The sequence below is a fragment of the Mirounga angustirostris genome, unplaced genomic scaffold, assembly GCF_029215605.1.
Source record: "Mirounga angustirostris isolate CCGP_5_RB_7025 unplaced genomic scaffold, mMirAng1.0.hap1 SCAF_5, whole genome shotgun sequence".
Taxonomy (NCBI): Eukaryota; Metazoa; Chordata; class Mammalia; order Carnivora; family Phocidae; genus Mirounga; species Mirounga angustirostris.
The window spans coordinates 59,179,241-59,320,288 of NW_026991713.1; the positions used below are offsets into that span (position 1 = coordinate 59,179,241).

The 141,048-nt window shown below is 47.1% G+C and overlaps 5 protein-coding genes across 14 annotated transcripts in view; 3 read left to right on the plus strand and 2 right to left on the minus strand.

Moving 5' to 3' along the window:
* Positions 1–19,843: 19,843 nt before the first annotated feature.
* Positions 19,844–27,706, plus strand: PPP1R1A (protein phosphatase 1 regulatory inhibitor subunit 1A). Of its 3 annotated transcripts, none has more exons than XM_045873267.3 (7): positions 19,851–20,104; positions 23,804–23,864; positions 24,849–24,886; positions 25,167–25,296; positions 25,894–26,049; positions 26,953–27,059; positions 27,575–27,706. In XM_045873267.3, the coding sequence occupies exons 1-7, from the start codon at positions 20,021–20,023 to the stop codon at positions 27,578–27,580; spliced, it is 582 nt and encodes a 193-aa protein (XP_045729223.1). In that variant the 5' UTR covers positions 19,851–20,020; the 3' UTR covers positions 27,581–27,706. The 3 variants fall into 3 exon arrangements, with proteins under 3 accessions (XP_045729225.1, XP_045729223.1, XP_045729224.1); XM_045873268.3 differs by having other exon boundaries at positions 19,858–20,104; positions 25,233–25,296; XM_045873269.3 differs by lacking the exon at positions 25,894–26,049 and having other exon boundaries at positions 19,844–20,104.
* A 1,753-nt stretch (positions 27,707–29,459) lies between these two features.
* Positions 29,460–55,432, minus strand: PDE1B (phosphodiesterase 1B). 4 transcript variants are annotated; one of them, XM_045873264.3, is made up of 16 exons: positions 55,282–55,432; positions 55,071–55,193; positions 39,202–39,315; positions 38,148–38,330; positions 37,878–37,944; positions 37,416–37,532; positions 35,055–35,195; positions 34,554–34,654; positions 34,320–34,445; positions 34,089–34,190; positions 32,699–32,819; positions 32,324–32,405; positions 31,890–31,998; positions 31,300–31,430; positions 30,640–30,759; positions 29,460–30,113 (listed from the first exon to the last, which is right to left on the minus strand). In XM_045873264.3, the coding sequence occupies exons 2-15, from the start codon at positions 55,178–55,180 to the stop codon at positions 30,656–30,658; spliced, it is 1,608 nt and encodes a 535-aa protein (XP_045729220.1). In that variant the 5' UTR covers positions 55,181–55,193; positions 55,282–55,432; the 3' UTR covers positions 29,460–30,113; positions 30,640–30,655. The 4 variants fall into 4 exon arrangements, with proteins under 4 accessions (XP_045729220.1, XP_064447202.1, XP_045729221.1 ...); XM_064591132.1 differs by lacking the exons at positions 55,071–55,193; positions 55,282–55,432 and adding exons at positions 39,546–39,815; positions 43,818–44,133; XM_045873265.3 differs by lacking the exons at positions 55,071–55,193; positions 55,282–55,432 and adding an exon at positions 43,818–44,132.
* A 6,606-nt stretch (positions 55,433–62,038) lies between these two features.
* NCKAP1L (NCK associated protein 1 like) lies at positions 62,039–103,310 on the minus strand. Of its 3 annotated transcripts, none has more exons than XM_045873271.3 (31): positions 103,038–103,309; positions 101,872–101,982; positions 100,845–100,937; positions 93,006–93,062; positions 92,351–92,493; positions 91,323–91,413; positions 91,095–91,232; positions 90,231–90,279; positions 89,976–90,132; positions 87,273–87,329; positions 86,912–87,008; positions 86,259–86,368; positions 85,965–86,097; positions 85,479–85,560; positions 85,247–85,305; positions 84,687–84,832; positions 83,420–83,552; positions 83,011–83,130; positions 80,804–80,949; positions 80,374–80,505; positions 79,046–79,264; positions 77,155–77,285; positions 74,388–74,485; positions 74,161–74,251; positions 73,923–74,005; positions 73,542–73,622; positions 70,464–70,557; positions 69,230–69,346; positions 68,753–68,862; positions 66,245–66,334; positions 62,039–62,326 (listed from the first exon to the last, which is right to left on the minus strand). In XM_045873271.3, the coding sequence occupies exons 1-31, from the start codon at positions 103,137–103,139 to the stop codon at positions 62,195–62,197; spliced, it is 3,402 nt and encodes a 1,133-aa protein (XP_045729227.1). In that variant the 5' UTR covers positions 103,140–103,309; the 3' UTR covers positions 62,039–62,194. The 3 variants fall into 3 exon arrangements, with proteins under 3 accessions (XP_045729227.1, XP_045729226.1, XP_045729228.1); XM_045873270.3 differs by having other exon boundaries at positions 74,161–74,254; positions 103,038–103,207; XM_045873272.3 differs by lacking the exon at positions 66,245–66,334 and having other exon boundaries at positions 74,161–74,254; positions 103,038–103,310.
* A 5,342-nt stretch (positions 103,311–108,652) lies between these two features.
* LOC123839440 (gametocyte-specific factor 1-like) lies at positions 108,653–109,406 on the plus strand. Its single transcript, XM_045868935.1, has 3 exons — positions 108,653–108,745; positions 109,018–109,138; positions 109,393–109,406. Exons 1-3 carry the CDS (start codon positions 108,653–108,655, stop codon positions 109,404–109,406), a joined length of 228 nt encoding a protein of 75 aa, XP_045724891.1.
* Positions 109,407–127,708: 18,302 nt separating this feature from the next.
* The window catches only part of GTSF1 (gametocyte specific factor 1), a 16,727-nt gene continuing 3,387 nt past the window's right edge, over positions 127,709–141,048 (plus strand). For all 3 annotated transcript variants that reach the window (XR_010411502.1, XM_064591134.1, XM_064591135.1), the window contains exons 1-7: positions 127,709–127,816; positions 129,919–129,963; positions 135,755–135,855; positions 138,210–138,336; positions 138,783–138,866; positions 139,322–139,385; positions 140,590–140,684. Coding sequence is in view for 2 of the 3 variants with exons in the window: in XM_064591134.1 (XP_064447204.1) it covers positions 129,948–129,963; positions 135,755–135,855; positions 138,210–138,336; positions 138,783–138,866; positions 139,322–139,385; positions 140,590–140,684 (487 nt within the window). In the remaining variant the exon portion in view is untranslated. The remainder of the gene's footprint in view (positions 127,817–129,918; positions 129,964–135,754; positions 135,856–138,209; positions 138,337–138,782; positions 138,867–139,321; positions 139,386–140,589; positions 140,685–141,048) is intronic.

Below are 141,048 nucleotides of genomic sequence, written 5' to 3' on the forward strand. Positions count from 1 at the left end.
GAATCTCTTTCTGTCTTTCAAATGGAAGGAAGACTGCCCATTCAAGAGGAGATAGGATAGCAGAAAGGAAACTGTGAGATAATAGGATATAGATATAATGGTCTCTGCTCCCCCCTTCCTGGCACAAAGCTTCAAAACCCTGTAATTTCCTAAGTGATAAGCACACTAGGAACATCCCTTGTTCTGACATGTGGTCTTTGACGCATCCCTGACACGAGGCTCCTAAGATGCCTTGTAGATTCCTAACTGATGAGAGCAAAAGGAGCATCTTTTGTTCTAATGAGGTGACTCCAGTGGGCTCTTGGGTGGCTCCTGGATGGGGGCTGGTCACCAGAAAGACCAAGCCATGATTAGAAGCTTGGAATTTTCAGCCACACCCCTCAATTCACTGGAGAGGGGAGAGGGGCTGGAAACAGTTAATAATTGATCATGCCTACATAATAAAGGCTCCATAAAATCCCAATACTGTGAGGTTTGGGGGTTATTTTTACTTTAATTCTATGAGGTTCTAAGAGCCTCCAGGTTGGTGAACACAACCAAACACCGAGAAGGTGACTTCCCCCAACGCACTGGGACAGAAGCACCTGCCCTCAGGATCCTCCCAAACTTTGCCCTAAGTATCTCTTCATCTGGCTGTTCATCTATATCCTTTATCATATCCTTTAATACACTGCGAAATGTAAGTGTTTCCCTGAGTTCCGTGAGCCACTCTGGCAAATTAATTAAACCCAAAGGAAGGGTCTCAGGAAGCTCTGATTTATAGCCGAAGCACAGGTGACAACCTAGACTTGCAAGTGGCAACTGAAGGGGGACAGTCTTGTGGGACTGAGCCCTTCCCTGTGGGACCTGACAGGGTCAGAGGGAAGCTGAATCAGGACACCTAGCCGGTGTCACGGAATTGCCTGGTGGGAGAAAACTCACACACGCTGGTAACCAGAAGTGTCCGAAGTGAAGTGTTCTGAGTGTGAATAAAGAAAGACAGGTGGGTGACTGAGTTTTCCCAATTCCGGAACCACCTCCAATATCTATTGTCCTACCCCCAGAACTTATAAAAAGATGTACTCAGAAGACCAACAGAGTGACTGAGCTACTGTAATGCAGGCCTGGCGCTGCCCCCAACCCAGGAAAATCTGGAAGTGTGTTCAGAGCTGGAGGCAAATAAAATAATCTCCTTCCTTCCTTTGCTTTCTCCTGGTATAGAAAGTTTCCACCTGCCCATTTTCCCTAGTTTACCCACCCTCCCCTCCAATATACAAAGACACACTCACAGCTCCACCAAAAACATCTCCCAACCTAGATGGAAAGTTCTATGATGGGTCTTTCACAAGCTGTAGCTTGAGACATGTCATAAATTCTTGCAAAAATGACAGAGGAGGGTGTTGAGAGATTATGGAGTTTAGGAAAGAATTGGAGGAGAAGTTCCTTGAGAAGATTAGATTAGAAAAATGAAAGTGTCTTGAAGATTAAAAGCCCCAGACTCATCCTTCTGACCTTCAGTTCAGACCAATGCCAAAAGTGACATGAAGGTCATTACATAATGGGCATCAAAGTAAGTATCCACCTTATAATGGCTGGACAGATGTTCTATAAACCCAAAATGCAGGGCTCTCTGTTAAAACTGGATAGGAGGCCCCAGGCCAAAGGGGCCTTCTACTCTGACCCCATCCTCCCACTCCCACCCCACCCCACCTCACCCCACCCCCGATTCACAAACTGAACAAGAGACAGGGCTGGAGAAGCTACTCTGGGGTTCTCACCCATAAGATCATCTACTCTTCCACCAAAGGAGAGTAAGAAACAAATGGGAAAATAGGCGGGGAAGTATGTCCTCCAACTTGCTCCTCTTGTGGGGTAGGGACATCTAAGAGGGAAAGCCCTCAACACGGAGTAGCCTTCTCCTCTCTCAATCCTTCGGGCTTAACAGGTGGGCCTATGATCTGCAACCAACCACATGTACATCTGGAGGGGTGGGGGGGCAAGGGGGGGGATGGGGTCAGACCAGCTGTGCATCGGAGCAGTCTCCCAATCACAGATATTTGGCCATTTGGGACCTACAAAGTGGCCACATCATATGGCCCACTGATTCTTTTTTTTTTTTTTTTTAAGATTTTATTTATTTGACAGAGAGAGAGATAGCGAGAGCAGGAACAGAAGCAGGGGGAGTGGGAGAGGGAGAAGCAGGCTTCCCGTGGAGCAGGGAGCCCAATGTGGGACTCGATCCCAGGACACTGGGACCATGACCTGAGCCAAAGGCAGACGCTTAACGACTGAGCCACCCAGGCGCCCCTGGCCCACTGATTCTTACAGCCCCTACTGTGTGGCAGGAGGAAATAAGAAATAGATTTCCAAACAGGAAATAGAGAAATACGTTTCTAGGAGCTTTATGCATATTTACTCAATCCTTGCAAAAAACAAAAAAATGTTATCCCCATTTTCAGATGAAGAAATAAAGTAACAAGTTCTCACCACTATTCTTTGTACATCCTCTTGGAATCGGTGGGGTGGCCAGATTACTTTTGCCACCCAAGGCCTCTCAGTGGGGTCCAGATAGGACAGAAATGGACTCCACAACCATTCTGTGCCCTAAAACTCGTTTCCTCTCCCCAGTCGCCTGAGTCCTGCTGCTCAGGACCGCTCATCTGCAGGTGACTAAACAAGCATGAGCTGGTACCATAAAATACCAAATAATTCAATTCCAGCAACCAAAAACTGCTCTAAGTTTGAACCTATTCCCCCTCCTAATATCAAAAGTAACAAAGAGCAAAATTTAAATACACTTTCTTTTACATTAAAATGCAAGAAAATGAAAAATCCAAAATTCTTCCCTTTCCAATGTCCTATTCTACTCATTCTTAGCTAGAAGGTCTCACTCCAAAGGAACCTGGCTTTGTCCATTTCCCTGGACATCCCTGTTCCTAAGGAATATCCACTGGCTACAAGGTCAGTTCTCCATTCCCCCCAACCGGCTCCCAGGGCTCTGGCTGGGCCTCCCCACCTGAAAAAAACTCTGTGACCTCTTGGGATGGGCTGGAGAGAGTGTCCTCTGTCTTGCTTTGGTGGAATAAGGTCAGGGTGTGAAGGGAAGGGTCGGGACACACACTCTCCCTGTAACTTCAGCTTCCCAAAGTGTGGGCACGGGTGAGGAACCTGCCCCCGCCCCCTCTCCCTGGCCTGGCGGAGCCACCTCTCCAGACCTCGAAGGGGTGACAGTAGGAGGGACTGTGGGGAGACCTCAGGTCTGGGGAGGATGAGGAGGGTGGAGAGCCCGATCTTGGGGAGTGTTCCCCCAGAGTCAGGGGCAAGGCTGTTACGCCCGGAGGCAGGGGACTAGCGTGGTCCCCCCTGACACGTAAGCAGTTCCTCCGGCAGCTGCAAAATTGACTTAATCCATCCCCAGGTAGTTCACTGGTCCCTCTTTCTCACCGTCAGAGTAACTAGGACACAGAATAATACTATGGCCCCAGCTCCACACCAACAAAACTTAGATGCTCAAGCATATTCTCAGGCCCAGTGGCAATTATGTGCCCAGAACCTAGTGCACAAAAACCTTGTGGGGGTTTTTCTGGGGGTGAGGGACCTTTAGAGAGGATTCAAGGTTCTAGAGAAAGACACTCTGGAAGGCGGGCCCTCAGCCCAGCAGCCTCCTGAGTCCCATGGAGAGGTTAATTCAGACAGTTTACCACTAGAGGGTGGGGAGCATGACTACTGCCTCTTCTCTCAAAGGGGGGTGTTTAAGACATTTCTGTCATCTTGTGGTATTTAAAAATTTTAAATAATGCTCCCAATCGTCCTAATTTAACTCGGATGTGACGAGATCTATTCCTTTCCTGCCTGAACTCGCCTTAGTGTGTGTTTCATCTTTTCAGTCACTTCTTGTGGGGGAGGAGGGTCCTGACCACAGATTCCTGGGCATGTCCCCTCAGGGCATGGGCAATACCGCCCCCAGCCCTCACCCCTGAATAACTGTGTTCCTTTGAAACTAACCTAACAATAGTCGCGGGGATCCCCACTCAACTCCCTCCCGCTCAGCCAGCCGCCGCCCACGCTGGTTTCCCGGCTCCGCGCTCCCTCTAGCGGCCTCACTACGCTTTGCATCCTTATTAAATCCCGCTCGCGCCCAGTCGTCCTCCCTGATCCAGAAATGAATAAATATTCTGCTCTGTTCTAGTTCCATCCTTAAAAAGCATTTAGATGGGGAGACTTTTCCCTTTTCTTTTAATATACCTCAGGTATGGCCTCTATGAACTCAACCTCTCTCCCAAGAAAATCTTGTCTTTTTCTCCAGCTCAGTCAAAAGAACATCCTTCTTTTCTTTCCCTTTCCTGCTGATTTTTCTATCAGACCAAAACTTGTATCTCATATGCATCCCATGTCTCCTTGATTCCCTAAGTCTGATGTCTAGAGACACAGTGTTCCAGGTACGAGATTTGCTAATTTTTCTCCTATCCTTCCAGTTTGTAATAATTCCATTGATTTTTTCATCCACATTAGTGTTTTCTCCACATAAGGGGTTCTGGTCCTTTTTATCTGAATGAAGTCCACCATACCCATGTGCTTAATCCCACAGTGGGCCTCTGAGGTCAGAGGTCAGGATCAATGTAACAAATGTACACCCCAGAGCCAACTTGAGACTGTGTAGTAGGAAATAATTCTAGGATCCTGTGGCAGGCCATAAATAAAATCCCTCCATGCTTCCTTCCATGGCCCTAAATGTAGTTCAAAACAAAGTAGACAATCAGGATGTGGGATAGCCAACCGAGCACCACTCACCAAAGATGAGCACAAATAATCTGAAGCCACAATTTAACTGTCTTGTGCTCTGTGCCCACATGAAATTGGGGCAATTTCATTCCCGCTTCAGCTGCACCTATAAAGCTGCAGGTCAAAGTTACCCTCAAAGCCTTTGCCTGTTAAAATCCACTGTGCTGGAGTTCCCCCAGGCCAGTCCTCGATTTTACTGCCAAGACTCCGGGGATACCCATCAGCATGTCAACCTTTTGCCCCTCTGAATGAGGCCAATGGATAAGGGGCGCCAAGAACAGGGGGCAACAAGGAGAGCAGAGTATCAGTGTTATTAATGGCCAGACAAGGGCCAGACAACCCACAGCACCCTGACCTCTCTGTCAAGCCAAACTAAAGAATGCAATCGGGACAAAAGTCCAAAAGGGGCCCCCTCTATTTCCTCCCTGCCTGAGCCACTAAACAGACAGGGAAAGAGCAGACATGCCCCAGGGGACAGGATCGAAGGGAAGTCTTGTCCAAACATGTGTGTTTGCATCATGGGAGGGCAGCAGAGACAGAGGCGACACTATTCAGGAACATTCCCGTTGACGTGTGAACTGCACTCCCTGGTGAAACACGTCCAATAAATGTTCTGTCTCCCCAGCTGCCATAGCACCCCACCCTGCAGGAGGTACCAGCTGCCTGGAACAGGAGACCCTTTCAACTTGTCGTAATTTTCAAATTTTAATTTCTAAATACAAATTACCACAAATGTACTGGCTAAAAACAACACAGATTTATCATCTTGTAGTTCTAGAGGTCAGAAATCCAAGATGGGTCTCCTGAGGCAAAATCAAGGTGTCCGGAGGGCCATATTCTTTTCTGGAGGCTCAGGGGAGAACCCATTTCTGTGCTCCTTCCAGCTTCTAGAGGCCGCCCACATTCCTTGGCTCTCTGTCCCATTCTCCCATTTTCAGAGCCAGCCACATCCAGCCAAGCTCTTCTCACTTTGCCATCCATCTGGTTTTCTCTCCTGAATCCCTCCTCCGCATTTAAGATTCCTTGTGATTACACTAGACCCACCCAGAGAATCCAGGATAAGCTCCCTATTTTAAAGCCAGCTGATTAGCAACCTTAATTCCATCCCAAACCTTATTTCCTCTTTGCCATGAAAGCTAACATATTTACAGATCCTGGGGACTAGGACATGGACATCTTTGGGGCCATTATTTTGCTAACATACATATCCTACTCCCATGGGATCAGCCACCACCCACACCCCCTTCAGCCTTGGTACCACGGGAATCGGTTGCCAGAGGCCCCAAACCATCCAGTTAGGTACTAAGGTCTATCCCCTGTCCCCACTGCTCTCAGAGGAAGGCAGGCAACTGAGTCCCTCCTGCCACACCTGGTCTATTTTCCTCAACCATCGCCAGGGCCAAGCCAAAGCCTCTGGAACCCCGTTATCCAGCCTCCCATCTCCCTAACCCAAACCAATTCTCTGCTCAGCCTCTCTCCCAGTACATTTTAGTGTGCCTTCTAGAATTCCTGGCATGTGATCAGCAAACTCCTTGATATTGCCAATGTCTTGATTTGAGTGTTCTCTCTACTGACTAGTCTTAAATGTTAAGATTTCCGGGCGCCTGGGTGGCTCAGTTGGTTAAGCGACTGCCTTCGGCTCAGGTCATGATCCTGGAGTCCCGGGATCGAGTCCCACATCGGGCTCCCTGCTCGGCGAGGAGCCTGCTTCTCCCTCTGACCCTCCCCGCTCTCATGTACTCTCTCTCATTCTCGCTCTCTCAAATAAATAAATAAATCTTTAAAAAAAAATGTTAAGATTTCCTGAGACTCCCACAACCTCTACAAGGCTCTCAAGTAGAAGCTGCTTTCCCTCTCACTGCCAGTTACCTCAGAGCCAGAGCGTGGGAGGGGAGGCTGTTTCTACACACCACTGCTCCTCCTTCCAACTTCAAAACCTGCCCCCCCTTGGAAGCTCAGAACACAGGCTGCCCCTCCTCCCAACAACCCCTCCCCCCCGCCCCCCCAGCAATTCACTGATAACCTCAGCTCCTGCTCTTCCTCCCCCCTGACAACATTCCTGATGATGTTCCACATTCACACAGATGACCTCTCCAACACTCTGGCTTCTCAGTACTGGACCTTTGTACCTCTGCCTACACTTCACTACTGTAACCTCCAAAATCTCCAATTCAAGAATCCCATCTTGTCTACAACCTCCTAACCTTCCATCTCCTTTACTCTAGAAGTCCAGTGGTAACAACTTTTTTTTTTTAAGATTTTATTTATTTATTTATTTGAGAGAGAGAGCGAGCACAAGAGGGGGGAGCGGGAGAGGGAGAATGATCTGAGCCGAAGGCAGTCGCTTAACCAACTGAGCCACCCAGGCGCCCCAGTGGTAACAACTCTTTGACCTTACCCAGACCTCTAATCTGTGCCACCATTTTTCCCATGTAGTTGATGACTACATTTCCCAGGCTTCTTTGCAGCTAGATGTGGCCGTGTGACTAGACTGTGGCCAGTAGGATATGAGCCAATATGATAAGGGCAAATTATGGGTGGTATCCTTGCCAGAAAAGGAGTATGTCCTCCCCTGCTCTTCTCCCCCTCTTCCCACCAACTAAAATGAGACGAAGAGGTGGGAGCTGGAGCAGCCTTCATAGGCCACTAAACGCAAGCCACATCTTGAAAAGAAAGCATTACAAGATAGAAAGATCCTGAGTCTTGAATATTGTGAAGCCACCGTATCACCGCTGTTTAACTTCCATTTAAGTCATTTAACTTATTACTGGCACCTGAACCACTATCTTAATATACTTGTCCATCTCATCTTCCTATTTCATTAAATATAACCTCATATACTCAATTATTCGGTTCAAAAACCTAAAAGTCAATCTTGATTTCTGCCTTTCCCTCAATCCCCACATCAACAAAGCCTTAGACTCTCTCTCCAGAATATATCATGACTTCATCCCCCTCTCCATCTCCACACCACCACCCTAGTTTCACCAGAATGATCTATCGCCTAGACTTCTGCAATGGCCTCCTGCCTAACCTCTCCACCTCTACCCTCACCCCTCCCAACCCATCCTCCATTCAGCATTTAGACAAGTGATCTTTGTAAAGTATATCAAATCATGGCAGTGCATTTGCTGCTGAAAAGGTCACAGGGGTTTTTCAGTTGCACTTCAAATAAAATCTAAACTCTTTCCCAAGGCCTACAGGCCCGGCTTGGTCTAGTTCCCCACTGTTCCTCCAAGCTCATCTCATTCCACTCCCCTGCTCAATACTTCGTGGCCATGCTGGCATCCTCCACAGTCCTGGGACACACCAGCATTTCCCAGCTCAGGGCTTTCATCCTTGCTGTTCCCTCTGCTTAGAACCTGGTTCCTCTTGCTCTTTGCTTAGCTGACTCCCTTCCACCCTTCAGGACTCTACGGAAAAGTCACCTTCTCAGAGAGCGCTTCCCTGGCCACCCGACTCAGCGCCCACCCCCATCTACCCTCCCATCAGTCACTCCTGCCACCTCACCCTGTTTATTCCCTCACTGCACTTACCACGTCCTGAAAGTATCTTATTTATACATTTGTTTACCTGTTTATATACTTCCTGCATCACAAAAATGTAAACTCTATGAAACCTGGGAACGTGTCAATTAGTAGTATTCATCATTTCTCTCTAGTCTCCTGAACAGTAATTACTGGGCAAGCAGAGCTCAATGAATAAATCCAAATTGAAATTGTGAGTGAATTGAAGGAAGGAAGGAGGGAGGGAGGAGGAAGCGAGGAGGGAAGGAAGGAAGGAAGGAAGGAAGGAAGGAAGGAAGGAAGGAAGGAAATTAGCTACTCGTTTCCTAGAAGGAACAAGTTAGGAACAGAGAGATACTCGAAGCATTCACTGTGACATTCATCTCCCTGTGAAGAAGGGAGCAAAGTCCTCTCCTCCAATGGAAAGGGGCACAGGGAAATGATGGCAGTTAAGGGGCTCCAGCCCCCAGCGTGGTCGGGAAGAAAAAATCCTGGGCAGCCCTTGCTCAAAGGCCCAGGGCTCCCTTCTCCAGCATCTGCAGGATTAATGCAGAGGCAAAGAGAAGACTACCTTCACAGAGAACACAGTACATATCAGAGGTCTAGACACTGCCGTGAGGAAGTGTGAGATTATGTCTCAGGAATGCACAGGAGGTGGACCCCAGAATGGGGACTTTTTTATTGGATGTCAGGGAAGGGTCTTAAAAAAATATATTCCTCCCACTCCCAAACTTTCAACACAGAAAATGGAGTTCCATCACACGGAGGCAAGATGAGGAACGGGACAACCTCCACAGAGCCTCCCACATGCCCTCCCCTCACCTGAGGAGACAGGATAGCTAAGGCCTTGGGTAATCTGGCCTTCGCCCAGGAGAGGCACTGATTCTCTCCACCGCCAGCCCCATCACCCCTGTCCCAGGGGCCCTTCTCCTTCAGAGTGAATCACAGAATCTTCCATTCATAGACTCCAATGCACAGTTTCAGAACAACCCAGGATCCCAAAGAATCAAATCGGAAAGAGCCCATAAAGGTCATGCATTGGCCCCAACGGAAGGATACCCCAGACAGCCTCTTGGGTACCTCCAGCAACACACATCTCTTTACACACAGCCCCTCCCAGGCTTGGGTGGCTCTGATGGTGAGAGCATCCTGCCTCCCAGCCAGCCCAAGTCTGTCTCCCTCTCACTTGCATGGCTAGTTCAGCCTGCTGGAGCGGCACAAATAAGTTGCTTGTTTCCATGTGACAACTGAAGGTAATTACGACTCCAGTAATAAATGCTACCAATTTAGCCAATGCTTACCGGGCACTGTGCTAAGCATTTCATGTATATTATATCAATCAATACTTGCAGTACCCAGAGCATGCAGGAGTCATTATTCCCATTCCACAGATTAGGATATAAGCTTGAGAAGTAAAGCAATCAGCCCAGGGTCCCTGGGGTATTGGAAGAACCAGGATTCATTCCAACACCCATCTGAACACTCCCTCCAAAGCCCATGCCCTCACCTCCCCCGTATGCCAAAATCACCCCACCCCTGAGTCTTCTTTAATCCCAGCTAAACCACATGAATTCCTTCAAGCATTTTTTTTCCCTCTGAGAAGCTCAAGGAGCCCGTCCTCCCCATTTTCTCCAATCCTCCGTGTTCAATAAAATCCTGCCACTATCCAGCCTCAGGCCCGCTTGCTGGACACTGGGGAGTGGGGAAGGAAGGTCTGCTTCTGCCAATAGCAGAAATGGAATTTTCCCAAAGGTCCCCACTAGGCCCCAGACAACCCCACCACCTTCTGCTATCCTCCACCTCCTTTGTCACCTGTCAACTCCCTCGTCCCCCAGGATTTGTCAAGCTATCTCCCCCTATTCTCACCTCTTCTTCCCCAAAGTCCTATTCATCCTTACAAACAACAACAACAACAACCCAACCCCAATTCCCTTCCTCCAAGAAGCCTTCTCCAGGTCTTGCTCCTTCCGCAGTGCTCCCAAAGCCCTTATTACTTTTCCTCCCGGCTTTATTGAGATAGAATCGGCATATAGCCTTGTGTACGTTCAAGGTATGTGGTGTGATGATTTGATATAGGTACGTACTGGGAAGTGGTCACCACAGTTAGTGTAGTTAGGACATCCATCACCTCACAGAGTTATAAGAACTTTTGAGGGGGTGCCTGGGTGGCTCAGTTGGTTAAGCGACTGCCTTCGGCTCAGGTCATGATCCTGGAGTCCCTGGATCGAGTCCCGCATCGGGCTCCCTGCTCGGCAGGGAGCCTGCTTCTGCCTCTGACCCTCCCTCCTCTCATGAGCTCTCTCTCTCTCTCTCATTCTATCTCAAATAAATAAATAAAATCTTTAAAAAAAAAAAAGGAACTTTCGAGATCTACCCTCTTAGCTACTTCCAAATATACAATACGGTATTGTTAACGTCACCACCATGCTGTACACTCCATCCCCAGAATTTACTCACCCTTCATAATGGAAAGCTTGTAGCTTTGACCACCTTTCCCCACTCCCCCCGCCCCGTCCCTGGCAACCCCCGTGCTGCTCCCCGCGTCTGTGAGTTCAGTACAAAGCCCTCATTTCTGCCTCCACAACAGTTGCCAATTTGGAGCTCGTCGTGTCTGTTCACAGTTCTCCCTCCCGGCTGGGCTTCTCCCGGGCAGAGTATGGCTCAATCTTCAGGCCCATTACAATGCAGGTGCCTAGTGAATGGCCGTTCCTGCTCAGCGCAGACTGACATTTTTGATACTTCAAGCGCAGGAAGAGTGGTTAGACGGCATAAAGTCAGAAAGCAGGGCCACCTGTGGGGAACCAGCTAAGATACCAGGAGAGCTGAGCCCCTCCCTGAACGTGGCTGACCACTGGGTGCTACCTGGCCTCGGGGAACTGAAGGAGAAACTAATTCCAACCAGTGCAATGAAGAGAATGAGTTTGAAGTAGGATCTGCTGCCCTCTGGTGGCCATTCAGCCTCTAGGCCATTTGGTCTGTGCCTTCCCCTTCCTTGACATAGAGAAGCTGCCCGTGTGGATTTAGAACTTGGTGCCCCCCCTCTTGCAACAAGATGTTAGAATTTCAAGTAAGCACCAAGATACAATAGATGAAATTTATTTATTTATTTATTTATTCATTCATTTATTTAAGAGAGAGAGAACACGAGCGAGTGGGGGAAGGGGCAGAGGGAGAGAATCTTCAAGCAGACTCAAGCGTGGAGCCTGACCTGGAAAGGGCGGGGGGGAGGCCTCCATCCTACGACCCATGAGATCACAACCCATGAGATCATGACCTGAGCCGAAACCAAGAACCAGGCGCTTAACCAACTGAAATGCCAAATCATCGTATGGTGAATTTCAAAGGAAATTTTTAAGAATTAGTTTCTGACCGCCTCAGCCAGATCAAGGATATTAAAAAAAAAAAAAATCATAGTATGGAGAGAAGGGAGGATTTTTGGAGGAGGCAATGTATGGATAAAGCTGTGCTGTGAGCCCCTTCTCCCCTCTCCCAAGGAAGGGGAAAGGGGCCTACCCACCTTAGAGCAAACCTAATGGATGCTAAATGGGTTACCACAAGAGCTGAGTATGTGGCCCCTAGAGTTGAGGGCAGAGTGTCCTGGAGCCTGGGTGCCATGCAGAAGTTTAGAAGGAGAGTGAAGGCCCAAGGAACTGCCATGTGGGCAGGCTGACAGGGCTCTGGGACGCCCTGGTTCGTTTGCCTGGCAAAGAAAGAATCGGCTCTGGATCCTGGGAGAGAAACAAGCATATCCCCATGCATCTCTCTTGGGTGCTGTCCAATTGCGCTACCTCAAGGGACAAAAGGACCCCAACAGCTGAGGAAGGAGGCTCAAGTTCCTGGAATAAGGGAACACAGGTAAATGGGGCTGACAGCAAAGCTCTGAGGGGCCAGGAAAGGGCCCAGGAGAGAACAGTCACCAGAGAAGATCAGAGAGAAAGGGGTCAGGACAGTACCAGCTGATGGAGGAGGAGGCTGAGCATCACCAATGTGAAACTCACCTACCCCTTCTGGTCCGCTCCACACCCCTCACGTCCTCCCCAGCACACCTCACTCTCACTCCGAAATGGCATCTGGTGAGAGCGGGTGAAGGGCAGACCTGGGGGGCAGAGGAGGAGGGAGAACATGACAGAGAGACAGGCCGATGCCAGCCCCTCGCCCCTTTCCCCGGCTCCAACTAAAGCAGGGCCCAACAGGCTGCACAGGACTGACAGTAAATAGTTTCGAGTTTTGATTCGTATACTGGCCTGGCTGTTCTAGTTTCTGATAAATGCTCAATGCCTGTCTCTTACTTGAAAGCAAGCAAAACCGTTAAGAGTCTTTCCTGGGTTTTTACCCAAGAACAAGGGAAAAAATTACCCCTGCCCAGCGACCCGATAAAATATAAAGGATTGTGTCACGAATCAAACTCACCATGAAATCAAACTGCAACTTTATTTTTTTATCACATGACACGTGGTTGTCAAATAATATAGAATATACAATATATATAATATGTAGAATAGATAACATGTAATATGTGCCATATATAATATAATGTGGGTTACACTCTCCGCGCTAATAGTACTAAATTATAGAGACCCAGGATTTTCCCTTCAAAGTCCCCCAGTCTTCTTTTCTCCAATCGAGAACACCCCTGCTTCCATCCCTTCACCTCTTTCCACTAACAGCCCCCCTTTCTAGGCCTCTTGAGACAGCTCCCAGAGTTCCCGAGCACTTGCTCGACCTGGGGAGAGGGAGAGGCGGGTGTCGGCTCCAGCACAGGGCATGGGGGAAGCACTCTCACTATCTGCCGGGGGGCGAATCGCGCCTCCTAAAAATTCACGTCCACCCACCACCTCAGATGTGACCTTATTTGGAAACAACATCTTTGCAGATGTAATTAATTGACGAGCTTGAGATGAAATTATCCTGGATTTAGGGTGGAGCCTCAATCCAAGGACTGAAGTCTTTGTAAGAAGAGGAAGGGACACAGAGAGGCGCTGCGGGGAGAAGACCACGTGAAGACGGTGGCAGACATCAGGGTGACGCTGCCACAAACCAAGGACCACCAGGGGCCATCAGAAGCTGAGAAAGGCGAGGAAAGGGCGCCTGGGTGGCTCAGTCCGTTAAGCGACTGCCTTCGGCTCAGGTCATGATCCTGGAGTCCCGGGATCGAGTCCCGCATCGGGCTCCCTGCTCGGCAGGGAGTCTGCTTCTCCCTCTGCCCTCTTCCCTCTCATGCTCTCTGTCTCTCATTCTCTCTCTCGCAAATAAATAAAAAATTTTTAAAAAAAAGAAAGGAGAGGAAGGATTCTTCCCCAGAGCCCGCAGAGGGAGCCTGGCCCTGCCGACACCCTGACCTCATAGTCCCAGCCCCCAGAACGGTGACAGAATAAGTTCCTGCTGCTTGAAGCCATTGTGTTAGTGGCACTTTGTCACGGCAGCCCTGGGACACTAATCCACCATCTCCACCCGTCCTTGCTCTAGCTGCAGTCAGCCAACCCCTGGCAAGAGGAATGCCAAGGCTTGGGCTGGGGCCCAGTGCGCTCTGCCAAGCCTGGGAGGAATGGGGGAGGAGGGCCGGCTATAACGTTCAAACGACCCCCTCCATCCATACTCCCCTGCTGGGCAGCCCCAAGAAAAAATCCAGGTATCTGTCCCCACCCCCACCCCATCCCAGCCACCAACCCTCAACAACACGTCCAGAGCTCAGGGGGCCCTTCCCTCCTACTCCTGGTAACCTACCCTCATCCTGTCCTGTGGCTGGGGAATTTTCCATCACATTCCCAAGTCAAAGTCATTAGATTTAATCATTAACAGGGTTGGTGTTAATTAGCAGGGCAGGGTGATCACCCACGCTGATGAGGATACAGCTGGACATCAAGAACAGCTGATCAGACAAAGGCAGGGAGGAGCAGGATCTGGCTGAAAAGGGGCAAGGGATGTCCCACAGATACCCACCCCCTAATTCTGAAAGCTTTGAAATCCCCATTTCTTCTTCCCTGCTTTGTCCACAGTCAATGGAGAAAACATTCGCGAAGATGAACTCCTAGGGGGACGCCTGGGTGGCTCAGTCGGTTAAGCGTCTGCCTTCGGCTCAGGTCATGATCTCAGGGTCCTGGGATCGAGTCCCACATCGGGCTCCCTGCTCCTTGGGAGCCTGCTTCTCCCTCTGCCTCTGTCTCTCTCTCTGTCTCTCATGAATAAATAAATAAAATCTTAAAAAAAAAAAAAAAAAAGATGAACTCCTAGGTACTCTTGTCCATTTCTCAAGTGCCTGGTGGGCGCCAGGCCCCGCGCTAGGCTCTCTATGGACATTACCTCATCCCAGCCCTCTCCGTAACAATAGGAATCCCTGCGATGTACAGGCGGGAAAACTGAGCCTCAGAGAGGTTATACAACTTGCCCAAAGTCACAGAGCTCTCAAGTGGCAGAACTTGAACCCGGGCAGGTTGCTCCAGAAGCTGGGAGTTTAACCACCATGCTGGAAGGAGCTCATATGCGGCTGTGAGGGTTCTGAGCAGTCAGAGGTTATGTTGACCTTGTTCCTTTCTTGATGCAGCTCATTCTTGTACTTCCCCCTTTGTCCTAGTCATCACTTATAATTCCTGGGTCAGCCCACCACCGCCCTGACCCCTGCTAGGCTATAAGATGCCCATGGACAGAGACTATCCATTTTGTTCTCCACTGTATCCCCGGCACTTAGCATAATACCTGGCACTCAATAAATACTGGTTGGAAGAATGAATCCAACTCAACTGTTAGAGTTGGGGTAGAAGGGGCTAGCTAAGGATTGGCTCTTCTGGACTGACGATGATCATAGGGTTAAAATGCATCTCAAGAGGTCATCTGGTCCATGCCCCTGTTTCAGGCTCAGCCACTGCCCTGCCAAAGCCACCAAATCTGGCTTCTCGGGAAAAGTGTTGGCGTGGGTTCTAGTCCTTGGAAGAGCTGCTTCCTCTCTCTTGGCCTCCGTTTCTCCTCTCCAGTTCGAGGAGGATGGATTGATCTTCAAGTTTCTTCCACCTCTACCAGTGTGTGCTTCCAGAAGACACAAAGCCCTTTGGAAGTGAGCAGCCCCTGTGTTTGAATCACCAGCATTGGCTCCATTCCCGAGAGTGCCAGCTGCCGGGGGGGGTGTGTCCCCAAGCCTGGCAGAGTTGCAACGATGGGCTTTTTCACGGGCAAACCAGGACGTACACAGTGAAGGGAGGCGGGATCTTTCAAGTCATCCCCTGAGAGGCCACATATCCGCTCCAGTGGTGCTGCTCGGGCCCACAAGAAGCTCTGGAAACTTCTCTTGCGGCGAGGTCTTCTGGATGGGCGTCGGAGCCGCAGGGGGCACACGACCTCACTACAGGGTACCCGCACCTCAGTTCCAGGTCAAGTTCTGCTCCCCAGCTGGCTTCCCTCCTTCTTCACAAAGTGTGACCCCCTAAAGACTCCCAGTCGTTTCCAGAAGAGCAAAGCCAGTCCGAAGGGCAAAGATTTACTCCACAGTGAGGATTTTCGGAGCATATGTCACAAGCTCTGAGATGTTCCAAAAGAGTTTCCAGAAATGTTTGAGAAACCGCAGCAAGTTGGTGTGAACATATGGCTTCCCAGGGGGACCACTTGGATGGGGTCGTTGCTCCTTTGGGTGTGTAAATCAGCCTCAAGCCTCACCTCGTCAGAGCTAAGTGTGTGAAAAAGTATGCAAGCGTCATGTATCCAACAAGTGGAAGCTGACCCCTGTCACAACGGCCAGGTGGGGAGAAATGCAAAGATAGAGGTACGGTCCCTGCCTCTGGGTCTGAGACTTCCCAGTATGTGGCTGGAGCACCCTTAACTCAGGATGACGACATTTTAGAATGGGAAGAAACCCACGCCGTCACCCGGTCCCCCTCATTTTACAGATGAGAAAACAGAGACCAGTGTGCGTTCGGGGGCAGGGGGAGGTAGTGATGGCCCCACCACCTGGCCCAGAGAGTTGGCCGCAGAGGGAGGAACTGACCTCTAACCTCCCAAATGCCAACCCAAGCGGCCCATCCCAGCATCAGCTCGCTCCATGACCCCACCCGTGAGAAGTAAAATAAAGATCCTAATACGTGCCTCCCTCCTGGTGGGTCGCGAGGATTAGTGAATTAATGCATGAGAAGGTTAGTGGGGGTAAGGAGGACAGCTAAATAAAAGCAGAACGTGCTGAGAACGAAAAGAGCAGCCCCATTAACCCAGAGTCCAGTGGGGGGGGGGGCGCACTAAGGCTAAGTGACTGCGTCACCGAGTCACATCCCTGTAGCCTTAAATATTTCATGGAGCCAGAAGTGCACTGCGCGGAACAGCTACTTCTCCAGCCCCGGCTGCGGCTGCGGCAGGGATGGCAACGCCTGCCTGCACACGCGAGCACACCTCCCGCAGACACCTGCAAGCAGGCTCCACCTCCAACCAGGGGCCCCCAAGAGCAGGTGGCGGGCCCTCCATGCCTCCCCAGCCCAGTGTGTGAGCAACGCCTGCCTTCTTCCCCCCACAAGCTCAACACACACTCACAGCCACTCAGCCAGCTCTGGGCATGAATAAAGGTCAAAACACGACACACAGACAGCCCCGTTCTAGCCCACGCTGAGACCCCAGCCCCAGAGGCTGCAGCTGGCCACACTCCACCTCCGCGCTACCCGCAAACGCTTCGCCCACCTGCACACCCAGCCTCCTGCTCTTGAAGCAAGCCCGAACCCGTGCCCAGAGCTCTCTCCTCCCTCTCCCTGCTCTCTCTTCCTCTGCCTCCACCCCAGCACTGGCTGCTCCGGGACCCTTCTTCCCACAGAGCCCCCCATCAGCCATCTCTCCAAAGCCTGAGCAACCTGGGCCCCTCTCCTTACCTGTAGCTTTCAGGGCAAGGGGTTCGGAGAATCTGGAGCTTGGGAAAGCAACATGAAGGGTGGGCGTAGGACTTTGGGAGGAATCTCCATGGCCAGACCAAAGTCTGAGGGGAAGGGGGGAATATGAAAGAGGCCCAGGCAAACTGGATGACCGGGGTGGGGTGAAGGTTCTCCTGATGAGAGCCTGGAGAGACGACTCCCCTCACTGCTGCCCTGCTAGGAGATGACAAGGCAGTAACATCGGCAGCCATGGCTTAATCGAGGGTGTTCTATGTGCCAGGCACTTAGCTCGTATGATACTCAACCCTATCAGGGAGGGACTCTTCTCGCATTTTACAAATGAGGAAACTGAGCCTCAGTAGGAGATTTGGAAGCCCCAGAGATCCAAGGGTGTGGTAATGCTGGTTTCAAGTTCCAGGGTCCTCGTGGAATGGGGTAAGGGATGTGCAAGTCACCTATGTAGAGGATACTTTGGGCCCTGTTCTGCGTATGTGTGGTTAGGAGGTGGGCGAGTGGGAAGGAAACATGGATGCACCTTGAAAGCATTATGGTAAGGGAAATAAATCAGACAAAGACAAAAACTGTATGATCTCACTTATATGTGGAATCCAAAACAAAAGTCAAACTCCTAGACAAGGAGATCAGATTTGCAGTTATCAGAGGCAGAGGGGAGGGGGACCGGGAAATGGAGGAAGGTGGTCAAAAGGTACAAACTCCAGATTTAAGATGAATAAGTGCTGGGGATGTAATGTACCGCATGATGACCAGAGCTAACACCGCTCTATGAGACACCAGGAAAGTTGTTAACAGAGTAACTCCTGAGTTCTCATCACAAAGAGAATTTTTTCCGTTTTCTCTTCTTTCTTTCTTTTTCTTTTTTATTGTATCTTATGAGAAGATGAATGTTAGCTGAACCTATTGTGGTCATCATGTCACAATATATGTAAGTCAAACCATGGTGCTGTATGTATGCCTTAAATTTATACAGTGACGTATGTCGCTTATTTTTCAATAAAACTGGAGGAAAAAAGTTTTTAAAAAGAATGCAAAGGGACCCTATGAGTGCAGACTGAGTGTAGGGGGTCATTCCTAGAGTCCAGGTGACAGCAAAATGGGGTCAGTTAACATGCAAATGGAGGTCTGGCTGGCATACTGGGTCCCTATAACCCCAGGCTTGCCCTGGGAAAACCGAGCTGGGCCTGGCACGTGTAAAGAAATATGGCTAGCGGGGAGGACAGGGGAGGTTATTTTGGGAGGTAAAAGGGGAAGGGGCCGTGAAATCCAGGTCAGGGAAGGGCTGCCCAAGAGAGGAGGCAACTAAGAGTTGAGGTTGAGCCCTTAGAGGAGAGGGTGATCATAGGGACCCCAGAGAACCAGGCATTGATCTGTATGGAACTTGCCAGGTGCCGGTCTTCAAGCTAAAGAAACAGATCTTTTTTTTTTTTTTTTTAAGATTTTATTTATTTATTTGACAGAGAGAAACATAGCGAGAGAGAGAACACAAGCAGGGGGAGTGGGAGAGGGAGAAGCAGGCTTCCCGCCGAGCAGGGAGCCCGATGCGGGGCTCGATCCCAGGACCCTGGGACCACGACCTGAGCCGAAGGCAGACGCTTAACGACTGAGCCACCCAGGCACCCCAAGAAACAGCTCTCTTGCCCTGGCCCTGGCCCAGCCCCTCCCCCAGAACTCCCTGTCCCTTCTCCTCCCTACCTCCAGTCCTTCTCTTCCCCCAGTGATGCATCCAGCCCTGCCCCACCCCAGGGCCACAGCACCTCTTCTCCCTCCATCCAATGACCCCCAGGCCCTGGCAGGGTGCCACCAGCTCCTAAGAATATCCTATCTGCCTCACTCACTGGTATTGATTGACATCTGGTCCTACACCAACGCGGTAAGTTCTTCACCGAGTCTAACCTCCATCCCTTCAGTTACAGCAGATCATTTTCATGATCCTGCCAGTAGTGGAACTGGAAACCAACCCCATCTGTAAACAAGCCACCCCACCAGGAGTTTCCCTCTTCATCCCCCAGCATTCTCCCCTCGAAGGCCTTTCACCTGCTTTCCCAGACCCATAGTTTAGCAAGCAGAAAGAGAAATCTATTTCACAAGCATTATCGGCTCCCCACCCCCAACACTCCGTCTGCTGAGACCCAGATGGTCCTCTCTCCCGGAGCCCTCCACCCACTCCCATCGGCACTTCAAGAGAGAGGCTCTGGCCTCTGGAGACCCTTTAAGATCTCCAATTCGCCCTCCCTGTCGGCCGAGGGAACTGTCGGCGCCGGGACCGCACCCCTCCCCTCCAAGTTTTCACCTTTGCCCTAGTGTTTTCCTCTCCAGGACAAGTCCCTCTCCGTGTCTAGCCTTCACCCCTCCTGCTGCATGCCTAAATCCCCTTTCCTTCTTTGCTCTATGAGACAACCCGTTTTCAGATCATAAATGAAATCTTCCTCTCACGTTTGCCGCCTCCTCTTGGCAGCGCCCCTCCACCTTCCCACTCCTAAAACCTGTCCCAGCCTGGAGAAGTTCTCCGTCCCGCTCCCACCCCCCCACTCCCTGCCCGGAACTCTGAGGACACCTGGATGCGGGCCGGGGCCGCCGACCACCACCCGGACCCGGCCACACCCGGCTCGCCCGTCGGCGGGGTCTCCCGCAGCCCGCGGCGCAGCCACGACGGGGTTAAGGTTCCGGGCTGGGGGAGGGGGAGGGGGCCGGGAGGGGCGGGTGCGGAGCCAATCGGCGGCCGCAGAGTCCCCGGGGCCGGGGGCCGGGAGCCGGGAGCGCGGGGCCGGGAGCCGGGAGCTGAGCGCGCCGGGCTGGGGCCGGGGCCCGAGCGGAGCGGAGAGGGAGCGCGCCCGCCCCAGCCCCGAGTCCCGCCGCCCGCCCGCCCGCCGCAGCGCCGGCCCAGCGGCCGCCGCCCCAACCATGGAGCAAGACAACAGCCCGCGGAAGATCCAGTTCACGGTCCCGCTGCTGGAGCCGCACCTTGACCCCGAGGCGGCGGAGCAGGTGCGGAGCAGGGCGGGGTGGCAGGGGACTCGCCCAGCGACGGACGACGGACCCCTGGGCTGTGGGAGCTGAGAAACCCGCTTCGTCCGCCCTTCGCAGGGCGCCCCTGTGAGGGCGACCGCGCTCGGTCTGGGGGTCTTCTCTCCCCTCCCCCACCGCTGGAGCCACATCCCCGTCTGTGCGAGGGCGAGCGCCTCCACTCGAAGCCTGTCCCCCGCGGAGGGTCGCTCTCTGCCTCCAGGCCTGGGGGCGGGGGCCTGCCTGAGGACACGACCCCTACCCGCCTTCCCCAGGCTTGCATCCCCCACCCACTCAACCCCCCTCCCCACGCAGAGTTTCTGAGCTCGGTGGGGGCGCCCAAGGGTACGGCAGCCTTGCGGGAGGGGTTCGGGGCGGGGGTGGGGTTGGGGGCGAGAAGGTAGGTAATGGAGGGACCCTGGTGCTGTCGAAAGGAGTTGAAAGAAGAGAAATCGCCTCCCTGGTCCTCCCCTAACTGAAGGCTACCTTGTCTGACCCCAGAGAGTGAGAAGAAGAAGGAGCTGGGGAAAACCGAAAGGGCTGGGGCTTTGGGGAGAGGGGTGGTCGGGTCCAGAGGCCGAGGTTCCCCTCTTCTGCATGTCTGGACACGTGGGTCCCTAGTCCCAACTCCTGCCCTTTGGAGCAGGGAGTGGGGTGGCATGGAGAGAATGGTACCGGGAAGCCAGAGGCAGGGGCTTTCTGGGGGCTGGGTGCAAGGGACCCCCTGTGCAAGGGAGCAGCCCTGTGCTGGCCTTGGCTCAGTGGGTGGGAGTCCAAGGCCCTGGCCCAGCCCAGGGCCTGATCTATTTTTAGCTCGGAGCCGCCTGGCAGAGGTGGCAGTGGATGAGAGTGTGTGAGCAAGTGTGTGTCTCAGGGAGAGTGAGCATGTGTGTGGAGAGGGTGACCACCCGTGGTCACTACTACCGCCCATTTACCAAATATTTGCTCATTTGCTCATTGTTCCACCTCTTTCTGTGTTCTCTGTCCATTTCCCTGGACATCCCTGTTCCTAAGGAATATCCACTGGCCACAAGGTCAGTTCTCCATTCCCCGCAACCGGCTCCCAGGGCTCTGGCTGGGCCTCCCCACCTGAAAAAAACTCTGTGACCTCTTGGGATGGGCTGGAGAGAGATGTCCTCTGTCTTGCTTTGGTGGAATAAGGTCAGGGTGTGAAGGGAAGGGTCGGGACACACACTCTCCCTGTAACTTCAGCTTCCCAAAGTGTGGGCAGGGGTGAGGAACCTGCCCCTGCCCCCTCTCCCTGGCCTGGGGGGAGCCGCCTCTCCAGACCTCGAAGGGGTGACAGTAGGAGGGACTGTGGGGAGACCTCAGGCCTGGTGAGGATGAGGAGGGTGGAGAGCCCGATCTTGGGGAGTGTTCCCCCAGAGTCAGGGGCAAGGCTGTTATGCCCGGAGGCAGGGGACTGGCTAAGATAACCTCAGACTCAGAAAAAAGGCCCCATGAGTATGGGCTGGGGGGCGGTTAGGGGTGAAGTGACAAGAAGGACTGCCTCCCACCGGCATAGACAGGTCTCACTGCCTGACACCTGCATCTGTTTGGTGTTCGAGAAGGCAGGTGTCGGTGTGTGTTGGGAGGAGGAGGGGGTAGGCCAGCTGGTTCAGGGGTCAGGAAACAGAGGAGGAGCAGACAGTGGTAAGGAGCCAGAGTGAAAAAAGAGCTGGGACTTCTGCCTGCTTTTCTCTAATATTCCAAAATTGGTGTCCACTAGACCTGAAATTCTACCTGCAGTCTAACCTCGGCCCCTCTTGCTGTGTTGCCCAAGTGTGTTACCCAATCAAAAAGCTCCAGGCGTGGCAGGAGCTCCTAATCCAGACGGACATGGAAGAGCAAAGGGGGTTAGAAGCTATGAGTTATGGAGCATAGAATGGCAGGGGATGGAGGGGTGCCCACAACTACCAGGTCTTTGGCATGACTGGTTTGGCCCCAAATCAGAGGCAAAGGCACCAGGTGCCCTTGAGCACTAGAATTTGAGATAGGTGCAAGAGAAAGAAGAGAGATGACCTGTTCATTTCCCAGTAGTTCAGGTGCCTGGGAGGTGCTTTAGGAAGGCTGACCTGACTCCCTTCTGCTATAGGATATCAAAATTCTCAAAGACTCTGAGTGCCTAGAAATCTTGTCCAAGGCAAAGAAATGGGCTAAGGGACCTGTCCAACATCGCAGAGCCCTGCTGCGCTCTCAAAGGCCCTTTCTGACGTGCTTGTGGTCCCTTCTCAGGATCCCAACTTCCACTAACACCCCCACCCTCTCCCTGTCTCCCTGACTCCTCCACAGCCAGCATGCCCCCTCCACCCACAGCAGGAAAGAAAGAAAAGGGAGTCCTCCCCTAGGGAAGGGATGGCCCTCACCCCGCAGATGTGATGCCAATGTGCCCGCCTGCTGGTGCCCAGCACCTCTGCATCAGGAACGGCCAGACCGACTCACAACTAATGTTTGTGTAGTGCCGATGTGTATGCGCACGTGTGCACACACACACACACACACACACAGGACTGCTACTGCCAGGGACCTTGAAATGTCACCCCAAACAGATGTCGCTGGCATCTCCAGAGAAAACAATGACCTACCCCAGCGTAACCCCCGTTGTACGCATCCCATTTCTTTAGGGAGAATCCCCCTCTCAGGCTAACACTGTGCCTCTTGCTAGGGCTGATACCCACTTTCTGGGCATAGAGAAGGGCAGGAGTCTTACCCCACCCCCAAGGGTGGTGATACTAAATAATGGGACACAGAAAAGAGAGGAATTTGATCCTTCAGGGTCCTCACCCTACTACTCTCAGCCCTGGATAATTTTAGCCCCTTTCCCAGCCCCTTTAGCCTTCCCTCCTCTCTTCTGCCCTGGAGGGAGCTGCAGGGACTCCAGCCCCACGGGTCCCCTCACTTCCAAGCCTCTAAACCCTCCAGAGAAAGGGGAAAAAAACCACACGTCCCAGGAGTCCTTGGACTGACTTCAGCAGCAATCAACTTTATTGGCAGCGTGGACAAAAGAACAGCAACCGCCCAGCGGACGTCAGCTTTTATATGTTAATTTCTTAGGCTGGGACCCTGGAGTCCAGGGTAAGACTTTTCAGTAACTTTAGGCCCTGACTAGACTCCTGCTAGTATTTTATTTACCATGACGAGGATTTCCCCAGACCGCATTTCCTGACAAATTAGAAAGGTAGTATGTCCCAGGATAGGGAGGACTTTGGGGAATAAAGCCAGCTCGTGGGCCAGAGAAATGCACCTTCAGCCCTACCTTCCCTGAGCCGTCCACCCAGGCTGGGTGGGGACTGAGGGGTGCTCTCCACCGATGCCGGCACACCAAAGGTTAATGTCTGTTTTGGGGGGAGTGGGCTGGACCACTGAGGGAAAAGCCTTGGCCCTCTCGGGTTATTTCTGACCATTGGTCAGGATGGAGAGAAGGACAGCAAGCCGGAGATCCATGCATGAGAGCAGATAGAGCTGCTGAGACGGAGCACTAGGGAGATGCAGAAACAGAAAGGGGGGTGGGGGGTCTTTTGGGTCCCCAAGGGGGAGGGGTGGGCCCAGGAATGTCCATCTTGGGATGGTAGGTTCCGTGTAATGGGGCATTTTTTGAGGGATAGTAAGCGGGGATTATGTTGCTGAGTGGGATTGGGTGGGGCTTCGATGCTTCCACGTGCACTTGACCTCTTCCCTCAGATCCGGAGGCGCCGCCCCACGCCTGCCACCCTCGTGCTGACCAGCGACCAGTCCTCCCCAGGTAACCCCAGGGATGGGTCGCTGAAGGGCGTGGGGGCTGCTGAGGACAGCCGGGTCCAGTGAGAGAAGGCGGGCGCCGGCTAGAGGGCCGATCAGAGGAGTCAGAGAGAGCTAGCTCCTCAGCCCTGGGGTCGGGAAAGCGGTGGCTGCAGTCGCAGGAGGATTTCCTTCGCTTTGGCAAGATGGAGCTGGGCTGGGGCAGGGGAGGGAGAGCACCTGGCTCCTAAGCCCCCCAGGAATTGGGGTGGTCAACTGAGTGCCGGTTGCTATGGCAACAGCCTTCCAGGTTTCTCCAGCAACTGAGATGCTGCGGCCCCCACCCCCAGAGGCAGTGACAGCTGTGAGGGGGAGGGACCGCCTCCATCAGCCCTCTTCCCAGCCCCCAGAGGGGAAGGCGAAGGTCAGACGCTGCTCAGGAAGCAGCTGGTATTCCGATCACCCGCATGCCCAACGAGGCCTGGGGAGAGAACCAGGTCTCCCAGAGTATGGGGGAGCTTGCCAGGACAGGGGCAGAGAGGTGGTCATGCTCATAAGCCAGCCTGGAGTTCAGGATGCCTGAGCCTCCGGCCTGCACCCAACTACCAAAAAGGATTGTACGTCCCTGCACGGGATAAACTTGCTGTTCTTTATCCAGGATTCCCTCCCATGCAGGGTTCAGTTCTGGACCTGGGGCAGGGGCAGTGGTTGGGAGGAGAGGGAGGAAAAGAGCCAAAGGACCACAGATCCTTCTTCAGGAACCTCCAGGTCTGAGGCAGAGATGTAGACAGAGATTGACCACAGAGTCAAGGACAGGACTCCGTGCGGGGAAGAAAGCAGGGCAGGAGGGAGCCTGAAGGGAGCCGGCCTGGGGCAGCCATCAGGGCCATCTTCCTAGGGGCAGATCAGAAAAGAGGTGATCGCCGAGGCTCCTCCCCTTGGGAAGTCAGCTCTAGGGACCCCTGAGTTTTCAGTCCTCTTCACTTTCTCCTTTCCCTGTTCTCCTCAGAGATAGATGAAGACCGGATCCCCAACCCGCTTCTCAAGGTGAGCTGGTCCCTCTCACTCAGCAAAGCCCAGAGAACCCAATGACTCCTCAGGGGATTCTTCCTCAGCCCCCCACCCAATCTGAAGGGCCTTTTGACTCCCTCTCCTCTGCATCCCCTCAAAGGAGCAGGAGCGGACACACACATACACACACACCGTATCCCCCAAGCCCAGTCTCCTTGCTCACCATTGTGTGGGGGAGGGGAGCGGCTGGGAAGCAGGAAATTTCGCCCCCCACTTTCTGAAGCCCACAACTGACCCCCAGTCTCCAATCCAAAAGCATGGCAAGGCTCAGAAGGCGGGGGAGAAGGGCTGGCCCCCCACCTGTGCTCTGTGTCCTTCACAGTCCACGTTGGCCATGTCTCCACGGCAACGGAAGAAGGTGACGAGGACCACACCCACGATGAAAGGTTAGGAAGACCCCCCTTCCCGTCCCTTCCTTCCCCTTGTGCCTGAGGCGGAGCAGTGGACCTAATGACCCCTTTGGAGGGAATCCTTGGGAAGTCCTTAAAGCTGCCTTTATTATAGTCGGATTGTTGCTAGACAGTCTGGGCTGCCTCTGACTAGCTGGGAGGCCTGGGGGAACCTGCCTCACCTACTGAGCCCTGAGTACCCCCTCACTATGGCAGCTAACTAGAATATGGAGTGCTCACCACACAGAAGGTACTCGAGTATTTCTTGAATCTAAATGGAGTCTTTCCTCTTGCCCCCACGGGAGATGGAGTATCCCAGCAAGTCAGGAAGATCTTTGGTTCCTGAAGGCCCTGCCCCTCCCCTCCCTTACTTTTGAAGGAAATAGGTTTTATTGTGTAGCTTTAGGACCTCCCTGTTGCCCAGCAGATACACACACACACACACACACACACACACACCGCCCAGTTCAGATCTTAGAGGATGGAAAAGTCAGGCCGGCAATGTCCGACGGCCCTTCAGTGGGGCTGTGGAATTGGAGAGTCCACAGAGGAGACTCTGATCAGTCATGTCCCTCTCTTTCTCTGTGCCCCCAGAGCTCCAGATGATGGTTGAACATCACCTGGGGCAACAGCAGCAGGGAGAGGAACCTGAGGGAGCCGCTGAGAGCACAGGGGCCCAGGAGCCCTGCCCACCTGGGATCACAGACACAGAAGCGGAGTTAAGGCTGGGCACATCTGGGAAAGCACAAAGTACGTTCAGGCTGGGGAGGGACTGGCCCAGGAGGAGGCAGACCTTACCCATCATGGGGAGGGGTCTAATCATAGCCAGAAACTGTCTTAAGAATATGGATGTATTTATATGTACTGCACGTATTTGCCTGTGCGCCCCTTTCCTTGCTGAATGACCACAGCCCCTCCCAGCTCGAGCCGCAGAGCTCCCTGCTGGAAGGTGCGAGCCCACTGTAATGGGAACAGCACTCACAGGCTAGAATCCTGGCTCTGTCACTTTAGCAGCCCAGAGGCCTCCAGCAACTTCCTTAACCTCAGTCTGTAAAATGATAACGATGATGCCTCTGGCCTTGGGTTGTTTGTGAAAGTAAAATGAGACCAGTTCTTAGCCCAGCAGCTGACACATACAAAGCAGGCAATAAATGGGAAGTGCTGTTACCACCTGCCCTCAGTCCCTGATCCCACGTGGATTCCAGAATCCAGAGTTCTTCCAACTACATGAAGGTGACATGGTACACACATTGCATATTACGTAACACCCCAGCAGAGCGCCCTGTAATCAAACACATTAATATTTCTGCAGTGAACTGAATGGTCCCACTAAATGGGATAAATAAAGACTACAGATAGTCCCATACGAGGTCAGGTTTAGCCAAATTGTACCCAAACTTTTTTTCACTCTCCTTTGAAGGTTTTTTTTTTTTCTAATTTCTGATTGCAAATTAAAAAAAAATAATAATAATGACCCTGTAGTCATAGTTGTGATTAGAGAAGACACCACTGGTCCTGCCCGATTGCCCCCAGCCTGGTACTTGGGCTGTCTCTGGGGTCACTGGAGCATCAGATGGGGTAAGAAGAGCAGCAACCTCTGCCAGCCTTCATGAATACTGCCTTTTCCTCCCACCGCCCACTTTCCCTCCTTAGAGCCTGCAGAACCCATCCCTAAGGCTCAGGAGAGGGGCAGTGAGAAACCCAGCACAGAGGAGCCCACAACCCATATACCACCACTGGATTCCCAGGGAGCCAACTTGGTAAGAGCCCAGGGCTGGGTGGCCCGGTCTCCAGGAGAGCAGGCCGTGTGGATACGGGCAAGGACTAAGATCTGGAATCAGGGAAAGGGGGAACAAAGGACCAGCTTCAGTCACTGAAAAGCTGTCGTCTCAGGCAAGAAGATTTGGGGGTATTATGTATCCACGGACAAAGAGAAATGGGATGAAGCCACAGGACGAAGGACTGGGGTTGGGCTCAGTACTAGGGTTTCTGGCTCCTGGAATGGGTGACGGCAGTCGGCCATCGGCTTTCTGAGAAAAGGTGTTTGGAACCCGAAGGGAGATCCTCATGTCCTGCCTGGAGCGGAGGCATTGATGAGATAGCCTCGCGGGCTTTGGTCTTACAGTTCCCCCTCCCTGCGTGGGTGGGACACATGGGGGGACTGGTGTGGGACATCAGAGGTTAGACACTTGACAACGGGCAGAGCAGCAAGGGTGGGACAGGGGGCCCTCTGGTCTCTCACTCGCCCTCTCTTTCTGCCCCTCCCCCACAACAGGTCTGAGAGTGAAGGAGGTATCCTGGAATGGAGACTGCAGTTGGGAATGCATGGACACTGGATCTGTTTCTTATTCTTCACTTTTAGGGAAAATCTCTTGTTTTTAAAAAGTGATAAATTTGGTGTTAGGTCCTCGGTATTTTCCTTCTTTCCTGGTTTGGAGAATCCTTTCTCCCTCCCTTCTTGTCCTGCCCTCTCAGCAGCCCCCTGTCCTTCTGCCCAGCTGGTCTGGAAAGGAGGAAATTGGGAAGCTGGGCTGGAGCCTTAAGAAGGGGGTTGGGGGCGGGGAGAGTTCTCTCCCCCAACCCTGCCCCTACCTGCTGTGGCAAGAAAGATGGGGGTCAGACAGGTGTGTAAGGACTAACTTCCAGGGCACCAAGAAGGAAGGAAAGGCCTGGGTTCTCTTCTCTTAATTGAGGAAAAGATACCAGCACACGGCAGGCCTGCCCTGCAGCCGGGTGAGACTTGGGAGTCCTAAGGCCCGTCCAGCTGTGCCTGTCCTGTGGCCGCCGCCTGCTGGACAAGCGGGGGGCGGGGAACTGCACCCTGGCCCTTGGCCCAAGGGGAAGAGGGGATGCTGTGTGGATGCCTCCTTGTCCTCCAAGCCTCAGTGAGTCCCAGGCTTCAGGATATGGTCCCTCCTCCAGCTATGAGACCACCGCCCCTATTCCAACCCAGTAGCAAAGATAGGTTGAGAACACAGTGGCTATTAACAAAGAGGCCCTGGCTGGGAGCCAGAAAGATCAGCTCTCTCCCTGGCCTGAGACTCAGAGGGGCCAGGGCAAAAGACAAAAACCCAGCACAGGTAAAGAAGCTTCCATGGCCAGCCAGGCCTCTCCTGCCCGCTGCTTTTGATTTTTCCAGGTGGTGGAGTGGGGAGGGGAGGAGGGAAGGCAAGACTCGCCCTTCCTTACTGAAGAAGCACTTTGGTAGAGAGAAAGAGCCTCAGGAGTCCCACTCCTGCCATCCCTACTGTGTGCCCTCAGTCAAGACCTCCCCTCTCTGGGCCCAGCCTCCCCACCCACATACATAGTAGGGAGAACACCACACCAGGATTTTTTCGAGCTTGAAAGAGACGGTGTATGTGAAGATGCTCGGTGGACTTCCATCCGGCGAACACGAAACACAGCCAGGCCTGGTCTCCCTTCTTTATTGATCTCTGGCTATAGCAGGGTTCTGGGAGACCAAGGGCAGGGGTGAGTCACATGCGTCTCTGCCCCACTTGGGGTGGGGTAGGAGGGACAAGTGTCAAGGTGGCAGGTCTAAGAGACCATGGATATGGACTTCACACGAACGGCGGGGCCCACTGTATAAATGCATGGTTGGTATTTACAGGATAGGAGGAGGGCAGTCGCCTGGACTTGGGCCTTTGCTGGGACAAGGCTGCTCAAGGAGCCTGAGGAGAAGGGGCACAGGGCCTGGCGGGCTCTCTTCAGGAACACAACTGCTGCAGCCCTGAGTCCCTGCCATCTGCCTCCACCCGCCACTCCCCACTTGTCCCAGGGGAGGGGCCTCTTGGTGCCTGCGGGTGCGCAGGCGCTGGAAGGGGGAGTAGGGGAGGAACCCTCTGATAGCAATGCAGGATTACTGGATTATACCTCACCCTCACGTGCACCCTTGGCCCCAACCCCGCTGGTCTCTCCTGCCTGTGTTCATAAGATGCATCCTGAAGGTGCTTTGCTGGGGAGACCTCAAAGCACTTTACAGACATTGGTCGGATGGGAGCCTCCCAGCCCCAGGGGAGAGGAAGGAGGCAAAGGGCTCAGGACAGCCAGGGTAGGTGACAAACCCCAGGGGCCTAGACCAACCCCAAATTCTTGCGGACCCCAGGAAAGGCCTCCTCTCTTCCCCTAGTCGACATTTCAGAATAGGAGGGAAGGAAGAATGGGGTGGGGCGGGGAGGCTGGGGATGGCGCTGAAGCAGTATAGGTCTGGGGTAAAGAGAACACCCCCGCATTCCCAGGCCCTAGAAAGGTCCCATGCCCTGAAGAAGCCCACTCCCCTCTCCACACTCAGGGCTCTGAAAACCCCCAGCTTTCTATCCTATTCCAGCCCCTCCCAGGGGAGGAAAAGGGGGACCCAGACCTGCCAGCTAAGATCTGGGGGGAGCTGAGGGAACCCCCCAAAATGTATTGCTTAGAAACTTGGAGGCAAAAAGGATGGGGGAGGGCCCAGGGGCTGGCATCTCTGACCCTCCCCCCTGGGCCCTGGGAGGCCTCCAAGAAGCTCCCCACTCCCAGCCAGCCATCTGGCCTCGGGATGGGGGCAGGGGGAGAAGTGGGGGGAGTCCAGAGGCAGGGGGATGGGCACAGTGACCACTGGGAGCCTGAAGTTCCCCAGACTTCCTGCTGGGAGATTAAAGTGCACCCCAATGGGTGTCAGGTGGGGAGGGGCCCTTCCCCCAACCCCACAATCTCTGGCATTTGGCCTTCGGGTGGGTTGTCTGTTCCTCAACCTCCATGCTCCCTTGGAGCAGATGGGGGAGCCGGTCCCGATGGATGGTGCTGATGACATCAAAGACTTTGGACTCATTGAGGACCTGGGAAAGAGGGAGAGGTCTCAGTGCTCCGATCTTTGCCTTATCTCCAGCCTGGCTTACCTTCTTCAAGTCCCGCCAGACCGCCCACTTGGTCCCACATACAGTTGTGCAAAAAATGCCTGCAGAGGGTGCCCAGCCAAGGGGGGCGGGGGGGCTGCTATCGAAGTCATGCGCAACTGACCTCACAGAGTCCTGCGTCCTGGCCAGGCCCTGCTCCCCGGGCCTCACAAAGGTGCTAGAGAGGCTGGCTACGGCCTTGCTCAGGCCCTCCCTGTTCTGAGGAGCCACCTCCTTCCTTTCTGCTGGGACTGGACGGGAGGGGTGGAAAAATGTCCCTGCTTCCCACTCACGCCCTGGCCCAATTAGATGTTCATTTCCTCCATTTTCCTCCCTTGGAAGAGGGAGGGAGAACCTCATATCCACTGAACCCCAGTGATGACCCTTCAAAGTTGCCACGTCGGACACCCAGCTCTTTCTACTCCCTACAGAATCTCAAGATCCTTCCCCCTCCACCACACAGGCTCACCTGGGCCAGCCCCAGGCTAGTCCAGATTCCCATTCTGGTTGTGTTCATCTTCGGCAGGGGAGGGCAGGGCCTCTTCCTCACAAGGGGACAGTTCGTCAATGGACATCTGGTTGGTGACGCCTGCAAAGGGGCATTTAGGAAGTTGGGACCAAACCAAGAAATATTTTTCCCCAGAACACCAAGAACATGCAGAGAAAGGTAAAGCATTCTCATGCATCCTCCTGCCTTCAAGATGAGCTACATTCAACCCATGCCAACTTAGGGAGAGCCTCTCCAGCCTTCCTCCCCAGCCTTGCTAAAATTCACAACCCTCAACTCACTCATAATGGAAGAGATTTCCCAGCCAAGGCCACCAAGTTACCCAAATCTACTGGGGCACCATTTACAGACCACAATATGCATGGGGTCCCTTGGGCTGTGGAATATGGCTGTTCCTATCTCCTCTCCTGTCCCTGTTCTAGAACAGTCCGGGCCAATCAGCTAGACAGTCTTTCCTGTGATCTTACTTTAGTCTGATCAGTTCCATTCTCAACTCTTGAGAGTCAAACAAAGGGTTGCTCCAGGGGTTTAAGGAAAATGGACCTGCTACTGCTCCATCAGCCACCCTCCCCACAAGCCCTCATCCCCCACCCCTACCCCCCTGGGTCCAACGGCACCCACCACTTGCTGCCCGTTCCTTCCATTTCTGCTTGTTCTCCTGAATGTATTTGGTCCAGGTAGAGCGGAAGCTGACCACATCAGGGTTGGGGTCTCCCACTTCCACATCCAGAGAAGGCTGGCGCCACTGGAAACTAAAGCAGGGCCCCCCAACTCCAGAGGTGAGACCCAGCCCACTCCAGAACTGCCTTCACAGCCCTCAGAGTGGTGTGGGGATGGAAGACCAGGAGGAGGCTTAGGGAGACTTATCCTTCCCCTTTCCCTCTGCTGGGTACCCCCAAGTCCGTGCCCCTTTTCCCTCAATTTCACCCCTTCCTTTCCACACCTTCCCTCCTACTTAGAAGGAAAATAAAAACGAGATTAGCAGAAAGGCAATAAAGATAGAGCTAACGAAAAATGGGTGGAGGGGACCACAGGGGCAGGTCACACCCTTCTGGTCCCATCCTTCCACCCCTGTGTGTGACATGCAGCAGAGACTCCCGAGTTTTGGGTAGCCTGCTTCTCCACCACCCCGAGAGAGTGATCAGTGCTCTCTGTGAGTCCCTCTTCCCTCCCCCAGAACCAGGGGACCTGGCTACCCCAGCCACCCTCACCTGGGCTGGTTCTTAGACTTGGAGTCCTCATCCACCAGGGGCTGGACACTCTTCTCGGCCACATCAGTCAGCACAGAGAAGGTGGGATCCACGATAAAGTCAATGAACCCTGCGGTGAAGGGGGAACACAATGGAGAGGTCCCCCACCCAGAGGGCTGGGCAGAGGGCCCTGCATGGCTGGAACCCCCAGCTGCAGGTAAGACAGGGTGACCCAGGCTGAAAAGTTCCCGGTGGGGACAGCCTTTGCAACGATGTCTTTGTGACCCCACCTTTGCACCCCCAGGCCTTCCACCCAGGACCCCATGCCCCAGCACAGGCTCACTCCACAGGCAGACTGGTTTTGAGGGATGGAGACTCAGAGAGCCCTGGCCCCGGCCCAGAAAGCATCCTGGCCCCTTCCCAGGACTCTCCGCCCAACAGGAAAGGCCACTCACCAATCTGCGACTGTGCCACCAGAGTGGAAGTCCGATCACACAGGGGAGAAAAGGGCAGGCCCAGCTCTGCCTCCTTGTCGCCCTGAAGGGGAAGAGAGGGCGGGAAAGCTGGAGGGGGTGTTTCAGACTACCGGGGGCCGGAGTGCAGCTGGGGGCGGTCCGGGGTTGTTGTGGGAGAAGAGGAATTTCGGTGCCCTTGACCTGGAAATGGTCATGGTATACAAATGGAATGCAACCACAGTTAAGCTTTTAGGAAAATGACCTCTGATCCCAGGGCTTCAGGATCAGGGCAGAAGCCGCAGGGAGCTGAATGAAGATCTGGAAGCGGAGTGGGCACCTGAAGAACAAAGGGGAAGGAGGGCAGGGGTGGGTTACCTGGCGGAAGAACTCCTCCATGAGGGCCTTGGTCCAGCGGCTGTGAACCGACCAGTGCTTGGTTGGGTGGCTGATGTCGGCAGCATGGAGCAGTAGAGACAGGGCCTTGGACTTGTCAATCCTGGTCAGAGCGGGTGGAAAGGGAAGGGAGACTGATCCTTCAGGAGCAGGAAACCTGGACCATTCCTAACTTCCCATCACAAGCCCTCAGCGCCTTGCAGGGAACTTCCGCCAGCCCCTGAGGCAACGCGCACACGCACATGGGGGCGCACACACGCACCCGTAAGCGTGGAAGCAGCCCAAGCTCTTAGAATCAGAGGCCACGGGTTCAAATCCCCTCTGGACCTATCACACACGAGCTGCGTGACACACAGCAAGTTACTTAAAATTTCCATATCCCACTTTCCTCAACCCTAACAGGAAATACTAACCGAATACTAACCCCACGTGGGGTTGTTCGGAAAATTAAATGACACACAACATTCAAGTATTTAGTGGAGTGTCTGGCACACAGTAAGTGCTGAGGAGATGTTATCTATAATCATCATCATCATCATCATCATTATTATTATAAGTATTATCATCATTCCCCAACAAGGCCACATTGCACGCTGTCCCCCACAGAGACACTGTACGTGAACACACACCTTCAGGACCCCCGCGCACAGTCTCTTCTCTCTCACACACAGTCATATCCTCCCACCTACTTTTTTTTTTTTTAAGATTTATTTATTTATTTGAGAGAGCGAGAATGAGAGAGAGTACATGAGAGGGGGGAGGGTCAGAGGGAGAAGCAGACTCCCCGCCGAGCAGGGAGCCCGATGCGGGACTCGATCCCGGGACTCCAGGATCACGACCTGAGCCGAAGGCAGTCGCTTAACGAACTGAGCCACCCAGGCGCCCTCTCCCACCTACTTTTAAGCAACAGTCAGTGTAATCGGGGCATTTGTTCTGTGTTTTTTTTCTTTAACCTCACATGACTCTCTCACTAGCCCTATTCGCGTAGGACCCGGTGGCAAGCTGTGGCAGGGAGGCCTCTCATTCCCACACGGCACAGACAAGGAAACGAGTCCAGAAAGGTTGCATGATTTTCCCAACATTCCGGGGTCGGGCTGGCCTGCGGCAGCAGTGAGAACACCCGTTTCAGACTCCCGGCCCGGTGTGCCCTCCAGCAGACCCGCAGCCCGGGCCGGATGCAAACCCAGGCCCGTGTGCACACGTCACACACACACACACACACACACACACACACCCCTCCGTGGAGATGGACTCAGACACCTGGAGCCAGGAGAGTTTCTACATCCGGCCACACCAGCTACCCATGCATGTGCCCCTGATTCACACAGCCCTCACTCTGGCCTCGCCCTGGCCACACCCCACCAGGTGCCACCTCTCCAGCTGCTGCAAGGCTGTCTTCATGCACTTCACTTGCTGGAAATGGCAGGACATGTCCGTGGCCAACACCATCTCGATGACCAGGGCCCGTAGCTCTCTGGATGGACAGAACCAGAAAAGCGATCAGCCCTCAAAGCACTGATGGGCCGCAGGTCCAGGGAGTGGGAAGAGAGGGTCAGGGTGAAGGGGGGTCTCTTCGGGATGCCCACTCCCGCCTTCAGCTCACACAAACTCATCCTTGGTGAGGTTGATGAAAATGTTCATCTCATCATCCTGCATTATTCGGAAGACAGAGCTGATGTGGTGATTCTCCAGCACTGAGCGATCATTGTACAAGATGGCACATTCCGACCTGCAAAGCCAAGGGTCATTGCGTCCAGCCCCCTGTAAGTGGGGACTCTGGCAACCTCCCCCACTCCCGCTGGGCCCCTCCTGCCCCGGCCACATTGGCACCCCTCACTTGGTCTGGATGTGGAAGCTGTTCGTAGTGCCTGTGTGCTCATAGTCATGGATGGCTGCAGCGAAGATGATGGCTAAGACCTCGATCTCCGACAGGCAATGCTGGGAGAGAGAGACAGGATGACAGGGGGCTCACCCTGCCCTTCACTGCCCAAAGACCTCCACCCCAGGCTACACCCCTCAGCCCAGCCCTTCCGTTCTTCAAGGCCAGCTCCTGGGCTAATATGGCCAGGTTTCTCAGCTCCCAGAATGGTGAAATACACCCCGTATCCCAACCTGAAACATTCCTGCTGTATCCCAGCACACATTCCCAGTGCTGCCCATGACGTTATGGTCCACCCAGGAATTCTCTGGAGTGAGTAAAATTTGACTCTGTAAAGACTTTGGGATACCAATGGAGAGGAACCAAAAGAGACAAAGGGAAATGGGAGTATAATCTAGACTTCCCAGTTCTGCAGCCATAAGACCCTAAGTCACAGAATAATGATCTCCCAGCACCTACCACCATCCCTGTGCGGAGCAAGAAGCAATGGACTGTCTGGGTAACATCAGCTGCGTGGATCTGGTTGTGGTAAGGGTTCTTGTACTTCCCATAGCCTGTCTCCAGTGCATCCAGGAAAGTCATCAAAAACACAGTGGGAATCTGCAGTGGGAGGGAGAAAATCGAGCTGCAGGGAGGATCTGCAGGAATGGCAGGCAGCCGAGGACAGATCAGCAACGCCATCTTTCTTTAGAAGGCAGCATGGCGCAAGGAGAAAAGCACGGGCTCTGCTGTCAGTTGGACCTGGGCTCACATCCTGGCTCCGCCCCCTGCTGGCTGTGTGACCCTGGGTAAGTCACGTGCCTCTGAAACTTAAAGGCAGAATGAAGATAATACCACCTCCTTGAATGTAATGAGGTAAGTACAAGGCACTTAGTCAGTGCTCTCTACAGAGTAGCTATAATTATTATTATTTCCCTGGAGCTCTTTAAGAAAAGAAAACTTCCCTCCTATCTTCCAACCACCCCATCCCATCCCCAGTCCAATCTCAAGGGGTTCAGAAGCAGAGGAAAGAGTAAGATGACCTAGAGAGGACCCTTGCAGGCAGACATGGGTCATCCCCTCTAGGAAGGCTTTCTCTGTGCCCACCACAACACACACACACACACATGTACACACACACAAGCACCACAACTGTCAGTTGTCTCTGTATATGCCCTTGCAGTCTGTCTGCCTCCTTCAAAGGCTCAGGCTCCCAGAGGGCAGGGCTGGTGTCTGTGAGGAGAGCGAGGTTCAGGACTTGGGGAAGCTTCTGTAGAGATGAGCAATAGTGATGAGACACAGAAGATGTGCCACTAGTCAGTCAGACCCTAACATCTCCCACCCCCACCCCGGAGGGCTGTGCCCCAAATTCAGGGAATTTTAGAGGACCGTTTCCATGACAACTGCCCTTGCTTCTGCGTTGCCATGGTGTCCCTGGAGGGAAGGGAAGGGACGCAGGGGAGGAGCTGGGTGCCCAAGAAGGGAATGTGGAGCTTGAGAAGGGCGGCTCCAGCTGGAATCTCTGCCATAAGTAAAGACTAAAGCAATAAGTGCCCCCCTCTCTCTAACTGCCTTGAAGCAAGGCGACCTGGGGGTGGGCCAAGCCCAACCTGAGGCAGTTATGCTTGGGGTCCTCCAAAACCAGTCCTTCCAGGTAAGGAAGCAGAGTTTAGGAGAAGCTGGTGTCTGGAGAATGTCTGAGAATCAGTTTGGAGAAACATGAGCTGGGAAAAGTCTTAGGAAAAGGAGGACCCTGCTGTTCTCTGTCCTGGAGAGGGCAGGACTGGAAGGAAGAAAATGAAGCTGCAGAAGGAGAGGCCTCAGGAAGGCACTGAGGAAAAACCTCAACTGAGCATCTCAGGAAAGTTCTGGAAACCTTCTCGGGAGTTGGTGTAAAATGAGGAGTTTTGTTGGGGAAAGGCTCACATGTACCAATAGTCTATTATGGTAAAGTAGGGGCTGAGGATGGCTGGGTGATCTTCCAAAGCCCTCTGAAAAAGGGCCAAGTGGACCCCTTTGACCTCTCCCATGGCCCACTCGGAACATACATGTTTTCCTCTGCTCTAACATCTATGTCCACCCCCACCTAAGTGCTGACCAAACAGTCCCATTGCGACTCTTCAACCCCTTCACCCTCCACTTCCAAGTGTGGTTTTTCCACATGGAAGTGTTTTTTTCCAGCCCCTATTCCCAAAAGACACTCCCTCCTGGCCCAGAATCTGGAGAGACTTTAATTCCATATTCTTCATGGCCAGCCAAGCTGAAGAGCAAACGGAGTTCACACACCCTCCCTCCCCTCATACAGCCCTACCCAGCCTTGCCAAGAGCTGATCCTTTCCATAAAACTCCTCCGACAGGGACTCTGAGCTGAGAGGGAAGGGAAGGAGTGACCAATTTTATCCCTTCCTCCCTGCTCCTACACACCCCTCTCCAGGAAACAAATCGAGAGATTCTAGTCCCAAGGGCACAGGCTGACAGCATCTGGACTCTAGGCCTCGCGTGTCCACAGGCAAGAGGCAGGACAGCTGAAACAGGGAGGTGAACTTCGAGCCAGCCTGGAAAGGACAAGTTATAGGAAAGAAGCAAAGCAGGACAGAATAGAATCCTAGGCTGGATGGTTGCAGACCTAGAATCTTCTGGAAAGCAATAAATGAAGTCAGAAGCTCGGGATGGAGCAAGTGACAGAAAGGCTGGGCAGGTGGGCACAGGGAAACTTCCCTGACAGTGAGACTGAGTGAGGGAGTCTGTGCTTGTTGGCAATTGCTTGTTGGCAATCTTTTAGAACAGGAGTGATCGGAGTGGAGAGCCCTGCCCAGGAACAGGGGAAGGATAATGCCCAACCTTAAAGCGGCTGATGAGGTTATGCCGAGTCAGTAACTCAAAAACAATGGTCCTCAGGGCGTGGTCATCTGCTGCCCGGTTCAAGGAAAAGACATCAAAGCACCAGAGGTCCAGGTTCTGTGGAGAAACAACAGACTAGACAGGGAGACTCCCAAGGGGAGCTTCCCAGCGCAGCAAGTGTTGTAGTTAGACTTCAAGGAGGACTTCCCAATGTTTACAGAGACCTGGGAAGCAGGAAAACAAAGACATGGTGACGTGGGCCTTTTTCTTCCCAGGTATCTCTCAGTGCAGGGGAGACAAAAAGACAGGAGTTCGCCTCTGGAGTGGGCAAAATGTTGTTTTGAGGAACATGGGGACAACAGTTAAAAGGGAAGGCAAAAATCACCCCACACAGAGTCTGAAAGTCCCAAACACCATTCCTTCCCCCAATCTTCTCCTCTCTGCCGAAAACCCAGGGCTCACCTTGAGACAGTTGAGGACCACAGTGGAATAGGTGGGGCCCACAGAGGTATACGTTCTCCGGAACATCCTAAGGGCAAACAACGAAAAGAAGCCCACCTATGAAGGTCTGGGAAGTGGAGTCTGATCAGGTGGGGCTGTGGGGATGAGCTCTGGGCGGGGGGGTTGGGGGGCACACCACTGGGGGTCTGGTGGGGTCCCGGAAGCCCAGGGTGTCCGGGAAACGGGGACAAAACTAGAGGCAGAGGGAGGCTGAGCAGGGGCAAGCCTCACCGTTCCACAAAGATCCCAGCCTGCACCGCATGCACGATGCTCCGGAACTTGGGCTTCTCCTCTGCGCGGCGGCCTTTGGCCCGGGCCTGCTGGGTGAAGGTGGAGGCCAGCCAGTCTCGTACCTCCGAAGGCACGGCATCTGACCGCAGCTCCTGCAGCTCGTCCTCCGTGTCCAAGATTTGCCTGAGGCCCCAGAAGGGGAGTCACAGAAGAAAGACAGCAGGTGCTTCCACAACCTAGGGACGCTGAGCCCAGCCACACCCCACAGCTCAGGAACACTCATGCCAGGTGTCTCCCTTCTCTGACCCTCCCCTTCCTTTCTCTCACTACGTTTTTGGTGGTGGTGTTTTTGTTTTTGTTTCTGTCTCTCTGAGGCCTCCACTAATGAAACAGGCCACTATGTGAGGTAGTGAGCGTCCCAACTCTGGAAACGCTCAAGCAGAAAATGGAATAGATACCACATGTCAGGGAAGCTGAGACCAGCAGCACTGTCCAACGGAAATAAAATGCTAGCCACGTAGAAGTAATTATAAATTGGCCAGTAGCCACATTAAAAAAGTAAAAAGAAACGGGTGAAATTCATTTTAATGAGAAGTTTTCTTTAACCAGATACACCCAAAATAGTATCATTTCAATGTAAAGTCAATACAAAATATAGAGAGATATTTTACATTCCTTTTTCTGTCTTTGAAATCCAGCATGCATGTCGCATGTACATCCATGTCTCAGCTCATACTCGGGCTCAATGGTCACACGTGACCAGCGGCTCCCATGCTGGGCCGGACAGGTCTCAAGGGATTCCCCACTGGTGAGAGGGTTAGGACGACATGAGGTTTCTGGTCCCTTCCAGCTCTGAAACAGTCTTCTCTCCTTGATGCCTGTGTTTGTCTCTATCTCTGCAAACCCCTATCTGTTCCTCTGCCCCTTTATCTCCGTGACATTTCCACCTACAGCTCTTCCTCCCTGCTCTGGCCCTATCTCCAGCCTTCCGTCTCACTCCCGCCCCTGATCCCTGTGGCTGCCCGGTGTCTTCCTGCATGCAGGGGTCTCTCACCGTGTCTCGTCTATGTAGACAGCCTCCAGCAGAGAAGCTGTGTATTCCAGGTTCTTCTTCAGCTCTTCAATGTTTACCTCCCCGTTCTCCAGCTGCTTCACCATGTAGCGCAACCTGTGGGGGGTGGGCACAGATGGCTTGCTTAGGGGCTGCCACCTCGTCAGGAGAGCAGGACCCCCTCTGATAAGGTGCCTCAATCTTCCACAAATCGGTACGCTCTCCGACAGGGAGAAGAATCGCAGCTAGTGTGTTTCATCCCAGACTCTTGCCACCGCCTGTATTAAGTTTATCTACCCCCAAAGTTTAATCCCAGGCTTTTTTCTGACTCCACCATCCTCACCTACCTCTGACCTCCCCACACCTCTCTTCAGTCAGTGCTTCCTGAAAACTCTTGTTCAGACTGCCCAGGCCCAGCAGAATGAGCCAGGTACAAGCCCCCGGGTTGATGTTCTGGGAATGATCTGTTTCATAGCCTGAATAACCAAGAGCTGAGACTGCCAGTTTCCCCCAGCAGAGTGAGCTGTGGCATCAACAGCAATCAAAAGATGCTTCCATTACATCCGTTGGTCATGGCAGGGAAGGCGGGGTGGTACATGTCCACAGCCTCTCTGTCCCTGGCAGGGATGGCGAAAACACAGAACAAAGAGCAATGTGAATGCTCTCGCCTGGCCTCACTCCATTCAGGCAGAGCTAATGGATTATGATTCCAGAATCCATCAACCAGGACAGAGCAGGATTAACCCCTGCCTCCCCGACGCTGTGCCCGAGAGAACCTCTGGCAATGTGTGTCTGTACCCACCCCCTACCTCTGCCCCGCAGCAGCTTCCCCCAGAGACAAAGCGGTGGGGGGGTGGGGCCAGGGGTCTCACTTACTCGATGCCCTGCCTGAGAGGACAGTCCCTCATCTTTTGCACTCATGAACGCTGGGGGTCAGTGATGAAGTGGGAGACTTCTTAGAAGTCTGGCGAGTCCAGCCCAGGCAGCCACAAAGCACACAAAACTCTCTTGACTTTGGTGATTCTAACGAATGCAATTAAACATTCCCCTCTCACTCTTTCCCCCAGCCCTGCCCTGCCCCACCTAACCCCCAGGTCGGGGTGAAGTGCTGGACGGGACAATTCCCCACTGAGAGGGGCTTCAGTAACCCAAGGTCACCCTATGAGTCAGGGAGGAAAAAAGAATGAGTCAGGGACCAGAGGCTGAAATTAGCATCAATTCCCAGGGATGCCTGCCGGGGAGGGAGAACAATGGTACTCCTGAACAGAAGCAGCTCCAGAATCCTGGGGTCTCAGCAGCTTTGGAATGGGGTGCCGGAAAGAGTCAGCCCCCGGAAGCATTGCGGGCCAACTCTCCCCTCAGGGGCCAGCAGTCCTGCCGGAACAGTCTGAACGCAAACGGGGCAGAAGGGCAAGGGGGGAAACGGGAGGAAAGCAGTTGCGGGGGACACTGCGGCCTCCTCAATGGGTGATCTTCAAACCTCACTTCTGGCCTTCCTGCTGCACCGGCTGCATGTGCAAACGGTGGTTATTCAACAAGAAAGAAGCTGGCTTCAGTAAAGCTCTGCCCCAGCTAGGGCTTCATTAGGGATGTGGGCTAGAGGCTAAACAACATAATAGGCTTTCCAGCCAATGAGCTGGGAAGGGGGACTGCACCAGCATCTCCCAGAGTGCTGACCCAGAGGTCTTAGAATAAAGAGGTTTGCTCCACCTTTGGGGCCCAGGCACAAACCAGGGCTTCCCTCTCCGGGCCGGTCCCCGTGGCCAGGGAGCCTCGGATCTAGGGGTCACGCAACCCAAGAAGAAAGAAAAGCCTCTGGTCCCGTCTCTCTCCCAGACTCCTACCCCAGCCCTCCTCATCTTCCACACTGGTCAGCCCTTAAGAAAACCCAAAGCTAAACTCACCAAAGTTCTTCTGCGCTCTCTCCCGACCCACATCTGGGAGAGGGAGAAGCAGGCTTCCCGCCGAGCAGGGAGGCCGACGCGGGGCTCGATCCCAGGACCCTGGGATCATGACCTGAGCCGAAGGCAAGCCGCTCAACCGACTGAGCCACCCAGGCGCCCCCAGCTCTACATTTTAAAAAGCGATTTATCTCAAATCATCCTCACAATGGGCCTAGAGAGAGGGAGGGAGTTGGGAAGAAATGGCCACCCCTATTTCCAATGCAGAAACCAAGGCTCCGGCCACAGTTCTAGGAGGCAGGAATCCTGGATTCAAAGATATCGCTTCCTGGCCCTGAGCCCTTGGGCAAGTCACTGATCATCAATCAGTATCTCTCAAAAGGTGACCTGTAGACCACTGGCATCAGAATTACCTGGGATACTCGTGAAAAATTGAGGTTCAAGGCCTGGGTGCACACCTACTGAACCAGAAGTTCTGAGGGTATGATCCAAGGATCTGCAAACACGTTTAACAAACACCCAGGATATTCTCATGCTCATGGAACTTTGAGAACCTTTCTTTTAGAGCCTCTGTTCCTTCCTCTGTAAAACAGTGAAGATGATGATAAACCACCTGTGAAGGGCTGTTAATAAGAATTATTATTTATTTTATAATTTCCTTTATAAATGAAATAATGTATGCAAAAGGCCTGACGTACAGAGTGGGGTTCTATAAACGTGATGTGAATTGGAATGAACTGACCAGCATCACGCTGGCCCCACCCAACTCACACCTCGTGGCCTTCAAACCAACAAGCGCCTGCCTTCTCCGTCCCAAGTCCAGGTAGAGAGGAGTGAGTCTAGTTTGCATGGAGGCTCATGACTGGGAAGCCCCCTAACAGAGAAAATGAGATAATGAAAATGGCCCTGATCTCTCCTTCATAATGACAAACCTCATTTGGGCCACACAACCACCTGAGGGGGGAGGTTAAGTGATTGGCCCAGGGTCACACAACTTGTCCATCTCAGTCAGGTGGGCAAGCCTACAACTCACACTGCTGGGGCCTAACTGTGCCCCACACACCAAAGGTATTGGGCAGATGGGGCTCAATCATGTAACTGGCTTGGAGGGAGGCAGGAGCTCATTGCATCACAGCTCCTCAGTCTGTTGTCTCCCCCAGGAAATGCTGGTGTCTGTCAGCTCATAGTAGACGGTGAGCATCTTGATGGGACTGACAATGACTTCTTTATCCTGCTGCTGTACTCAGAGCACACAGTATGTGCTCAGCGAATGTCCATGAAATAAAAGGGAGGGGCACCTGGGTGGCTCAGTTGGTTAAGCATCTGACTTCAGCTCAGGTCATGATCCCAGGGTTCTGGGATCCAGTCGGGCTCCCTGGCTCAGCGGGGAACCTGCTTATCCCTCTGTCCCTCCCCCTGCTCGTGCTCTCTCTCTCTTTCTCTCTCTCTCACATGCTCTCTCAAATAAACAAAATCTAAATAAATAACTGGGAGTAGGGGCAGATTAATCAGGTGGGGGGCTATCTGCCAGAGCTCACAATGGAGATCTCTGAGGCAGGGTTTCTGAAACTCTAATGGAGAGCCTGCGGAGAAGAAGGAGGCTGTGGCTGGCCTTTCACACAACCTTCCCTCCAAATTCCTCCAGCCTCCACTTCTAGCCCCTGCTCTTTTATAGCTGCTTTTGAGATCTGAAGCGAACATGATCCAGACACCAGAAGGAGTGGGGAGGGAGGGAAAGATTAAAGAATAAATTTGACAAGTGGGGAGTCCAAGAAGGGGACCTGGACTCAGGCAGCTGGAAGGTTCCAGGTGCTGAACGTCACCCTCCTGAAGTCCTCTAACTCCCCCACAGCCCCTCCGGCGTGGTGGTGGCCTCTCTGGTTCTAAAGTCCTTCAGAGTTAGGATCTCCCCAGACCCACCCACAGTCCTCCCCTCAGCATTCTTCTGCAAGAAGTCCTACTTCCCCTGCCCATGGACAGGTCCCCATCCAGGCCTAAGGAAAACTGGAAGCTTCTGCAACAATCCTTCCACCTGCACCCCTAGCCCTGTTTCACTACACCCACTTCTTTCTCCTTTACCCTTGGCTGCTGCACCCCAGGAAAATCCTCAGACCTGACCCCTGGAAAGCACCAGTCTCTCCCAGCTCTAGGCAGCCCGCTGAAAGAGAAGGCTCAGGGTAGTAATAATCCCAACACCCCAGAAGAGTTCAGTTTCCCACCAGTTCATTTCTTTGGGCCATCATGGCTGATAATCTGGCAGTTTCCAAAGCCCCCTGTACTACTTCCAGCACCCACACTCCTAAAAGTTCACTGTAAGTAAGGGGCTTAGGACAGGGCAGCCTGAAGCCAAAGGGCTCAGAGTTGGGAGAAGAATCCAATTTCCCTTTGGGGTTTTAAGATCAGATGAGGAGATTTCAGAGGAATGTGAGGTCCTAAGGATGCTGGGGTGAGGAAGGAGAGAAAGGGGGGTAATCAGGGCTAAGTCATCTGCCATAGGCAAGAGGAAGCAATACAAAGGAAAGGGAGATGGGAATGGGAGGAGAATAAGGGGAAGGGCAAGACAGACGGGGGGGGGGGGGGGGGGGGAGGAGGTGGAGAAGTGGACACAACATACAGGGACTGTCCAGTCTTGATCCCTCCCCTCCACCAAGCTACTAGTGTGGACCCACAGCCACCTGTCCTCCTCCTCCCCCCTCCCCTCCTCGCCCTGGTGCCTACCTGAGGATGGGGCCCTGAAGGTGGCTCCTCTGCACAGGAACAGGATTTGCCATGGGAATCAAAGTGTCCTACTTCAGAGGATCAAAATGCCGCCCCAGGGGTCCCCAGGGCCCCCTGGGGGAATGACTCCCTCTTGGGCCCAACTTCCTCCTCCAGGTCTCAGCAGAACTGAGCTACTGACCAAAGAGAACTCTGGGGAGGGGCACAGGAGGGGCCTGGCTGGAGGAAGAAGGGAGTGATGAGACAGAGAGGCAACACACAGCAACTGGGTGAGAGGCCACGGGAAAAGTTTCACATCTGAATCAGACGGAAAACAAGAATCTGTTCTCAGAAGAATCCCAGAAAGGACAGAAATAGCACAGTCCAGCCCCTTGCTCTGAGGAGGTGGGGCTCCTCTTTGGGGAGAAGGGGTTAGCAGAAGACTTAAAGGTGCAGGGACAGGGGTGCACCCTGAATCTGATGTGGAGAGGCGGTCGGCCCTGGGAGGGGAAGGGGCCCTGCAAGAGGGGCTGGGCAGATTCAGCTTCCTCCCACAGTCATCTTCCGGGCCCATTTTTCAAAATGAGCTTTAGCCCACCTGAAAGGACAGAAGCCAGACAGAAAAAGAACCAGAAACCACAAGGGGAGGGGCTCACTGAAGCTGGGGTTCAGGGGATCCTCACTCAGAGACTGGTTCAACGGAGAGGGAAAGCCCTGCCCAAGCAGTGAATGAAAGTCGGGAGGACTCGCTCAGAGAAACCAAGAGGTTGGACAAGTTACTTTCCCACTCCCAGCCCCCGTTTCTCATCTGGAAAACGAGCACTGGGGGATAACTGGGTATTAACTGGGGAGCGGCCAATCCAGCCCAGAGGAAGAGGAGAATTGATGGAACGGCCTAGGGCGGGCCTGGGGACTAGGACCCCCTCTTCCGCCTCCAGGCTTTGCCCTCGCTCAGGTTGGGGGACAGATGCTGGCCTCTGCGGCGCGGGGTGGACGTGCGCGTACAGCCCCAGCCCGCCTCCGGATTGGCTGTGAAATGACGTCACCAATACAAGCGCATTGGGGCCGCGATTGGTCATCTGAGGGGCTGGGCGGGGCTGAGGAGGAGAGCCCGGGGTGAAGGCGAACGCATCCAGTGGAGAGTTCCGCGCCACTGCATTCTCCTTAATCTAGGGTCTAGGGCTGGGGATAATGTGGAAATGAGGAAAGGGGACTCGTGGGGATGAGTTTGACAGGAGAGAGGGAAAAGAGAAGAAACAGACCAAGCACCAGGATTTTATGACGGGAAGTCTTCCTCTCCACCTCTATCCCCCAAAAGCAGAGAGAAATTAAAAAAAAAAGCTTGTCACTGTGCCAAAGGCTTGAAGGATTATAAACAAATGAAGTTTGGGAACCTGCTGTTTCTCAACTTCACTGAGTGCTGGGACAAGTGGAAGTGGGCTTAACAGCAAGGAGAGGAATGAAGTTAAACATCTACAAGTTGTTTTCTAGTCCTGGTAGCCATGAAGCCGGGCTGCTGCAGATTTTGGAAGAAAGGAAACCCTCCCTCTCTGTGTCCATCTCATTCTCTCTGTGCTCCCAACACACACACACACACACACACACACACACACACACACACATGCTGGTTGGTGTTTTTAGAGAAGAAGCATTACAGCCCGAATCTGAGACCCAGAACTGACACCCAGGGGATGAGGGACAAGTCATTGCCTGTTTTGTGGCCATGCCTGCTTGGAGAGACAAGGATAGGGTAGGAGTGGAGGAAGGTGGTAGCCGGCTGCATACAGCCTGAAACACCAACAAACACCAAGCCAGGGCAGCTCCCCTCCCTCCCCTGACTCCAGGCCCTCACTCCAGGCCCTGCCACCTCAAGCAGGCACTTACCTCAACCCTCCTACCAAAAGGTGGAGATTTCTTAGACTAGAAAAGCTTTGGAGAGGATATTTTGTCTATCCCTCTGCCCTCTTGCCCAATAGAACCAAAAGCTGGTTGGACAAATGACTGCTTACCACCTCACCACACATACATACCTGCTGCATTGTCCCAGCATGCATTCCATACATGCTCATCCCAGTCTATTATTATTATTAACTGTTCCTATTAAGAAAGGATATTGGCCAACCACCAGCCCTTTCTGGGGAAAACAATTTCACACATATCCCCTCACCCATGCATATACACACACACAACATCTCTATCCAAGCTAGGGAGACTTCCCTGGGTGGGAGGCAGGGCATAGCTATGATGACCCCAGCAGAGTCCAGCATGGATTTTCCTTTAGTCTTTAAATTTAGTTTAAAAATAGCAAGGAGCACAACCATAATCCTCCCTCCCGGGCCCATTCCCAGCACTCCCCACCTGCCCTGAAGAATAGGAGTTGGGATAGGGGATGAACAAAGGATAGAAAACCCTGCCTCTGGTCAGAGAAGAGAGGGGGTGGGGACGGTGGAGTGGGTGGGAGTGGGGGGTGGTGTGGGGTGTTGGGGAAGGGATTAGCCAGCTGATCTCAAGGCTCCAAAATCTCAGAAATTGAAAGAACCAAAGAAGTCACCTAAATCCAATGGAAAGAGGACATGAATTAAAATCAGGAGACTTTTGCCTAGACTTTATCACTATATGTGACCTTGGGCAGGACACTCTGAGGCCATCTCCTTGTCTATAAAATGGGTAAGCAATATGTGCTTCACAGAATTCACACAAGGATCAAATGAGATCACATGGGAGCACCTTGGGGACTATAAAGTGATGCATGAATGCAACAGATTATTCCTTCGCCCAACCCTTTATTTAGTTTGCTCAGCAAATGTTTGTTAAGAGTCTTCCATGAACAAAGTCTGCTATGCCCACCCTTGGACCCAGGCCCTGTGGTGCGGAAAAGCCCTAGCCACCCTGCCTGCCGCCACTCCAGATGTCCAGGGCTTCACCCCGGCTCCTTATTCCACAGGGGCCATGAGGCTGTGGAAGAAGAAACTGGGGAATGTGCACAGCATGGTGCTCCAGAAACCAAGAACAACCAGCTCTCCACCTTACCCAAGCCCTGCGCTCCCCTCACTCCGCTGGCTTCCCATTGCTACACAGGCAGCCTTGGTTCTGGCAGCTGGCTGGGCTTGGTGGCGGGGGTGGCTCTGGAGATAAAAATAGCCCCCCTGGTGGCAGAGCTGGGGTGCCATCCTGGGAGGCGGCAGGCCTCGGGTTGACATGGCAGCAGTTGTAAGAGATCTCTAGGCACTGGACTGAGGAGCTGGGTGGAGGGAGGGTGGTGGAGGATGGGGGTAGTGTGGGAAGAACAGAAACGAAGAGAGCAGCGGGAGGGGAGGGGGCAGGAGGTACTCAGGGGTAGGGAGGGAGAGAAGAGAGATTTGAACGATGCTGAAGGCTGAAGAAGGTCTGGGAAGCACAGCAGCAGGGGTGGAGGACTTGGCTCCCACCCATGCTGTGTCTGAAAGCAGGGCCCCCTCTGCCTCCTGTCCAGAAGCTGTTTCTAGCAGGTGTTCCTAGCAACCGCCCAGCACAGCTCACATCGGATGAGGCAGAGGGTAACCTAAACAGCTTGAGCCTTAGCCCAGACTAAAAAGACCCCAGATATCCCGGTTCCTAGCCCAGCATGCAACTGAGTCACCTCTCCCTCAGCCTCGGACTTCAGCCCTGAAGAGAAGGAGGAACTGGGAGGGGTGGGCAGGAAAGTCCAAGGAAAGCTAAGGAGAGAGGAGGCTCCCAGGACCCAAGCCAGAAGAATTCTCTCTCTGGTTCGCTTGCCCACCTCTCTTCTCCCCCCACCCCCGCACTGTTTAATTCTGCTCATTAACCACCTCCACATGGACCACCCCACCAGCCCTGCAAACCACATCCCAGCAGATGTTCCAGCAGATGCCCTGTGTCCAGGGGGCCTAGCAGATGTCGAAGGCGGCCTGGGATGAGAAAGGGAGTTGGAAGCTTGGCAAGGGACTGACTGCAGGTGTGATGAGTGTGGACCAGCGCGACTGGGGTCTGGTCCCAGCCCTGCCCCCAAACCTTACCAACTACCTCTGGGCATCACTCTCCTCCTCTGTTACATTTTATGGTTCTCAGATTCAGTGCCTGGGTTGGAGGCACTAGGGAAATAGGATGCCTGGGTCTCAATTCCCTGGTTCAAGTTCATCCTTTCTGACTAGCTCACTGCTTCCCCAACTCATCCCTAACCTGATGCTAAAAGGAGGAGGGTGGCTTTCTTCTTTATCACAGGAAGGTCACATTCTAACCTCCAGGAACTTTCCAGGAAGTTCTCCCACATACCTATCTTTATTCCACCTGCTGCAAACAAGACAACAGCAAATTTTCTTGGCATTTCAAAAAGAACAGAAAGGAGGAGAACAAGCAGGACAAAGAAGTCTTTCGGGTGAATCTGGTGCGATCTGATTTATGGTATTTCGTTAAGACTGGAATTTCTAAAGCCACTGCCTAGTAGAGATACAGTCGGGGGTTTAGGGAGCTTGGCAACACTGTTGGCATGTGTGCTTATTCAGCCCAGGCCCCAAGAAGTTTCCAAACATGGTGGGCATCAAGAACGGTGCCACATTAGATATGCAAGAGCTGACAAACAGGGGAGCGGGGAAGCCAAGGAATAGCAAGGGAAGGAGAAGCTTCTCTAGCCCCCAGGTCTTGCCTGCCAAAAAATCACAAAGCCCCCTGGAAGCCACGCTCCCTTCCCAAAACTAAATGGTGCCAACACCAGCTGGCAGCCTAATCATGCCACTGCAGCCACAGTAATTATTTGCAAATCTGACTTCTCTTTGCAGCTGCGGAATCCACTGACCCAGGAACCTGGTGGTATCCAACAGCACCACCTGAAGCACCCCGCTTCTAGCTCTTCTCCCAGCCCCACACCCCCAGGCCTCTCCCTGGTCTCCCCTGCCCTTTCCCCACCAAGCCTGCTTCTCTACCACAACCCCATCACAGCTCCCTCAGTGGACTCCTGCCAGGTCTGGGAGGCTGAAGTAGAATCCTAAACTGATGTTTGCTTCCCCCGACCCACATGGATGCAGCAGGAGCTGAGGGGAGAGGAGCAGCTGCAGGATGGGGGGGGAGGGGCAAGGGCACTAGGGACCTCCCCGCACTGAATGGGCAACTCTCTTTCCTCCTTTTCCCTTCTCAGGAGCCCTCCTTCCCCCTCAGTTCCCAACTTTGCCCCACTCAATAGCCCCAGGATGCTCTCCCAATTCCCGAGGACCATTAAGTCTTCCTCCCTTAGGGCACAATCTCATTATCTAACAACTTCCAGACTCTAGGGGCGGGGGGGGGCTCACCTGCACCCCACTTGCTGCCCTGGTTTTGTCCCTTTTTCTCTGCTGTTGTCCTGAAGAGAGTTGGAAAATAGCCACTCAATTTCCGTACCTGAGAAAATCAGCCCCCTGAGAGCCAAAGGCAATTACCTGGCTTCCTCCCCAGGGGAGCTGGGAGGATGAGGTCACTGAGAAGGCAAAAGAAAGGCCTTGCAGAATACTGCAGTTGAGGCTGGACTCCTCATCAGGCTGTCCGGAAGGGTGCCTGCAGCCGACTCACCCCGCACCACCAACCCCCCCCCCAACACCAGGGGACGGAGGAGGGAGGCCCCAGGGATTTCCTGGCTCCCGGCCAAGGTGAGAAAGGGGTAAGGGCATTGAAGGCCAGAGAAGCCCAGTGGAAAGGAATAGGGAGAGGAAGTGGGACAAGAGAGAAGAGCAAACTGCAGCCCAGCAGAGAGAGATGGGAACAAAGGAGGAAAGGGGCAGAGGGAAAGGATGTGAGAGGAATCAAAGAAGAGGAAAGCAGAGGGAGCAGAGAAGTTGGAAACAAACCCTCGATGACTTCTTTAAAGACTCCAAAGAGAGGGAAAGATGTGTTTCAAGGTTCCCTGCTCCTCCACCCCAGTAAGATGAGGGTGGCCAAAAAAAGAGGGGAAGATAGGGAACAACCACTCATTTCTTTGCCTTCAAGAGCTCCCTAGACAGCGGGCAGGTGGAAAGGGGTCCGGACAAGTCCAGGCCCCTCTCCTCCTGGGTCTCTCACCTGGCCTTCCAGGACCAGTGCGTCCCCAACCTACCTCACCCTCTTCCTGGCAAAAGTAACAAACGCAACCTTCCACTGTAGAATTTCCTCTCTCAGTCTTTCTAACTGGCCTCCTGGGGCTTCTGGGCAAGCAAAGTGATAATTTGGGTTCTAAGGGACGTTAGAGATTCTCTAAAATAAGATGTGGCATACCTGATCACATCACCCCCAAGGCCCAGAAATGTAGGATAAACGCCAGAGGAGAGTTTCTCCAATGCTCACAGAACTCACCAACGGCAGTCCCTGGGGCTCGCCACACCCACCGGCGTCTTAGAACTACAATTGCTCTATCCACTGGGAAAAGAGATGATAGGAGTAAGTCCTTCTCTTTTCTTTTGACCTCAGTGGCCCAGATCCTTTGTAAGACAGCCCCACTCAGCCTGCTAGTCTCTAAGCTCAGACACCTGTCTCACCCCCTCCAGGCAACCATTCATCAACAAGACTATTCTGAATCACATCCCAGACGCCAGGACTTAAACCTATTATAATTCACATTCCTGCCTCTTGAATCTTTATTGTTCTCCCCATCCAAGCCAATGGTTCCCCATTCATTCCCATTCCCCCCACCTCTTCACACAACAAGCTCTCCAATGCTGAAAGAACTCCAGACTGTATCATTTCAAAACCACTTTCAGATGCATGATATCCAATGAGGAACTGAGATTCAGGGAGACTACATGACTGTCAAGATCACGCAGCTGGTAATTGGCAGCATGGGAACGTGACCTCAAACTCGAGTCTCCCACCATCCCCTCTGCTCTTCCCCTCTCACCACCCTGCCACTCTCATCCCCTCCAGCCACCTCTTCTGACCAGAGGCCTGTGAAATTCTTCCTTTGGTCTAAATTGATGTCACCTCTCTCTGCAGCTCCCTTTTTTACCCTCTATCATCCAGAGATGCCCCATTCAAGGCACAGCTGATGAAAGAAATGTAAAGACGGAAGGGAATGATGGGAGAGGGGGATATAAAACCCAGGGAGGAGACATTCCCTTTGCCATGGTTGGAAATGAAAGAGGAAGGGCTGCTCCGTGGAGGGAGGCACAAAAAGTCATCCTTGCCAAGCAAGGCCTGAGAGAAATGGTGCTCCTTTTTCTCCAGAGATCCAGGGAACCACAGTTTATCTTGCCATCTTCACAGCAGCTCCGCAAACATATGCAGGAAAAGGGGGAACCACTGCACAGCTTTCAAAACCAGTGAGAGCAGAAGATCACTCCGTGGGGCATATACAAAATGAGGACAAAAGGTGGGATAAATCAGCCAGTGAGGCACCCAGTCCAGTCCCTCAGCTTCTTCCTCCTGCCCATTTGATCTCCCCAGGATTATTTAAAAAAACGTTGGTGTGTCACAAACACATAGACAAGATCACATATTATCCCATTACCTAGACACACACACACACACACACACACACACTCACTCACATACCTCATCTCATTCATACACAGAGCAATCTCAGGTATTCGGGTAAGTGCAAACCTTCCCAACATATTTATTATCACACATGCCATTTATAAACCTGAAAACAAAGAGACATCATCACAGAGCTCTGACTCCACGAGCTGTCCCCCACCCGCACGCCAACCTTTACCCAGACACATATGTATACATGTCAGGCATTCACGATTTCATCCGGATACGTCTCATTCACACGTCCAAATAACGTTTCCATATCCTCTCTGTAACTCCTTCAGTTCTGGGCTCTGTCCTGAGGTCTTCAAATCCCGTACCTTTAAACATCTCCCTCTCAAAAAAACAACACCACCTCCTTTTCTTCCACCTCCATTTCCTGCTACCCCCCCACCCCCGCCCACGTACAGGAGCACACACACCACAGAATCAGAGACAGAACTGGGCTCCGTGACATATACGCGGATACTCATTAATTCATTTGTTCGTTCCTTTATTTAACAGCATTTCTTGAGTGCCTATTAACTTCCAGGTACCACACTAGACTCCGATGAAACAAAGATGAGCAAAAAGAACGCCCAGCGGGGGTCCTTGCTCCAGCTCAGCTGTAATGACCTTGAACCGCAGCTTAGGACATAGAGCCTAGACCTTGGGAGTCCTGAGTCCCATGTGAAGAAAGGAGAAGAGAAAGGGATTGTGTTTATACTATCCCAAAGGAAAAGGGAGGTTCTGTCTGTAAAGTTCCAGGAGAAACTGGGGCAGAGGGAAAAAAGTGATGTTTGTACTATCCTGGGAGAAAGAGAAAGAATTCATACCTATGCTTTTCTTGGGTGTGTAGGCCCCCCCACCAAAGGAAAAGATTAGGCAGAAACCAAAGTGGTACAGTTTTACCACTTGGATGGGTGTAGCGAAATGAGGAACAGGATGCCTTACCCACTCTCTACTCCACTTGATGGATTTGAACCAGATTATCAAATCCAGAGGAGCAGGGACTGTGTCTACTTTGTCCACCACCATACCCCAGCCTCCAGCACATCACCTGACCCTCACGAGGCACTCAGTTAATAGTTGTTGAATGAATGAATGAGCTAAGGATGGCAAACGAATCTCCGTTCACAGATTTTCTTGACTCACAAAAGACACAGAACACCCCTTGCTCCTGAGCCTCCCCTACACTCCTCAAGGCCCTCTGGTCTCAGAGAAGGGTAGACAATCCAGTCAAATCTTTCATCTTAGGGTCAGAAATGCTCATTCTGCTCAACCCATCATCCAGATTCCCTATTCCAGCCTCTCTCATGCCTCCACTTCTGAGTCTGCTTAGTTAGGAAAATTTTCCTGCTAGGTAGAGGTGAAATCCCATAGCCAGAGACTCTTCAGCTTATATGCTCCAGATTCTGAATTAATCTTTGGCAGAGTCCTACTGTGGGAAACAGGATTCCTGGATGCCCTTCCCAAGAAGAAATTGCCCTGCAAAATTATATTAGTATGGGCTTTTTAACCGGAGGCAAAAACACCAGACCCCGGCTCCCTGAAGACAATCTAGATGTCCTAGATTAGAAATTAAAAGGCTAGTTGGGGGGCGGGGGGGATAGAATATGTTGTGTGGGGGAATCAAGGCCTTTATATATATATGTCTTCATTTTTATTCAGTACACAGCCATGAGATAATTGTGCCCATCCCCCTATTCCCATACTAGAGCCTCCCCAATATTCAACAGGGCCAAATCCAGTAAGTCATCCACTGGGGATCTACCTTTATATCAACATCTTTCTCTGCTTTGAGGAAGTGAGGTTGAGAATCTATTCCTGGTGATTAATAATATGGAAATGGGCCTTTTCTGGTTAAGTTATTACATGCAGCTAGCACTCTTAAGGACCAGACTGCTGAAGTAAGTGAAGACTGGAATAATTTAATCAATAAGATTAGTGATCCTTGTCCACCCTGATCTCCTGTAAGGACATCTCAGCTAATGCACTATGAAGGGTCAGCTGCCTCTACTCCCTTCTTTCCCTGGGTTTCAATGCCTCCTCTGAGGGTCCTCTTCTCTCACCACTGAGCACTTCTCATACTAAAGGAAGAAATAGCAATTTGCTTCCAGGAAAGACTTTTGGTTAGAAAGGTATGGGAGACAGTGAAACAGGTACCTGGAATGGAGGAAGGAAGGTATATCATGGGGAGAAGCCATCCTGGGACACCTTGAATTCTCTCATTTATAAACCCTGAGCCCCCTTCTTTGCCTTTCCACCACTTCCTTACCTACCACCCCCCCCCCTCAGCTTAGTTACCATTAACAGAGCATCGTTTTCCATCAAGAATCACTCAGCGCTCCTCCCAACAAAAATCAATTCAATCCGGTTTTCCATTTCTTCATCCCAGAACTCATTCCAAGGCTGCGCTTCAGAGAGCCCGGCAAATTGCAATGGCTAGAGGCAGCAAAGGACAGGAACTGAGAAGCACATTTGGATGCCAAGCCTGGTTGCCCACTGGGCCTCAGTTCTCCCTAAGGCCTCGCTAAGCAGCTGGAGTATAAATCAGACCCACCCACCCCATATCAAGGCATCATCTTACTACCACAGGTGAAGTATTTTAAAAACAAAACAATCATTAGCATCTATCCATCTCCTACCACCATCTCTCCCTCCACCAGAACCCAGAAATGGAAAGCTTCAGCGCTCACTATTGAAGATAATGGGGAGGAACTGGGTTTTGGGGCTATGGTTCCTGCATTGCCTCACTGAACATCTATAGCCTCTTTTCCTGGGACCACTGGGAGTCATATCAGGGAGAGGGGCACCTTCCCTCATTCTCTGATTAAGAGTCAACAGACTGCAGAGGTTACCGGATGGCAGCTGACTGGGAGAAAAATGTGCTGCATGGTTTGTCTTTGACCCACTCCTCTCCTTCTCTGAGGAACAGAAAGAAAAGTTGCTTCCCTCCCCTGGGACTGGAGTATGGGACACCTGAGTCCCTCGTTTCCCTATTTATCCAGCACCGCCGCCCCCACCCCCACCCATGCCCTCCTCCTACAACAAGAAAAGATGCCTCAATGTACTTGGAGATCCTTGGGAGACCCTACAGCAACAAAAAGGTTTTGACAGTTGCCTTGCCCCTGTCAATCAATCTTTCTTCACCACCCCAGCTCCCAGGGAGGGGATCCGCCCCAACTCTTCCAGATCCCAGCCAGGACCCCCAACATTATTGTGCACAGTGGGTTTCCTGGCCCCAAGAGTGATGAGCAGCTCAGGTATGGGGCGCCCCCCATCCCTACCCCCTGAAAGATGCAGGAGACAGAAACCACCAATCCCGACAGAGATACATATGACCCACAGGTTGGCACAAGTATCCCCATGCACTAGATCTGCAGCTGTGTGCAATCAGTCTACATACACCTGTGTGTCCCACGGACACTCATGCACACACATGTGATGTGTATCTCACATCTGCACAACCCTGCACACGGATACGTGTGAGTCAGCCTGGCACCTCCTGAATGCTGCCCGTCTGCAGCCCTGCCACACCGCACATAATGTGCCGCCTCTCCGCGCTGCGTGTGTCACCCGGGGGGTCCCCAGGCACAGGCACATCGTTAGCTTTGCAACTCCTAAACCCGCTCCAACCAGCCGGCTTGCTCCGCACATGCCTTGCACATGTGGCCTGGCCCTGCGTGTCAGGGCAGCTTATTTCCTCGCACCTGCCAACATGAGTGCGGGAGAGAATCCATGAGCCCGGCTCCGACTACCCCCCCTCCCCCCCCCCCGAGACTCCCTGAGATCCCTTCCCCCCACTCCCGGCCGGGGACTCACAGAGACCGAAGCTTAATCCACATCTTCTTGCTGGGGGCTGACTTCAGCTCCAGCGGTGACGGGCAATCGGACTCCAGCATCTCGGGAGGGCTGCGGGGGGACAGCTCCATGCTCAGCCTCTGTCTGTGGAACGGAGGGAGGAGACGGCACCGCGGCTCAGCCTCAGCCCGGAGCCGGGAGCCGCTCCCCGCCCACCCCAGCCCCTTCCCACCTGCGGCGGGCGCGGACCAGCCAGGCCGGGGTCTCCGGGCTCGGCCCAAGCTGGCAGAGCTGCAGTTCCTGCGGCTCCTGCTCTCGCGCTGTCCAGCCGAGCTCTGGCTCCCAGTCCGAGCTCTCCGCGCCGCCGCCGCCGCCGCCGCGCTGCCGGGGCCGCCTCCTCTGCTCCCTCCTCCTCCCCCGGCCGGCCCCCCTCCCTGCGCTCCCTCCCTTCTCGGCCTGCCGGCGCGTCTCTCACTCCTCGCGGCCCCTCCTGCCCCTCCCAGCCGAGCGCCGGGGAGCCGGGCGCACACGCAGACAGCGGCGCCGAGGGCGAGCGCACGCACCCGGGCGCCCGGGCCGAGCCGCGGCGTGTGCCCCGCGCGGGGGCTGCGAGTGCGCGTTTCCAGGCTGCCTGCGGCGCAGGCGGCCGGGTGCGTCCCCGGGTCTGTGTTTCGAGTTTCTGTGTATGTGCGTGTGGCTTCGTGTATCCCCGAGTGCCTGGCCGCCTGTGCGCCCCATGTTGTGAGGGAGAGGTAGGGGATGAGTCCCCCTCTCCGCCTGGGGGACCTGGGCACTGGCTGAGGGAAGCCATCGGCCGTCGGAACCCCGCCCCAGACCGGACCCTCCCACCTCGCGCTCCTGCCTTTGGGGGGAAAAGTTCAAGGTCTGCTCTGAGTTGCCGTGGGATCCCATTCCTCTCCTCAGTGCCCTTAACTTGATGGTCCTGATATGCCTCCATCGCTGTGGCCTTCCCCCGGTGCCTCTATCCATCCCCCTGGCCAGTGGGAGTTTCTTCCAAGCTTAAAGCTTTCCAGACGGAATCCACTAGAGCCGGCGGGACCGCATCATCTCCGTACAGAACTCCGTAAGAACCAGGAAACCAGCCCTTCCTGTAGCGGGTCCTTTTTATTTCCTCTTATTCTGTCTTCAGTAAAAGAAATCTAATGGCTAAGGGCCCAGCACAATACAGCCTAGCTGCTTAAAACATTTGTAGAATGAGGGGCGCCTGGGTGGCTCCGTCGGTTGGGCACCTGCCTTTGGCTCAGGTCATGGTCCCACGGTCCTGGGATGGAGCCCGCAGTCCTGGGATCCAGCCCAGCCTTGTCAGGCTCCCTGCTGGGCAGGGAGTCTGCTTCTCCCTCTCCCCCTCCCCTTGCTTGTGTTTTCTCTCTCTCAAATAAATAAAATCTTAAAAAAAAAAAAAATTTTTTTTTTTTGGTAGAATTAATGAACTGAAATTTGAATTCAAGACTTTGTAACAGGGCAAGCCTCTCCCACCCGGCTGAATCCTACCTAGGATTCTGGCAGGAACCACCTTAGGATCCCTTAGAATTGTTCTCCTCCTTAATAACCACCTACCTTAGAGTTGTGGGGAAATCCCATGTAAACAGAAAGTGGAGATGTATTCACTAACTGCTGGATCCCAAAGAGGCCACTAATCCAGAATCCCAGAATGTGAGTTTTCATTTCAAGAACTCTGGAGGCTGGAAGGAGGGATGGTCAGGAGAAGGCATTTTACTCCATTCTAAATATCGGGGTGAGGCTACTCCCCTTCCCAGGCAATGGAGGAGAAAAGAGCAGAAGTGAAGTGGCAGGGCAAAGACTTCCAGCATAAAAGAATTGCCCTTTAGGTAATTAGGTTAGGTCAGGCCTTCAGACCTGGCAGGGCAGAGAGGTATCAGCAGAACCAGCTCCCAGCAAGTACCCGGGCAGAAGGAGATGGCAGAGTCAGAGATGGAGAAAAAGCGGAAAGAGTGTGGGACTTCCCTGTCTCTGTCCATCTAGCTTCTGCGTCCATCCCCCTTTCCCCTCCGTGCCTGAGGAAGAGCCCCAGCCAAGACAAAGCTGCAGCTGAGACCCCAGTCAGACTCCTACACAATCCACTTCTCAAACTTGAGAGCAATCACCTTCCTTAACAACTGAAAAAGAATGGGCTGGAAACGACAAAAGAATTGCAAATTAGGATCAGAGCTAAGGAGCTGCCCAAATTAGGCAGGTATTTAAACAAAAAGAGGTGGAAAAGAGGCGGGAGATGTACTTCCAGAGGGATCTCGACAGGTCTCATCAACACAGTGGCATATCCCACCCTGATCTCCCAGGCCCCCAACTCCTAACCCATTTTAAGAAAGGAAAATTCACCGAAACAAAACAAAACATAAAGTTATTCACCAAAGATACTTTCGAGTCCATCTAGTCTGACCCCCTCCATTTAACGAGTGGGAAAACTAAGCCCAGAAAAATGACGTGGTCCCCACAGAGAGTAAGCAACAAAGCCAGAGCCAAGCCTCCTAACCTTTATCTTGTGCTTTTCCATCCTGTGGCTCTCTTTCTCCTTCTTTAGTCACCAGTCCTGGTGTTTAACCTCAACCTCATCCTTCTTGCGGCAATTTAATCCCATGTCTGCCTTACCCTACCTCTACACGGATAAAAACCAGATATGTCTGCTCCATCCATAGGCTCAAAAGACCACGATTTTTCTCTCCCTGTCCCCTTGCCCTAACCCCCCTCTTTTCCAGGCTGCTTCTGCCAGCCTCCTTCCTCTCCTTTTTGCCTTCCAAACTGCCCCTGCCCCTTGGAGACCCTGCCTCCTCACTCCCCTAACCCCACAATTCCTCCCAACAAGCTTTGAGTTTGATAGAGACCAAAAATGATGCTTTGGCAGCAGTGACGGATGGATGTGATGTGCCTCCTACGGGAATGCTATTTAAAGGGGCGGCCTCACAATCCTCGCCTTCCAAAGTGACAAGAGAAAAAGCCTGCTCCTCAATCTCTCCAGAGCTGCAAACCCAGCTCAAGTTAACTTCTGACTTCCTCAACCTGCAACCTGGCCTGCGCTCCTATTCAGGTGGGAGGGAGAGCACTTGACAACTCACTGAGGTGTGGGGGCTGAGGGGGGATTCATCTTTGTCTCTTTTGATGACAGGTACTTAGGAAGAGCAGGAGGTCCTGTGGGGGGGAGAGCTGGAAGAACACTCTTCCCCCAACCTCGTGAGTGCATTTCAGCCACGTGCCAGCTTCTTCTCAGAGTCAAACTTTGTTGGAGAAGAACTGAGAGAGGCACAAGGACCTACGGTAGGGAAGTCTTAGCCCTAGCTGGTATCTCCTTCCCTCCTGGGCCTCGGGCTCAGAGGGCTCAGATCGAAGCCATTCTAGGCCTCCCAGGCAAAAGGGCCGCCAGGTAAGATCCCCTCGGCCAGGCCCCAGCCCCGCCTGCCCACCGAAATGAACACCCCTGTAGGGAAGCAGTGTTCAGACAGCCGGAAGGAAAGGGAGCTCCTCTGCAAGCATCTCACCCCAGGCCTGGTGGGAGGGATAATTCCATGTCATTGCGCAAACAAGTTAATGGAGATTTTAATGAAAACACTGCACTAATGAAAAAGCTGAGGCTGGAACCTACTCTCTGCCTGCGAGACAAAACAATTGGAGTCAGAATTTCTCCCTGATAGTCATTCCTCACTTCCTTTTAAGGCCTGAATAAAACAAGCTGGGGATCAGCGGTTGTGTCCCCAGCTGTCAGGGGTCAGAGATCCTCCTGGTCAAGGAAGCATACTGCTGAAAATGTTGATGGGTCCCGTCACCGCATCTGTCCCTTCTCCTCTAGACATTCTCCTTTTGTTTCAGGTGGTAATGAAGTGGGAGAACAAGGTTCTTGTCTCACAGAGTTGAAGAATGAATCTTGCCCTGACCAAGGACAGTGAGTAAAGTGATAGAGTTTTATTGAGTGAGGATACAGAGAGAGCTCTCAGGAGTGAGAGGGGTCCCGACAGGGTTGCCACTGAGGGCTTTTAGGGTTGGTCTTTCATTGAAGGCTAACCAGGGAACTTAAATCCTTTGAACATTTCTAATGATAGCACCATTGAGTAAGGACTAGTGATAACACCTTCAATGGCTTGCTTCCTTCTTAGGGTCTGGTAATTCTTTGTTGGTCACAAGTAGCTGTTATAACAAGACCCCCACCTCTTAACACCTAGGACGGGATGGTCTGGTGTTGTTCCTTTATCTCTGGTTTCCTTACACCTCCACATTTTGGGGATTTTTGTAAGCCTGATCCCATAGCCCCCTACCTATCTCTCCCTACCTAGCCCCACCTGTCCCTCACTCAGTAAGGCCACCATGTCCTCACCTTCTCCTATTTACTCATTCTAGAGTCTCTGGATTCTAACGAACAAGTCTTCCCAGATGAAGAGGCAGTCTGGTCAGGTAGAAAATGTCTAGGATTGATATCAGACTTGGGTCCCAGTTCTAGATGTACTGCTAAACATGTGACCTTCATTAAATCATTGAGCATCTCTGAATCTGTTTACTGGCCTAAAATACGGAAGTCTTCCCTGGCTACCTTGCAGAATTGTCATAAGGAATGCGAGAGCACTTTGAAAAAGTATACATAATAGAGAAATGTGTGATTACATGTTTGTAAAAAGATATCATGTCCAATGACAACATTTTAGAAAAGGAGAACAGATTTCTATTGCCAAGGGCAAGGGAAGGGGAAGGGGATGAGGTTGTAAAAAAGCAACATGAGGGATCCTTGTGGATCTTGACCATGGTGGTGGCGGATGTACAAACCTACACGTGAAAAAGCTGTAGAGGGGCGCCGGTGTGGCTCAGCTGGTTAAGCGTCTGCCTTCGGCTCAGTTTATGATCTCAGGGTCCTGGGATGGAGTCCCATGATCGAGCCCCGCACTCAGCAGGGAGTCTCTTCTCCGTCTCCCTCTCCCCCTCTGCCCACTCGTGCTCTCTCTCTCACTCATTTTCTCTCAAATAAATAAAATCTTAAAAAAAAGAAAAAAGAAAAAGCTGTATAGAACTAAATACATACACACAGAGGAATGAGTGTAAGTAAAACTGGGAAAATCTGGATTAGATCATGAATTGTATCAAAGTCAATATCCTGGATATGATAGTATACTATAGTTATGCAAGATGTTACCTATGGGAGAAACTGGTAAAGGTACTTAAGATCTGTGTGTTTGTTTGTTTGTTTGTTTTTAGTTGAAGTATGGTTGACACACAATGTCTCTGTGTTATTTCTTACAAGTGCATGTGGGTTAACCATCTCAATAAAAAAAAAAAAATTTTAAGTAAGCTTTCCACCCAATGTGGAGCTTGAACTCACAACCTTGAGATCAAGAGTCACATGCTCTACTGACTGAGCAAGGCAGGCACCCCTCTCTCGATAAAAATTTTAATTAAAAAAAAGAAGTATCATGTCTACCCCCTATTCCCCTGGAGCAACTTATCTTACCATCCTCTGGGGGGCTCCTCTCAAGTAGGTCTACATGTGCATGGAACAGAGGTCTCCATCTCCTCAAGAACAAGATCCCAGCAGAGAGATGAGGGTCTAGGAGTAGTTGTTCAGATGCTTCTGAGCTTTCCCTTCCTCATCAACTTTGCCCTCAGTCTCAAAAGGCCTGACCCTGAATCACTCCTTTAGAACATAATGTCTTTTCCATAGCAAGGAAGGACAACCAGCTGATGCATGAAGCTTGATGCTCTGTTGCTTCTATCCTAAAGAGCAGACAATTGTTGCTAAGAAAAACTTGCGTAACGATTATGAGTACCAAGTTTAAAAAGTATTGACTGGGTCTTGAGACCTGGGTCTTGAGAAATAAAGATCAAACATGCATACAAAGTCCCCAAACAGCTATCAAATAGCTTTAATGAACCCCGGATGGTTTTGTTGAAAACCAACAATTGCTTCCTTTTTATCATGGAAATATGGACATGACCCTAATTAATCAACTAGTTAATTATATTTGCCCACTTCCACCCTTCTCGACCTGTGACACAGGATCTGTTGCTCCAGTCCTCCCTGGCCATGGGTGAGGTGCACAGAAATGATGGATGGGGCCACTGTTTCCTGCCATGGAGTGAACTAAATCTAGTTTAGTGCTATCTTGAACGCCCCAGGCATTGTGACACTTGAAATTCTAATTAGTGCAGAAAAGGGCTAAGTTGAAACAGCTTGTACTCCCTCAAGTGTACCCACTCTCAGGGCCCTATAATCTAATGAGGTCTATGAAATTTAAGATCTAGGAGAGAAATCCCTGCCTGGAGCAACAGCTGTACCCAGGATGACAAGGGGATTTGGGTTAAATTAGTGGCTCCAGATAGGAGGGAGAGTACCCCCAAATGATCTGGGAGGGAGACCCACATGACTCTGATCCAATTAGTTGTCACATGACCTAGAATTAGCTAGACTGACCCTCTGCTCTGGGTTGTAGTGATGTCAAAGAAAAAGCAGGAGGAGTTACAGCTAAACAGATGGAAGAACTTATTGGTTCCCCACAAGGTGTGCTGGAGCAGGTGAGGGGGGCTGGGGCCCGTGAAAATCTCTCAAGAGCACTCCCTCATTGCCCATGTAGGCAGGAGAGCTGGGGGTAGAGGAAGAGACCCATGACTCTTGAGAGAGCCCCCACAAAGGAAAAAGGGAGTTCCTTTGCTACTACTTTGCAGTAGGAGCAAGCCGAATGTTTGCTGAACACATTTGGAAAAGGAAGAGAGGAGATAATCGTCCTAATGAATGTGCAGGAGACAATAGCAGCTCCAGTGGGAGGATTATAAGCTCATTATGGTTTAATATGATGATTGATCATCTCTGCCCGCCAGCATTATCCTAGAATAGTGATGAAGGTCGAGAGACCCATGCCAGTCAGAGCTCAAGTGCTAGTCACCACAAGAGAGAAAACATACTTGTATGTCACTCATGTTTTTCATTGTAAAAATTCACACACGTGGCCCCAATTCCCTCACTTTTCCCCAAAACTGTCCCCCAACCCCACCCCCAGCCAGCCTGCCCCATTTCTGTATGATTTCTCAGCCCCGGACTGTTCCTCCGTACGTCTGTTCATCAACTCTGGCTCCAGAGCACATCCCTTGAGAAAACGGCTATAGCTTCATGGGCTTAGGTAGGTCCAAAGGGCCCTTCAGTGGGTACTGGCTGACACTCGGTTCAGGTGGAAGGCCCGGGATACCTCCCGGTAGGCATTTCGAAGCAGGACATAAGGGAAACAGGACTCCAACATGTCCAGGGTCAGGAAGGAGGACTCCTCCACCACCTGGAAGAGAATAGGTCAAGAGATGAGAACCTCAGGCAGGGTGTAACTCTGTGATACCCTGCTCCTTCATTCAGTTCCCTGGGCCCTCTGAGGCCCTTAGGGTTATGAGTGAACAACGTTCCAGATCATAACCCCCCTCCTTCCCACACTTGGTTTAGCTTTAGGAAAGCAAAGTGACCTCTTCGGCTTCATTATAATGGCCCCTGGGCCCCTTATCAGGGTTATATGAAGGACTCAGAAGCAGAAGGCAGGACAGAATCACTTCTCTGGTGGCAGAAAGACTCCCATTCTCCCCCATTCTGGATGCCAAACCAAATGTGGGTGGGCAGCACAGAAGCAGGTAAGGTTGGATAAAAGTGCTAATGACAAAGCTTTATGGAGAAGGAAACAATCACCACAGCAGGCCAAGAAAGAAAGGCCTGGAATCCACATGGGTCCTCTTGTGCTGGGTCTCAGTATCCTCCCTCCCTCAGTACAGTGCTTGGGGAGCAGTGAGGATGTTGCATAAAGGAGCAGGCATGATTAATTAGTTTAATTAGAAGCCTGTGTGCTGTGGTAATCCCAGCAGCCCCCAGAAGCCAAGCAGAAAGATAGTTCAAGATGCCTGGATAAGACCGAGGGTAGCGGTGGAGGGCAAGAGATGGAGCGGGGGGCATATTAGCGAAGAGCCCCATAACCTAGTGTTGGGCTGGAGGGTCCCCATCCCTGAGGAAGGAACAGGGTGTGTTTCCTTCAGTGCCCTCCTCACCCATGCAGTTGTGGGACTAAAAAACACACCCTGGAGAGAAGTGTCCCCTATCCTCTGGCAATTCACACAGATGGGCCCTCCCCAATATGTCTGGTATTTCAAATCCTGAAAATTCACTCGGGAAAGAGAATTTACCATATCAACTCTAACATGGTTCTCTCTCTGAAGTCCTTTCAAGTTTTAAAATGTGGAGGATCCTACTATTCTCAAATACGGGCACACACAACACACACGACAGCCTCAGAGCAACAGACACTGCAGGCTGAAGGAAAAGAAGTCTCCCGGTTACGGTAGCTCGGATCTTAGGCTGGATAACAGAAGGAATTTCTTGCCAGGCAAGACTTTCAAACCTTAAGCCAGGAGAGAGATAAGGTCTCCTTCCTAGGATATGACCCTCAGGTACAGGGAAAGGAGTGATGGCTTCAGGAAGGATCCACTGGCCCAAGACTTCCTGTTGTTTGCTCCATGAAGCACGGAAGACCACAAGGCTCCTAACTGGAGGAAATTCATGGCCGCGGAAACAGCCCTACAGCGAAGGCCGAGAAACTTGGGTTCTCATCCCACATCCGCCCATATATTTTGGGGGAGACCTTGAATGCCGTCTTTCCTTCCCTCTTCTTAGTTCCTTCACCTATCAATTGTACGGACCGGACTAACGGCCAGGATCTGGTCTGATCCTGACATCTAGGATTCCATGATTCTCTGAGAGTCATCTCCCCCCGCCCGCCCCCACCCCCCGAAACCCATGCCAGGATGCAGCTGGCAGTCCTGGGCGTGGGCACTGCCCAGGCTTGACAGCCAAGACAGAGAGACCCCAGGGAGAGAAGTGCCTGGCCAGGAGCTGGGGCTACATGAGTAGCCTCTTTTTTTTTTTTTTTTTTAAAGATTTTATTTATTTATTTGAGAGAGAGAGAGAATGAGAGAGAGAGAGCACATGAGAGGGGGGAGGGTCAGAGGAAGAAGCAGGCTCCCTGCCGAGCAGGGAGCCCGATGCGGGACTCGATCCTGGGACTCCAGGATCATGACCTGAGCCGAAGGCAGTCGCTTAACCAACTGAGCCACCCAGGCGCCCTACATGAGTAGCCTCTTAACTCAGAATACAGTTCCTTCCCCTGTGTTTCTGTGTGGAAACATTTGCATTTAAATTGCTTTGCAGCCGCTAGTCCCTGGGTCTCTCCCTCTAACAAAAAGCACCTGCCTGGTCCTAGCTGTGTCCCAGCTACTCTGCAGCCTCACTGTGATGCCACCAGGGGCAGACACCCTCCCACACTTGAGGGGGGAGGAGAGCGGCAAAGCAGAAGGAGGCGGGCCTGAGGGGCAACACAGAATCACCTCCACCAACCTTACAGAGGCGAAAACCGCCCAAGGAAATGAAGGAGCATGACCAAATCATCCAGAAACTAAAATGAGCAGCAGAGAGAAGGACTAACATTTGTTGAGCATCTATTAGGTACTAGGAACTTTCACATATATTTTCTTTTTTTTTTTTTTTTAAGATTTTATTTATTTATTCATAAGAGACAGAGAGAGAGAGAGAGGCAGGCTCCCCGCTGAGCAGGGAGCCCGATGCGGGACTCGATCCGGGGACTCCAGGATCATGACCTGAGCCGAAGGCAGAGATGCTTAACCATCTGAGCCACCCAGGTGCCCTCACATATATTTTCTTATGAATCCTAACCACTCTGTCACAAGGATTATTGCCCACTTTTATGGATAAAGAATCAGAGTCTCAGAAGGTTAATTAACTTGCCCAAGGTCACGCTACTCCAAAGACTGTGCCACATCTAGCATACTCCTGGCGTTTGCCCTCATCTGCCTCCTCTGCCCTCTCACCCACACCACATACCCCCACCCACGCACCCCCTCACGTCCATTCTCTTGTCGCCATCATAATCCTTAATCAGCCCAATCGAGGCCTTTCTCTAGCTGTGTCTAGCTGAGTCACAGATCCCACTCCACGCCTGTGTATTCACGGGAGACCCAGAGGGAGTCCCAGGCATGCCTGCGCCTAACATCCGTGGGCCTGGCTGAGAGTGCAAATGGAAGCCTACATAGCATGTGACTAAATAAATCAAACAAACTGGCTTGTTCTGTCTTTTTGACCTTCACAATCTCCCTTTATAATTTCATGAAAGGCCAGGTTTGAATTCAGAATTCTTAGACTCCTCAGACTTCTGCATCAGAACAGGCTGGAGCGGACCAGCCCAGTGTGCGGGATTTTGCAGACACCCATGGAATTCCCATCTGCACATCTAAACTCCAGCCAGCGATCCCTTGGCACGCGAGGTATACACACCAGCAGCACAGTCTGCCTCAGTTGGACGGACCTGGGGAAGAAGCTCAGCACAAGCTCCGCATAAGCGCTACAGCGGAGAATTCTGAGGTCCCAGAAATCTCTAGTGTGGACTCCCGGGTGGAGCGCCGGCTCCAGATGGGCGTATCCTCTCCCCGCAGGCCGGAGGAGGGCCTCTATGCGACCACATCCCAGTGCAGCATTACCCCGGATAAGCAGACTATTAGAGCGGAAGAGTGAGTAAGCGTGTTGAAGAGGAAAACAGGGTCATGAGGAAAAGATTTTTTTAAGTTCACTGAGTCAGAGTTCCCAGAACTTTCCGCCAAAGTAGCGAAAAGCCCACAGCTTGGGAAGAAAGAGATAGCAGGAGCTGCCTGATTCATGGCCCACCTGGCTCTCTGTCTTACAGCTCTTCAGTGAAGATTCCTTCCCTCCTCTGAGCCCCCATCTCCCCTCCCCCAGTTCAGCTCTGTGTTATTCAGCACCCTCTCCACAGTACTTCTTAAGGACAAGACATGCAGCAGTAGGAAGTGGTCAAGTAAAATCAAACATGAACTGGACAGGCAGTCATGGATGAGGGACACAGCTGCCCCCCCAGGTCAGACCTGAGAATATTGCAGGTAAAAGGGCCTAGTCAGCCAGGGGCCAGAAAGGCCCTGTACTGCAGAGAAGGCATTGAAGACTCTACCTTGGGATTACAGGACAAGTCTGCAGTGTTAACTAGAATGTGAGGCCTAGACCCAGAGGGTCAGGCCGAATTCAGTTTTGAGTTCATGCTTTTGAGTGATGAAAATGGCAGGGACCCAGAAGCCCTCAAGAAGGGTCCCTCTGGCCTTTGCTCTCTCTGTTCCCAGACCAACTTAAACCAGATACGTACCAAGCGCATGAGCAGAGAAATGGATTCCCGATTTCTGGTTTTAAGCTTGTCAGTCTCCTGGCCCAGCTGCAAGAGGCTGACAGAGGCCACCTGTAGGGGAAGAGTTTGTAAGAAAGCAGATTTTTATGGAGGTCAGAGTAGGACAGCCTCAGGCTACAGGAAGTTAAGAAAAGATCAAGGAGGAGAGTTAAGAAGTGCTGGGATGTTCCTGGGGACTCCGGGTGGAAAAGTAGCAAATCCCCTAGGCTTCAGAGCCACACCTTGCCTGTAAAGCAGGCAGTGCAGGCAACAGTAGGTTGCCAGGGGTGCTGGGGGAGAGATTCCAGGGGCTGAGGACAGAACCTAGAACAAAGGCAGGAGATTAATCTCTTTTCCTAGGCAGCCTTCAGACAGCACTGTCACCAGGCTGTTTACAGCTGACTCCCTACCGGAATAGAGACAGGGCTGAGCCTCTGATTCAGATGCAGTGCTCTTCGTATTCTCCTCCTGTCAACTCCCAAGTGGCTGTCCTCTCTATTCACCTCCAGGCTCCCAACAGATCAAAGAGGGAGGAAGAGACATGATTAACTGTATCGCAGGCCCAGGTTACTCTCATTTTGCAAACAGGGCAAATGGGAAAAGGGGGAGGGGGCCCCTTTTCACCCCATCTTAGAGATCTGCTGTGAATATTCTTTATATCTAAGATGCTCAGAACCCATTCAGATTGGCTGGCTGGCCCCGTTTAAATGGAGACCCTCTAACTAAGCTTCCAGGACAATGGTATGATTCCCGAGAGAATATGATCGACTGTGTTTGCTCCTAAAAGGAGACAAATGAGGCCCTAGTTCTTAAGTCAGGCCCATGCGTTGCAAAGGAATAAGCTCCCCATTGCTGAGAATGCTCAAGCCGGCAGTGGGTAATGGACCATGTATCAAAAGGACGGAATTCCTCCACGGAGGACTAGAATGGAAAACTCCAGGGCCTCTTTCAACAATGGAAAGAGATTACTTATTCTGCGTTTTTCCAGAAGCAAAACTAAGATCAATGGTGATAGCTACAGGGAGTCAAACTTTGGCTAAAAATGTTTTTTTTTAATAATTTTTTCTCAAATAAATTGGATGTAACCTACTGTATAATCGGCTGTCTGGTTAAAAGCTCCAGTCCTAGAGGGGCTCCTGGGTGGCTCAGTTGGTTGGGCGGCTGCCTTCAGCTCAGGTCATGATCCTGGAGTCCCAGGATCGAGTTCCGCATCGGGCTCCCTGCTCAGCAGGGAGTCTGCTTCTCCTTCTGACCCTCACCCCTCTCATTCTATCTGTCATTCTCTCTTTCTCAAAAATAAATAAAATTAAAAAAAAAAAAAAGTTCCAGTCCTAGAAATGGAGACAGTGGTTCTCAAAGTGAGATCCCAGGATGAACAGCATCAACATCATCTGAGAACTTGGAAATGCAAATTTTCCAGCCCCACCTCAAATCTACTGAATCAGAAATTCTCCAGGTGATTCTGATTTATGCTAAAGTTTGAGAATGTGAAAAAAGTTTGATTTTTTTTTTGTCAAGATGAGAGTTGGAAAGGGCCTTAAAGGTTCTAAAACTTGGTGTCTCCAACTTGATTGCGCAGCAGATATCCTGGAGACCTTGTTAAAAACAGAGGCCTGGGGCACCTGGGCGGCTCAGTCGGTTAAGCGTCTGACTCTTGATCAGCTGCTCAGGTCTCGATGTCGGGGTCATGAGTTCGGGTCATGAGTTTATTAATAAAACTAAACACTAATTGGGGCGCCTGGGTGGCTCAGTCGTTAAGCGTCTGCCTTCGGCTGAGGTCATGATCCCGGAGTCCTGGGATCGAGCCCCGCATCAGGCTCCCTGCTCGGCAGGAAGCCTGCTTCTCCCTCTCCCACTCCCCCGGCTTGTGTTCCCTCTCTCACTGTGTCTCTCTCTGTCAAATAAATAAAAATCTTTAAAAAAATAAAAAAATAAAAAATAAATAAACACTAATTTATTTTTAAATTAATTAATTAATTTTTTAAAAAACAGAGGCCTGGACTCACCCTGGGCTATTCTAATTCAGTATGTCTGGCATAAGGATCAGGAATCTGTATTTCAACAAGCTCCCTCGGATATTCTAAGGCATCCCAATCAAGGTAGTGAATCATAGATTCAGTTTAACCTCCCTATTTAACAAATGGGCAAAATGAGGCCCCAAAAGTTTGGCTCTTCAGAGGTCACACAACTTCTTAGTGGCAGATCCAGAACTAGAACTCAGATTCTCTGACTCAGTCCAGTGCTCTTTGCAAGTAGTCCGGCAGAGGCTGAAACACCAGCTCTTACGGAATTTATAAGAAAAAACTCCTGCCTTTCACAGAGTGCCACTCACTCACTGAAGAATTAGGTGGGAGGTTAGACTCCAAGACCCGCTCAATAACAGCTGTCTATGGATTTAAGCCACACCAATTCCCACCAGACTTTGCAATCTTCCATTCCATCCCAAAAGACTTTGGAATCTTCCATTCCTTATGGCCTAGGGCCACTCACCACCAGAAACTCCTTAAGGTGAGTTTCAATGTTCTTGTTGTAGAGTGTGAAGAGGGCAGCAGACACCTGGATGATGGCTTTGGTCAAGCAATGGATATTGTTGTTGTAACCTAGGTTACGATTGACAGAAGGGGGGAGAAACAAAAGGGAATACAGTGAGCCACTCCAGGCTGATCCCAGCTGGTGGTCTCTCAGTTTTTCAGGTGAGGCCACCCCTGTTTGACACCAAAAGGACTAGGAGGCATGTGGGGAATGATATTCCTAAAAAATATGAGGCAATATTTAGGATATTAAGAGGCTATTCTTAAAAATTCCCACTGGAATTGCATTTTACGGATAGTTCATTCAACAAGTGTTTTTTGAAACTGAACTTTACACCTGAGTCAGACGTCTGGATTCTCCAAGTAAATGTCTCCGTCTCATCTCCCTACCCCAGGGGACTGACCCCTCAAACTACTCAAAGTAGTCCTTACTTACCATCCTTCTCAATACTAAAGCAGGAAGAGGGGTCAGTGGCAAGGAGTGGGAGGGAAACCGCAAGAAAGATCAAGAGCAGGCAGGCCACCTTATATTCTTCCTCAGGGGATGAAGTATCTGGTAAGACAGAAAAAAGAAAAGAGGAGAAGTAAGTTCAGCAAACAGGAGTTATCTTCTACAGAGGCCCTACTTCACAGAATTACTGTCAGGATCACATAAAAAAACATCTATGAAAACACTTTTCTAAAGCACTATAGGCAAGTCATTACTGCTGAAGGGGACAGGACTAGCCCCCACTTATCATGAGGGGCCCGATCCTGGAGGCCTCCTCTGGTGACTGAAGCAAAGCTCTCAGCGGAGGGTTCTGCCGACATGCGGTCCGAGGACACTGTCAGCTGTCTGATGGGGAGGACAGGCAGGAAGGAGAGCAAAGAGTCTCACCAAACCAAGAGAGAAGAAGGGCCGGTCTGGCAGTTTTGAAAGGGCTTAATACCAGCTCCTTGTTTCATCCCATTCTGAGCGTGTGTAAGAAATGGGAAATGTCAGAGACAATGGGAGACCAGGGGAAGAAGTGAATAGTGTCAAGGTGATTCTGTGGGAGGGGAGAGCACCAGATCACTCTGGGGAACTTAGATGCCATACCACATAACTCAGCATGAAATCTTATGTGATGGCAGATGGCTCTCTCATTGTTTCATTTGCATTAACCTGATTTCCCCTCCTAGATTGTAAGTTCCTTTCAGTCCTTGCTGAGCATCAAAGAGACCCTCATTTAATATTTTTTAGCAGACTGACAGGTCAACTGGTTGGAACCTGGCTAGGAGTCTAAATTGCCTCTCTAAGTATTTTCTGGGGGCTAGGGACTACACTTTAAGTCTTTCTTTTTTTTTTCTTTTTTTTTTTTTTTAAAGATTTTATTTATTTATTTGACAGAGAGAGACACAGTGAGAGAGGGAACACAAGCAGGGAGAGTGGGAGAGGGAGAAGCAGGTTTCCCACCAAGCAGGGAGCCTGATGTGGGGCTCGATCCCAGGACCCTGGGACCATGACCTGAGCCGAAGGCAGATGCTTAATGACTGAGCCAGCCAGGCGCCCCAACACTTTAAGTCTTTCTTTAGCTCCCAGCTTATATCCTCCAAATTCACAATTCCAAATAAAGGCTTCTTTGACATTGACATTTGCCCACCTAAAAACAGGGCCCGAGCCCTCCCTTGCCCACTTTCCCCAATTTTACCAGCTTTCAGATTGGCAATGGCAGCCACCAGGGCTGGGTCAATGTCACAGCCCACTCCTGCAGAAGAGGCCAGCTCAAAGACACTCAGGGTCACCTAGTAAAGAAGAAAACAACATCCTGGACAGGATTCCCAGGAGAGAAGTGTTGGACAGAAGCTACAGGGAGTTGGGTTTCCTGGATCACAGATCTTAGATTTTCAGTATACTGTCATCTTGTCTAGGCATTCCTTTCACGGCTCTCCCTAACCTACAGGGGAAAAGCACAAATGCTTTTGTTCAGCATGCAGATACTCCATTGTACGTGTTGACTTTTTCAATCTTCTTCCCAAGGTGCTTCCTACAGTCGAGCGGCCAGGGTCATTGATGCACTATCTCCAAACTACACCTCGCTTCCTGACTTCCATACTTTGGTTCATGTGCTTCCCTCTTCTATAGCGTCCTTTCCTGCTCTCTACTTACAGCTAAGTGACACCCACCCCTCGAGGCTTAGCTCAAATCTCATAGTGTCTGTGAAGCCCTCCTTGAATACTTCAACCCAAATCCATCTCTCCCTCCTTAAAGTGGCACCACTGACTTAGCATGGATCACACACCTGCCTGGTATGAGCAGTTATCTTTTAAGACAGGAGGTGAGACCTATGGTTTGTCTCACCATCTAGAAAGCAATCCTTTAAAAACTCATCGCCTCTGAGGAGAGAAAAAGGCCTTGGAGTGAGAAGATCTGGGTTCAAGTCCCAGGACCACCACTTTCTAAATGTGTGACCTCAGCTAAAAGTTACTTCACCTCTTTGAGCCTCAGTTTTCTCATCTGTAAAACTAGGATAATAATACCTCACAGAGTTGTTGTGGAGATTAAATTAGACCACATGTATAAAACATCTACCCTACATACTCAAGCATCACTAATAGACCAATAAACCTTATTCCTTTCCTCCTCTTCCTTTATCTCAAAGCCAGGAAATTTACACTTCTTTTTCTCCTCTTTAGTTTTTGTTTTTGTTTTTGTTTTTTTTAAGATTTTATTTATGTATTTGAGAGAGAGATAGCAGGAGAGAGCATGAGCCAGAGGGGCAGAGGCAGAGGGAGAAGTAGACTCCCTGCTGAGCCCAGGACCCTGGGATCATGACCTGAGCTGAAGGCAGACACTTAACCAACTGAGCCACCCAGACACCCCATTCCTCTTTAGTTTAACACAATGCAAAGCAGATAGAAGGTATTCAATTAATATTTTATTGATTGATACTTGAATCCCTTATTGTACTTAAAATTGGGTTCCCAGAAAATAGCCCCACACCCCCACTCCCATGCCAAGTATTTAGACCTTGTTTGAGATTTTTTAAATTACTCTAAAATGTTCTGAGAGACGGGGCACCTGGGTGGTGCAGTCAGTTGAGTGTCTGACTCTTCGTTTTGGCTCAGGTTGTGATCTCAGGGTCATGAGATTGAGCCCTGCGTTGGGCTAAGAGCTCAGCGCAGAGTCTGCTTGGCATTTTCTCTCCCTCTGTCCCTCCCCCTTCTCTAAAATAAATAAATGAATCTTTTTTTTACAAAGTGTTCTTAGAGAACAAGAATAATTGTTTCAAGAGTAGACAACGGAGTGGGGTATCTTATGCAAAGAACCCTATAGACATACCAATCTACTTAGAGAAGGCAAACTTTTCCCACGTTCTGCTCTGCCCTTTATTTAAATTCCCTATAGCTAAATGACTGTGCTCATGGCAACCATGGCTGGGGAAATCAGGGACCTGGTCCACAACCTGTAGTGTTCTGGAGAAAGAAAGGGATGACTGAGGCATAACATAATCTCTGATGGACAGGCCACCATCCCCCCTTCTCTGCTCCAACCTGCTTATTTTCACAAGCAGGCAGAGCCTAAAACTCAGTGCTGCCCAGGCGATACAGGTAGACAAGCTCTTGACAATCTAGAGCATTCATCCCCAACGTCAGCAACTGCCAGAAACCCAGGTTCACCACAAAAGAATGGTCAGAAGCCGGCAGCCATCCCCATGCAACACCAAACCCACAGAGCTCCCATGACTGTTTCACCCTTAAGTTCGGGCAGAGAGAGCAGGAGATTTCACAACTCTTTTGATCTCAGGGTAAGGAAGTTTTTCTCAATATCTAATTTTAATTCTTCCTGCTAACCAGTTCCCTCTTAATCATAGACCTCTCTCCGTGAGAGGAATCGGTTGTAAGAGAAGCGGCCTGCTCTGTGCATTTGAACGCCCTTGTTTCCAGCCTTTGGCTATATATCCTATGTAACAGACTTGTTTGTTTCAGCTTATTCAAAAGACAAAAGATGCTGCAGAGGTGTGGGAGGCACAGAGAAATGGTTGTTTTACTCAGGGTACCTGCAGTACCTTACATCTCTGTAGTAAATGGGGACCTGAGCCAGGTGACACAGACATAGAGGAACCAAAAGTTTTCAGAACTAGGAGAAAGGAAAGGCCAGAAAAAGGCAACTCTGAGGGCAGGCAGGGTGGGTGGGGATGGAAGCCATAAATCTCTTTACAAAGAAGTACCAAAGCTCCTGACGGAAGAGGGGATTGTTTGCACGTGGGTCAGTATCTAATTTGCACACTTTAGGTGGATACTTTCCTAGATCTTACCTTTTCTTTTTAAGATTTTATTTATTTATTTGACAGAGAGAGAGACAGCGAGAAAGGGAACACAAGCAGGGGGAGTGGGAGAGGTAGAAGCAGGCTTCCCGCCCAGCTGGGGCTCAATCCCAGGGCCCTGGGATCATGACCCGAGCGGAAGGCAGACGCCCAATGGCTGAGCCACCCAGGCGCCCCGACCTTAGCTTTTTCCAGTAACGTTTCCCCAACTCTCATAGGTCAGCCAGGCTTCCATGTCTCTCCATCCCCTCGTGTCTCCCCAGCTCTGCCCTCTCTCTCCAAGAATGCTGTCTGACCAGTGCTCCTCTCTCCACAAAATCTCCCCCAGTGCTTTCCTATTCAAATGCCGGCTTGTCTCCCTACAGTATTCCTCAGAGCACCCCCTCCCTTATAAGATCCTGGCTACATCCTTTTCAACAAGAAAAATCTCCCAAGTGGATCCTACTTCGCACTGTTCTATACCTTGATGTCTGTGTCTGGAGTGACAAACTCCTTCAGGCACTCAATGGGACCCATAAGAAATGGGCAGTGAGAGGAGAACACCTGGAAGAGAGAGAAGATAAGTGAGTCCCCAGGACAGCGCCAGTACCTTCAGAGATAGGTGGAAACAAACAAAAAAAGGCCTCAACTTAGATAAGGACCCAGCCAGCCTCCCACACTATCCCTCTCATCGTGCCCCTCGGTGTCCTCCACTCGTCTATCCCCAGAGATTTTCCAGGACCTCTCCCAAATTAAGTTCCTCCTTTCTCCTCAATGCTCACCACACGCTTCCACGACTTCTCATACAAACCCCACCTTCAGAGGAGTCTGTGATTCTGAGGCAGCCCCTTCCCCCCAACTCACCTCCCGAAGTCCCTCTTGGGCCATGGACCTAAAAGTGAGGATAACTCCAATGATGGTCATGCGCTTCAGCACATTATCAGCCCCTAAGGAGAATGAAGACCGTTACGGAAGTAGAACTTAGGAGAATACTGATGGTTTTGCTTCCGCAGACCCAGCCTATCCCCCAGATCTCCCCCCAAACCCCTGTCATCTGCAAGGCCGTTCCCACAGTTCCTTCTCCCATTAGGGAGGTGCTCACCTATCAGCTGGGGCAGCAGAGAAGCCATCAAATCTGCCTTGCTAAAGTTGGATCTGATCTGAACAAGTACATCCATGTTCTCCACCACCAGCTTCTGCAGCCAGGACACAGAGACATTAAGCAGGAAAAGACAAAACTGTGGTAGCTCTTCCCCCCCCCGGGGTGGTCTCCTACTTCTACCCCTCCCCCAGGCCTGGCTTCCACCCCAGGCCTGGCTTCCACAGTACCTTCAGCTCCACAATCTGAGAGGTCACGTGCCACATCAGGTTCTCACTCAGGAACTTCATGCCATAAGGGCCCAAGAGTTCAGCCAAGGCCCGCATCTCTGCAAGAGAGTTAGAGGTCCCAGGGGGCTTAGGGGCCACTGGGGCATTTCCACCACAGGTAGAGAGTACTTTGAACATTTACAATGTCTTTCATCCAGGAAAGGAAGTGGGAAGTTGGGGAGCAAAAGTGGCCTGAAGTCCTACATTCAGGTGACAGGTCTGGCCTGCCTATGAGACAAATCACCGTCTCCCCTCTGGTACGCACGCAAAGATTTCCCACAAATGATATTTATGTTCTTCTGGGAATCTATACTTTTCCAAGTCCCTTCATGTAGTACCTGGGTTGCTCTTGCTGGGCTAGCTGTATTAACTTTATTAGATGTAAGACCTTAAACAAGTCACTGATTCTTTCTGAGCCTCGATTTACTTCTCTGTAAAATGAAGAAATTAGTATCTGCACTGAATACTTCACAGAGTTGATATGAGAGTAAATAAGATACCATTATAAAAACCTTAGAAACTTATAAAGATATTTATGATTAAAGGATTATTGTTATGATAATTATTGACAGCCCTCTGAAGTATATGGCACATCATTCTGGTTTAACAGACATGGGAGAATTAAGTGCTTGTCCAAGGTCATTTAACCAAGTCAAGGGCTGGTACCTGAAACCTAGCACGATGTCCTACTGCCCCTTACTGTAAGTACCACAATTGATTCCTTGTCTAAGTTTTGGGGTTTTCTATGCTCCCCCTTCCACTTCCCTCACTGTCCAAATTTTCCTCTCCTTGAGCTACGTTTTCTTTTTCATAATCAACACACAACCCCAGAATCCCAGTTGTTTTTTCCTCTGAATCCTTCTTCCTCTGGCCTGCCCAGATGCCTTATGGGTTCCTACCCATCCTGCTTCTGGCCCTTTGTGAAGTAAATGAAACCTGCCTGGGGAAATCCCCTGTTAGAAACACTAGAGACAAATCCAAAAAGGAAGGAGCTCCAGCGATGATCTTTGGCCATGGGCCATCCCAGCAGAGAAAACCATAAATGACCAAAAGTAACCACAAGAGACCAGTAGCAGAAAAGTGAGTTTAACATAGTCAATAGGAGGTCAGAGGGGAAAGAAATCGAGAAGCACCCTCTAGTCTTTGAAGGCAGGACCAGTTGATCTAGGGCTCCACCAAGGACAGAGGAAGTGGAACTGGTCAGAGCCCTGTTTGGACGAAATACGACACATTTTTGGTCTCTCCTATTTACAGTAGGAAGAACTGAGCTGAGAATTAGAAAAAAGACTTCCCACCTGGTCAACTCGCTAATGCTAAAATCGCTGACAGGAAGAAGAACGGAACTGCCTGCTCTAGAGAGAAGACACACTGATCCACCAGTTTGGATCCGCCAATCCTCCTTACTCTAGTCTTCTCGACTCCAGGCTAGTAACCCTGGGGCATCCTCCTCTTTCCATCTATCTATTTTTACAGTAGCATTGCCCCATCACCATGGTAACTCAGGGAAATTGGGGTAGGGGTGGTAGAAGGGGGAACCAGCCTTACCTCCTGCTGCTCATCAGTTGTCAGCAAGACCTAAAGCTGATTTTAGATGCTGCCTACAGTTTGTGGGTGGAGTTGATGAGAGGCTGAAACCTCCAACAGGCAAAGAGTAGGGTCAGCTTACTGATGGAGTCCGAATGAGGGTAAGAAGGAGATGGAGCTGGACAACAGAACTGTGTACTCTTTCATCACACCTCCCCCCACACCAAGGAAAGGGAAGAATGGAGAAGGCAGGGTCATGGAAACATCCCCCACCTGCCCCAGACACCATGCAGGATCCATGATTTATAGGGAGGTGAGAGGAAGGAGGAAGCAGTACGATAGTTCATCAATCAGTCAGTAACACAAATCCATTAAAAGGGATCTGTATGGCTGCCAGCCCTCTTTAAAAAAGAGAATGACTCCCAGCTCATTTACTCCACAGTCCTTACCTGCTGGCCTTGAGACACCAAAGCACTTGTACACAATGGGAAGCAGCACTACATATGATTAAGCACCCACGTTCTAGAATTTGACTGCCTTGAGTTAAAATCCCAGTTCTAGCATTTATGAATGGGTAACCTTAGGCAAGCTCCTTAACCTCTCTGTGTCTCTGCGTCCTCATCTGTAAAATGGGGGTAATGAGAGTACCTATCTCAAAGCCATTGTGAGGATTAAAGGAATTAATACACGTGAACCATTCAGAACTTAGCCCACAATGAATGTCATCTATTATTTTATCCTCATTGTTATATATTAGCAATCCAAGCTCTGGCTAAGTAAGGCCCTAAAATTTATCCCTAAGAAAGAAGATGCTATGACATCAGACCACTATTTAATAATTCCAAATATCAGAATGTCCTCCTTACATTTATCTTTTACCCTTCATTATATGTCCCACTCTTCATTCTGTATGGAAATGGAAAATATTCACCACCCTTCTAAGAATAAACCCTTTCAGTGACTTGAGTGCCCTTGCCTAGCTCCTACCTCCCTTCATTTTCCCTCTCCACCTGCCATCCCCAGGCCACTCCTCAATTCTGGGCCTCGCTTAGGATCCCTTTATTGTTCCTAACATGTAATCTCACAGAGATGCTGAGGAGCATACAGAACGAGCCTCTGGGAAGGTAGGAGAATTTAGATGAGTTCTGTAGTACTGAGGGGAAAGGCTCAGCTCCTTGACAAGGAGACCAGGCCCTGGACTCACCAGAGATGTCAGAGAACTCCTCTGCACTGAAGTTCTGCTCCCCCTCTCTGGGAAGGCTGATGAAGGCCTGCATGGCTGGGGAGAGGATGATGGTCCCACTGCTCGCCTGTCTAAGCAGACTTTCTAGGTACCTACAGGATTGGCCAAGAAAACACACAAGATTAGCATTCAGTCCTTTCTCCATAGCTCCCTACCACTACCACTGGGCTCAGGAAGAGAAACTCTGCCAAAGGCTGGGGTGGGGAGAAGAGACTCAAAGAAGACAGTGAAACACTCTAATTAACACCCCAAGCTATTGGCTCAAAAACAACTGGCAGTAATGTAATTCCGCTTCTCCTCCAATCTGCAGGTTATTTCACTGGGCTGTCAAATGTAACAGGGTGCACTCCCCTCCCTCAGCCCCTGCTCTTTTTCCAACTATTCTCTCCCCCCCCTCACCCTTGGCCTTTCTCTGTCAGGTAAGACAAGCCCAAACGGACGAGAAAAAAAATTCCTACTAATTGGGGTCCTTTGAAACATACTTAGCCTCAACCTCCCCAGTGAGAATGTTGGACTGAGAACCTAGGATTCTGGAAGCGGATCCTAAGTCAAACCTCCTGGACAGACAGAAGCCTTGTGAACACTGGTCATCTGGTCTCCAGATATTAGCCCCTGACGTCTGGGGAAGCTTTGGCCTCTAACCACTATCAGCAAAGGAGGGCTTGGCCAACCTGTCCCACTCACCCAGCCACTAGCTCTGGGCCTAGGTCCTACAGAAGTCACGAGCTAACCACGGGTAGGCCAAACTCAGCCACCAAAGGTAAGTTTATTTTTTTCTTTTAATTTGAATTTGTTGTCAAAATTTTCAAACTGGGAGATTTTACCTTAAAAATAAGGTTTTAGTGGGGCAGTGATCAGGTGGAGGTCAGAGGTGGCTGCCCCCATCAGAGGAGCATGCCCTCTTTAACAGCTCAGTCTTCACCTAACCCACAACATCCATTTACCTTTTCTGACAGACAGGCCCTGTTGGCATTTTTACTTGCAAACTTTGTCTCGGTCTTTCCCCAACTCGGGGTTCTTTGCAGCCTGGCGCCTGCTGAGCTGATATTAGAATAAGAGCGCCACCCAGTGGCTTGGGGAGGTAGGAATCCAGCTCCTTTCCATCCTCAAAATCTCTAAGGAAACATTGCTAATTCCTACTTCCTCTGGTCTTGGAGAGGAGGCCTCCTTCCTATTAAAAACAATCTGCTAGACTTGACATGGTCATGTCAGAGGTGAGGTGATAGTATTCTGGAGATATGGTGTTAGACAGAATAGTCTTCAGGGAGAGAAGCTGGACAAAAAGAGACATAAAAGAACTTCAGAAAGAGGAAGAGAGAGCATTTGAAATTAAAACAGTGAGAATCCAGAAAAGGAAGATTAGGAACTGGAGATTAAGAGGAAAAAGGTCAGGGGCACCTGGGTGGCTCAGTTGGTTAAGCGTCCAACTCTTGATTTCGGCTCAGGTCATGATCTCAGGTCGCGGGATCAAACACTGTATTGGGCTCCCCGCTCAGTGGGGAGTCTGTTTGGGACTCCCCCTCTCCCTCTGCCCCTCCCCCCACTTGCACAAAAGCATGCCCACAGGCTCTCTCTCTCTTTCTCTCTCTCTGAAATAAATAAATAAATCTTAAAAAAAAAGGAGGAAAAAGGTTGCTACAGAGTAGATGAATGGATGTTACATGGAAGGTCCCCCGTGGACAAAAGGGGATCTGGGTTTGCCCCCACTTACTGCTCTAGTCCTCAAGCAAAAACAAGCCTCTGGGGGTCTATGACCCTGGGAGCTAAAATGCCTGGACCCGAGTTCTGACCAGGTAAAGGAAAAAGGGCTAACAAAGAGGTAAGGTGGTGGAAGAGGATAAGCAACACTGACCAATTTGTGTAGAGAGTGGTGATCGTCTGTTCTCCACACGAATCCAGTGGCTGTGTCTGCTGGAGGAGGGCATTGCGGATGACTCTAGAAACATCTGCCCCCACAAACTGGGCCAGTGACTGTATGAAACTGATATACGCTTTGACTCCTGCCAACAGCTCAGAAGGCCTTGCAATCTCCTGGGTCGTGGCGTTGTAGCCAGCCAGCCACACAATGGCTCTGGGTGACAAAAATCATAATCACAGTCAATAATATTAAACACGGTAACAGCACACTTATACTGTGTTCCAGGCGCTGTGCTATGATTTAACTACATGCAATTATCTCCTTTAAATCTCATAGCAACCCAATAAGGTAGGTACATTTATCGTTCCTGCCCTGCTCAAACCCTGCCAAGGCCCCCCATCTCACTCAGAATAAAAGTCAAAGTGCTTACGATGACACAGAAACACCTACACAGTCTGCCACTCCCCCAACCTCTCTAATTTCACATACGACCCATCTGCCCCTGGCTCCTTCTGCTCCAGCCCTATGGCCTCCCCTGTATCCCCTGAACATTCCAGGCAGGCTCCCACCTCAGAGCCTTTGCACTGGCTAGTTCCTCTACCTAGAATGCTTTCCCCAGATAGTCACACACTTGGCTTCCTCAAGTCCTTCAGGAGTTTACTCAAATGTCACTTTCTCAAGCAGGCCTTCCCTGGCAACTTGAGTGAATATACTACATATTCCAAAACAAAACATAGAAGACTAGGGGATTATTCAAAATAATTCTTCCCCTCATTTCCCCTAATTGCTGACTGTAGTGGTCAATTCCAATATCAGGAATGTTCCTCCTACTTCGGGGGGCAATGGAAAGAGAGGCACAGTGGAAGGAAGGGAATCCATTTTATCGAAACCTCTTTATGGCAGGAACTTTGAACTCACTGTTTATTACCTTTCCTTCTGTACCAATTCTCAATTACAAGTAATTCTCATTATAAGGTAAATATCATTATCCTTATTTACAGGGTCAGAAACTAAGGCTCAAACAAGTCAGAACCCCTGCTCCAGGGTCTTAGCCGAGGGCCAGGATGTCAACACAGGTCTGCTGACTACAAAAGTCCCGCTCACTCTACTAAGCCAGTGGTGATCGATTCTGGTAGTTTCCCAAAACCACCTACAGAAGTGTCGGACCCTTCTTGTTAGTGGATTTTAGTAAAGATACTTGAGACCTATGCCAGATCGACTGTATCAGAATGACCGCCAAGATGAATCAGGTGAATCTCACAGAACCCAACTTTGAGGACGATCATACTAGCCCAACGCAGAAGACAATGAAAGAGTGGTACCTGTTGAGTCTGGCCTCCAGATGGCTGCTGAGATACTCAGAAGGGAAGATGGTGTGTTCAAACACAGAGAAGCTGTATACGTGATTCATTGTCAGTGCCAATTCTGTCAAGTTTAAGTGTAGCTTGTCCATGCTGGGACATTGAGAAAGTAAAATGAGCCTTGATTACGGGTCTGGCACTACCTGCTAGTATCTGGGAAGGATTTGTCAGGCCCACGACCCTTAGACCCTCTCCTCTTCTAGGACTCCTAGACCAGTACCTACTGATGCTGTCTTCAAAGGCAAAGGAGAAAATTCACATGTAAGTGCTTTTCCCTCTCTGTCATTCCCCACCACCACCTCCATGTTCTCTTGCTGTATCACCTTCCCTCTTCCGTGTTCTCCCTTCTTTGAGGAGTGCCCACCTGGCCCTCAAGGGCCCAGGTCCTCACTTGGTGACAATGCTGCGGTTCTTCCGGTGACTCTCAGCTCCTGGCTTGTCCCTCTCGGGCTCCCCTTTTCTGGGGGTCTGCTTCTGCTTCATGGTTTTCTTATTCTTGGCCTTGCTGATGGTAGTGGCACAGTGCTTAGGTAGAAGCTGTAGGAACAAACACAAGCGAGTAGAGAAATGAGATTCCTTCCTAGAGAGAACCGACAAGAATCCCCATCTAACAGGCCCTCCATTGATGTCTCTTCTTTCATTTTTCTACCTTTCTCTCTCTTTCCTTCCAGCATCTCTTTCTCTAATGGCGGCCCATTTGAACTGCACCCACTTCTTTCAGTTTTCACTAAATACCCCTCAAGGTGAGGGCTCAAAGTCTCAAAATGGCAGTGTCTTTTATGGATCAGATCATCGAGTCCCCCCCCACAGCCTGAGAGAGAGTCTGTCCTGATGGAAAAATTCAAGTAAAAGGATAGGATCTAAGAGCTCCACTCAACTGCACTTTCTTGGATCTTCCAACCTGAGGGGACAGTTGTTTTTTGCTTGTGTGGAAAAACCATCTACAATTCATCATGTTCTGTCCCATGGAATCAGCTACCCATACTAGCACAACCCGCCAGAGGCTCAGAGCTCACAACATGACCAGCACTGTCTTTCCACTTTTTTTTTTTTACAAGATAGTATATTTCTTGCTAGTTAGTTTAAACACCAATTCTGCATCCCTTCTCTTCACCAAGATACCCAGTCATCTGCACAGAAAATGGAAGATAGAATTATATATTCCAGTATCTCCTTCAAGGTAATCATCTTAGAATTCTCTCCATTTAACCCAATGCTGCTGAGCATGTGCAAAGCATGTCTGGAAACTCCCCATTCAGAATTACTCTCCGAACAGCATAAGAGCCATGAGAAAACTGGTTTTGTTACTTCACAGTCACACTAAAAGATGTGACACTAAAGATATGTCAGCCCTGAAATGGTGCCAAAATGTCTGTGGTTGATTCTGAAAGTAGTAAAAGACGTAACTCCATTAGTAATGGCAACATCACCAATTATTTTTTGGAAATGATAACTTTGGAGGGGGCGATACTCACTTGGTTGCAAAAGTTCTGGTGTGTGTGAAAACAATTACTCATGTCATGTTTTCATCATCCTTGATAGAGCACTGAGCAAATCTCTTTAACTGTGTCCCTTGCATGAGGTAGGTATTCAAATTGAGTGATGAGTATACTCATAATCGTACTTGTTTGCCTATATTCTTTGCATTCATTTTTTAAATTTCTTTCTAACATGTATTTGTATTCCTTTTTCCCTTAAATCAGGACATTCCCCAAGGGCAGGGATTGTGTAACTTCCTTCTGGGGCCCATCCCAAAATCCAGCACAGAGCTTAGTGACCAGTAAGTACCAAATAATATAGCAGCTAACATCTGTTGAGAGTCGTGTCCTAAATATTTAACATACTCAACTTCATTTCATCTCTATGATACCTCTACAAAGGAACATATGAGAAGATGGAAGGTTATGTAAGTAATAATATTAACTGTCCATATGCATACACAACACACACACACATCCTGGCTCATCCTTCTCCCAAAGTTGCTACAAAGCCTGACTCAAACCCAGGAAGGGTGGGTAGTCTAGGAAACCTAAAAGGCTCCAGGGCAACAGCAGAAGCAGCTCCTAATTTTCAAATTTTCTGAGATTTACATTGAGCTCATCATGACCAGGTGCTGTGAGTCAATCAAGGGAAGGGAGAGAGGGGAAAACAAGCAGATAAGGACAAGAAAGCAGCCCTGAGGATAAACACAGAGGAGAGGTCTGGAAATGGTTACAGGCCCCAGATCAGGGTGCAGATAGACAGAAAGGTGAGACAAGACGGGTGATGTTGGGGGGCCACCGTCCTAACTATGCGTACACAGGGCAGAGAGAGGAGGGGAAAGAAATCAGAAAGTTAACTCATCTCTCAAAACTCTTCAAATGACAGCACTGATTTTGCTGGTGTGCAGCTGTTCAAATAAGAGCATTTTTAGATACATCTATCTAGTCCTGAGGGAGCAAAGACTGAAGGGTTACACCAAGAAAAGAAACCTGCCATAAACTCAAGTACACAAAAGCCCTAGCCCTACTTGGGAGAAAAGGTTAGAGAACTTGGCATTTGAGAGAAAGACAAGGTAAACAGAGGGAAACTGAATCAGAGACAGAAGTCTGAGCCTACCTGCTCGCTCAGGTTTCGTTGTTCAGCACAGATCTCCAGGACGCAGTTGCTGGTCTGCTTGGCCAACTCTTCCAGGAAGGAGTTGCAGTGATGAAGGCTGTGGTTCTTCAGGTGGGGGTACTTTGGGAAAGAGGAAGCAAGGAAGAAATTGTCATCACCAAGACAGCCACTACTTCTTCCTCATAACCTGCTCTGATCCCCTGGCCTGAGCCACCACTCCTTCTACAGAAGAAGAAACTCAGACCCAGAGAGAGGACACATTCTACATCAAGCTGAGACATTTAGGGACACGTGTCACATACCTATGTACCCTTTTTATGACCAAAACCAGCGCTTGGAATTGTGTTTTGGGGAATAAGGATGAGATGTGATTAGAGGGATGGCAGGGCTTGGCATCCAGGGTACGCACCTCCTCTGGGCACATCTCATGAGTGCAGTGGACAAAATGAGCACAAATCAGGGGGAAAGCGATGGCATAGCGCAACATGGAAGGTTCCTCCAGGGTCATAGCAAACATCTTCTCGAAGGTGCGGAGATGGAAGCTGCAGAAAAAGGGGAAGGAGACTTAGAACCAAGGTTCTAAGGTTGAGGTGCTGGTCCCTTTGAGGTGGAAAGAATATCCATTCTTTCAACAAATATTTATTGATTTTCACCCCTCCCTCCTTCATTTCCATACACTTGTTTGTTTGTTTTTTTGTTTTTTGAGTAAGCTCTATGGCCCACATGGGACTTGAACTCATAAACCCGAGATCAAGAGTCATATGCTCTACCAACTGAGCCAGCCAAGTGCACCACATTTCCCTACTCTTAAGGTAGACAGGAAACCAAGAAACTTAACCCTTTTAGACTTTTATACTGGACCCCATGGCAGTTTAGTGCTAATCTTCTTCCCTTCCCTTGTACAAAATCTGCTATTCTTCCCTCAGAACCTCTATGTGATTTGGGCCATTCTTCCTAATTTAGAAGTCCTTGAGTAATACTAATCCACATCCCTCCCAAATTTTGCCCACTCAGGCTCCAGAAAACTTTCTCAGGTTAATTCCATGATGCTAATCTTTCCTCAACCCTATAGCCTCTCAACATCATGCACTCTTTATACACTTTCTTATGTTTGCAATTAATATGTTGATGTCCTTTTCACATGTGAGTGTTGTATCTCCCCACCAATACTGAATGCAGAGAGCAGAGTCAACATCTTGTGTTGTTTGTTTGATCTACCAAAGGATAGAGTTATGTACAACAGTGGTCACTTGATAAATGCTGAATGATACCTAAGGAAGACAAACTAAGTTTCATTCTCCAAAGGCCCTAGTCTCCAGCTCTCTCAATTATTTTCAGCTCTCTCTACTAAAATTCCACATTTCCCATGTCTCTTTTAAATCACAATGTCCCAAGAATAAAAAGAAGCTAAAGAAGGTTCCAAAGATAACAGTGTGGGAAAAGCCATAGTGGTGAATTATCCCAGATAATTATCCTAAAGAAAGCCAAAACAAAAGGAAACCATCCTCAAATTCCTATCAGTTGGTAGAAGCTGGAATGAGTGGGTTGGAGCACCTGCGTCTAAGGAGGTCTCAAAGAAAAAAGGTTTCCCCATCTGTAGGAAGGAATTGCTGTTCTCCACAGAGGCCAGGAAAGAGATCAGGTCAAATGATAAAGTGCTCTGAATGAGGACATACCAGAAAGTAGACAAGTCAGAAGTTTCCACCAGTATATTCTCTACTGAGTCCAGCATTCGGGAGTGAAAGACAATGAGATTCATCACCTTGGCTAAGTCAGGGTTCTCGTGCAGGTGCAAGGGAGCCTTAGCCACACTGGTATATGCCTATGGTTGGAGTCAGAAAAGTGGTGGAGAAGAACAAGATAAATGAGAAGGACTGCCTGCCTTGGAGCTACAGTTTGGCTAGGGTTTGCCCTGCTAATCAGCAATTTTCTTTTCTTTTTTTTTAAGATTTTATTTACTTATTTGAGATAGAGAGAGGAAGAGAGAGGGAGTGAGAGCATAAGCAAGGGGAGCGGCAGGCAGAGGGAGAGGGAGAAGCAGGCTCCCCACTGAGCAGAGAGCCCGACCTGAGCCAAAGGCAGATGCTTAACCCACTGAGCCACCCAGGTGCCCCTCAATCAGCAGCTTTCAATGTTGAATCGCTCTATACAGGAGAGATTAGGAAATAAAAGGAGAAGGGATTGTTGCAGAGGAAGAACCCTCAGAATGGGAAACCATTAACAGGAACAGACCTACCTGTAGACGGAACCAGTCCAGCCTCAAACCAGAGAATTCAAATTTCTCTCCACTCTCAACTGTAAGAAGTTTAAAAGAAAATAAGAAAACAGCACCCTATATCCAACTCCACAGAAGGGTAGATCCCTTTCAAAGTTATCTTGTCCTATTCCCTGGCTCGAGATCAATATTTCTAGAACAAAAGATGTTCACCCTTATATAGACCTTTCCTCCTCCATGTCCCTGCAATTACCTTGTTTGACATTCAGGGAGGAGAGAGTACTGACGAATGAGGACATTATAATGGACTCCTCCTCAGGACACACAGACAGGTTCTAAAAGAGAAGTTGGAGTTGCCATCAAGTGGGTGGAGCTTCCACCAGGATAGAAACAAGGACCACAAGGCTCACTCAGTACATGAAGGTACAAGAACTGCTAAGCGCCAAAAACAGAAGGAGCTAAGCAAGAGATGGAGGGAACTCCCTGGCTTCCCTGCCATGCTAACACCCAATTTCTCTTTATTTTTCTCTTCTATTTTTATGTAGCTTCATGTAGGGGAAAAGAAAAAGACTACGGAGATTATTAGTCTTTTTTTTCCCCCCTTTTAACAAATGTAGAGAGGAAAATCGGGCTTTTTGACATACAATCTACGGAGCATGAAATTCAGCCAGGGTGGTCCCCAAGCGGAAATGACTGGGGATTGCCCTGACATTTCCAAAGTAGAGGCAATTGAACTTACTTGAATGATGTCACTGAGTACAAGAGCATCAAATCTAGCCAAGTATTGAAGGTGGTATTGCTGCAACACTTTGATGTGTCTTCGGACCAGAGCCCTAATCTCCTCCAACAAGAAAAGCAGTTCTGCAATGCTCCTGCAAAGTCGAGGATGAGAACAGGGAGATTGTGAGACTCGAAATATCAACTGAGACAAAGGCAGTGCAGACACTGAGACCTCCTGAGGTCATTGGATGTCTCCCTGTCCCTTCCCCCAGTCCATCAAAGGTCAAGATTCTTAACCATGTCGAGTACTAACGAGTCAGCATAGTCCTCAGGGGTCTTCGTCTTGGTGACGTTTTCTGTGTGGCGAACCAGCCAGGTGACCTCATCACGAATGAAGGACAGGGCCATGAAAACATAAAGGGCCTAAGAAGAGGACAGGGACTATGAGAATCTTCAACCTGAAAAACAGATTTCAAAGCACAGAGAACTATCATGATAATACGCATATGGATACAATTGTGTAGCCCCATCAGCAATAGTGTCCAAAAATAAACCCAGAAGCCCACAAAAAACCATATGAAACAGAATCAGACATGTACATATGTTGACATTAGCTCATAGCCGATACTTTTTCAGCCCTATTGAATCTTAGAAATATTTACTAGGCATTTCTGTGGTTTGGGGGGAAAAAAAAAAAAAGCAAGCTCTGTCTTCAATTAGTTCACACTCAAAGAGAGGATAAGACAAGTACACAAATAGCTATGATATACTACCCCCTGATGGTGCCCAAAAAAGAGAACCAAAAAGTTTCAGGGTACTCCAAGAAGATTCAAGGCAATCAGCATATCCATATACAAACAGATCACAGAAATGCAAAAACCCACGAATGCCAAGTCACTCCCCCCCACATAGAGCCTTTTATCATTGGTCATCATGCCCCTGCCAACATTTCTTCTCTCCTCTTGCCTTGGGACCCAGTAGTCCTGGCTCGTCAGTTAACACGCTCTCCAGCTCCTTCACGGCCATCCGCAGAAATTGGCGCCGCTGACAGTGAAACTGACCACTAAGGAAAGAAAGTGGAAACTAGAGAGTAATGCCTCTCCCATCCTTAAAAATCCTCCTAAGGCATTTAGCAAGGGGTGTCAGGTAGGAAGAACGGTCAATGCTACAGTTAGACTCGGTAAGAAAACATACGAAACTGTGGGGCCGCAGCAAGCTCTTGGGTTGAAGCAATAAAGCTGTACAGAGACCCGGGGTGGCTTAGGTGAGAACAAAGGAGGGATGCCTATTCCAACCCCCCTTTGGAGAGCCCATTCCCCACCTTTACCTGTTCGCAATTACATGTTCCTTGCTTTCCTTTATGTCTGCCACTCTCTTGCCATACCTGGGGATTGACACGAGCCACACCGCCGATTAGAGGCCTTGTCCCACCTTCCCAGTCCTGAGAGATTCCAAACTACAGCCTATGTACGGGAAGCATGGGCAGCCCTCACTAGCAGGATCTTTGCAAACCCAACTTTCCCCCCTGGCCTAGTAATCAGAGGCTCACAGAACTTAGAGATTATCCAGTTCTCTTCACTGTTCTGCAGATGAAGAAAATAATCTGTAGGGAAGAGAAATGACTAGCCAGGGGTTACACAGGGTTTTAGTGGCAAAGCCGGGACTGGACTTCTCGCCCTGTCCCAAGGCTGTTGCCTTGATACCGTCAGGCCGAAGTAATCTTCCAGGTTTGAGGGAAATAAAAGAGGCAGAGCATTACTCCAGCTCTACCTTGAATCCCACCCATCTCCTCTTAGAATGTGCCTTTATTAGTTATCTCTTTGTCACTTTAATCTCTCCCTCTCAGCTGGTTTATCCTCTTCTTCCAACACATGAGTTCAAAGCCTCCCTTATCCCCGAAAGACCTTCACTTGACCCTGACATTCTACTAAACTTTCCCATTCTCCCACACTACCAAACTCCTCCAAAGAGACACCTAAACGCTTTTTACTTCCTCACCTTTCACTGACCCCTGAATCCCACAAGGTCTTTGACACTAAAATACTACTCTTTCTAAAGTCAATGTGAACGGCTAAATCACCAGATGGCCTTTTCATTGCTCTGTCTATAATATTTGACTCTCCTGACCATATCTCTTTTTTTTCTACTAGTGATCCATGCTCAAAACTCCCACATTACCTTAGGCTCTGTGTGCTCCCTGTGTTCCTTATATCTGTCTCCTCTTGTCCAGCATCACTCTTGCCACTGCATTAGTCAAACTTCATAACCTGTCTTTTCCCTCCTCCAAACCACTCCCTTATTGAACTTGGCACAGAATCAAAGAAATTTAGGGTTGGAAAGTATCCTAATTAAATCAGGATTCAACTTCACGGCATTCCTGGGAGATAATTATTTCAACCTCTACATCATATGATGGAAAGTGACAGGATTAAGAGTCAAAAAATCTGGAATTATTTCCTAATTCCATATTAACTGAGTGACATTGAGACTGAGCTCCGTCTTCTCATCTGTAACAAAATATATTAATACTTATACCTGAGTATAAGTAACATAAAGATCAAATTAGATCATTTATGCCAAACAACTCCCTACACTATAAATTTTACATGTTAGTTGTTGTTCTTAGTGATAGGGAACTGAACCTCTTCAAACATGCCTTCCATTCCTTAAAAGCAATAATCATTAGAAAGTTTTATAGGTATGTAGAAATGGATATAGATATAGACCCAAATCCACCCCTGTAACTTGTAATTATTAATCTTAGATTTACTCTCTCTTAACTCTGACAATGATTTTTTTTATGATAATACCCAGTTGTTGAGAGTATGAGGAATAAGTATTCTCATAGACTGTAGATAGTAATACATCTGTTTGGAAGGCAATTTGGTAGGAGCTATTAGAATTTGAAATATGTGGGGGCGCCTGGGTGGCTAAATCGGTTAAGCGTCTGCCTTCAGCTCAGGTCATGATCTCAGGGTCCTGGGATGGAGCCCTGTGTTGGGCTCCCTGCTCAGCGGGAAGTCTGCTTGTCCCTCTGTCCCTCCCCCCACTTGTGCCCTTGTTCTCTCTCTCTCAAATAAATAAATGGAATCTTTTAAAAAAATTAAAATGAAATAAAATAAAATTTGAAATATGCATACCCTTTACCCCAGCAATTCTACTTCTGAGAATCTACCTTATAGAAATGTTCACAAAGATATGTCTAAGAATGTTCATTATAGCATTGTTTGTAATGATATTTTTTAAAAAGGAAACAGTCTCAACTATGCCTCAAATAAAAAACAAAGAAAGAAAAGTGGAAACAGTTCAAATGTCCATCATAGGGGATTAGGTAAATAAATTACGTTTCAACCACATAACAGAATACTATTCAACTGTTAAAAAGAATAAGTCTCTATAGACTGATATGCACAGATACCCAAAATAGAGTAAGTGAAAAAAAGCAAACTGCAGAACATAACGTAGAGTGTGGATCCACTGCTCTTTAAAAATTGCTTATATAAGGTTGAAAATACATGCACATCTTTACATGTTTATATATACACATAAGCATCTGGAGGATATACACCAAACTATTCTGAGAGATGAGACTGTAGTCAACTTCCACTTTGTATTTTGTACATGTTTGGATTTTAGTTTACAACTATAAAAAATAATGAAGGTATTTGACCCCTTCCTCAATCTAACACCTCCTTCTCTTTATAGTTCTCTATTCTTCCCTTCAAAAATGTCTTAAAAGAGTTACTTATTAAATTTGTTATCTCCCGTTTGCTTCTAAACCCACCACAACCCAGCTTTCAACCTCAGCACTCAAATGAAGTTGTCCACAGGAAGGACCCTGAGACCATCTTTATAGCCAAATCCAATGAACATTTTTCAGTCCTCACTTTCTTTGACCTGTCAATGTCATCTAACGTAGATAACTGATCCTTTCTCCTAAGAATGCTTTCTTCCCTTGATTTCTGTCTTCCCTCTCCTCAAGACCCCTAAAAAACTCTCACAATAAGATCAGCTGGCTCTTGTGTCTCACCCTTTCCAACTGCTAAATAAGTCCTCGGTGACCTTGTGCACCTGGAGCACGTCCTCCCGGATGAGGGTGATGTACAGGGAGCCCTGCAGACACAGCTTCCACAGCTTCTGGCACTGGCTGTTGGAGTTGAGGCAGCCATTACAAAGAAGAAACCCAACTGCAGGTGGGTGAAACAGTGCAGAGGAAGACTGTTAGAATTTTCTATCCATGTAAACTGCTGCTTCATCTATTCCCACCTCATCCCACAAAACTTACTGATAATCCAGCGCTCCATCACTTCCACAGACAGGTACTCACAGGCCATCTGTGAGAAGGGAGGCAGAGATGGTCAAGCCGTTATTGAACTTGGTCTCCCCCTAAAGACTAAGGCCATCAAGACAAGGGCAGTCAAGCTAGAATTTAAGTGCCAAAACCAACTTTTATTTTGCCAGACTGGATCAGGGCACTGTGATAAGCCAGTGGCTGGGGAACCTGCCAATAATAGAGGTGAGGCAACCAGAAGTGGGCTGAGGAAAAACAAATGCAGTTGAGAAAAGGAAGAGGAGGTTGGGCTGGAAGTCAGGACAAATAAAAGGTTTAATATAACTTCTCTTCAACAGTTCAGAAAAGCTCAAAATACTCAAAACATTCTCATGATTTCTCCCTCCTTTGGATTCTTTTACCACCTAAAGTGGAAATCACTCATTTGGCATTTCTCATTCATCTTGTACCATCCCTTATATTTTTATGACTATATGGCATATATTCCCTTACAAGACTCTAAGTTCTTTAAGCGTGGATGTTGGGCCCATAGTAATTGAACAAAAATATGTGTTAATTGACACCTATGTTCAAGTTCCTGCTAGGCTGAAAGTGTCTAATGACTCACTTTCATCTACCCATTCATTCTATGATTAGTTATTACATTCTTTCTATGGGCAAGCACACACTAATCCTGGTCCAAACAAAAGCTCCAACCCAACCATGATTTTTAGCTACAAGAGGTGATCAACTTAGATGTACATCCTAGAAGAGGCTTAAAGCACTCTTAGAGATGCTTTTTCCTGAAAGAAGCACCCTCTACAGAGATGGCCTTGGCAAAGAGAATGCCATCACTGACAAGAGGAGAAGGGAACGTACTGTGTCTGAATTAGCAGGGTTGATCATGGCTGGGGGGCTGCTGATGAGACTCAGCAGCTGGGCACTGCGCCACTGCTCAGCCCCCTGGTTCCTCCTGACGAAAAGGAAATGCAAAGAGAGGAGGGCTTCACTCACAGCCTGTGGGGAGAAACAAATGAATCCTTAGTGTCAATGATGAGGATGATAAACTTCCGCTGGAGGAATTCCCCACTCGCTCAAGGAACTTGCCTTTGTGTGAGGCCCAAACTCCTCTGTCAGCTTCTTCAGAGGAAGGTCATACTCTAAGACCATCTGCCCCAGACGGGCAAAACTGGGGTCACTGGAAGAAAGCATAGGCAAGAATAGTTACAGGTCTCCCTTAACCATGATGTAACCTCTTGTGTTTGCATGTAGGATAAAGACATGTGCATAGGCTGGCATTCCCCTCCACCTCCAAAGATATCTATACTGAACTGTGAATTACATATATGGATAACCCATTCCAGGCCCAAGTGCATTAAGCTATTAGATAGAACTACATAATTTGGGGCAGGTCCATGAAAGTTTCTGCCTTGTAAGCACCCAAAATGGTGTTGAACACATGATAGGTACTCTATGAATTCATGTTGATTCATTCGAGTGATATGCCTAGACCCAAATTTGTATACAACCCAAAAAGATATATATACATTTAAAGCTAATGGGTAAGGCATGTGCCTAGGTATTCATGTAGACACATGGGAATACACACCATACATAGAACAATGTGTCACAGCCTCCTCTGATCCCTCTGGTCTTCATTTTTTCAGCCCTTAAATACTTTTATTATTTGCACTAATGGAGGGGCACAGAATTTCAGATAATCCAAAATCCATTTATATTTGGTTTCAAATGTATTATCGTACATTACTTACCTCTAATGGCTTTACCTTGCTAATATTATTCTTACCAATACTTAAAAAAACAACTTTCATTTCCTTTTACAATAACCTGAAAAGCACCGTGGAAGCCAGCCCAGGATTAAAAACTGATCAGACACAATGCAAATTGGATAATCCACTAGCAGATATTCAAGAGTTAACTATATGTAAAAGTGCAGTATACTTGTTGATGTGTATGCCATTATAAGTATTTAAAGTGTTTTTATTTTGCCTGGGTCATCATGTAGATTACAGGTTCTCAAGTGAGAAAACATGGCTTCTATTTCCTTTGCATCCACCTTGTACCTCATACCACCATGTATGAGATTCTTCATTTCCTATATCCCCTTCACTCACCCATGCCCATGCAGCATCTCATGGGCACAGTTGTACATGCCGATGAGGATTCGGCGGTCCTCAATCCGTGACAGAAGTAAAATAACTGAGGTGTAAGTCACAATCAAGTCCAGGTAACTCCGAGTGAAGTCAAAGTTGAGATTCTACAAGGAAAATACATAGGAACCCAAGAATAGTAAGGTCATTTAATCCCCATTTCACCAACCATTACAGATAGTGCCAAACAGACTTTGAAAGGGTCTCCTTAGAAGGAAGACTGGCAGGATGGAAAATTCAGAAGGAGAACATTGGAACAACAGTCAGGGGTTAAAAGTGAGCTCAAGATACAAAAAGGCCAGGAGATATGGTAGCATCTGGAGGTTAGAAGAGGTGCAATAAGAACATTTTTGTGTAATTTTTATATTAAATCATATTTCTGATTTACTTAACACATATATACTTTAACTTTAGCACTTGATACAAAAGAATTACAGTCCTAAAATGAATAATACAGTATATTATATTGTATCATATTGTATTATATTATATTATATTATATATTATATTATAATCCTGAAGGAATAGCCATTCCTCCAGTCCCTTCCCAACCCACACTATCCCAACCAAGACCTTTTCTATGGCTCTGAGGATAGAAAAGAATTACAAAGAATCTTACAATATCAAAATGGCACTGGCAGGCATCAATGGTGTTGAGAAGTTCATATACATGATCCTGGGGGTAGAATTGGAAATGAGAATGAATAAAGGATAAAGAGAAGATGACATGTACTACCAGAATTTTAAGGGAAAGTTTCTCTCCCTTATCGGTCCTAGACAGCCACCAAATAACATAAGGGAAACATTGCTGAATAGAGGGAGTTCCTTCTCAGAAAGCCAGCAGTGGACCCCTATCAAGCTTACCCTACCATATGCTCCTGTTTCCAAAGGCACAAATCACTACTATATTATGCACACTCTCTGATTTTATCATCCCAGTTCCCCTCCCTCCACAAAAAAAGATTATAAAATGAAGATCATCTGATAGGCCCTTTTTTTTAATTTTATTTAAATTCAATAATTAACATATAATGCATTATTAGTTTCAGAAGTAGAGTTCAGTGATTCATCAGTTGTATATAACATCCCATGCTCATTACATCACATGCCTTCCTTGAAGCTCATCACCCAGTTACCCCATCCCCCTACCCCCCTCCCCTCCAGCAGCCCTCAGTTTGTTTCCTATGGTTAAGAGTCTCTTGGGGCGCCTGGGTGGCTCAGTTGGTTAAGCGACTGCCTTCGGCTCAGGTCATGATCCTGGAGTCCCGGGATCGAGTCCCGCATCGGGCTCCCTGCTCAGCAGGGAGTCTGCTTCTCCCTCTGACCCTCCTCCCTCTCATGCTCTCTCTCATTCTCTCTCTCTCAAATAAATAAAAATAAAATCTTTAAAAAAAAAAAAAGTCTCTTATGGTTTGTCTTCCTCTCTGATTTCATCTTGTTTTATTTTTCCCTCCCTTCCTCTATGCTCCTCTGTTTTGTTTCTTAAATTCCACATATGAGTGAAATCCTATGATAATTGTCTTTCTCTGATTGACTTATTTCGCTTAGCATAATACCTTCTAGTTCCATCTACATCATTGCAAATGGCAAGATTTCTTTTTTTTTTTTTTTGATTGCTGAGTAATAGTCCACTGTGTATATATCCCACATCTTCTTTCTCCATTCATCTGTTGATGGACATCTGGGCTCTTTCCATAGTTTGGCTATTGTGGACATTGTTGCTATAAACATTGGGGTGTAGGTGCCCCTTCAGATCACTACATTTGTATCTTTGGGGTAAATACCCAATAGTACAATTGCTGGGTCACAGGGTAGCTCTATTTTTAACTTTTGAGGAACCTCCACACTGTTTTCCAGAGTGGCTGTACCAGCTTGCATTCCCACCAGCAGTGTAAGAGGGTTCCCCTTTCTCCGCATCCTCTTATAGGCTCTTTCTAAGATACCAGAAATCAGGCCCATTTTTATTGATGAATCCCAAAGTTTGTTCTTGGATTCCATCTCCTGCTCTCAGAAATTAATCATTAACAAGTGGGAATACTACCCAATTTTCTATGTGTTTCTATTTACTGACCACCTACTATGTGCTAAATATTTACAGGTCATTTGTATATACTTCCTTTAACCCTCATTCCAGTGTGATAGGGATTTTTTTCTTTTCATACATAATTTTACCTAAATAAATATGCGGTTTTATTGTGGATACCTCCCTGCCCCTGACATTAGCACCCACCCTTCATCCTGTGCCAACCCCCGGGTAAACCAGTTTAACAACCCAGTATGGCCTTTCTTAATTTTCTCCCTATTTATACAATCCTATTCAGATAGAGAGGGGAAAAAAGAAAGAGCTAGAGAGACAGGTTTTTGATCATCATTTGTGTTAGAAAATTGAGATAATATTGTACTCTTCTTGCCATATTGCTTTTCTCATTCAACCTTACCTGCTGAAAGTCCTCCAAGTCATCTGGTAGAACACTAAAGCACTTCTTTTTAATGGCCACATAATAGCCCATGATATGGCCAATTCATTCAGCCTTTTTCTCACTAATGGACATTTGCTTTGTTCTCAATTCCTGGCCTATCCTTTGTTCTCTATTCCTGCCATATTGGTACTTTCATTTTTACAAAAGCGGAACTGCTAGATCAAAAAGTATATATATTTTTATTTTAAAAATACGTTGCCAGGGGCGCCTGGGTGGCTGAGTTGGTTAAGCGACTGCCTTCGGCTCAGGTCATGATCCTGGAGTCCCGGGATCGAGTCCCGCATCGGGCTCCCTGCTCGGCAGGGACTCTGCTTCTCCCTCTGACCCTCCTCCCTCTCATGCTCTCTGTCTCTCATTCTCTCTGTCTCAAATAAATAAATAAAATCTTTAAAAAAAAAAAATACGTTGCCAAAGACTTGAGCAGATCTTTACAATAACAAATACACAAATGGCCGATAAGCAAATGAAAAGATGTTCAATGAGATTAGTCGTCAGGGAAAAGCAAATTAAAACAAGATACCATCATATACCCATGAGAATGGCTAAAAATTAAGTCTGATAATAGTAAGTGCTGATAAAAATGGGGAACAACTGGAATACTAATATATTGCTGACAAGAAGAGAAAATGGAACAATGACTTTGGGAAAAAGTTTGGCAGTTTCCTATAAAATTAAACACACACATACCATTTGATTTAGCAATTCAACTTCTAAATTATTTACCCAAGTGAAATGAAAAATACATTCCCACAATGATTTGTACTCAAACGTGTATAGCATCTTGTGCATAATGGCCAAAAATATGCATAAGGGAGACACAACCCAAATGTCCATTAACAGGTAAATGGAGAAATTGTATCCATACAATGGAATAGTACTCAACAAAAATAGGAAATGAGGGTGCCTGGGTGGTTCAGTTGGTTAAGTGACTGCCTTTGGCCCGGGTCATGATCCCTGAGTCCCAGGATCGATTCCCCCATCAGGCTCCCTGCTCAGCGGGGAGTCTGCTTCTCTCTCTGACCCTACCCCTCTTGTGGTCTCTCTCTCTCTCTCTCAAAGAAATAAATAAAATCTCGGGCGCCTGGGTGGCTCAGTTGGTTAAGCGACTGCCTTCGGCTCAGGTCATGATCCTGGAGTCCCTGGATCGAGTCCCTGCTCGGCAGGGAGCCTGCTTCTCCCTCTGACCCTCCCCCCTCTCATGTGCTCTCTCTCTCATTCTCTCTGTCTCAAATAAATAAATAAAATCTTTAAGGGACGCCTGGGTGGCTCAGTCGGTTAAGCGTCTGCCTTCAGCTCAGGTCATGATCCCAGGGTCCTGGGATCGAGTCCCGCATCGGGCTCCCTGCTCCGCGGGGAGCCTGCTTCTCCCTCTGCCTCTGCCTCTCTCTCTCTATCTCTCATGAATAAATAAATAAAAAATCTTTAAAAAGAAATAAATAAAATCTTTTTAAAAACATAGGAATTGAATTGTAGTTACATGAAACAGCATAGATAAATCTCAAAAACATTATACTGAGTGAAAGAAGCCAGACATAAAGGAATGCATACTGTATAAATTCTAATTATATGAACCTCTAGAAAAGAGAAGAAAATTCTAATCTAGAAAGTACATTAATGGTTGCCTATGGGAAGTGGGAAGCCTGCTTCTCCCTCTCCCACTCCCCCTGCTTGTGTTCCCTCTCTCACTGTGTCTCTCTCTGTCAAATAAATAAATAAAATCTCTAAAAAAAAAAAAAAAAAATGGTTGCCGAGGACCAGAGGTTGGGGAGGCAGGGATTGACTGGGGAAAAAAAGGCTCAGAGAACATTTGGAGGTGATGAAAATTTTCTTTTTTTTTTTTTTTAAGATTTTATTTATTTATTCATGAGAGACAGAGAGAGAGAGGCAGAGGGAGAAGCAGGCTCCCTGCTCAGCAGGGAGCCCGATGTGGAGCTCGATCCCAGGACCCCAGGATCATGACCTGAGCTGAAGGCAGACGCTTAACTGCCTGAGCCACCCAGGCACCCAAAGGTAATTTTCTATACTGTAACTGTGGTGGTTGTTACATAGGTGTATATATTTGTCAAATTTTTTAAAATGGGGAAAAAGTGTTTCCATATTATCTTCCCCAAAAGGCCTTATCTAAATTAACTCATGGAGAAACCAAAGCTAGGAGCTGTTAAGATACTTGCACATGATCAAAAACTAGTAAGGGATAGTACCAGAATGAGAACATGGAGCCCATGATTTTCCCCTCTGTACTACATGACTTCTGAACCTGTCTAGCTCTATGTGACTTCAGTTACTGGGAGGGCCTTTCTACAACTCCTTCTTGCAACCCAGTTCCCACAGGTTTTAGCTCAGGTTTGCTTTCAGCCACTCACACAATGTCACTACATAAGTCTTATCCTCTTAAAGGTAAGAATCAGAAGAGAATGGAATTAACATTTGTTGGCCTCTAAGCTTACTATATGCTCAACATTAAGCTAGATGTTTTCCATGCATTATCTCATTTAATTCTCACAAATACCTCACATAGGAAATCTTATTTCCCCATTTTACAGATAAAGAAACTGGGATTCTTGTCTAAAGTCATACATCTGGTAAGTGTTAAAGCTGAGATTTGAGGTCTGTCTGATTCAGAGCCTATCTACCTTACAGTGCACAACACCTCAGTGTCTCTATTATCCTTCTTGCCCTAAATGAGCCATACCATACACCCTGGGCTCCCAACTTTACCAATGCAGCACCCAGCAGTTTCTTAAAATCCCCTTTGGACTCCAACCTTTCCTAGTGAGAGGCTGCTTTATATGCATCCAGCATTCTTTTAACCACCCCCACCAGTGCCTACCTTCTTCCTCACCACTACTCTCAACTCCAAGATTAATAACTTCTGACCTGACCCTCTTTCAGATTTTACAGTTTTCCATGGCCCCACTTCTCTCTTCATTGTGTGTTGAGTGGCTTGGATTAGCCCCTTTGGGTAGACACAGGGCGCCCAAAGCAGGGTTTCATATTCTTGCATCACTGAAGAAATACTGATACCATCACAAACGTGGATTGCTCAGATGGCTCACATTTGTGTTATTTCTTAAATTCATAAATAATACATGCTAACTGCAGAAAAATTAGAAAATACAAACAGGCATAATTTTAATTAGTTTTTAAAACCTCTCAAAATCCCACCCATCAGAAGTTCAAATTTTATTTATATGCATGTTTATCCAAGTAAATATATGCTATATTAGGGACATCTAATGTCTTACTGTATTATAATTTGCTTTTACATTAAAGAACATGTGAAGACCATTTTTCCTTTTTTTTTTTTTTTAAAGATTTTATTTATTCATTTGACAGAGATAGACACAGCGAGAGGGAACACAAGCAGGGGGAGTGGGAGAGGGAGAAGCAGGCTTCCCACTGAGCAGAGAGCCCGATGCGGGGCTCGATCCCAGGACCCTGGGACCATGACCTGAGCCGAAGGCAGACGCTTAATGACTGAGCCACCCAGGCGCCCCTGAACATTTTTCTATGCCGATTAACATAAATATATATTAACATCTTTCACAGCTGTATATTCATTTATAGGCATGTACTCTGAACTTTTAACCAAATCTTTATATATTGGATACATCAATTATCAACTTGTCGCTATTTTTTTTAAGATTTATTTATTTATTCAAGAGAGAGAGAATGTGTGTGGGCGCGCGTGCGTGCACGTGCACGGGTGCGGGGAGGGGCAGAGGGGGCGAATCCCCAAGCCAACTCCCTGCTGAGGTTGGAACCAAAGCCGGGCTCAATCCCAGGACCCATGAAATCATGACCTGAGCCAAAATGAAGAGTCGGACGCCCAACCGACGACGCCACTCAGGTACCCCTCAACTTGTCACTATCTTAATGCAACAGAATACACTCTTTTCTTTTAAGAGTACATTCTTTTTTTTTTTTTTTTTTAAGATTTTATTCATTTATTTGACAGAGAGCTAGAGAGAGCACAAGTACGCAGAGAGGCAGGCAGAGGGAGAAGGAGAAGCAGGCTCCCGGCTAAGCAGGGAGCCCGACAAGGGGCTCGATCCCAGGACCCCAGGATCATGAACTGAGCCGAAGGCAGACGCTTAACCGACTGAGTCACCCAGGCACCCCAAGAGTACATTCTTTTACATATCTTTGCACTTCTGATTATTTCCTTAAGAATAATTTCTACGGGGGCGCCTGGGTGGCTCAGTCGTTAAGCGTCTGCCTTCGGCTCAGGTCATGATTCCAGGTCCTGGGATCGAGCCCCACATCGGGCTCCCTGCTCAGCGTTCCCGCTTCTCCCTCTCCCACTCCCTCTGCTTGTGTTCCCTCTCTCGCTGTGTCTCTCTGTCAAATAAATAAATAAAATCTTTTTTAAAAAGAAGAAAAATTTCTAGGGAAAAAAGAAAGAATAATTTCTAGAAGTAAAATTGATACATTAAAAAGTATGTGTTTTTAAGACTTTTGAAACACATTATCAATTTGCCCTTCAAAAACATTATACCAAATAATTCTTACAGTTGGTTTACATTTACAAAAATAGTTCCTGCTCATTATTTAAAACTCAAATAAAGGGGCGCCTGAGTGTCTCAGTCGTTAAGCGTCTGCCTTTGGCTCAGGTCATGATCCCAGGGTCCTGGGATCGAGCCCCACGTCGGGCTCCCTGCTCCGCGGGAAGCCTGCTTCTCCCTCTCCCCCTCCCTCTGCTTGTGTTCCCTCTTTCACTGTGTCTCTCTCTCTGTCAAATAAATAAATAAAATCTTTAAAAAAAAAAAAAACAAATAAAAATACCATCTATATAGTATTGCTACCAAATATTACAACCAGACAAATAACAAATCAGACAAAACCAAATTGAAGAATATTCTGAAAAATAACTAGTTTGGACTCTTCAAAAAGGTCAGTGTCATGGAAGACCAAAAAAAAGGCTGGGAACTATTCTAAAGACTACAGAGACATGACAATGTATTCAATGTATTATCCATGAGAATGTGAACATGGGCTATACATTAAAACTAATAATATTGTAACAATGTTACATTTTCTGAGTGAAATAATTGCTTTAGGGTTATGTAAGAAAATATTCTTGTTCTTAGATATATGCTAAAGTATTTAGGAAGGGAAATGTCATAATATCTGCAACTAACTCAAATGGTTCAGAAAAAAAATAAAGATAAGCAAACATGGCAAAATACTAATGATTAGGAACTCCAGGAGAAGAGTAGAAGAATATTCATTGTAATACTCCTGAAATTTTTCAGTAGATTTGTAATAAAATATTGGGGAATCATACTTAAAATACGTGAATACTTAATAATATTTAAAATGTATAGTTTAGGGGCGCCTGGCTGGCTCAGTCGTTGAGCATCTGCCTTTGGCTCAGGTCGTGATCCCAGGGTCCTGGGATAGAGCCCCACATCAGGCTCCCTGCTCCGTGGGAAGCCTGCTTCTTCCTCTCCCACTCCCCCTGCTTGTGTTCCCTCTCCCGTTGTCTCTCTCTCTCTCTGTCAAATCAATAAATAAAAATCTTTTTTTAAAAAGTATAGTTTAATAAATTAAAGCTGATCATAATTCACCCCAAAGGTAGTTATTTCTAACAGTTTCATGTATAATGTTCCAAATCTTTCCTATGTACATACTATGTGTATAAGCCTACGTATCCTTTTAAATGAAATATAATTATATCAGACACTATTGTGTAACTTGCAACATAAATGAACATCTACTAGGGGCATCTGGGTGGCTCAGTTGGTTAAGCATCCGACTCTTGATTTCAGCTCAAGTCATAATCTCAGGGTCGTGAGATGGAGTCCCACATTGGGCTCCTGCTCGAGATGCTCTCTCTCCCTCTTCCTCTGCCCCTCCCCCCACTCGTGTGCTAAATACATAAATAGAATCTTTTTTAAAAAATGAACATCTACAAAAGAAGGAATAACCTCTGAAGAATAATGCCTACACTGGGGACCTGGGCTGGGAGAGCTCACCCGAAATTCCATGACATCCACAAATGACTGGTAGTAGTTGGTGAGAAATCTAATTATCTCAGATTTTTCTCGATGTACTGGTCCTAAATGTTGCTGAGAGAAACACAAAACAAAAATTTTAAAACACAAAATAAGAAGACAATTGATCAAAGTAACCCAAGAAGAATAGGAGTTATACCTAAAACATTCTTTTTTTTTTTTTTTAAGATTTTATTTATTTATTTGACAGAGAGAGAGCACAAGCAGAGGAAATGGCAGAGGGAGAGGGAGAAGCAGGCTCCCCGCTGAGCAGGGAGCCTGATGCAGGGCTCAATCCCAGGACCTGGGATCAAGACCCGAGTGAAAAGCAGACACTCAACCGACTGAGCCACCCAAGCACCCCTACCTAAAACGTCTTGAAGAGGCTTGAAATACACTGGCAAAGTTGGAAAATATCCAATACTTTGAAGGTCTTAAACAGTGGAGATTCTCTAGAAAGAATGATGCATGTGATCCTGACTAGATACAGAATGCTAAATGAGAGGAAATTTCAAGGTCCCTTTCAATCAAGGAAGCTTACCATTTATATTAAAGTCAAAAGAGGCAGAGTGAGAAGATGCTACAGGTACAATGGTAAGAAATCTAGGGCTAACATTTAATAGGGGAGAAGTAAGGGATAGTTCATGAGATGCATAACTAAGATAATTAGCAAGGAAACACTAAGTTGGAAATAGGAACAGCAGAAAATATATTCACCCTGCTGGGTTGATCAAACTGTCTTCCTCTACAAGGACAAGGTGTTATCGTGAATCTTGCAATGGAGAAAGAGGCAATGCTTTATTCTAACCTACCCTGAGAGAATCCCATCTTATCTCAGAATTCTCAAGACTACAAGAACCTGAAGCTCTGTGATTGAGCGCAGGAAAACTAAAAGAAGGCTACTCCATCCCTTGCCAACTTCAAAGAAAGGCAGTCAAAAGAGGACAGTTTAAGCCACCCAAGTGTAAAGTTATTTCAGAGAAAGGGGCAGAGGGCACCATGTTCTCACCGTGCTGTTTCGGACATCTATGTTGGGAAATTTCTTGTTGATGTACTTGAGAGAAGATTCCATGGACTTTTCCAGTAAGAAAGGTGGCTTGGATTTGGGGTCTGAACAAGTCTGCACCAATAAAACACACTGTATTTTAACCCTTTCTCCCATCCCTCCAAACATACTTCTTCCTGCTGCATTCATTTACACACGGTCTCTCTTATGGAAAGGGAATCTGGGAATTAATTACAAAAGCATAACAGCAGATGAGAAACAAGCTTCAGGGCATGAAGCCAACTATCAGTAGAGCTGAACAACCTGGGTATCTTGTCTTACCAAGAGGAGTTCAGTGTCTGCTCAGCCCCAGTACAAAGAGGAAGCTCTCTCCCCACCCCTCAGCTGAAGCCGGAAGGAGTGAGAAAAGCAGCTGCTTGGGGGTTAGATTTCATGGGTGAGTGTGTCACAATGTCCATATGTAAGTATCTCATCCCAAAGGGTGTTTGTGGGGGACATGGGGTCAGAGAAACCATGTTTTATTACATTTTGTTTTATTACAAAATGCGCAAAAGTTCCCTCTCCCTATTTTCTCTTTCAGAAACTCCCCACACTTGCCCATCTTTATCTCTTCACTTCCCTAGGCCCAGCCCTTCACCCCCTAGCCTGATCTTGTCCCCAGCATCTCTCAATTCCACAGTTCCTATCCTAAGCACACACACACAACTACAGCATGAACTCTCAGACACTGAGTACCTCAGAAGGCATCTACCCATATTTTATTGAAATATCATATCTACTTTTTCCTTGGAAGGAAGTACTTCCATGGAAAAGTTTTTGCCATAGACCCCACTTTGTATATATTCAGAGTATGGGGGATCAGCAATAAACAATGAGACCCAGAATTCTAGACCCCAGACCTTTATTCAAGTGACTCAGAACAAAATTATTTCCTACCCCCATATACCCAGCAGAAAGCAGACACTCTCACTGGAGCAAGATTCATACCTAGAAAAAGCCTCCCCTTCTGCCTCCCGGCACTGGCTGGCCTATGTAATCCGAGTGACTGAAGGCCAGTTAAAACCAGCGGGGAAAGAAGAGGGAGTCTAACCCCTGGAACTGCCGGCCTCAGGGTCCCCTGTCCTACTCTTGCTGGAATAAGTGGTACAAGTCCAGTTGCTCATGCTTACCTTCTTGATGTTATACATGCGGATGAGAACCCCCTGACCTCGATCATTCAGGATAGTGAGCTTCTCGGCTAATTTATGCTGGTAGGCAGAGGTCAAAGACATGATGGCCACCGAGAGAGCGGAGTATCCGGACAGCAATGTCTAATCTCCCCAAACACTTTCAGCTTGGGTGGTGACACCCCCTGGGCGGAGGGACCCAGCCTGGTTGGTGCGCTGGTCTTCCTGTTGCCTCTACAATTGGCTCATGGGTGAAAGCAATCATTACGGCTCACAGACCTTCAGAATTTTCTTGTGCTTCCTCTTGCACACTCAGCAGGAGACATTTCCTCTTTTTAGCGGTGCAGCACTTTTGGTAAGACTGCAAAGCGGGTGGAGGCAGGGGAGAGGGACAGGCTCTCAAGTCTCTTCCACAGTCTGGTACCAACCTTTTTGGCCTTAACCCTTCACTAGTGTCCTATAAAAAGCTCAACACTAGACAAAAAAGGATCGACCCTCCCCACTCCCATACACCTTTACACTACTTCCGCTTTTATATAACCCCATCAAGAATGCCTGTTATTCTCAGCTGAACCTTAGGTCTATCCATCTTTTAGGGCCCAGATTAAATCCCAACTCTTCCTCATTACCCCATCTAGTGTCAAATATTATACAGAACACCATATTCTTCACTATATTTTTAGGTATATATCTTATTTCCCCCTACTACATCATAAGCCTCTAATGACAGGAATTGTATCTAATATTTTTTTATATCTTTCATAATACTCTAGTACAATGATTCTTAAAGTGTAGTCATATCAGCATCACCTTGAAACTTGTTAGACATGCAAATTCTCAGGACCCACCCCAGACCGACTGACTCCAAAACTCTGAGGTAGGGTCCAGCACTCTGTTTCAAAAAGCCTTCCAGGTAATTCCAGTGCATTCTTCAGTTTGAGAACCACAGCTCTAGTACAATAGTTCTTTTTTTTTTAAGATTTTTTTTTTTTTTGAGAGAGAGAGAGCATGAACAGGAGGGAGGGGGGCAGAGGGAGAGGGAGAAGCAGACTCCCCGTTGAGCAGGGAGCCGGATGTGGGGCTCAATCCCAGGACCCTGAGATCATGACCTGAGCCTGAGCTGAAGGCAGACACTTAACTGACTGAACCACCCAGGCACCCCTCTAGTCCACCTTCTTAAAGGTGCTTAAGAAATTGAGATCAATCCCTATCCCCTGAGATTCAGGATTAGGAAGTCTGCAGTGGGGCCTAGAAAAATGCATTTGTAAGTACCCTGGAAGGTTTTGAGACAAATGTTCCGTCAGATACATGTTGAGAAACACTAATCTCTTGGACCCAGTAACCACTCAGTAAATATGCTGATTTATTTGTTGAATTATTAAGACTAACTTGGGAAGGGGCACCTGGGTGGCTCAGCCATTAAGTGTCTGCCTTCGGCTCAGGTCATGATCCCAGGGTCCTGGGATCGAGCCCCGCATCAGGCTCCCTGCTCGGCAGGGGGCCTGCTTCTCCCTCTCCCACTCCCCCTGCTTGTGTTCCCTCTTCGCTATATCTCTCTCTGTCAAATAAATAAATAAAATCTTAAAAAAAAAAAAAAGACTAACTTGGGAAATAGGCCCCATGAAGAACCAAATTAACTGAGATTAACAAGAGGAAATTAATAGTAGACTTTATTTTTTTCTAAGATTTTATTTATTTATTTGACAGAGAGAGAGACAGCAAAAGAGGGAATACAAGAAGGGGGAGTGGGAGAGGGAGAAGCAGGCTTCCCACTGAGCAGGGAGCCCAATGTGGGGCTCAACCCCAGGACCCTGGGACCACGACTTGAGCCTAAGGCAGACACTTAACGACTGAGCCACCCAGGCACCCTAATAGTAGACTTTAAATCTTAGAAGACTGAATGAATTTTAGCACTAAAATATTCTTGCCATTCTAACCGGGCCTTAGCTCCCTAACTCAAGAAAACAGACTCACTTTCAAGTTTCTTTCAAGGCAAGAAGCAGAATGTCCTCAAAAAAATTCTACATTGATTTGTCTTCATATCTACTTCCTATCCAATACCTTTTCTCCGCTTTTCAATCATTCTCATTTTCCATATCCAGGGCTCTTACATTATCCCAGTAAACCCTGGGGTGGAGGGATGGAGGGAGCTGATTAGCATTATTATATACAGAAACTTAAATAAGCTTAAATACATAAACTTAATATGTTTGTTCCCAAGAGAATATATATATATATTTTTAAGATTTTATTTATTGATTTGAGAGAGAGAATGAGATAGAGAGAGCACATGAGAGGGGGGAGGGTCAGAGGGAAAAGCAGACTCCCCGCCGAGCAGGGAGCCTGATGTGGGACTTGATCCCGGGACTCCAGGATCATGACCTGAGCCGAAGGCAGTCGCTTAACCAACTGAGCCACCCAGGCGCCCGAGAATATATTTTTTAAAGAAGCAAGAAGACGGCAGTGCTTAACACATGAAATTTCAAACATCTCTAATGGAAACTTTACACTTTCAGAAAATAGAATCTGCCTTTCAGTTTATTTACTGGATAGAGTCCCTAGAAGGTTAGAGGTCTGGCATAAGGTACTATTGGCCCCAAAGATTTGAATCACCTGCTGTTATCAAAGAAACCCAGGTTCTACTACAGGCATTTGCAGGATTTCTACTGGTCTTTCACACTGATGGGGGAGATTAAGAGCAGGTAGTGAGGCACCAACTCGTAGGAAGCTGAGCCCTAGTACAGCCACAGCCTTCTTAACAGGTTAGTATAGTTCTACTGGATATTTTTCACTCGCATTTCTTATCCTCCTGAAAATTTTGTGGAAGACTCTCCCTACAAAGCTGATCTAGTTTGTTCCTGTTCCCTAATATATACTCCCCAACCTAGCAGGGACAAACCTAGTAGTCTACTGTGCAGGTGCCATGTTCATTTCTGCCTTTCTCACTTAAGTATGTATGCTTTCCCTCTTGCTGACCCAAATCCTAGTCAATCTTCTGGATCTGGCTCAAAGAGTCCTAAGTCGAGCCCTTGCTGAACTCCAACAGTATTTGGTCTCTACCACGTATTTCACATCTAAATTAGGTCCCACCTTGATATGCCTATTTCACATTATCCTGCCACCTCAGCTGAACTGTGAGATTGCTGGAACCTGGAAACACTCGTTTCCTTGTACTTGGTATATGAGAAAAGCCTACATTTTGGCATCAGACAGAATTTGGGGCTTGAATATTGTTGAGTCCAGTGGACTAAGCCTTATGACTTAGAGGCAAAGAGCCCAGGTCTGGAGCCAGAAACCTTGAGTCCACATCCCAACTCTATCATTTCGCAGCTCTGATCCAGTTTCCCTGCCTGCAAAGTGGAGAGGATATTGAGAATCTTTCCTATCGCATGCAGATATTGCGTGTATTAAATAAGTTACGACATGTGACGTGATGACCTAGTTACTTACTATGTACCACATACTTTAAGGGCTTTATATGTATTACCTCAAATAATATTAATCATGTCACCCAAACATGTACTAGCTTTGTAACTTTAGGGTATCTATCACCACTGAGTTGGCTTCCTAATCTATAAAACAGTGGTAATCTCTCATATACCTGTAGAAGTGGGTAGATGATATGGTGTTTGTCAACATTCAGCTCAAGGCCCGGTATGCTGGATTAAGAATGCCAAAAAGAAAGTAAAATTTGGGGTTTTTTAGTATGTAGTAAGCTTATGTCACTTTTGTGAAATTCTACTTGGCACCCCATAAAGAAAAAGGCCAGGTTTAAAGATGGGACTCATCATTCCAACTAGTAGTCTTTAGAGAAACTTCACTGGAAAGATCATGCAGCAGTTCTTCCTGGAAACTGAAAGAACCCTCCTGAGGATGGCTTAATTACCTCAGAGCAGGGTCTCGTAACCCTGGCTACAAATCAGAATCCCCTGGGAAACTCCTTTAAAGCCACAGTTAGCCGGACCCCATTTGTGAAGATTCTGATCCAATAGTTCTGGAAGATCTGTCACTTTAAAACTACTCAGTGATTCTCCTGCACAACCAAGATTGAAATCCACCTCTTTGAGACTTAACTATGACATCAAAAACTTCCAAACCTCTGAGAAACCATAGACCATATGGTGGGAGAAGAGGAATTGAGTAGCTTGAACAGAAAGTTGATTCACATCACTTGACAAAGGTACTTCGCTTTCCCTCTCCCCAGACCTCAGCTATTTGCCTTGTTTTGACCTACAGAAGGATTGTTTGCCTCTTCAGATTCAGACATTTCCCTTCAGATTCCTGAGAGACATTCCTTCAAGAATAAGGTAGGTTTCAAGAGCCTTTAGACTCGGTTTAACTGTCAAGGTAGCATCGAGGCTGGAATCCTCTTGCCAAGTCTAACATGTATTAAACCAAATGGCCTCCATTATAATCTTGGCCTCCCAACATGGGATATTCAGCTAGCAATAATTAGGCATCAGTATTAAAGCTCTTCTTCTATTATCTTTAAGAATCTAAAGATAACCACACAATATTGGATTATACTGCAACCTTTATTTTCCAGAAAGCCAATTCACTTTATAATAAGTGTTTGTGGCTCTAATATTATCACTAATATGCAGTGTAAGCTTTAAAGAGCCACCCTGTCTTGTGTTCCTGAAAGGTACCTGAGTTTAAATCCCTGGACTTAATCATCTAAATGCCCTCAGGAAAATTTGACATTTAACAGTCTAGCTCTGTGCCCTTTGTCTATGCCCTAGGCATGATGCAAAGCAGAATTGAAATGGGCTATTCTAGGCACTTTTCTATCCTTACTGCTTATGCCAGTCTGCCTTGATCTTTTTCCCTCCTATCAGACTATGCTGTCCCTGCTTTGCAGAAATCTCAGTTATAGCTGTTGCCTGGAAACTTGGGAATCCTTGAAGTGAATATCTGCTAGGATAGCTAAAGACAGCTAGCCATAAGGGAAAGTAGGCCTCCTATTGGCAGTAAAATGTGGCAGATTTGAGACAGTATATTCTTAGTTCACTTCTAGGAGTCTTCAAATGTTAATACCTACAACTTTAGAGATTTCAGACTGGCATTCTCACATAATTATAAAGTAGCCTGAACTTGAACATGGTACTGTTCATTCTTCTGATACCCTCTCCCCAAAAGTGGCTGTGCTGATCTGACAAGTAGCATCCTTCTCTAACAAAGAACTTAATTTAGATAGATTTGGCAAAGAGATGGGAGGGAGCAATGCTGAACAGTAAAGGAGCCAGCTGCCCTAGCCTTGCTTTCTCAACACTCAAGCTGATGGTGTTAAACTTCATCATACCCCAGTACTGTGAGCTTTCCAAGGAGCCCTGCCTGTTTAATACTCTATTTGAGGGCAAAGAATTCTATTCAAAACAACCTATACGACTAAAATATATGTACAAATATTAATTTTTGGTTTTCCAAGGCATATAAGCAGTGAAGTTCTATTACCTAACTGACCAGGCTATTGCTTTAGTCATCACAAACTTTCATAGGAAGATACCCATATCTCTCACTATTCTTTTGAGAACAGAAAGTAGGCCTATGTCAAAACTACCTGATCTTAAATGTCAATATTTTCTTTGCCAACCCATGGTTCCTACTATTTAGGCCTCATGGAGCCAGAAGACTTAGAAATATGTCCTTATGACCCAAACCACAGGATGCCAGCCAGCAGGTTACAGTACCATCTAGCATCATGTAGAAAGGTAAGTTTTCCTGATTAAAAAAAAAAGTTAAGTCACTGGAGGGAGAAAAATAAACTCAGAATATAAAAAGTTAAAGGTTTTTTGTTGTTGTTGTTTTGTTTTGTTTTGTTTTGTTTTGTTTTGTTTTTTTAAGAACAAGCTTCTGACCATACATAGCACTTAGCAGTTCTTAATGTTGGAAATGGTTTGTCTTAAGCATTTCCAGAAAGGAATGGAGGGTGGAATACAGGCATTGTATAATGGCCATTTAACGAGAGCTTTTTCTCTTTTAGAAAAATCCGAAGATAGCTAAAAAGATGGCTAACTGCAAATATAATGCTTGCCATGTGGTCCCAATCAAAAGGCTCAAGGAACATGAGGCTAACTGTGTCAATAGAACTGCTATAGATGATGGTAAGTTTTTTTTAATTTGGGGGGGCAGATAAGTGACATCAAGGGCTATTGCCCCTTACCCTCCATATTTCATAACTAGCCAAATGAGAGGAATGAAAAACAAAAGGAAGTTTCTACTCTGCTTCTATAACTTCTGGTCTGCTTTATTTCAGAGCCATTTAATCTTCCAAAGTTTCTCTCTCCAAGTTTGGAACCAAATGAACAACTTTCTAATACTGCCAGTCAGATCCTTGACCCTGATGTCTGGAACATAGGTGAGCAAGGGTGAATCAGTGAACAGTCATAAATGAAGGCTTGGACCCCAAGTCCTTCGTAGCTAATTAAGTACTGTAGTCCTGGATAAATTAAGTCTTAATACTCCTCCCACAAAATCCTTCAAAACAATCAAACAAATCTGAGAATTTCATCTGTCTCTGAAGAGGCAATCCAGCAAAAAGGAGTCTAATTAAAACCTAAAATCACTTATAACAGTTTAAAGAATCTTATCTTACCAATATCTGGTCACTTTCCACGGAACAAAAGTATTTGGTATAAACTGAAACTTGTATTCTGAAAGGTTTGGGTTTATCCTATCTTAAGTGATATCCTTTCTCTAAAATGTAGCACATTAGGGCACCTGGGTGGCTCAGTTGGTTAAGTGACTGCCTTTAGCTCAGGTCATGATCCCGGGGTCCTGGGATCGAGCCCCACATCAGGCTCCCTGCTCAGTAGGGAGCCTGCTTCTCCCTCTCCCTCTGCCGCTCCCCCTGCTTGTGTTCTCTCTCTCTCTCTCTCTCTATCTCTGTCAAATACATAAAAATCTTTAAAAAAATAATGTTTGTTTTAAAAAAATAAAATGTAGCACGTTATAAAAGAGAATATAATAGAGTAATGCAAGTTCCTTTAACAGATAAAGTTCAAATTGTATTGATATCATGGTTTAATACAACAGATGTTTCCTTGTATAAAAGCCCAGTGCAAGTATTCAGTGGGGATGGTGCCTTGAGAACACAGGCTCTTTTCATCTTGTGACTGTCACCTTCCACACTTGGCTTCCCAAACTGCCACAAAAAGAGAATGGAGGTACAGGTGCCCCTTAAGCATCTTGGCCCCGAAGAAAATACTTCCAGTCACATTCCATTGGCAAAAACTAGTCATATGACCATACCTAACGTCAAGTTGGTAAGAATGCAGTCCCTGGCAAAGCAGCCAATTCCCAGCAACAACTATGGAAGGGAGATTCAAATCTCTGCCGCCAATGGCTTTCTCTGCAACAATATAAAAATGCTCAGGCCTTGTATCACGTCTCCATCCTCTCTTTCTTTCTAGATAACACCCATCATTCTCCTTCATTTGTTCTTAAGACATTTGCTCCAAAAATGCTGGTCTGTGAAAGGTAAGATAAATCATCTTATAGAAGTTATTGGAATAGAGAGCAAAATACCTTTAAGTTTGACTTTTTTTTTTTTTTAGATTGTATTTATTTATTTGACAGAGGGAGACACAGCGAGAGAGGGAACACAAGCAGGGGGAGTGGGAGAGGGAGAAGCAGGCTTCCCGCCGAGCAGGGAGCCCAATGTGGGCTCGATCCCAGGACCCTGGGATCATGACCTGAGCTGAAGGCAGACGCTTAACGAACTGAGCCACCCAGGTGCCCCTTAAGTTTGACTTTTAAAGTGAGCTGGCCACTAGGTCATAGGCATGGCAAATGCGTAAACTTCAATTATGAATTTTGAAAGATCTGTACTCATGGGCTCTGAGTACTTCCATTCCCTCCCGAAGTCTCACTTAGGACTTTAATCCATTAAGGACTTGATTACACAAGGTTCTCAATTCTATGTAAGATTTTCAAGGAATAAAAAACCAATTCCTAAAATTTGGAAGGGAAAATAATTAGTACACTATACATGAAATACACTAACAAGGATCCTCAACCTAACAAACTTGAAGGGCACATCGAAGGGTTAGAGAAGCCATCAATGGAGTTACCACCATATACACAGGGGGACAGGAAGTACAAAGGAACTATATAATACAGAAGCTTGCACAAAATCAATAATTCCTACTCTGACCTTTAATAATATCAACCTTTTTTGATAACGTAATTTAAATCTCCTAGAGCTGGTTATCTAGACCAAATCTCTAGTTCTATTCTTCAACTAACTTTCCTTTTTTGATCGTCATCTACAGTGACTCAAGAGACATAAAAAAAAGAGACTATGGATGGCAAACATCCTAACAACTATAAGTCCTGGAGAAAAGGTAGAGTAACTTTTTTAAACATAGTTTTTTAACATAGTTTTAACTAATACCACTAATGTATTCTAAATCTTCAAAGATTCTTAGACAAACTTTTATTCTTTAAAAAATAAACCTATTGGGGCGCCTGCATGGCTCAGTCGGTTAAGCATCTGCCTTCGGCTCAGGTCATGATCCCAGGGTCCTGGGATCGAGCCCCACATCGGGCTCCCTGCTCAGCGGAGAACCTGCTTCTCCCTCTCCCACTCTCTCTACTTGTGTTCCTTCTCTTGCTGTGTCTCTCTCTGTCAAATAAATAAAAAATCTTTAAAAATATATAAATAAATAAATAATTAAACCTATTTTCTATTCTAAGTCCTTCTTCCCCCACAATAGAAAGCAGGGAAAGTCCCAGTGGCTTTAAGTCAGACTGTGGAGAAAAAGCTACCTAGAACTCTATTTGAAATGCAACTAATGCACATCAAGCTTAGGTCTTCCATAAAAACACTTTCAAAATGACATTACCTTAACGTTCTTTTTCTACCCATAGGTCAGAAAAACTGATGGAGAAGCTGTGGATTAAAGAGCCAGCAGAAAGAAAATTTATTGTCTTTTTTTAAACTTCAGGGAAATCTTAACTGTTTTAGGTAACAACTCCAGTCATTGTTGGCATCTTAACATGTTTTTATTTATTTAAATAAAGAATATTTTTCCTATGACAAGCTTCATTGGATATTTTTATTCTTCCTTGTTTTCATATCCTCATTTGTCAAATGAAAGACCAGAGGGCTTATGTGCCTATTTCCCTTATTAGTAGAGGAAATACAGCTACCATGTGTGCTACGCTAATTCCTTAATCAGGTTCTTTATCCTCCAATTATTTTTCTCCTCCTCCAAGTCATGTACTATATGACAATCAGATCAACCTTCTTCAATCAGTTTTGTACACATCTTCCATGCTTAAAAGATACAGTTTTGGGGGCACCTGGCTGGCACAGTCAGTAGAGCATGTGACTCTTGATCTCGGGGTCGTGAGTTCAAGCCCCACGTTGGGTGTGGAGCTTACTTTAAAAAACGGAACAGAACAAAAGCTACAGTTTTTATGACAAGCTGAGTTTGGAGCATGTCTCCAAATTTCCTCTCTTAACTCTTAGAAGTCTGTTTACTCCCATCTTAAATACACCTTATTCTTTTTACTCTGTTCATTTTAAAATGTCATCCCTTGCCCTTAAACCATTGAAAGCCCTTTCTAGTTTTGTTTTGTTTTGTTTTTTTTAAGTCTAATTCTTAATCCTCACCACATTTAAACCTTCCAGGCGTCCAGCCTCAATCATACCACAAACCTTCCCAAGAGAAGTCAGAATCACATGCTACTTTATATTTGCTATACCATATACCATTAGCCTGGTGCTATGCACGTAGTAGATATTCACATACTTGGTACTTAAACTGAACCCAGACCCAATTTATAACAGGCCAAAATTTGTTCCTCTTAAGCTGTAATTTTTTTTTCCAGCTGGTTAATTTTAAAATAATGACCTTGGTTTGTTGCTAGTTTACCAATTGGTTCAGGTATATTTAGACTTAAAATTAAGGGTCGAAGTTATAATCAAATGGATATCTTTTGCCCTTAGAAGTCTTATCCCGGGGCGCCTGGGTGGCTCAGTCGTTAAGCGTCTGCCTTGGGCTCAGGTCGTGATCCCAGGGTCCTGGGATCAAGCCCCGCATTGGGCTCCCTTCTCAGCGGGAAGCCTGCTTCTCCCTCTCCCACTCCCCCTGCTTGTGTTCCTGCTCTCGTGATCTCTCTCTCTGTCAAATAAATAAATAAAATCTTTAAAAAAAAAAAAAAAGGAAGTCTTATCCCTACCTAAGTATTTTCTAGATCCTTTTCAAATGTTTTTTTTTTCCCCACTTCAATTAAAGCAGAAAACAGAAGGGAGAAAAACCAGATACTTTGAGTATCTAACACATTCTAGTATACTTTGTACAAAGGAGGGCTACTGACTTGCTCCCTTAGATTTACATAATATAAACAAGATTTTTATCTCTTGACTAAGGCCTTACACATATTTTGAATTTTTTAAATTACACTTTGGTATATTAATACCAAAGTATATGAAAATTAAAAGGTTAGGAAAAACGGCCCAAAGATAAAGATGTCTTCCTCTCTCATATTTTCAGTATATGGAATCTTCCCCTAAAAAGCCATGTAGTCTTAATTGGGGTGACTACAGGGGCTCCTGGGTGGCTCAGTTGGTTAGGCGACTGCCTTCAGCTCAGGTCATGATCCCAGGGTCCTGGGATCGAGCCCCGCATCGGGCTCCCTGCTCCGTAGGAAGCCTGCTTCTCCCTCTCCCACTCCCTCTGCTTGTGTTCCCTCTCTCGCTGTCTCTCTCTCTCTCTATTAAATAAACAAAATCTTTAAAGAAAAAAAAAATTGGGGTAACTACATAATTTTTCCTTCAAACCAGGATACTCTTGAGATGAAAGGGGGAATGTTAATTATCCTGAGATAAACAAAAAACCAGGTTGGCCATCCTAGTCTTAGGGATAAAACATCAATAATTAGGCAGTAGTCATTCAAAATATGGATGCCAGATCTACTCATAGTTCACTTTAAGAAGTTTTGAGGGGTACCTGGGTGGTGCAGCCACTTAAACGTCCAACTCTTGATTTTGACTCAGGTCGTGGTCTCAGGGTGGTGAGATCAAGCCCAAAGTTGGGCTCCACACTCAGTGCTTAAGACTCTCCCTCCCCTCCTCTCTCTTGCTCTCAAATAATATTTAAAAAAAAAAAAAGTTCTGAGCCCCTAAAAGAAGGCACAACAGTAACTAAAATACCACTTTTTTTTTGGCCTTTGACATAACATTTGGTCAAAGCTTTAAAAAAAAAAAAACTTACAGAAAATACTTAGTTTTTTTAAAAAACAAAGTTTCAAAGTTATTGCCTCAAGGCCTGCCTAGATTCCCAAAGTCTAAACTATTCCTTCCATACTCCCATAACAGGTGGTTTATGTCTCCATTTAAGCCCTTCATTCTGATTTACTATTAATAAACTATAAGATGCTTTAGGAGAGGCATGATCTTGACTATGTAATAGTCCTGTGCCCACCCACACACACAAAAAAAATCAAAGTTGCTGAATGTGAAGAATCTATATAGACATGGGGTAAAAAGAGAATTAGTACCCTGGCCTAAATATTTATACTGAATAAATCAACCTTTCAAAAACCTTGGTAACCAAATGCACTCATCTTCACCAAAAAAGTCCTACCAAGGCAATTTAAATTATATTTTTCTGGAATAGTAATAAGACATTCTAGCTATAAAGTTTCTTCACTATGATCAAGTTTAAGATTTCCACTTTTACATTCACAGAATGAACTATGGGAAAAAAATTGCTAGGGCCCATTACTCATATCATAGATAACGTACCAAATATAACTCATTGGTTCCCCAGCTTTATCCTATTGTTGGTCCATATCACATGACCTTTTTGTACGGGCTTCCCAAGCAGCTGTGGTATAAAATGAGGAAAGAAAAAAACCTCCAATATTTTAGTCTCTTTAAGAATTATAGTGGCCAAAAAAAAAAAAATTATAGTGGCCATGGTCCATTATAAAGGAGCAGTGTTGACAACTATAGTATAAGGCAACGGCTCTCAAACTTTGTGGGTATTAAAATCACTTGAAGGCTGGGACGCCAAGGTGGTTTAGTCGGTTAAGTGTCTACCTTCAGCTCAGGTCATGATCCCAGGATCCTGGGATCAAGTCACATCGGGCTCCTTGCTCAGCGGGGAGCCTGCTTCTCCCTCTGCCTGCCGCTCCCTCTGCTTGTGCTCTCTTTCCGACAAATAAATAAATAAAATCTTTAAAAAAATTAAAATAAAATCACTTGAAGGCCTTGTTAAAACAGATGATGGTACATTTCACCCCTGAGTTTCTGATTCAGTAGGACTGTAGTAAAGTCTAAGAATTGGCATTTTCTCAAGTTCCCAAGTGATATTCATGCTGTGGTCTGGGACCACACTTTGAGAACCACTGGCCTGAACACAGTTTTAAGTGCTAGGAGTGAAGGAGGGTGGAAGGAGGTTCAAGAAAACATAAGAACTTAATCTCAGAGGTTAGAAAACTTTACAGAAAAAAATGACCCTTGGGTTTAAACATTTGACATTTTTTTCTTTGTTTTTGGTTTTTTTATTGTTATGTTAATCCCCATACATTACATCATTAGTTTTAGATGTAGTGTTCCATGATTCATTGTTTGTGCATAACACCCAGTGCTCCATGCAGAACGTGCCCTCCTCAATACCCATCACCAGGCTAACCCATCCTCCCACCCCCTCCCCTCTAGAACCCTGTTTGTTTTTCAGAGTCCATCGTCTCTCATGGTTCGTCTCCCCCTCCGATTTCCCTCCCTTCATTCTTCCCCTCCTGCTATCTTCTTCTTTTTTTTTTCCTTAACATATATTGCATTATTTGTTTCAGAGGTACAGATCTGAGATTCAACAGTCTTGCACAATTCACAGTGCTTACCAGAGCACATACCCTCCCCAGTGTCTATCACCCAGTTACCCCCTCCCACCCCACCCCCCACTCCAGCAACCCTCAGTTTGTTTCCTGAGATTAAGAATTCCTCATATCAGTGAGGTCATATGATACATGTCTTTCTCTGTTTGACTTATTTCACTCAGCATAATACCCTCCAGTTCTATCCACGTCGTTGCAAATGGCAAGATCTCATTCCTTTTGATGGCTGCATAATATTCCATTGTATATATATACCACTTCTTCTTTTTCCATTCATCTGTCGATGGACATCTTGGCTCTTTCCATAGTTTGGCTATTGTGGACATTGCTGCTATAAACATCGGGGTGCACATACCCTTTCGGATCCCTACTTTTGTATCTTTGGGGTAAATACCCAGTAGTGCAATTGCTCGGTCGTATGGTAGCTCTATTTTCAATCTTTTGAGGAACCTCCATACTGTTTTCCAGAGTGGTTGCACCAGCTTGCATTCCCACCAAGAGTGTAGGAGGGTTCCCCTTTCTCCGCATCCCTGCCAACCTCTGCCATTTCCTGACTTGTTAATTTTAGCCATTCTGACTGGTATGAGGTGGTATCTCATTGAGGTTTTCATTTGGATTTCCCTGATGCTGATACTGAGCACTTTTTCATGTGTCTGTTGGCCATTTGGATGTCCTCTTTGGAAAAATGTCTGTTCATGTCTTCTGCCCATGTCTTGATTGGATTCTTTGTTCTTTGGGTGTTGAGTTTGATAAGTTCTTTATAGATTTTGGATACTAGCCCTTTATCTGATATGTCATTTGCAAATATCTTCTCCCATTCTGTCAGTTGTCTTTTGGTTTTGTTGACTGTTTCCTTTGCTTTGCAAAAGCTTTTTATCTTGATGAAGTCCCAATAGTTCATTTTTGCCCTTGCTTCCCTTGCCTTTGGCGATGTTTCTAGGAAGAAGTTGCTGCGGCTGAGGTCAAAGAGGTTGCTGCCTGTGTTCTCCTTTAGGATTTTGATGGACTCCTGTCTCACATTTAGGTCTTTCAACCATTTGGAGTCTATTTTTGTGTGTGGTGTAAGGAAATGGTCCAGTTTCATTCTTCTGCATGTGGCTATCCAATTTTCCCAACACCATTTGTTGAAGAGACTGTCTTTTTGCCATTGGACATTCTTTCCTGCTTTGTCAAAGATGAGTTGACCATAGAGTTGAGGGTCCATTTCTGGGCTCTCTATTCTGTTCCATTGATCTATGTGTCTGTTTTTGTGCCAGTACCATACTGTCTTCATGATGACAGCTTTGTAATAGAGCTGGAAGTCCGGAATTGTGATGCCGCCAGCTTTGCTTTTCTTTTTCAACATTCCTCTGGCTATTCAGGGTCTTTTCTGGTTCCATACAAATTTTAGGATTATTTGTTCCATTTCTTTGAAAAAAAGTGGATGGTATTTTAATGGGGATTGCATTGAATGTGTAGATTGCTCTAGGTAGCATTGACATCTTCACAATATTTGTTCTTCCAATCCATGAGCATGGAACGTTTTTCCATTTCTTTGTGTCTTCCTCAATTTCTTTCATGAGTATTTTATAGTTTTGTGAGTATAGATCCTTTGCCTCTTTGGTTAGATTTATGCCTAGGTATCTTATGGTTTGGGGTGCAATTGTAAATGGGATCAACTCCTTAATTTCTCTTTGTTCTGTCTTGTTGTTGGTGTATAGGAATGCCACTGACTTCTGTGCATTGATTTTATATCCTGCCACTTTACTGAATTCCTGTATGAGTTCTAGCAGTTTTGGGGTGGAGTCTTTGGGGTTTTCCACAAAAAGTATCATATCACCTGCAAAGAGTGAGAGTTTCACTTCTTCTTTGCCGATTTGGATGCCTTTTATTTCTTTTTGTTGTCTGATTGCTGTGCCTGGACTTCTAATACTATGTTGAATAGCAGTGGTGATAGTGGACATCCCTGCCGCGTTCCTGACCTTAGGGGGAAAGCTCTCAGTTTTTCCCCATTGAGAATGATATTCGCTGTAGGTTTTTCATAGATGGCTTTTATGATATTGAGGTATGTACCCTCTATGTCTATACTCTGAAGAGTTTTGATCAAGAAAGGATGCTGTACTTTGTCAAATGCTTTTTCTGCATCTATTGAGAGGATCATATGGTTCTTGTTCTTTCTTTTGTTAATGTATTGTATCACGTTGATTGATTTGCGGATGTTGAACCAACTTGCAGCCCAGGGATAAATCCCACTTGGTTGTGGTAAATAATCCTTTTAATGTACTGTTGGATCCTATTGGCTAGTATTTTGGTGAGAATTTTTGCATCCATGTTCATCAGGGATATTGGTCTGTAATTCTCCTTCTTGATGGGGTCTTTGGTTTTGGGATAAAGGTAATGGTGGCCTCATAAAATGAGTTTGGAAGTTTTCCTTCCATTTCTATTTTTTGGAACAGTTTCAGAAGAATAGGTATTAATTCTTCTTGAAATGTTTGGTAGAATTCCCCTGGGAAGCCATCTGGCCCTGGGCTTTTGTTTTTGGGGAGATTTTTGATGACTGCTTCAATTTCCTTTGTGGTTATAGGTCTGTTCAGGTTTTCTATTTCTTCCTGGTTCAGTTTTGGTAGTTGATACATCTCTAGGAATGCATCCATTTCTTCCAGATTATCTAATTTGCTGGCATAGAGTTGCTCATAGTATGTTCTTATAATTGTTTGTATTTCTTTGGTGTTGGTTGTGATCTCTCCTCTTTCATTCATGATTTTGTTGATTTGGGTCCTTTCTCTTTTCTTTTTGATAAGTCTGGCCAGGGGTTTATCCATCTTGTTAATTCTTTCAAAGAACCAGCTCCTAGTTTCGTTGATCTGTTCTACTGTTCTTTTAGTTTCTATTTCATTGATTTCTGCTCTGATCTTTATTATTTCTCTTCTCCTGCTGGGTTTAGGCTTTATTTGCTGTTCTTTCTCCAGCTCCTTTAGGTGTAGTGTTAGGTTGTGTACTTGAGACCTTTCTTGTTTCTTGAGAAAGGCTTGTATTGCTATATACTTTCCTCTTAGGACTGCCTTTGCTGCATCCCAAAGATTTTGAATAGTTGTGTTTTCATTTTCATTGGTTTCCATGAATTTTTTTAATTCTTCTTTAATTTCCTGGTTGACCCATTCATTCTTTAGTAGGATGCTCTTTAGCCTCCATGTATTTGAGTTCTTTCTGACTTTCCTCTTGTGATTGAGTTCTAGTTTCAAAGCATTGTGGTCTGAAAATAGGCAGGGAATGTCCCAATCTTTTGGTACCGGTTGAGACCTGATTTATGACTAGGATGTGATAGATTCTGGAGAACGTTCCATGGGCACTAGAGAAGAATATGTACTCCGTTGCTTTGGGATGGAATGTTCTGAATATGTCTGTGAAGTCCATTTGGTCCAGTGTGTCATTTAAAGTCTTTATTTCCTTGTTGATCTTTTGCTTAGACGATCTGTCCATTTCAGGGAGGGGGTGTTAAAGTCCCCCACTATCATTGTATTGTTGTAAATGTGTTTCTTTGCTTTTGTTATTAATTGCCTTATATAATTGGCTGCTCCCATGTGAGGGGCATAGATATTTACAATTGTTAGATCTTCTTGTTGGATAGACCCTTTAAGTAGGATATAGTGTCCTTCCTCATCTCTTATTACAGTCTTTGGTTTAAAATCTAATTTGTCTGATATAAGGATTGCCACCCCAGCTTTCTTTTGGGGTCCATTAGCATGGTAAATTGTTTTCCACCCCCTCACTTTCAATCTGGGGGTGTCTTTGGGTCTAAAATGAGTCTCTTGCAGACAGCATATTGATGGGTCTTGTTTTTTAATCCAATCTGATAGCCTGTGTCTTTTGATTGGGGCATTGAGCCCATTTACATTCAGGGTAACTATTGAAAGATAGGAATTTAGTGCCATTGTATTGCCTGTAAGGTGACTGTTACTGTATATTGTCTGTGTTCCTTTCTGGTCTATGTTGCTTTTAGGCTCTCTCTTTGCTTAGAGGACCCCTTTCAAGATTTCTTGTAGGGCTGGTTTTGTGTTTGCAAATTCCTTTAGTTTTTGTTTGTACTGGACGCTTTTTATCTCTCCTTCTATTTTCAATGACAGCCTAGCTGGATATAGTATTCTTGGCTGCATATTTTTCTCATTTAGTGCTCTGAATATATCCTGCCAGTCCTTTCTGGCCTGCCAGGTCTCTGTGGATAGGTCTGTTGCCAATCTAATGTTTCTACCATTGTAGGTTACAGATCTCTTCTCCCGAGCTGCTTTCAGGATTTTCTCTTTGTCTCCGAGACTCGTAAGTTTTACTATTAGATGTCAGGGTGTTGACCTATTTTTATTGATTTTGAGAGGGGTTCTCTGTGCTTCCTGGATTTTGATGCCTGTTTCCTTCCCCAAATTAGGGAAGTTCTCTGCTACAATTTGCTCCATTATACCTTCTGCCCCTCTCTCTCTTTCTTCTTCTTCTGGGATCCCAATTATTCTAATGTTGTTTCATCTTATGGTATCGCTTATCTCTTGAATTCTGCCCTCGTGATCCAGTAGTTGTTTATCTCTTTTTCTCAGCTTCTTTATTTTCCATCATTTGGTCTTCTATATCACTGATTCTCTCTTCTGCCTCATTTATCCTAGCAGTTAGCACCTCCATATTTGATTGCACCTCATTAATAGCCTTTTTGATTTCGACTTGGTTAGATTTTAGTTCTTTCACTTCTCCAGAAAGGGTTTCTCTAATAACTTCCATGCTTTTATCTTCAAGCCCAGCTAGTATCTTTAAAGTGATAATTCTGAACTCTAGATCTGACATCGTACTAATGTCCATATTGAGTAGGTCCCTGTCAGTCGGTACTACCTCTTGTTCTTTTTGTTGAGGTGATTTTTTTCCATCTTGTCATTTTGTCCAGAGGAGAATAGATTAATGAGAGAACAAAATGCTAACAGGGTAACAACGTTCCCAGAAAATATACTCTAAACAAATCAGAAAAGACCTGAAGCAGTGGGAAAAGAAAGGGAAAGAGAGAAAAAAGAAAAAGAAAAAAAAAGATAAAGATAAAAATAAACAAAAACAGAACAAAACAAACAAAAAAAAAACCAGAATGTGATCAAATATGATCAGGCTGGTATATAGATCAGTGCCACACACTAGATTTGGGGTGTATTTGGTCTGTTATAAGAAAGTGCCTCCCGGGCGCCTGGGTGGCTCAGTTGGTTGAGTGACTGCCTTCGGCTCAGGTCATGATCCTGGAGTCCCTGAATCGAGTCCCGCATCGGGCTCCCTGCTCGGCGGGGAGCCTGCTTCAACCTCTAACCCTCCCCCCTCTCATGTACTTTCTTGCTCTCTCGAATAAATAAATAAATCTTTAAAAAAAAAAAAAAAGAAGAAAGTGCCTCCCAAAATTTTAAAGAAAGAAAAACATATATATACAAAAATAAGGGTTGATATGATGAAGGGATGAAATATGACTGTAAAGATGGAAATTATAAAAAATTTTATAAAAGGAATTGATAAGAAGTTGTTTGAAAAAAGAAAGAAGAGGATTTTAAAAAAAAAGAAAAAAAGAAAAAAAAAGGCAGAGAATGTGATCAGGCAGGGGAGTAGAAAAACCATACACTAGAGATTTAGGGTATATTTTGATCTATTAGAAGAAACTATCTCAAAATTTTAAAGAGAGAACAACTTATATATATATGCCAAAAATACAGGTAACTACTATGAAGGGATAGAATATGACTCTAAAAATGAAAAATAAAAATGTTTTTTTAAAAAAGGGATTGATAAGATGTTGGTTGAAAAAGGGAAAAAGAAAGTTCAAAAAAAAAAAAAGAAAAGACAGTTAAAAAAAATTAACTTTGAAAGACTAAAGAATCATGGTAAAAAAAGCCATGAATTCTATGTGCAGTATTCCCCTAGCGCTGGAGTTCTGCCTTTCTCATTGATCGGTAAACTTGGTCTTGGCTGGCTGTTCTCGCTGATCTTCTGGGGAGGGGCCTGTTGCTGTGGTTCTCAAATGTCTTTGCCGGAGACGGAATTGCCCCGCCCTTGCCCCCTCCCAGTTAAGTAATCTGCTCGGGTTTGCTCTCCAGAGCTTTTGTTCCCTGCAAGCTTTCCATACAGCTTTGGAGGCGGAGAGTGAAAATGGCGGCCTCCCAATCTCCGCCCCGGAGGAGCCGAGAACTTAGGGCCCCGCTCCTCAGTGAGCCCCCAGAGAAAAGCCGTCAGTCACTCCCGTCTCCCCGGTCTCCGGCCGCACTCCGTGCTCACCCGGCCTGTGACCGCGCGTTTCTATCTCTGGCACCCGACCCCGTGTGGAGTCTCCAAACCCAGCAGATCCCTGCGGTGCACTCCCGCGCGTCTCCTCCCCGGGGGAGGAAGGTGAGTCTCCCCGGATCTGCCGCTTTTTGGGTCCCTGCTGGAGGAGCAGTGGCCCGACTGTGCCACGGATCACGGTTTAGGGCAACCCCAAGCTGAGAGCCCATGCCTGGGCTCCATCTCTGCAGCCGGCTTCTCTGCTCCGATACCTGGGAGCTCTGCCGCACTCAGGCACCCCCGGTCTTTCTGTGACCCCGAGGATCCTGAGACCACACTGTCCCGCAAGGGTTCCACCCCCTGCTTAGCCACTGGAGTGACATCCCACAGCGGAGCAGACTTTTAAAAGTTCCGATTTTGTGCTCCACGGCTCTATCGCTTGCCAGAAGCGGCTGACGGAGGCCCCTCCCCTGCCATGTATCCTCCCGAATATCGCCTCTGATTCACTTCTCCGCACGTCCTACCTTCCAGAAAGTGGTCACTTTTCTGTTCAGAGAGTTATAGCTCTTCTTTTCTTCGATCCCCTGTTGAGTTCGTAGGTGTTCAGAATGGTTTGATCCCTATCCAGCTGAATTCCTGAGAGGAGACAAAATCCGGGTCTCCTACTCCTCCACCATCTTGCTCCGCCCCCCTGTTTTTGTTTTGTTGCTGTTGTTGTTGTTTTCTCTTTTTTAAGTAGGCTCCATGCCCAGTGTGGAGCCCAAAGCGGGCTTGAATTCATCACCCTGAGATCAAGACCTGAGCTGAGATCAAGAATCAGAGGCTTGGGGTGCCTAGGTGGCTCAGTTGGTTAAGCGACTGCCTTGGACTCAGGTCATAATCCCAGGGTCCTGGGATTGGGCCCTGCATCGGGCTCCATGCTCAGCCGGGGGCCTGTTTCTCCTCTCCCTCTGCCGCTCTCCTGCTCTCTCTCTGCCAAATATTTATTTGGCAGAGAGAGACACGGCAAGAGAGGGAACACAAGCAGGGGGAGTGGGAGAGGGAGAGGCAGGCTTCCTGCCGAGCAGCACCCGATGCGAGGCTCAATCCCAGGACCCTGGGATCATGACCTGAGCCAAACGACTGAGCCACCCAGGTGCCCTAATAAATAAAATCTTAAAAAAAAAAATAGAGGCCTAACCAACTGAGCCACACAGGCACCCCTTGACATTTTTTAAGAATGGCAGTTTTATAATTTTATAAGTGTTCTCTGCAAGACTAGTCCTTTGCATAATTTTTAGTAGGTATAATTTCTTTAGTATAATTCTGCCATTGTACCATCTTTTCAACAACCTTCTTTCAGGAAGTTCCATTTCCTCACCTATTTGTTCATAAAGCCTTGCCAACGTGATACTAACAATGATTTGAAAACTTTGACTTAACAATTTACATTTTAGATACCAGCACCAGAGAGTGAGGGGCTATTTGTTGTTGACTCCTGGAAAAAGGAACTAGCTAGAAGTTAAGGAAAAACACAGAGAACAGATTTCTCAAGCCCACTGGTAACTGTAACAGGTGACTTGGATTACCCAGGTACATAACATGTACATATTAAGAGACAGAAATAATTTTAAGTATAAATTTTTAATCTTTTTTAAAGTATAAATTTTTAAAAATCACTTAGTTTTTTCATTCATCCTGTATTATTTTGTGTTTCTAGAGCTAAATGTTGGCTATTCATTCCAAACTCCCAATAGGGACTCTTTTTTAAACATAAATTTATTTTCTTTGGCTCCCTGAAGGCAGCACCTCTCCCTGCTGCTTTGCTTGAAAAATTGTAACCAGTATCAACTTTTCACCCTCCTCTAAAGCAATACTTCCCAATCTATTTTCATCAGTAACGCTACCCATTATGATGCCCTAGATCTTTCATTTTGAAATATTTTACAACTGTGTTTATTGAATAATTTTCCTTTTTTTCCTTTAGATTTTATTTATTTGACAGAGACACAGCGAGAGAGGGAACACAAGCAGGGGCAGTGGGAAAGGGAGAAGCAGGCTTCCCGCTGAGCAGGGAGCCTGATGTGGGGCTCAAACCCAGGACCCCGGGATCATGACCTGAGCCGATGGCAGACACTTAACAACTGAGCCACCCAGGTGCCCCCAATTTTCCTATTTTTAATTATGCACTTAACTACCAATCAGAATTTATAATTAGATGAGAGAATCAGAACTTTGTTGATAACATTCAAGCCAGAAATAAAGAAATTTAATATTTTAGTCTTCTGGTGAGCTAAGCTTAAGTTTTATTGGCTATCTAAAACACTGAAAATCCCTAAGGAATCTCAAGGACTACTGGAATTCCTTCTATCCTAAAAGCTGGGAAAACTCATTTTCTAACAAAGATCTGGGCCGGGGGGGGGGGGGGGCTGGGGACACCTGGGGGCTCAGTTGGTTAAGTACCAGACTCTTGGTTTTGGCTCAGGTCATGATTTCATGGGTCAGCAGGGACTCTGCTTGAAGATTCTCTCCCTCTGCCCCTCCCCACACTCTCTCTCTCTCAAAGAAATCTTTTTTTTTTTGAAGATTTTTTTTAATCCCTTGGGCACTGGTCTTTTTACTCATTAGTCCAGAGTCTCTGTTTTTAACTTAAAATTATTAATTCAAAAATATAATCTATAATTTAGGGATAAATGCTAGCATATCTTCAGATAGAACCAGCAAGGATCAGATTCAGTTTAGGGTATTAATCCTGGCTAGCTCCTAGACTGACTCTTTATAAATGCCTTGGTCTCTCATTGTTTTTTCCCTTTTCAAATATATTCAACCTGGCTGAAAAGCCAGGCTGAAAGAAAGCTCAGCAGGGATCATAGATAAACCAGGAACTTTCTGGGTTGGAGATGAATGAACAAAGCATTTAAGAATAGAAAGAAAAGATGTGTGGTGCATTTTTATTTTAAAACCTCCACTGAAAGACAGTTTGGGGTTGTTTATTTATTTAAAAGTTGGTGGACATGGGGTGCCTGGGTGGCTCAGTCAGTTAAGCATCTGCCTTTGGCTCATGTCATGATCCCAGGACCCTGGGATGGGGCCCTGTGTCAGACTCCCTGAGTCTGCTGGTCCCTCTCCCTCTGCCCGTCCCTCTGCTCATGCTCTCTCTCTCAAATAAATAAATAAACTCTTTAAAAAATAAAAGTTGGTGGGCTTGTTCACTCGTGCTAAATGGAACAGCCTTCTCAGCTGAGGATCCTGTCACCCTGACAAGGCATTACTGAATGCAGTGAAGCCTGACTTGGGTTCTGGTTTTGTACCCACCCCCTCCATCCTCTCAAGCCCTAGCTCTTCCTCAGAAATTTGTCTGCAGGTATCTGAAAAGTACTTATGGGTCACAGTAACTGTCAACAATTTCACCAGCTTACTGCAATTTAAAGCCTGAAAAATCACATTTCACTTCAAATCACATTGGCCGCACCGATCTGCATGAATGTGATAAATTCAGAGGTTTAGAATTTCAGAAAGGTTACTTTAAGATATTCCTAATGATCTGAAACTGATTTACCAAAACAGCAGCTTTCTCTAAAATGTTTTGTGCTAAGCTTGCAATGAAGCTTTCATTCTTAGCTATTATCTTTCAAGAAGCACTTTAACAGCTTGCTCCTCCTTCATAGGAATTATCCAGGCCACTCAGGTGAAAGAATAGATTTCCTAAATTCAAAACAGTGCCTAGGTCAGTGGTTCTCAGCCCTGACTTCATATTAGAATCATCTGGGTAGTTTTTTAAAAATAACCATGCCCAGCCCTTTCTGATTAATTGGTCTGGAAAGAGAACTTGGCATAGTATGTCTTAAAAGCTCCCCAGATGATTCTAATGTACAGACAAGATTAAAAACCACTAGTCTAGGGCGCCTGGGTGGCTCAGTTGGTTGAGCGACTGCCTTCGGCTCAGGTCATGATCCTGGAGTCCCGGGATCGAGTCCCGCATCGGGTTCCCTGCTCAGTGGGGAGTCTGCTTCTCCCTCTGACCCTCCTCCCTCTCATGCTCTCTGTCTCTCATTCTCTCTCTCAAATAAATAAAATCTTAAAAAAAAAAAAAAAAAACCACTAGCCTACAAGAAAGGCTTGGGTGGGGCATCTAACAACATTTCTTTTTAGGGTCTTAATATGAGCCAAAGACTATGAGTCACACTCTCCTCAGCCCAAGGGCTGATAATCTTTAAAAAAACAAAACAAAACAAAAACTAGGTAAGGGTGCCTCAGTCTGTTTTGCGTCTGTCTTTGGCTCAGGTCATGATCCCACGATCTTGGAACCCAGCAGAGCCCCACAGCAAGGCTGGCTCCCTGCTCAGTGGAGTCTGCTTCTCCTCTACCTCTGCCTCTCCACCACCCCCCCCGCCATGCTCTTGCATATGCACTCTCTCAAATAAATAAAATCTTTAAAAAAAAAAAATCAGGTAACAATCTATGTTTACTAAGTAGTCTCATAAAAATAAAATGTCCCATCTCCATGATCCTTTTCACTAAAGTCACATTCAATTCTTGCTATCTGGATAAGTTCTCCTAAGTCATTTAGGATCTATAAACCACTGAAATGCTCCAAAAGTCCCAATAATTGAGCACTCAGACTAATCTCCCATACTGCCCCCTACACCTGGACAGTACAAAAATTTTTGTCATAGCATATTTTTATTTCTTGGTTTTGAAAGTAGTATCACCAGATCCACCTGTAGTATCAACACCTTCCTTTTTTTCTGTCTAACCTTCAAAAGCCACAGTCCCTTTTTTCCATAAATCCTTCCCAGGTCACATTGGGCTCCAGTGATTTCTTCCTAATGTAAATTTCCAGTCATGACCATATTTTTGGCATGTTAGACTGCCATTTTACCTTTCATCCACTTCAGGCCTATTTTTCTAAGCACCTCAGGGACAAGAACTACTGCTTGCACGTAGTGTGTGTGTGACAGTTTCCAGAACGAGGCTCACAATCTATATTTGGGTTTCCATTTATCAAGTTACAACTTTCTGGCCCTATTTACGTCTCCAACTCTTTTTATTGAGCATTGAGCTCTCACCTCAACTCTAAGACTCCGTTTAATCCAACTAGGGCATCCTTCCTACCAAGCATCCTCACGTACTATAACTGACGTTTGAATTTTAAGATTCTACAATGCTTGCTGAACAAAAACTAGATTCCCCTCGGTGTTTTGTTTTGGCCCTTCTACAGACTTATCTCCTTTACTCTTTTCCTCTTCCGTTCCCTCAGAATCCAAACTACACTTCTGGCTGGACAACTTCCACAAAGGCTTCCTTGCAGCCTGCAGCCCACCCGAGCCAGTCCCATTCCCCCGCCCAGGGCCCATATCTCAATACTCATTCTCTTTCCTAAGATGGCCGCCACAAGGCGCAGGGAAGGCAGTGCGAGTTCCACCCACAGTTTCACCCCCGCAAGGCCACTATCGTTCTGGAGACCCGACGAGAATGGGCTGAAAGACGACAATGGCCCGAGGACGGGGAGCCTGAAGAGTGACAAGTGGCCAGCGCGCGGCGGCCGGGGAGGCCTGGCAGGCCTGGCGCAAGGAAGACACACTCCTGCGGAGCCGCGACCAGCGTCACAGGAAGTGGAGGCCCCACCCCCTAACGTCAGGGGCGGAAGTGAGCGTTGCTGCGGCGCGGGTGTGGGGAGAAGGCGGCTGTGGGAACGTGTCTCGACCGAGGTAGGGAAGGCGTCCTCGTCTGGCTTGGGGCCTCCGCAAAAAACTCACCTTTAGTGTCCTGGGATACTTTCACCATCTAATGTCTTCCCGTTTCCGCCTGCCCGTAGCCTTGGGCCTTGTGGGTTCTCAGTGCTGCTCTTTTGGCTACGCGTAGTCCCGCCACCGTGTGTCCCCTCGAGGGCCTCCCTACCTCCTTTGTCTACGTTGTTTTAAGTTAACCACCTTCCCCACCTTCTCCTGTTCAGTCCCATCGCTTAAATCTACTCTGATTGTTTTGTTTAAAGAAAAACGATTGTTTTACTGAGACCCCAGCTCTGTTAAGAGTTTAACCAGTTGCTTCAGCCTACATCCAGCCCCCAAACTTGACTGTTTCGCGTAATTTGTCCGTTTCACCGCGGTCTAGTACTAGGGAAAAGGTAAAGAATCGCCTGTTAACAGTTGGGTACGGAGGAGACTTCAGTGGACACGGCTGAATGATGAAGCTATGGATTCCACTGTTCTAAATTTACTGTAATTAGTCTTTGTGCCCCCAGAGTTTAGGGTGGCTTTCCATAAGTTGCTGAATCTGGCGCTGATTGTTTCTCTAAACACTCTAAAATCAAGGAACATAGTACTTGGTTCTTCCTTCCAAACGTCTTATTTTTTATAAAAAAAAAAAAAGGTATGAAGTAACTATAAGTAAAACTTGTCAAAAGGAAGTTCAGAATTTCTTAATCCAGATATGAAAAATATTTTTTTACAACAGTTTCGTTAGTAAATGCCATTAACAAATGGGCTGTGGAGCAAATTACCAAACTAGAGTTTCAGCTGATCACTTGTACTTCCTACCATAGATTCCAAGGCTGCTTATGTCATAGAATGGGGGGAAGGGGTGTGGAACTGTATGAAGGGCCAAAGGAGAGCTTGCTCTAGAGGCAACAGCTGTAAATCTAGCTAATTTTTAGAAGTTTCCTATGAGAATGGTTTTATATAAATTTAGTTTTTTCCCATAATGATTAGTTTATTTAATCACAGTGCTAAATAGGGGGAGATTTTTGGTAGAAGAGGATTCAAACTACAGAATCATTTCTTGTCTTAATCTTCCACATTTCTGTTAGACTTGTTCTTTTATTACTGTGTTATCCATAAAATGGATATTTCTTAAATCCTAACACTCAGAAGTTTTCCCTCAGTGCTTAGAGGGAGTGAGTACTAACTAGAGAAACTTAACCAAGTCTATCCATTTTAGTATAGGGGATTGGTGGAGGAGAGGGGAGGTGAAGCATCACTGCAGTAGGTGTGACGCTTCCTGATCACGTTTAGAAAAGTCATAGAAATAGTAAGCTAGGGGCGCCTGGGTGGCTCAGTCAGGCGACTGCCTTCGACCCAGGTTATGATCTAAGAGTCCTGGGATGGGGCCCTGTATCACGCTCCCTGCTCAGCGGGGAGTCTGCTTCTCCCTCTCCCTCTGCCTCCTCCCCCCTGCTCATGCTCTCGCTCTCTCTCAAATAAATAAATCTTTTTTAAAAAAAAATAGTAAGCTAGAATGTCTCTGGGCTTATGGGATGGATTAAGTGCATACTGGTGGACCTAGACTTTCAGCATTCCCAGGTCCCAGGGGAGAGCAAGACTGGCAGCCTGCCCATCCTGTATTTTTAAGAACTTGAGAGGAGAGTTTTAAAATAGTACCCTATTTGGGGCACCTGGGTGGCTCAGTCGTTGGGCGTCTGCCTTCGGCTCAGGTCATGGTCCCAGGGTCCTGGGATCGAGCCCTGCATCGGGCTCCCTGCTCCGCGGGAAACCTGCTTCTGCCTCTCCCACTCCCCCTGCTTGTGTTCCCTCTCTAGCTGTGTCTCTCTCTGTCATATAAATAAATAAAATCTTTAAAATAAATAAATAAATAAAATAGTACCCTCTTCTTACGTTTATCCTAAAGTTTAAATAGTAATTCTCTTGTGGTCTTGACTTGCCCCCTTTAATGTTAAATAGCATCAAACCCTAATGGATGGTAAACAGTGACAGGTTGTTGAAATGGCACTTAAAGTAGACTATCTTATCACCTGAATACACTTTAAATTAGTAGTCCTGTTTACTGAACCACTGCTTTTTTTTTCCCCCCTCAGCGCTTGGATTCAGCTTCTTCATTTCCAGCATGGAAGAAACTTACAGTATGTATTTCTTATTGCTTTTAGAGAATAAGTTAAATTCTTTACATATAGTTTTATGTCTGACAAGACCTTTAGTGTTTGGGGAAAGATTCACATTTCTCCCTCAACTGCTGAGGATGTCTGTGTGGTAGTAGAGAAGTTCCCAAATTTGAAATAAGACACTTGAAATTATCAAGCTTTGGAAAGGCTACAGTTGGGACATCTGTGTTAAACTATATTTTTATTAAATGAAACATAATTTTGGAGGGCTTCAGTTTCTCCTATTAAGGACAAGGGGATAGTAACCTCTGTTTTCTATTTTGAGAGACAATATGATATTCATAATAATGCTGATACACATTGAGTTCTTGGGGTTAAAGAAATCCTGGGAAGAATTCTTATTTCTCAAGTGATCCAGGAACCTTAGATGGCCCAAGAAGTCAGAAGGGAGCTAGCATCTAGAATCATACAAATGTAGAAACAAAAGAGACCCCAAAAATCATTTCATTTAATGTTTGGATTTTACATGGGAGAAAATAGAACCTAAATTAACGATTTGCCCAAGGTTACATAGTTAGAGACAGAGTCATATGTTGTTCATATGTAATGCCACACTTGATACCATAAGGCACTATGGTTTCTAAGCCCTGACCAAGTTTAAGGAACATCTGCATCAATGAGTGGATGAAACTTGTCAACAGGGCCTACTTTGTTTCTTACTTTGCTGTATTGTTCAGAGTCTCTTTGGAGTTAATAAGTTCCAACTAAAGGATATTTTTTAGTCCCATTCTACCTTCAAGGAAGGGTCCAATAGAATCTTAATCATCGATATATAGAAACTACATGGAAATAGTCTTCATTAAATATCTATATCAGAGGTTCTCAAACTTGAGCATGCAGCAAGATCACCCAGGGAGCTCGTTAAAACTCAGGTTGCTGGACTTACCCCAGAATTTCTTTTTGTTTGTTTGGTTTGGGGTTTTTTTTGTGTGTTTTGTCGTTGTTGTTTACCCCCAGACTTTCTGATTCAGAAGGTCTGGGACCCAAGAATTTGCAGTTCTAATATGTTCTCAGTTGAGGCTGCTGATCTGAGGACCACACTTTGAGAATCATTGATCTAGAAGACTGATTCTCCTTGGTCTTCCTTAGGGTTCTCTCCCCTACCTCCTTAATTTTTTTAAAGATATTTTAATGTAGGAGTGCCTGGGTGGCTCAGTTGGTTTGGTGTCTGCCTTCAGCTCAGGTCATGATCCCCAAGGATCCCCTGGGATTGAGCCCCACGTTGGGCTCTCTGCTTGTTGGGGAGCCTGCTTCTCCCTCTCTGTCTGCCCCTCTTGTGTGCTCTCTCTCTCTCAAATAAATAAATAAAATATTTTTTAAAAAGATATTTTAATGTAAACCTGGAATTCCATGTGTGAGATAGGTAGATTTATATTTATTCTTGGAAGCTTACTACTCTCTATTAAATTAGAAAGCAACAGCTCCCCTTTATGTCTCTCATTCTTTACTTTTTTCAGCCATAATTTTTTTCTTAGAAAAATATCACCTGGGAGTTGTTAGAAATGCACAATCTCTGGGCCCCATCCCAGACCTATTGAATCAGAATCTGCATTTTAGCACGGACCCCAAGTAACTTAACACTGCCTTAGGATATACTTGACCTTCTTCCCAAATTGACCTTAAACTATAACCTTAATCTAATCTAAAGATCTCCAGCTTCTGTTTGGGGCTGTACCTCTTAACTGATGATACTTTTGTCAAGTCTAGTTCCCTATTTCTATGAAGTTTCCTCCATTTCTCACCGTGGGTTTCAGGCCCCTACCCAGGAGTGAGAAACATCTGGGTATTATGCTAAGCAAAATAAGTCAATCAGAGAAAGACATGTATCATATGACCTCACTGATGTGAGGAATTCTTAATCTCAGGAAACAAACTGAGGTTTGCTGGAGTGGTGGGGGGTGGGATGGATGGGGTGGCTGGGTGATAGACATGGGGGAGGGTATGTGCTATGGTGAGTGCTGTGAATTGTGTAAGACTGTTGAATCACAGACCTGTATCTCTGAAACAAATAATACATTATATGTTGAAAAAAAAAAAAAGATAGCAGGAAGGGAAGAATGAAGGGAGGGAAATCGGAGGGGGAGACGAACCATGAGAGACTATGGACTCTGAGAAACAAACTGAGGGTTCTAGAGGGGAGGGGGGTGGGGGATGGGTTAGCCCGGTGATGGGTATTAAAGAGGGCACATTCTGCATGGAGCACTGGGTGTTATGCACAAACAATGAATCATGGAACACTACATCAAAAACTAATGATGTAATGTATTGTGATTAACATAACATAATAATTTTTAAAAAATAGTTTAAAAAAAAAAACATCTGAGTCTATGCTTTTGGAGAGAGCTTGTCCACAGGGCCTACTCTGTTTTCCAAATTAAGTTATATTGCCAAAAAGCCAGATAAAATTTTTGATGAGCAGTTTGATAGTATTTATTACAAGTATAAAGTATTTGTTACTTTAAATGCACATATACTTCAATGCAGCACTCTTAGGTATCTGCCCAAGTGAAATACTCCTCGTACACAAAGAAGTATATACCAGATTGTTAGTCACAGCATTTTATATAATAATAAAAAACTGGAAATGACCTAAATGTCCATCAGTAAGAGAAATGATTAAGAATCTATGGCAGGGGTGTCTGGGTGGCGCAGATGGTTAAGCGTCTGCCTTCAGCTCAGGTCATGATCCCCCCTGGGATCGAGCCCCACATCGGGCTCCCTGCTTCTCCCCCTGCTCATGCTCTCTCTCTCTGTATCTCTGTGTCTCAAATGAATAAATTTTTTTTAAAAATCTTAAAAAAAAAAAAAAAGAATCTATGGGGCACCTGGGTGGCTCAGATGGTTGAACGTCTGCCTTCGGCTCGGTTCATGATCTCCGGGTCCTGGGATCAGGCCCGCGTCAGGCTCCCGGCTCCGCGGGGAGCCTGTTTCTCTCTCTGCCTCTGCCTCTCCCCCCTGCTCGTGCTCTCTCTGTCTCTCTCCCTTTCAAATGAATAAATAAAATAATTTTAAAAAAAAAGAATCTATGGCAAATCCGTATGCAGCACTGAAATATTCCTGTTTGGGTTTGGTTTGGTTTGGGGTTTTTTGTTTGTTTGTTTGCTTTATATTCTTTTTATATCCTGACATAGAAGGAGCTCCAGGATATATTAAGTTAAAAAAAAGAAAAAACAAGTGGGGCACCTGGCTGGCTCAGTTGGAAGAGCATACAACTCTTGATCTCAGGGTCATGAGCTCAAGCCCCACATTGGGGGTAGAGATTACTAAAAAATATAAATAAAAACTTAAAAAAAATAGCAAAATAGGTACAGGAAATCCTGTCACATGCTACAATATGGATGAACCTTGAGAACATTATGCTAAATGAAATAAGTCCAAAAAAAGACATACACTATGATTTTACTTATATGAAGTATCTGGAATAGACTCATAGAAACAAAAAGTAGAATTAGTGGTTGCCAGGGATTGGGAAGAGGAGAGAATAGGGAATTATTGCTTAATGGGTATCGAGTTTCAGTTTTGCAAGATGAAAAATTCTGGAAACTGGTTGCATAACAGTGTGAATATATTTAACACTACCTAATTATACACTTAAAATTGGTTAAGGTGGTAAATTTTATGTTACATATTTTTATCACCATTAAAATTTTTTTAATTAAAAGTAAAATAAAATTTTTTAAATCTGGAAAACCAGTTTAGAGCTAACCTAAGTTACCAGAGGCCAGGAAGTAAAACCATTGTGATAGGAAGTCGTCATTATCAACTCTGATATATGTCACTGTATAGGCAGTATAATGTGTATGAATCATAAGGTATGTCTAGTCTGTCAGCTGCTGACATGACCTAACATTTGCTCATGATGGAATGGATTAAATGAAGGGAAACTAATAAGAATTTTATCTGTAAACTCTCCCTGGGTGTCCTGAAGCTTCAGAAATATGAAAAGATTGCTGGTCAGGATGAGCCTGGTCCAATAAACTTGCCTGTCCTCTAAGACTTTTCCTTCCTATTCATTCTGTCCTTCAAGTCACCTTTCTGGCTCATTTGCATCACGATCATGGTTAGCAATTTTTTGCATGTTTACCACTCTTCCAGTGAAACTGTCTGTTTCAATTCCCCACTGGCTTCTGATTTTTTTTTTTTTAAAGATTTTATTTATTTATTTGACAGAGAGAGACACAGCGAGAGAGGGAACACAAGCAGGGGGAGTGGGAGAGGGAGAAGCAGGCTTCCCGCAGAGAGGAGAGCCCGATATGGGACTCGATCCCAGGACCCTGGGACCATGACCTGAGCCGAAGGCAGTCGCTTAACCAACTGAGCCACCCAGGCGCCCCTGGCTTCTGATTTTCATAGCAGTCTCCTGGTTTATAAGCTCCTTATCAAATGTGAATTGTTTATCTTATTTCACTTTTATCATTGCCTTCAATGATGGTAACAGCATTTTATTAGGTTGCCTCTTGTCCTCCTCCTAATACACTCAGAATGTGCTTAACCCTTTTAATTTCCCTTCATTAATCAAGCTTGCTAAAATTTGTAAAGCCTACGGGTAGCTTTACACATTTAGAGAAACTTCTTAAGTAACTATGTAGAGATGATTCCTGAAAGTATAGTCTTTTTTTTTTTTTTTTTTTTTTTTTAATTTGACAGAGAGCACAAGCAGGGAGAGTGGCAGACAGAGGGAAGGGGAGAAGCAGGCTCCCCACAGAGCGGGGGGAGCCCGATGTGGGACTCTATCCCAGGACTCTGGGATCATGACCTGAGCCGAAGGCAGTCGCTTAACCAACTGAGCCACCCAGGCGCCTGAAAATATAGTCTTCTAAGAGAAGTTTTAAATAGCATGGTCTAGGTTAGGGGCTTTCTTTCACAGAGGAGCTCCATATGTCTGCAGTTGTCTTAAATTTAGGACGTTCTGTTTTTGCAGATTATTTTTTTTATCTGCCCAATTTGATAATCACTAGATTAAAGAATTCTCTGATTTTTTTCTCATCTGTGTGCCAAACTATGAAAAGTAAAACCACCTATCTGATAAAGGTATTGGTTTCTTTTGAGAGGTATCTAGAGTAACCAAGATTAGGAACTACTTATAGTAGTAAATCCAAGCAGACAGATGAAAAAGAAATCACCTATCAAGCTTCCATAGAGCTTATAACTGATCTAGAGCAGTCCTTATGAACTTTTTTCATGCCATAACATACTAGTCAATAGGCAAGAATGCTGGCAAAGGGGAGTAACTGCCCTCAACTTGCCCTAGAAGTGACTGGTAGGGGATGGGGGAGCATGTGCAGAGGTACCCCACACTGGTATATTGGCACACCATCCATTCTAACTTTAGCATACTGGTTAAGAGGCTTTGCTTAGGCTAGCTAGATATAAAAATGACCCTGAATTAGCACGTCTAGAAGGGAAAAAAGGGTATCATTTCATTTAACTTTATTGTTGTTTTCATTGTTGGTTGCCCTTAGTATAAAACAAATTTATGTACAACCAGATATGAACTAAGATCCTATCCCATGACAGCTTGTTTTGCTGTACTTACAAAGATTTGGTGGTAATACAGTTTTATCTTCCCGGAGTTACATTTTCATGTTTAAATGTTTAGTCACCCTTTTTTTTTTTAATTCCAAGTTGTTGTTAGACTGTCATGTTCTATTCTTATAGATTCTGTTTAAAAATCCAGTGTGCCTGGAATACTGTAGTTTTACAAAGGTTTAAAGCTTAAGCTTTATGTTTATCCTACTCTTCTCTCTTTCAGTCGATTCCCTGGACCCTGAAAAGCTATTACAATGCCCCTATGATAAAAACCACCAAATCAGGGCCTGCAGGTTTCCTTATCATCTTATCAAGTGCAGAAAGGTAAGGCATTATTTTCATAATTTGCCTTGTAATGACCTCTTGAGTTCCTTTAAAAAGCCAAATTTTGTGAATATCATATAATTTTAGCAAAAATGTTTTAATTTAATGCCGGACTTGTTTTAGTAATCTGCTTTTGTGTTAAATACCAACATTTACAGAAAGGAGTTTATTTCTTGAGTACATAGCTTTTTCTTGTTTTTGTTTTTTTTTCTCCCTAACTAGTGACAAAGCGCCCTCTATATACTCTTCTCACACTTCATAAAACAGAGGAAAAACTAATTTTTGCTAGCAATGAGAAATCCCTCTTGCCTTGTGAATTTGATGTGTTCATTGTCCTGATAAGGATTGAGTGCCATAATACACTTAATTCTGATTTCTTTTTGTTTGGAAATTTTAGAGAAGTTGAACAGCTAGAGGTTAGCCTAAGAAAAGATTATTCCTAAAAATAACAGTTTCTCCAAGTTTCAGTCTTTGGTTGAAGCATCTTTTGGTGGGGGACAACTAATCAGAGTTTGAGTTTTTTTCTCTGGTCACTCTTTTGTAGTCTTAGATATAAACTACTTTAATGCTGGCATACTAATTGAGGCACTTGGAAAGGATTGTTAGAATACAGATGTCGGATACAAAGGCCAAAGGTCGGGGCGCCTGGGTGGCTCAGTCGTTAAGCGTCTGCCTTCGGCTCAGGTCATGATCTCAGGGTCCTGGGATCGAGCCCCGCATCACATCGGTCCTGGGATCGAGCCCCGCATCGCATCGGGCTCCCCGCTCAGCGGGAAGCCTGCTTCTCCCTCTCCCACTCCCCCTGCTTGTGTTCCCTCTCTCGCTGTGTCTCTCTCTGTCAAATAAATAAAATCAAAAAAAAAAAAAAAAAATTAAAAAAAAAAAAAACAAAGGCCAAAGGTCTGCAGGATTTATGCTTAGACAGCATTTTTGGTATTTAATCCAAACTGCATACAATTCATGTATGCATTAACATCCTTTAAAGGGTGTTTCTCTTGCAGTCCTCATGACATGATTATCATGCCTTTGTTGATCATTTCTGCAGCTCTTTTAAATCTCTAGAGCAAAGATCCCTTAAAGTTGAACCTGGATAATGTGGACCAGCAGATACCACCACGACTTGCTTCCCTAGGATTGCAAACATGTCCCTAAGGATAAAGGTTGGGAAAGGAAACTAAGCAATAAAAAGACACATTGTCTTTAACTCCCCTTTTTTTTTTTTTTTTTTTTTAAGAGAGTGAGAAAGCCCGTGCATTCGGGGAGGAGTGTGGGGCAGAGGGAGAGGGAGAGAGAGAGAGAGAGATAATCTTGAGCAGTCTCCATGCCCAGGTCAGAGCCCAACCCAAGGCTCCATCTCATGACCCTGAGATCATGACCTGAGCTGAAATCAAGAGTCAGACGTTTAACCAACTGAGCCACCCAGGCACCCCTTTAATTCCCCTCTTCTAATGCTCTTCATCTTTGACCACAAAAATCTTTGCATTGGAATGCTCAGTATCCCTTACGAAAATCATGAAGATAACTGCCCTCATAATTTTCTTCATCCTCTATTTTTTCTTAGCGTCCTTCCACTTCACATTATTTTTACTTTTTTGAATATTATTTGTGATCAATGTTTTGCTTCTAATAAATCAGCTTCTTAATTCCTGGTAGCTTACTCTAGGATTTGATATACAATAAACCCTTTGGTTTTTTTGTTTTGTTTTAAAACAGAGACCTTGATCCGCAGAGCAGACTCTCACATTTGGGCTTTTCCTTAGTGAAATAGCTGAAATGAAGGCCCAGTTGTTCACAGCCTCATTTCAGGCATCGTCACTTGAAATAAGCATTCCTGTGTTAATCTGAAACTCACTGGTCGGGTTCTTCTGCGGCTCCCTGCCCACCGCTCTTTTCCAGCACTACTGCGTGGCAATAGCAGGCGCGCTACCGCAGTGCAGGCTAAGAGTATGTCTTCGTGGTACTGTTCCCTGAATATCCCCCTTCGGAGACATCCAGAGAGCTCCACCACGACAGGCTGTGCTGCCAGTCTTGGGACCCTGGGAAATATGGTTCAAATACCCAATCCTCAATCCACTGTTTACTCCCCTGTAAACCACTGTAAACCCAGTATCGGTGTTGCCCGTCTCTATGAGCATAAGAAAGCAGCTTACATTTTGATGAGTTTGAGGTCATCTGTACAGTCTGTGTGAGGAGAAATAATTCATTCCCTCTTAATTTTCTACCATGAGTTTACCTACCATAGTTAAGCCACAAGTTTATTGAGAGATTTTAGGGGAGTCATTTATAGAATAAGGCTAAGCTTATTCTATAAGAGAATCAGAGAATTGATAGACCTTTTAATTTTTGTTCCACAGAATCATCCTGATGTCGCAAACAAATTGGCTACTTGTCCCTTCAATGCTCGCCACCAGGTTCCTCGGGCCGAAATCAGTCATCATATCTCAAGCTGTGACGATAAAAGTTGTATTGAGCAGGATGTTGGTAAGACTAGCTAAAAGGTTTCAGTCCTAGAGGTTAGCCCCTTCAGATTTGTATTATGCTCCGTTGTCACCTTGATTTCTTGATTTTTGGCTTTCATCATTTCAGAATAGTACCTTTCTGCCCTTGAGTATTTTATCTCATCAATAAAAGGTTGTCAGGCTGTGTTTATCGGACTGCTTTCTCTTTTGAACAACCTGATCCATCTTACCAGTAATTAATGTAAAAATAAAAATCCTTTTATTGTCATAAACAAAGACAAACAATCTTTGTTTCAGCTTCTTTTTCTTCTGCAAGGGGATAAGACCTCTGCTTAGCTTTCGTAGCATCTGTTTTTCAGAAACAAAGACCTATTAGGCTACCCTGAAACCTTTTAAGCCACTAACCCCTTTAAACATAATAACCTGACGATGTCCCCTTTTTACATCAGAATCTTTGTTATCTTGCAGTCAACCAAACCAGGAACCTTGGACAAGAGACTCTGGCTGAGAGCACATGGCAGTGCCCTCCTTGCGATGAGGACTGGGATAAAGGTGAAGTGTCTCTACATCTTTTTCTTCACAATGTCTAAATCGCAAGTCATTTGCTTTAGACAGAAGGAAGATTTTTCTTTTTTAGGAACATACCATGTTCGGAACGCCTTATTATTGTTATTGGGCCTCAAAACAAGCACATTCGTATCACTGTGCAGACACGTGGAACAGCCTATCCCTCTTGACTGGAAAAAGCACTTCTTTACATCTGTTTTTTTCCATAAATTGTGTTGTACCATCTGTGTTTGGTTGTTACTGGGCACGTTTATTATTATTTAGGTTGCTTGTGTTTATATCCTTCAATTAAATTCCTGCTACTGTGTCACTTCAGCAGGGTACTTGATCAATCTTTAAATTTCTCTAAACTTAGGTGTATTATTTCCCACCTTACAGATTCAACTAGCATAAACTGGTGTTTTACAGGAGTGTCACAAACTGTGTTCTTTCTTTGGCAGATCTTTGGGAACAGACCAGCACCCCATTTGTCTGGGGCACAGCCAACTACTGTGGCAACAACAGGTAAGTGAAATGGGCTCATTCCCAGCACTGCCTCCCAAAATCCAAGTGACCTGTTACCAAAAGAAGCCACCAAAGCATGATTTGATCTCTTTCCTTAATGATGTTACTTGGTGGTAACTTAGTCTAGATAGTTTTGGTGGGTTATTTTCCTTATTTATTCCTCGATTCATAAAAAGGTCACATGCTTTGTGTTAATCACTATGGGAACACAAAAATACTAGCTTACAGTCTAGCAAGGGAGACCGTGGTACCAGACATTCTTACGTCTAAGTTGGGTTTTTTGCTGAGCTGGCATTATTTTAATACTTGGAAAAAATTCTCCAGTGACACCACTCTGGGTAATTAGTGTCTAAGGAAAAATAATCCTGAAAGTTCTTGATTTGAAATTGGGCAAGCCAGAGTACCTATTGGGTAGGGAAGAAAATGCATCTCTCCTTTCCACTGATTTTGTATCTAATTTGTATCTAAGTGTGGGGCTTGAACTCGTAACCCTGAGATCAAAACCTGAGCTGAGATCAAGAGTCAGACGCTTAACCACTTAACTGACCGAGCCACCCAGGCACCCCTTTATCTAATTTAAATCTATGAGATTTCTCATTACTGCTTCATCTTCAAACCTTAGAAGATCAAGTTTCAGATATTCAGAAATGAGAATATTTATGGATTAGAAAATGAAGGAATGAGATGTTAAGACTTCATTTTTCCCCAAATAGAATGCTTGTCAATTTTTCTTAGCTCCTAAGATAAGTTAGTAATTGTACATGTACCTTATTTTGTGTGTGCACTAAAATAGAAAAACTTAAAGATGAATCATAATAGTACAATTTTAATTTTACCTCAGTTCTATGAGATTTGTTGCCTTTGGTTTGGTTGTCTTGGCATTTTATTTTTTCTCTTACATTTATTGAGTGAGTTGATGAGCCTGTCATATAACTGAACAGTAGATGGCATTGCTGTTTATCTCAATTTCTGGAAAATGAAAATGGTTAGACCCATCTTAATGCTTGTACAGAACAGTGAGCTTTTCAGAGAAGTAGTAATCATTCTAATTGCAAGAATGTTTTGATGGAAATGTGTTTACATTTCAGAATGTAGTTTGCTGTTTCCTCCCAAATTACAAAACACACATTTTGATTGTCTTGTGTGTGCCTGCCTAAAGAATACAGATATGCTGGCATACGCAGATTTGTCTTTGTTTTTGCAGCCCTGCAAGCAACATAGTTATGGAACCTAAGAGTAACCTGGCTTCAGGCATGCGTGTTCCCAAGTCTCTGCCATATGTTCTGCCATGGAAAAACAGTAAGTGAAATAAAGGCAAAATGTTTTTACTCTTTTTGTTGTGCTAAATACAGTTGGTCTTGATTATTCAGGGACATAGTCAGTGTGAACACATTACACTCACATGACCCTGAGTGCCTCCTTAAATTTTGCATTCTGAGCACCTCACTCCCTACACCCTAGGCCCGGCCCTGGTTAGTAACAGGAAATCATGAATAAGAAAGTACAAGATCGCAGAAACCAAAAGAATATTTTCAAGTTGGGATGACCACTGACATCAAATACTTTGGGTAAATTTGGAGACCAATAAAAAGGCTACTGACACTGGGCAGGAGGAAGTCATCCCTGACACTCAAGGCATAATATCAGTAGAAATTGGGCTTAG

Excerpts from the sequence above, each read along its gene's own strand:
- LOC123839440 (XM_045868935.1), top strand. The coding sequence starts at position 108,653 with ATGGAGCCAGAAGACTTAGAAATATGTCCTTATGACCCAAACCACAGG. Across the intron at positions 108,746-109,017 it reads ATCTAGCATCATGTAGAAAG|AAAAATCCGAAGATAGCTAA; the intron begins GTAAGTTTTCCT and ends TTTCTCTTTTAG.
- PPP1R1A (XM_045873267.3), top strand. The coding sequence starts at position 20,021 with ATGGAGCAAGACAACAGCCCGCGGAAGATCCAGTTCACGGTCCCGCTG. Across the intron at positions 20,105-23,803 it reads ACCCCGAGGCGGCGGAGCAG|ATCCGGAGGCGCCGCCCCAC; the intron begins GTGCGGAGCAGG and ends CTCTTCCCTCAG. Across the intron at positions 23,865-24,848 it reads CAGCGACCAGTCCTCCCCAG|AGATAGATGAAGACCGGATC; the intron begins GTAACCCCAGGG and ends TGTTCTCCTCAG.
- NCKAP1L (XM_045873270.3), bottom strand. The coding sequence starts at position 103,139 with ATGTCTTTGACCTCTGCCTACCAGCATAAATTAGCCGAGAAGCTCACT. Across the intron at positions 85,561-85,964 it reads TACTCAGTGACATCATTCAA|AACCTGTCTGTGTGTCCTGA; the intron begins GTAAGTTCAATT and ends CTTCTCTTTTAG. Across the intron at positions 69,347-70,463 it reads CATTGCCAATCTGAAAGCTG|ATACTTCATCCCCTGAGGAA; the intron begins GTAAAATTGGGG and ends CTGTCTTACCAG.
- PDE1B (XM_045873264.3), bottom strand. The coding sequence starts at position 55,180 with ATGGAGCTGTCCCCCCGCAGCCCTCCCGAGATGCTGGAGTCCGATTGC. Across the intron at positions 37,945-38,147 it reads GCTGGGATCTTTGTGGAACG|GATGTTCCGGAGAACGTATA; the intron begins GTGAGGCTTGCC and ends GTTTGCCCTTAG. Across the intron at positions 34,655-35,054 it reads TGCTCCGCACAGGGATGGTG|CATTGCCTGTCGGAGATCGA; the intron begins GTAGGTGCTGGG and ends TCTCTCTCCCAG.